We start from the raw sequence: 144179 nt of genomic DNA on the forward strand, positions 1-144179 counted from the left end.
TAAAAGTAGTAAATTGGGAGAGATTTGTTAAATACTCTGTAGATTCATAAAGACATTTGTGACACATGTATTCTAACCCACAAGGACAAAGCTAAATTGTATATCTGTATTATAATGTTGCTTAAGTCAAATGTATGTAGGAATAGTTAAATAAAAATATTTTATTAACATTTCAAATAATTTTCAAAGCCAGAGTTTTCTAAATGGCCCAATGTAATAAAATGGGAAGTACTTTAGCCTTCTCATACTTCTCCAGTTAAACGTAATTTGCAGATATTCAGAAACTAAAATCTTTTAAAGTTTAAATTCTTATCTTCTCTATACAAAATGGCTATGAAAGATGCCATGAAATTGTGTGTGTGTATGTGTGTGTGTGTGTGTTCTTATAATGTCTTGAGTTAGATTATGCTAATGGCAATATTTCCATTTATTCAATCTAATATTTGGTTTTAGTGTTTACTCTTTCTCTTGCTGAGACAGAGCATCATGGATGAATGTTTTGATTGTTAAAGAAATGTAAAATAATTTTCTTTTCTAGCTTAGATTTCTGATTTCTAGAAATCAAAGGTCTGAACTGTAAGTATTAACTTTAAAGTGGGGGGCAGGAAAAGGGCTAGGCTTTTAGCTTGAGATGTATACACAAAATATTACTACATCAAATGTATCCGTGAACATATATATCATTCAAAAAAGGTATGTGAAACCTGATTCTCTAATCAAGAGAGAGACCATGTTATCAGAAATGTGGTAAAATAACTCACTTGATAGTTGTATTGTGGTATCATAGTCACTGCCTAGAGATAAAGTTTAAGACAATACTTCTCAAACTTGAATGGGCATATCAATCAGCAGGGGATCTTATAGAAACGTAAATTCTGCTTTAGTAGAACTGAGTGGGCCTTCATTACTGCATATCTAACAAGCTTTCAGGGAATGCCTCTGCTCTTGGTCCTTGGACCACACTTCCATAATGTGGAGGAGAGATTGGGGTAAATCTCATGATTCCACTCCATTTTTCTCTCTTTTCTCCCAACAGGGGGCTGACCTTCTAATCTACTCAAGCCAGGGTGAATTGATACCAACAGAGTAAGGTGAGGAAGTAGTTTCTTTAACACTTTGCTGCAGATAAGTCAACTAAAAAGAAGGTACCTGTTCTATCATATATTAGCATGCTAAGATCACTCCTGGGCTACAACAAATAAAAAGATTGTTGGTAACATATGTATGACATGAGTTTTTATTTTTTTTAAGTTTTTTTTTTTTTTAGTTTTATATGGTTTTGTTAATAGTTAAAGGTAAAAAATTTGGAATTTTCTACCAAACTATGTGTTTATCACTAATATGTTGCTTAGTGATTTGAAAACAAGGACATTTTTTGCTTAGATTGAAAAAAACATACATAGAGTATAAATGATTCAACACCGTTGCAATAATTTCTTTCTGGTTTATCAAATTACATGCATACATTTCTTCTGATAATTGGATAGCTTATTATTTCCTACACATAAATGTATGAGTTCCTTGATGGCGAAGACTATGCTTCATACCCTCTCAGTGCATTCCAGAAGGTCTGGGGCAATTCTGTGCACGCAGCAGCCTTCGTCACATGCAGTCACTTCTCCTAACTCTGTGTTCTACTGCTCTACCTTGTGAGCAACATGCTGAAGCATAAAGCCTGTCCTGCACTGAAAGCTGCAGTTAGGGTGCACATGTGGTTCCGGTTTTCACTTCCTGAGGATCGTTTGTTTTGAAGTGACTCTTGTCCTGTTTACTTTTGCAGAAAGCCTTGTCTAGCACTTGAAAAGGAGCTTGACAAGAACTGCTGTTTGATTCTCTGGGAACAAATTATGTCACTTTTGGGATTGTAAACATCTGGTAGATTATTGTTAAAATTTTAGGATGGGTTTATTATACTATTCTGTCTTGTGTACATTTGAAAATCTGCATAAGCAAAACCTGAAAAAAAAAACAGGGACTTGAACAAGGGAAAATACTATTTATAAGATCAGGGTTGTGTAAAAATAGAGAACTTAAGGGATGCCTGGGTGGCTCAGTTGGTTGAGCATCCAACTTCTGCTCAGGTCATGATCTCATAGTTTGTGAGTTCGAGCCCTGTGTTAGGCTCTGTGTTGACAGCTTGGAGCCTGGAGCCTGCTGCAGATTCTGTGTCTACCTCTCTCTTTGCCCCTCCCCAGATCATGCTCTCTCTCTTTCTCAAAAATAAATGAACTTTAAAAAAAGAATAGAGAACTTAAAATGGACACAAAGACATGTATATATGTATTCATTAATAAATAAAGACATATGTATGTACTTTGATAGGACTGTAAATTCAAATCTTACAAAAAAAGGTTTATTTGAGTAATTATTTATTCCTAGAGATTAAAAAGAGTCAAGGTTTTAGAAGCTTGTTACTCTCTTGAGCTAGTCAAATGGGTTAAAGATGATCAAATGTAAGAGGATATTTTTAAAGGCTATAATGCCTAATGCAAGTCCCCTGTTCATGATCAGGATAGAGAACAAGGCTTCAAGTTTAGTTGTTACATGGGTCTATTGGTTGTCTCAGTAGTTCTCACTTACTGAACTTGAATTGTCATGTCAAATTTTGGTTAATGACAAAGACTACATGAGAATCTGGACTGATGAGTGCAAAGCATACTACTGTTAGTGAAACAACTTGAAGTAAATCACATCTGTCATTCATTCACTGGTTTGAACAACAAACATTAACTACAAGGCATATTTTATACAAGGCACTGTTCTAATAACTACAGGAGAAACAAGATACATTAGGTTTGTTTTGATGATGAGTTAATAAAAGAGTCTTCATGTTAAAAAAACCAAAAAACCTCTAGGTATGTCAGTGCGAGAAATGTTATTTTCTGACCTGAAAATATCTTAACCCTTTAGGCTTATTTAGATAGACATTAATAAACATAAGCAGGTCAAAACTGTGATTTAGGGGGCACCTGGGTGGCTTAGTCGGTTGAGCGTCCACCTTCGGCTCAGGTCATAATCTAGCAATTTGTGAGTTCAAGCCCCACATCAGGCTTGCTGCTGTCAGCTTGTTAACGCAGAGCCCACTTAGGATCCTCTGTACCCCCCCCAACGCCCCTGCTTGCACTCTCCTCAAAATAAATATTTAAAAAACCTGTGATTTAACATTTTAGTACCAGCTCACGTTATAACCTGTTGAATAAACAAATAAAGTTATAGGCCAGTTTGTAGTATGATTCATATTTTATAAAAATTCATGTGTATATTCATGTACATCGATATGTGTCTATCTAGGTTTGGAAAATTTGGGGCCAGATGTATACCAAACTTGAAGAGTCTAGTCTAGGAGATGGAGTTGGGTGGGTGGAACAGAGAGAAACCTTCACTTCTAAGGTGAACTTTGGGAGATATTTACTTTTTTTTTCTCTTTAGTATTTTTCAAATTAAGAAATTATAATTTCACTTTTAGGGGTGCCTGGGTGGCCCCATGTTGGCTCCTTCAGTTAAGTGTCTGACCCTTGATTCTGTCTCAGGTCATGATCTCGTGATGATTGTGAAATCAAGCCCCATGTCAGGCTCTGCGCTGACAGAGTGGAGCCTGCTTGAGATTCTCTCTCTCTCCCTCTATCTCTGCCCCTCCCTTTCTCACTCACACACACGTTCTCTCAATCTCTCTCTCTCTCTCTAAATGAGTAAACTTAAAAAAAAGTAGTTATAATTTAAAGTATCTTTTAAAAGATCTAGCCCATGTCTCTGTCTTTAGGTAAATAATAAAATCATGTAGGGGCATTTACCTTTGGTTTTAGATTTTCCTTTTATGTAAGCAAAGCACTACAGTATGGCTACTATTGTTGCTTATATAACAGTATTAGGACAGACATACTCCAGAATTAAAACTGGTTGTGTGAGACTGGAAAGGTCATGGGTAACCTATTTGCTTTTCCTTATATTCCAAATTTTCTGTAATATGACTTTTTGATGTTTTGGTTAATATGAATTAAAGAATAAAACAAAAGTTATGTAAAATACATTGGTTTATATAACATATAATGACACACATGTGTATTTCAAGACCATTAAAAGATTAATTTTACAGTGCATTTCAAGACTATCACAAGAATAGGATTGCAGTTAGGCATGTCTTCTTTCTAAAGTATAAATCAGTGAGATGGCATCTGTAAATTATACCATATGTGAGTAATTAACAAGTTAATGATGGCCAGCTTCAAAGATACTTTTGTTCTTCTAATAAATGTTGCATTCACATTAAAACCATAACACACAAGGGGCGCCTGGGTGGCGCAGTCGGTTAAGCGTCCGACTTCAGCCAGGTCACGATCTCGCGGTCCGTGAGTTCGAGCCCCGCGTCAGGCTCTGGGCTGATGGCTCAGAGCCTGGAGCCTGTTTCCGATTCTGTGTCTCCCTCTCTCTCTGCCCCTCCCCCATTCATGCTCTGTCTCTCTCTGTCCCAAAGATAAATAAATGTTGAGAAAAAAAAATACAAAAAAAAATACAAAACAAAAAACAACCATAACACACAAAAGGAGAATATTTCACGAACATTTGCTGAAAGTGTCAGGATATTTTGGTTATTTTTTCGCTAAAAGTCAATCGTATAAGTAGGGTTGTAACATTGTCAGATATCAATGTATTTGTTAGGAAGCCTTCGTTATGCATTTTTCCCTCTTAGTTACCCCAGCAGCTCCACATAATGGAAGAGGCCAAGGACCCTGGTTTTAGATCCAGGTCTACCACATACACACCACAAGGAGCATCGGTTTTAGGTGTCACTTAAGCTTTCTCTGCATCACTCTTTTCATTTGTTTAAAAAAAAAAGGAAATAAGAGCAAAAAAATGATTCTTTTTTTTCCTTTGGGGTTCTCAGAGTGAGGGAAAGTTTGGGGGAGAGACAGGAACAGGTACGTAGGGGTTGTCTTCTCTACATCAGCAGGGCTGGTTTCATGGGCATGTGACCAGTGCAGTTGCAAAGGGCTCCATGGTCAGCAGGATCTCCCACTTGATTGAAGCTTCTATGGCCACCATCCTAAGATTCTTAGTCATTTTATCTTAATTGTGTTATCTGTAGGTGAAATTGGATATGACAATGGAGAAGAATTGAGGACCTCCCAGTTGATGCCCTGCCACCCTGAGGTGGTTCTTAGCTGCTGGATCCTTTGATCCCTGGACCCTTTCTGGCCTCCCAGATCTTCCTCCCTCTGCGGGGTCCTGGGCACAGCTGAGGACAGGGTCTTGCCCATCCCACAGTATCTAAGAGCTGGGCCTTGGTGCATTGCACACATGGGGACCAGCCTTTTGCCCACTCCTGATCTAAGTAACTAGTATAACCTATCTGTCTTGGGCTGGGGTGTTGAGCTTGTGGGAGGGAAGGATAATGAAGATGCCTGGTTCAGTACCCTTGACCCCAACTGGGGTACTGTGTGTGTGTTCAGTGACTGGCAAGAAGGGACACCTGGCAGCTGATGAGTGTCCACATGTTGTAGATGTGCACACACTCCACACGATGGGTGAGGCCACAGCTCTGTGAGCTGCTGTGCTGACTGGCCTCAGCCCAAGGGAACTAACATTGCATAGCAAAACAAAACAAAACAAAAACAAACAAACAAAAGCACCTGAGACAGAGACCACAAATGAAAGGAAGTCCTTCGATTTTAGTGTCTATAATGACACTCTTTACCTGTTTTATCGAACCAAGGGCCACACATTTTTTATTTTTCACTGGGCCCTGCAATTTATTTAGTCTGTTCTGTGTGTCAAGGTGTGCATTAGGTTGCTGAAAAGATTAGATGTGGTAAGATATGGTAAACATTTCACAAAGGGTCTGATACATAGTAGACTTTCAATAAGTAGCAGGATTAGGAAGCAAATCGGGGTGTGCTCAAAATATAAAGAGATGAGAAAGGAAACTCTGGAAGGGACAAATAATCCTACCAGAATCACAAGCGAAGAATCCTTCCATTTTGCTTTCCCTCCTCTTTCCCTTTCTTCAGTATCAGTGACTATTTCTAGGGCATGGCTTGCTCCTTTGGAAATAGAGATTTTGTTCTTGAGGACTCATTCCCCAAGCTTTTGATAACGTTATCTGGAAAGTGGTTTGCAATTTAAGAGGCCATTTCTAGAGCGGTGTGAGGAAGGATGATTGGCTGAACACCTCATTTGCGGTGCCTGTCTATCCGTTCACCTGAGTGGTATTTTGATACCAGTTAAAAGGTAGCCCAGGGGATGTTAGAGCTGGAAGGTGTTATAAAACCTTTACCTCAGCCCCTCCATTTCCAGGTTGATTTGTTCTTGTCCTCTGTATGTATTTGAACTTCAAAACGGAGCATGGCAAGAATGGCGTGAACCTGTTAAAGGTTGTAGACTCTCAGCAGGAAGAAAAAAAAAATAATTTTAGACTCTGGAAGAGAGAGGAAAATGCCCTGTTTGTTATTGTGTATTAAGAACATTAGTTTATCTGAAAGGAGTTTACACAGCTTGTTAAGAAACATTTTCCAAAGAATTAAGTCTCGTTTTTCTCTTATCTCATTTTTACCTTGCCACTAACCCATGAGCAGTAGAACTGCAGGATCTTCTCAAGTATTATGGCCAATAAAATAATTCATGAATGTAATATGTTTGGTCTGGGGAAATCTATTTTTATCTATTACACGGTACGTGGAGTGCCCTGCACTTTCTTCCAAGTAACTTTTGGAAGATATCTGGCAAAATAATTCAATATGACTAGCAGTGATTTCTTGGAGACTGGTATTGTTTTGACATGGAGAGCATTGAAAACATATGGTCTTTCACGTCTCTTGCCTTGTGCTTTCCTTGAAAATGTTTATATTTGCTTGTGGTAAAATGCATTAAGTTTCATAATCCTGAACAACCTTCTGGTACACAGATTCACTTTCAAGCAGTGCAACTGGGGAAACAGAAGTTTTTACAAAAAGATGAGATTTTCTTATGTAGCTGTGCATTTTAGACAACACAGGTGCCAAATTTCATTTCATTTCATTTTTTTCTAATGTTCAAACTCCAAAGCAACTGCTAGGATAAATTATCTTTATGTCTCCTTCTCAGTATCTCATATTCTTCCAGAATCAATGTAAGTTTGGCCACATTTGTCAGCCTGAGAGTGATGGCAAAGTCTATGCTCATTTAACCTCTGAGTGTGGTTTCTACACTGTTCATTGACCCTTGTGATTATGACGATAAATGTTTCCTGTGCATATGGGGGAATGAGATGGCTTGATTGAAAGGTTTTTCTTGACACAAGATGACTATAAATTATAAGTATATTTTCGGGGCGCCTGGGTGGCGCAGTCGGTTAAGCGTCCGACTTCAGCCAGGTCACGATCTCGCGGTCCGTGAGTTCGAGCCCCGCGTCGGGCTCTGGGCTGATGGCTCAGAGCCTGGAGCCTGTTTCCGATTCTGTGTCTCCCTCTCTCTCTGCCCCTCCCCCGCTCATGCTCTGTCTCTCTCTGTCCCAAAAATAAATAAACGTTGAAAAAAAAAATTAAAAAGTATATTTTCTTCATACATGATGATAAATCTGCTAATGGCTATTTCATTTATGTCAAGAATCAGTAACCTATCTTTCTCTTCAGCATTTGCCATGTTTAAATCAAGGAAGTAAAAGGTAGTTCTGGCCATACTCATTAACAATGGAAATTGAAGTGAATTTTGAAGACATCAAAATACACATATTTAGAAAAGAGATTATTTTCAGGTTTTCTGAAATTAAATCTCAGTTAGAGATCGCATGCTCGCTGGTCAAGCGTTATATTTTGATTTGTTGTATGCATTATAATTGAATGGACTTTACGCCATCTTTTTTTTTAAGGCATATGCATATATACATTTGCTTTCCTGACCTTACTTTTCAGCTGATGGCAAGTTCAGCCTAAAATGTTGGTTGGTACTAAATTTAGAGTAGTTTTATGATTCTGGTGATAGACTTTATACAAAACTAAAATGCTGAGGCCCATTAAAATGTTGAAAAATACCTTTAGTGTATTTGGTATTGAAAGTCTGCCACTTTTCTTTTCAAAGCCCCATTATAATATTTATGTATTAAAATCTCCCAGTTATGTTTTAATTCTCAATTTATTAGGATTGTGTCTCTTTTAGAAAACTTCAGCATACCAAAGAAAAATGTGAAGAGATACTCCCTGCCCCAGAACTTATGGCAACACCAATTAAAATATCAGAGTAATGATAATGCCCGAATGCTCATTTTATAATGAATGTGGTTTTCTGCAGCATACAGTTTTCCAGTACTTTGGGCCAATTTTCAAAGAAAAATTATTTAATCTTTATTTGAGGTATTAGTTAAAGGAAAAACAGCTTGACTCTAAGCACTTTGGAATTCATTCAAGACTCAAATTATTAAAAGTGATTCAATCTGTTCACTGTCTTGGGTTTTTCAGAGATTATCCACCTGTAGTAAATTGAAAAACCAGGAAAGACTGTATTGTTAGAGCATTTTCCAGTTGGCCCATTAAGTGCTTCATGGAGATTTCTTGTCTGAAAAAGATGGGCCTGACATGCACTGTTTGTTCTATTTGTTTTGAGAAGATAATAACATCAAAAACCTCCAATCATCTTAAAGATGTACAGATACTCCCATATGGGCAGCACATGAATTTTCAAGATTAAGGCACTTTGAAGGGGATTGTAGCTTTATGGAAGTTACATGAGCATTGGGATGGGAGAATCAGGCCAATCCTTATTAGTATGATTAAACCATTCTTACATGGAATCTGCCTAGAATAGAAACAAGTCATCCAGAACCTGATGGAAGTGAGGTAATGAATATAATAAGCTACAGAAGCAAGAGAAGTCAGGGCGCTTCCAAAGGGTTTATAGTTTGATTAGTATTAAAATTAGAAGGCTCTGACCCTCTGACACTGAAGGGACTATTTCGTAGCATCAGTATTTTCAGATGCTACTCTAAAAATAATGACAGGTACCGTGTGACCCAGGCAAAGAGGCTGAGAGTAACTCTGATTATCCAGTTTTGTTGTGATCATTTTATTCAAGGAAGAGCTTCTAGAACTCGTGAAAAGTACACACCATAAAGTTGTCAGATATACTATAACTCGCTCATAAATTCTTGATATTCTGAACATATCTGAACATACTTACTGTGATCTGTTTGGCATGCGTTGTGATCTCTTTAAGGGGTCCTTGCCCACATTGCGCCGATGAAATGTTTTTTGTGTTTTGAATACGTTTCTGTTTTAGCAGTCAGATCCAGCAAGTGGAACAGATTTCGGAGTCTGATACAGAATGGTTTCAGTTTGGAGTTTTGCAGACTGGGACTGTTTTTATAATGAAAGCCACAAAGAGCAGAGCTTTGCCCTGTGAAAGCATAGTCTAAAATCAGTCAAACTTTGATTCAGGTCAAATATTTCAAAATAAATTCTTCAACCTTAAAATTGTAAAAGTTATTATAAAAATATTGTTGAGAAATATATATTTTTTCTTACTACAAATCGCTTTTCAGTATATCAAGATGAACAGAATTCAGTCAGAGAAGAACAATCAGTGTATCTTTTGAGGAAAAATCGTTCTGATGATTTTGTTTTGTATATGTCTGTTCCAGCTGAATCCAGATACGTGTGAGGAAGCTAGAGACTGGGCCTCATAACCCGTGCTGCCCTCACTCTAACAAGGTTTGGTCAAGAACCATAACTGAGCCATTAAATATATAATATTAGATTGAGTTGCCTGGGTGGCTCAGTCGGTTAGGCATCTGACTCTTGGTTTCAGCTCAGTTCATGGTCTCACAGTTCATGAATTTGAGCCCCACATTGGGCTCTGCATGGACAGTGAGGATCCTGCTTGGGATTCTCTCTGTCTCCCTCTCTCTCTGCCCTTCCTGCTCTCTCTCTCTCTCTCTCTCTCTCTCTCTCTCTCTCACACACACACACACACACACACACACACACGCACACACACAATAAATAAATAAACTTAAAATATGTAATATTAGATTATATATCCTAATTTGAGGCACTTTTGAGTGCCTTGAAACTTTGCACTACTGCCTCTTGCTTGAATAAGGGAATTTGGCAAGCAGAGCAGAGTCCAGGTAGATATTGGCCTCTGTTGAGGAACTAATAGGAGGCTAAGGGTCTAACTGAACTATGTGCAAAGAGAAGGTAAGAGAGGTCCCTTGTGATTCTCTTGGTTAGAAATTCTTTGAAACATATCTTGTTTTTGGGAAGTGATCTGTGGGCTATCCTATTCCAACTATTCACTTGGAAAATTGCCTTCGTCTAATGGCTCCATTTTATAGTCATTCTGGAACCTAGTACTGAAGGAAATTAACAAAAATCAATGTTTTCTGTGAAGCAGATGAAGCTCTTTTATGCATCCCAAACATACAATTTAGAGATGTGTAAAAAAAAAAAAAAAGAATGGAAAACTAACACAGTATATACTGGAGAACCTATTTCTATAGAGTGTCATGAATTGTCAGAGCTGGAAGGTCTCAAAACTAGAGGTCATTCAGTTTAACCCCTTCACCTTCACCACTATTTGTATACCCTTGACCCAGGACATCTCCCGATTTCCCAAATTAACAAGTGAATGTTTGTGCCACTTACCACATTTTAACCACCTTTCCAACTTCTAATGAAATTTTCTCTCTTGCTAAGTAAACAACATTTATTCTGGCTGGAGTATAGGTGAAGACTGCTCTTCGACTGCTTGAACTTGCTTCTATATGAAATGTTCGTATTAATCCAAGACACTAAGTCACTGCTGAATCGAACATTCCAGTCTTACCGACAGCCTTTCATCACAGCCTACTTTCATCGGCTCCTTTCCTTCTATTGCCAGCTCTAGGGTTAAAGATCTTGGGGAAGAGAAGTTGGAAATGGTTTGTTTGTTATTTTACTTATTTATCTGCCAAGAGAGACATGTTGAGATAAAATGTGACACTTCACTAGGTCTATTCACTGGCCAGTTTTCTCTTTTGTCTGAGTATTACTGCCTTTTGTGAGAGGTTAAAAATGAAAAGGTTAAATTTACTAATTCAGGAGTCTACTGTATCTGTAACTTAGGCTAAGATCTTTTGACAAAATCCTTTTAATTTCTAGCAGTACTATTCAATCCATCATCTCCCCTCTCTGTCACCATTCCTGTCTATCGAGGAAGGATGTGACATGAGGCCAGTAGATACTTCTGGAGATAAGTCTTCCAGTCATACACGTACAAACAGATTAACAATCAAAAAGGAGAGACCACCTGGAAGTTTAAGAGCAGGTATATTGTTTCCCTGAGACTTCTGGTCCCTAACTCTGCACCCAGGGACTGTCAAGCTATGTTGAATCCCAAATCACCGAAAGCTTGGCTTAGTTATCACTGCATTTCTAGTTGTTTTTTTTTTCTTTTTTTAGTGACATCCATATCACGTGTTCTCTTTCTACAGTCTTTTCTTTAGCTTCTTCTTCCATTCTCATAGCTCCCATTCTCAGCTCAAATACTTAACAATTTTTTAAGTTAATTTACTTAGAGAGAGAGAGAGAGAGAGAGAGAGAGAGAGAGAGAGAGAGCACACATGCAAGCAGGGGAGAGGCAGAGAGAGAGGGAGAGAGAATCCCAAGCAGGCGCCATGGTAAGGGTGGAGCCTGATGTGGGGCTAGATCTTATAACTGTGGGATCATGGCTTGAGCCAAAACTAAGAGTTGGTCACCCAACAGACTGAGTCACCCAGGTGCCCCAACAACTTTTTTTTAAATTAAGCAGCCATTGTACATTACACATTTTCTTGTTAAGCTTCTCAGGGAAAGTTGGGTCTCATGTTACCCTCATTTTATAGATGCGGGGTCTGAGCTCTATCTAATTCCAAAGCCCATGCTTTTAACTGCTCTGCTGTATTGACTTTTAGAAAAGGCTCCACCTCTTTATGAATTTTTGTACCAGAATGTTCAGCAGGCAGCACAAACTCACCATGCCTCAAAGCAAGTGATAGTTTCCCCTGGCAAAAAATAGCAGCCACTCTAGACTTAACTATATTTTACTTAATTCACTTCTATTTCTGTTATTGGAACCACCATTCTACTGTGGTCTCAGATCTCACTGTCATTTTCTTTTTCTTTCTTTCTCTCTTTCTTTCTTTCTTTCTTTCTTTCTTTCTTTCTTTCTTTCTTTCTTTCGGAGAGTGTGTGTGCAGGGGAGGGGGGAGGGGCAGAGGGAGAGGAAGAAAGAGAATCTTAAGTAGGCTCCATGCTCAGCATGAAGCCCAAGGTGGGGCTCCATCCCACAACCCTGGGATCATGACCCGAGCTGAAATCAAGAGCTGGGTGCTCAACCAACTGAACCAACCAGGCGCCCCAAGTGTCATTTGAATTGCTTGCACCTTCTTCATCTTTTCTTCCAATTCAGTAGTTGCTTGCTCCTATCTTTGCAGTATCTCTGATGTGTGTCTTTTTTCCCCACTCATGCTGCCAAAGTCCAACCCTCTTTACTCTTAGCTGACTGAAGAATTGGCCTCTCATTGTTTTTTCCACCTCGATTTTCCCTCTGCCATTAATTCATTTTCCTTTTCTAGATTACGCTTCGTAAGGCACAGGCCATTCAGCCACTTAAATTCTCCAAATATTTCAAAGTTTTGCTGGCTACCAAATGAAGAATAAATGCTTCCAGCTGATGTTCAATGTCTCCCTTTATGTTGGAGGTAAAAACAACTCAAATACCCGACAGGCATCAGACATATGGGAAGCAAGGTTTAAGAAAAACTTGTGTCTTTACTACAAATGACAACAAGAATAAGGCAGCCTAGTCATAATAATAAATGGTAACTGACATTTGCAGAGGTGATAGGAAGTGATAGGAACTGTGGCCATCAACAGACTTTGGGCCCTGTTCAGAGGTCTGCTTCTCATCTCTCCTAATTACTGATATGTGGAAATACAGGCCTAGCATTGCTGCCAGAACTGTAGATTTTTTCAAGAGAAGCCAAACATTTAGAGTTTTATGTGTAACTTCCCATTATTTAAATACTGGTAGCTCATTCAAACAAAACTCTCTCTCTTTTCAGGTAAAAAAGAAAAGTAAATATTGGCCAGGTCAAACAAGTCATTAGATAGCTAAATTCAGCTTATGGTCTGAAAGTGTGTTCCTTCTATATGTAGTATATTTTTCTCCCCTATATAGACTTTAAGTTCTATGCCCTGCCTTTTTCCCACTGTGACCTCCATGGTCTCACCTCTTAGCCTTTGTTCTTGTAGTTCTTATTCCCAGGAACGTCTTCTTGACATCCAGTCTATTGAAATCTTACCTATCATGGTAGTCCACCTCAAAGTATATGTCCCCCCAAACTCTTCCTCATCCTCTCGGCCAGCCTCCTTACTTTCTTTTAAACTTTCAGTCCTCTCTTCTGTGGCCCATTCCTTAACTTTCCCTTGTACATTAGCTGTTTACACTTATATACTCTTACTTGACTAGAAGATGCATGAGGTCAGACTGTCTCTGGACTCGCACAGTCTTTGTCAATAGCACCTAAATATAGCTGAAGCTTGGTCTGATTTGCATTTGCCAAGAGAGGGAGGAAAGAGTGTCTGTGTTTGGGTATTTTCATTTCATTCAGAACTTACAGTCCATCTACTTCTTAACAAAAGAAGGTGGGGCCATCCAACCCTCTTCTTTCTCTCACTGCCCAGATACTACATCCACAATGTCTGCATAAACTCACTTTTGTGGCTCAGATTGTGACCTGGAATCTGCTTATTTCAAGGAGGAAAAGCATCACTGTACAGGAAGATCTGGGAGATGTAAAGTTGATCCTAGCCAGGATCACGCTCCTGGAAAGTTGATCCTAGCCAGGGTGATGCTCCTGGAAAGTTGATCCTAGCCAGGGTGATGCTCCTGGAAAGTTGATCCTAGCCAGGGTGATTCTCCCCTTCCTTTCTCAGTAAAAAGGCAAAGGCAACGGATTTGCTCATTCTTGTTCTCACCTAGAACTTTTTATTTCCTCTTTCAGACACCATGTAGTAGCACTCACTCTTCAGAATTAGTGTTCTGAACCTGAACTTTCTCTGCTATTCCACCTCGAGTTCTGGACTGCTTCTGATCAGATAACAGGCAATCAGGCAAGCTGCCACATAGCAAATAAACGAGCACAGAGTACACTGGGAACTTAGTCATGCATATTTAAAAGCACTCAGCCTGAGTACAATTTTTATTGATGAATGATAAATGCTTTGGCATGCCCTAGCACCATATTGCGGTTTAAAAATAAGCCTACCATTTTGAACCCTTACTTCTCAGATGTAGACAAGCCTGTGTAGAAAGCAGTAGTCCTTTACAATGCTGATGCTTAGGACTATCATAATTCTCGTACCACAGACTATAAACAGTTTGGGAGTTTTAGTCTACTTTAAGAAACTTTACTCGAGCCTGGACATGCCCTAAACTATATTCTAGTGAGCAGAGTTGTAGTTGTGTTTATATCTAGCATAATAAGCATCAAGACACGATTAAAAATATGGAGTGTTATAATAATCACTAAAGGATTCAAGGACACCTCAAAGAAAAATGCCCATTTCCCCGCTACCTTACATATAATCACTAATTTGATTTCTTGTTTCCTTCTAGTATTTTTCCAAATCTGCAGACACCTTTTACCTAGTGGTAAGCATACTTGGTAAAAGTTTTGCTGAACTGCTATTATGTTTCATGTTAAATATTTCCTCACCTAACAAAAATGATCCTGGTATATTCCAGTGGATTTTTGCCTCTTTTAATGAAATTAAAAGCTTAAATAGCACAAAATCACAAATCAACAATAATTTCGCCAACCACAGACACAGGCTCTCACTTCAATCATTTATTATTTGCTGATGCTGGAAACACAATCCTGATACGAGTTTGCAAAATAGAGATTCACACAGGAACTAAAGTACTATGAGACGGAAACTGGCCAGTATTCATCTTTACATGGGCTTAACCTGCATTTATGAAAAATTTGCTCTGTTAAGAGCTGTTGCCTTATTAACCAGGTCTGAGTCACCTGGGATTCAGGAGGTTTCTGGAGGGCATCCTGGGAGTTCTCTGAAGTGGACAGTCTGATAGCACCATCCTCCCAGCTTGGTAACTTTCAGTATATTGCACAGTATTGCAGCTTTGTGCATTCAATTAAGGAGGTTTATGGATTGTATTTTTAATTAAAAAAAAAATCAACCCTGACCAAATGGACAAGTGGCTTAAAAAACAGTTCAGGCAAGAAGCAGAGGGTTGACGATAATATTGATAATACAGACAAAGCATATTTTAATGTAAAAGTTTCTTTGCCTAATTAATGGAGGATAGGGAGAAACAAGAATCAAGATTTATTTTGATATATTATTAAACAGTGCTTTTCATTCCCAGTAATTCCTTCCTACACTGTTTTTAAAGGCGACCCTACCCCCTTGAACATCAGTATAAAGTGGTGTAGAGCAGAATGTCTGGGCCGTGGCCAGGAGCAGTGAGGCTGGGAGCGGCAGACCTAGGGGCCCCAGAGTCCCTGTGGATGGCATGACCCTAGCAGCCGCACTAGGGTCTCAGAAACTGGCACTGGAGAAGATGTGTGTTGAGGGGACCCAGTGGAGTCAACATGGGTGGAGGTTAGCTGGAGGTGAGATGGAACCTCATCACTGCCAACTCCTCTCTGCTGCTTTGGTACTTTATCGTTCTCCCCGCCCCCAGCCCTAGTGAATTGAGAACAAAGGGAAGATGTAAGAGAAACTTCAGCCACCTTTTGCAATTGGGGCCTTAAAAGAGAAGTTGCAGTCATTTACACAGAGTTTGTAGTTTGTAGTCTGAAAATGATACCAAGTCCATTATGCAGAGCTCATTTCCAGTTGGCTTTTGTTTATCTTCCTGTTTTTAGATTGGCGATTCCCAAGCTTGTGGACATATTAGTATCCCTTGGGGGACTTAACAATTTGCCAATGCCTGTGTTCCATCCTCAGAGCTTATCATTTAGGTCAATCTGGAGGGTGACCCTGGCTTTTGCAATTTTAAAAAGGTCCTAGGAGATAGGGCACCTTGGTGGGTCTCAGTCACTTGAGCCTCTGACTTCAGCTCAGGTCACGATCTTGAGGTTCGTGAGTTCAAGCCCCACATCGGGCTCTGTGCTGACAGCTGCTGTCAGCGTGGAGCCTGCTTCAGATCCTCTGTCCTCCTCTTTCTGCCCCACCCCCAGACCCCACTAGCTCACACAGTCTCTCTCTCTCTCTCTCTCTCTCTCTCTCTCTCAAATAAATAAATAGATAAATAAATAAACAATCCTAGGTGATCCTAATGTGCAGACATTGGTTTACTCTTACACAAGAACACTTGGATTTGAGACTATGTTTGTGGGTTCCTTTCTTCTTTCTTTCTTGTTCTTTTTTTTTTTTTTTTTTTTTGGAGAGAAAGAGAGGGAGATGCCGAGGGGGAGAAAGAGAGAGACACAGAGAGAATCAATCCTATGTGGGGCTCCATCTCATGTCCATGAGATCATGACCTGAACCCAAATCAAGAGTCAGATGCTAAACCGACTGAGGCACCCAGGCACCCCTGTGTTTGTGGACTGTTAAAGTTCAGACTGCTGCAAGCATTATAGCCCCCGGTGCTTCTGTCACAGCCCACGTGTCTCCGAAGTCTGCATCTCCCTTCTCTGGGCTGCAGCGCCCCCCGCCCTCACCTGGATGGTAAGCTGCAGGGCGCTGGGGGGGGGGGGGGGGGGGGGGGGGGAGGGGGGCTTGCTGTTTTTGCTCAGCGGTGTTGCTAGCAACCGGCACAGCATGTGGCACGTGGAAGACACAGAATAAATATTTATTGCACAAATGAAGGAATGCCACACAGGTCTTTCCCCCCTTCTTGCTCATTATATCCCCACTCCCAACTCCTCTTGAACTAGAAAGCTCTCTGGCTAAGCACAGATGACTCGTGAAGCGTGGCCGCGGAAGCGACCATGTGAGGAAACAGATGCACATGTGCTCCTCAGCTGAACTTTTTGACATCACCAATTTGGAGATTTTGATCAAACGCCAAGTCTGTTGTCATAGTCTTAAAGTTCTGAGAAAAGTGCTGCCTTTTCATTTCTGGAATTAGTCAAGATTATTCTATGTAGAGTAAATAATTAGGTGTTTATGAACGGGTTTTGTTAGGTTGGCTGGAATTCAGGGTTTTATGTTCTTATCTTCAGTATATTGATCTGCCTACGATATTTTATTACATTTAGGACACCTCGAAATTATGTATTCTTTGTTCTGTTGCCAGGAGTTCAGTTGATCACCGTAGTGAATTTTAATTTTGAACTTTAAATGACCAAGTATAAAACATAATGTGTCTAAAGCTGTGCTTTTCTGTAACATCTTATTCTGAATGTAGGGAGTAATAATTAGAAGATTAATGAATTTCAAAAGCTCTTTCTCCTTGAGTCTTTTTAAAACCATTTTGTGCCATACATTTTTCTCTCCGATTGTACCTACAGATGGGTATTAAGGAGGGCACTTTTCGTAATGAGCCCTGGTTGTTCTATGTTAAGTGATAGATCACTAAATTTTATACCAGAAACTAATGTTATACTCTATGTTAACTAACTGGAATTTAAACCAAAACGTGGGGGGGGGGGGGGAGAAAATATAAACCTGTATCTTAAATGGTTATTTATTTATTTTGACAGAGAGAGAGAGAGAGCCAGGGAGGGGCAGAGAGGGAGACTGAGAATCCCAAGCAGGCTGGCTCTACACTGTCACCACAGAACCAATCATGGGGCTCAGTCTCACGAACCGTAAAATCACAACCTGAGCTGAGATCAAGGGCCGGTTGCTTCACTGACCAAGCCACGCAGGTACCCCCCACGTTCATATTTTCAAATTTGACAATGGACGTTATTCACCTCCACCTGATCTGTGCTTCTCACTGGGAACACGGAACACATGGCAGCCGCAGCACCCAAAGATCTGCCAAATAAGTGTGACTGGCAAGAAAAATTAAGAAAAACAAATAGACTTTTCTAGATTATTTTTAGTCTGTTTGCTTGTTCTGTCTTATTCTATGCTACCCAAACAGTTTTGAAGTCATCACCCCTGCTCTCCACACCCTGCCAAGCAGTGATCACCATAGTAGATACTGTAAAATGTCAAAGCACATGTTTTCCTATTCTGTAAAACTCTAACTTTTGACATTGGTTACAAAAAGGCAAAGTAATGACATGTGGAGTGACCCTCATAAGATACTCAGTATGACAAAAAAATGCTTGGAATTGAGTTAGTCATACTTTTTGCTCCAGGATATACCATCATCATTTGAATAAGCATGACCTTCTTTTGTTTGTTTTATAATGTAAAGATGCCCATGAGCCTACAACTTAAGCCCAAAACCGGAATATTATGTTTATCTTAAGTTAATCCGTACACTCTTTTCCGACCCTCGTCGCTTGTCTCAGAGGAAACCGATATCCCATATTTATTTATTATCCCTTTTATTTATTTTTAAAATTTATTTATTTTTGAGAGTGAGAGAGAGCACGCACACATGCACTCATAAGCGGGGTAAGGGAAGAGAGAAGGAGAGAGAGAATCCCAAGTAGGGTTTGCCCTGTCAGCACAGAGCCCAACGTACGGCTTGATCTCAGTAACCATGAGATCATGACCTGAGCCAAAATCAAGAGCCAGACGCTTCACCACCCAGGCACCCCAACTTATCCCCTTTAACAAATAGTTTCATCATAAATACATAAGCATGAAGATCTGCATATATCTATACAACGCATTGTTTGATTCTGTTTACTTTTGCTTCTTTTCAACATGTATGTAACTAGGATTCATCCATGTTGTCATATTTGTAATTCATTCACTTTTAAATTAGTCTATAACAAACATACACCACATGAACATGCACCACAATGAGCCCATTTTCCTGCAAATGGACATTTGGCATCTTCAAAGCTTTTGCCACCCTGAAGTGCGGTGTAGGAGCTCTCTCGTGTTGGTGCCTGGTCCACACACGCAAACATTTACCCTGCATGTGCGCCTTGGAAGTCACTTGCTGGCGTTGGGGATACAAATGTTCAAATCTACAAGACCTACAAGTTTACAAGTTGTTTTCATAAGACTGCTGAGATAGTTTCATTTTCTAACACTTGGTATTGCCAGGCTTCTTTTTTTTTTTAATGTTTATTTATTTTTGAGAGAGAGGGAGACAGATGAGAGGTAGAGGGGCAGAGAGAGAGGGAGACACAGAATCTGAAGCAGGCTCCAGGCTCTGAGGTGTCAGTACAGAGCTGGATGTGGGACTTGAACTCACGAACCATGAGTTCATGACCTGAGCTGAAGTGGGACACTTAACCGACTGAGCCACCCAGTCGCCCCAAGTATTGTCAGACTTCTTAATTTTGGCTGCATATTTTGAAAGATGATGTTGCATTGTGGTCTAATATACATTGTCAAGGTGTTTCATGACAGCGACCAACTTCATCTGTTTGTTGGCCAAATGTGTTTCTTGTATACGATATACTTATTCCTGACTTTCCCCTGTTTTTTCTATTTTTTTTTCTTGTTGATATGTATGCCTTTTATATATTCTTGATACTATCACCTTCAGTTATATGTGTTACAAGCACCTTCTCCCATTTTGTGGCTAGTTTTATCACTTTCTTAAAATGTTGTTTAATTTTAATATGGTCAAATGTGTCTGTATCTTTATTAATTAAGCCACTTTACACACACATATCCACACACATATGAAAAGGTGATATTTGATATATATACACACATATAATATAAATATATACATATATATAAGTGTGTGTATATATTTCCAAATATTATTTTCATGATTCTAAATCTCATGATTATAAAACAAATTTATGGAATAGGGAATACCACACTTTTATATACATTGATTGCAAGCTATTTTCTGAATTGAGAGTTATTGAAGGAAAAATACATCTTCGTATTGAATAGCATACTCTACATTTACTTATATACAAAAACTCCAATTTAAAAAAATCAACCTACACACACACACACACACACACACACACACACACACACACACACTGGAATATTACTCAGCTATAAAGAAGAATAAAATCTTGCCATTTGCAATGATGTAGATGGAGTCAGAGAGTACTATGCTAAGTGAAAAAAGTCAAAGACAAATACCATATGATCTCACTCATAAATGGAATTTAAGAAGCAAAATAAATGAACATAGTGGGGAAAAAAAAGGCAAAGCATAAAACAGACGCTTAACTATGGAGAACACACTGAGTGTTGATGGAGGGAGGTGGGTGGGGGATGGGCTAAATGGGTGATGGGTATTAAGGAGGGCACCTCATATGATGAGCACTGAGGGTTGTATGTAAGTGATGAATCACAGAAACTAACATTACATGTTAACCAACTAGAATTTAAATAAAAACTTGAAAAAAAAAGAATCAACTAACATATTTTTTTTTATTTACCTCTGGCCAAAAAATTACACATTATATACCATGGGAATGTGTATTCTTTCTAGAAACCAAATCTGATATTTATTTCACATTTACAGGCAGATAACCCATGATGACTCCAAAATGTAAGAAACCACCACATAATAGTTCTTGATTCATAAAAAAAATGCCACGACAGAAAATCGTAACTATTATTTAGTACTTGCCAAGTACAAGACACTATTCTGAGCACCTCAAAGGCATTAATATAGTTCTCATAAGCCTCCTATGAGGGAGGTAACACTGTTACCACTTACACGTGATAAAACGGACATCAAGAAACTTGCTCCAGTTTTCCTAGAAAACAGTGGAGCTAGAGTCTAAATTAAGAGCATCAGGACACTTTAGAAAATAAAAGAGTGCTTATTCAAACTCCCCGGGAACAACAGGTGTAAACCGGCAGGGAAAGGGGCCAACAAGATATGTGACCACCTAGCCATGCAGCATAGAGAAGGCAAATCTTCCCAGAGTCTTTATCACTTCAGAAATAACGGACATCATCTATTTCTTGTGGGTCTTTACATCCTTTGATGTGAACATTTTCAGCTAGTCCCTTTGTCTTCAGCCTTGAGCACTTACTCACACATTTTCCCCAGAGCCTGGAGCCTCGCCAAAGTGGGCCTCAAAAATTCCTTGCTTGTCTTCTCCATAAAAGTCTGAGTCTCAGCCAGAGAACACTTTGTGCTCAACCTGTGTGTGTCAAAAGAGTTGGTTGTTACGCTGTGCTCCGTTTTAGGTAGAAACAAACAGTATCCAAGTCTTCATGTAGTGTACGAGGAAGGGAAAAATGGGGTTTGGAAACACAGCTCAGAGGTGAGAGAACAAGTGAGGTTAAGACCATGGGACTTCTGAGTCTTTATTTGGTTTTTCTGCTGATTATTATTTTTAAAAATGTTTATTTATTTTGGGGGGCAGAGAGAGAGGGAGAGAGTCTGCTATCAGCGCAGAGCCCAATGGGTGGCTCCATACCACAAACTATGAGATAATGACCTGAGCTGAAATCAAGGGCCTGACACCCAACTGGCACCACCCAGGCACCCCCTGCTGAATTATGATATAATTGCTGCTTAATTATGAAAAAAAAAATGCTGCTTAAAAAAGGTGGATGGGGAAGAAATCAATATCAGTCTGATTAAAGCACCCCGAAAAGCCTAATGTATAAATGGCCATCACTTACTGTTTTTGTGTAAAGATAAATTAATGTAAGGGTTTTCTTCCTTATTTGAGTTCATTCTAAAGCAATGTGTGTGTGTGTGTCTGTGGATATATATATCTATATCTCTATATATATATATCTTCTGTATATTATGATGTTTTGACATCTTTACAAAAATCTTTCTGGCTGGGGAGACTCTGTTCCTCTTGGGACTAGAGAATTCTTAAGAGAGAGCATAGCGGAGGGCCCAGTCAGAGCATGTCTTTATATGCAAACCATCCAACCCAGAGCCACATCTCTATCTGGCTCCTACACCCCGGGAATAACAGTTCTTTGCCTTACTCATCCCAGGGCTGGGTCCTGAACAGCTGGAGAAGCATCTCCATAGTCCACAGACTGCTGAAATTATTCAAACAAGCCAATCCCAAACCGTTTATCTGCCCTGGCTTGCTTTTTCTACAGAAACCCCAGTAAATGCTGAGCCCCAAGCTCTGCCCTCATTCCTGTCTTCTGCCTCCTGGCCACCTGGTGAGCTTCCCTGTGGCTCTGCACACCGTGCCCTGCCCTGCCGTGCCTCCTGTCTCTACCACCTGTGAGTACAGTGAATGTTGTTTTCCCGAGTCCCTCCTCTGTCTCCTCCTGTGGCCATCCCTGACCACGTCATAAAATAATACAAAACAGAAATTTGAGAACGGAAAAACTTAAAAATAAAGAGGGGAATCAAGGGAATGTCCTGGAGTTGGGAGTCACTTTCCACCATGCCTCCCCTGAATGTGCTTCTTAGACATTTGCTCGTTGGATTGTCAGCAGCTAAACCTGCTTGAGGCTGCAGCTTCTCATCTACGTGAATGCCACATGCGGTGGTCTGTGGATGAAGTGACAGGTGTGCATAGGAAAGAGAAAAAATGGTGTTGCATCAAAGTAATGCTTTCTGTTAGCCTTGGTCCTAATTCAGGTGCTATTCGTCTATAGAGAAGCCTTATAATGGAAAAGGAAACCTTAAAAACTTTCTTTTTCTTTTAGTTAATAGGTTTCTTGGTGGTGCTTTTTGATTAAGTGCTTTATTGATTCAACCATATTAACCTTGTTGAGTAAAGCATCTATACATATGAGAAAAATCTCATCATTATCTTATAATGAGCCATGAGTGGTTCTCTGGCTTTCCTTATTGGCAGAGGCCAATATGTTTAGCCTAATTCTTGACTTCATTTCTCTTAGCCATGTCCAGAAACAGAAGCTCTTAAATTGAGTCAGAGTTATTAATTATGGGGATCTTGGGATCCTACACATAACAGGTACTTACTAAGTGTTTGTTGAAAGAACGGTAGAGAGAGTCACAGAATGTTTTTGGACTATGATATGTGAGACTTATTTTACCATAATTGTCTAAACTCTGGCATACTTGAAATTCAAATGGGCAAAGAACCTGGCTTCTCCACTGTAGAATGACAGTTATAGGTTGGGTTTATCCTAAAACTACTCTTTACTTAGTGATTGATTTTACTAATAAGTAATATATCCTTAACCTGTTATCAGTAACATTATAGAAATAATTTTCAGAGAAGTGCACCTACTCCTATATCTTCCCTTCAAATGGAGCCTTGGCTATTCAGAATAATATTTCAAAACTTTCATGTTGGTTGTAGACCAAAAAATTTATTTGGTTATTTACTTGAGATATTCAAGAAATTATTTAGAGGCTCTTTGTGTTTATTTTTTTAGCTCTTTTTTTTTTTTTTACGTGTAGTTTAAGTAAAATTTTATGTATTTGATAAAGGCATATTTTGAAATTTTAAGAGCTCTGCAAGTCAGGTAAAAAAGCTACATTTATTAGCCCTAGGAGATCACTATAAAACTCCGACATAAAATTAATTTCTCAAAACACACAAAAGATAGAACTCCCTATAGCTTATGTCAGGTGTCAAAAAACTGTGATATATGGTTCCTCTCTATGAAGTTGCTTTGCCACCAGCAGGTTTTAGTTAACATTATTATGATAGCGAATGACCCTAAAGAGGGCTCCCTCATTCATTTAAGGCTCCTTCCTAATAACCTACAGCTGTGTGAACGCCATCAGCTGTGGGAGTTTCTGATGGGCACATTAAAAGTGTTGGTATGTCACTCCATATGGTTCTTATGGGCTTCCTTTGACGACTCATAATATTCCGTCAGTCCAGCTGTCAATGGCCAATTCCTCAGCTGGGCTGATGATTTGAACAGTGACTCACCAGTCTAATTGTTTCTCATTGTTGCTACCAAAAAGCTGGGAGCTCTTTGTTTGCAGTGAGTAAAAAATGGAGATGCACTCATTTCAGATTAAATCAGCCAAGTCTCTGAATAGGACAGTCTCGGACAGTCTTCTCAAACCTCAGTACACTTTTGTTTTATACACTAAAGCCCACTTGGTTGGGGGATACAAAGTAATTTGGAGGAGAAATTGTTATTGCTTCAATTGCATAAAAATGTAATCACACATTTGCGAAAGAGGCCCCAAATGCAGCATTGGGCAGTAGTTTAAAAAAAAAAAAAAATTGATCATATTTTGTTGGCTTGTGAAGGAGGTATTTAACTTTCAAACTTGTTTTCTGAAGAAAAGCAATGAATAACATAAAGAGGTAACGAGTTTTACTGTAAAGCTTTATTTATTTTTATTATTATTTTTAATATTTATTTTTGAGAGAGAGAGAGAGAGAGAGAGAGACAGAGCATGAGTGGGGGTGGGGCAGAGAGAGAGGGAGACACAGAATCAGAAGCAGGCTCCAGGCCCTGAACTGTCAGCACAGGGCCCGACGCGGGGCTTGAACTCACAGACTGCAAGATCATGATCTGAGCCAAGGTTGGATGCTCACTGAGCCACCTAGGCGTCTCTGTAAAACTTTAATTTAGAGCAAATTCATGAGATCATTACATCTTTTATTTGGGAAAACAAAGGCATTATTGAAAAATAGCCGAGAACCTACAAATTACATGTAAAATTAAACAGAATTTAAAAAGGAAAAAAGGATAAATATATAAAGCCCAACTCTGTAATGAGGTTAAAGTTTTATTTTTTAACTTTTTCTTTGGTATTAAATCTTAATTTATCACCAGTCTTATAGAGCCTTGGCAATTAATGTTTAAATTGTTAGAGGAAAATTATGTGTTGATGCTTATATGTGACCCTCGTTGGATTTTAGACATTTCCTCCTTTTTAACTGGAAAATCCTTTCATTTTCAGAAGTTTGGTAGAAAGGAAATAGTTTCTAGGGAAGATAGTTTAGAATGATTGCCTGTGTATCTTCAAGCTTCTCTTATCTTTTAAAAAAAATCATTTAATTCCTCTCTGTTTCTGTTTACCTGCTTTCATAGAAGGCAGGAGAACACCAAATTTACTCCAGGATATGAGAAGTGTCTTTATAAATATTTATAACAACTTATTCAATAAGTTGTTATAAGGCCTGTGAAAGTAAAGGCTGAAACACAAATGAATAATAAGTGTTAGTGTCTGTGAAATATTCCTAACTCTTCAAAATCAATTAAGGCATATTTTTATAGAAGCTCAAAGCTGAAGACTCTAAGGAACTTGAGTGGAACTTCATTTACCCAAAATTAATGGGCTCGGACACAGGTGGAACTCCAGGAAAACGCCTCCCTCTGTCTGATCGTCAACTCCTTATTTACACAGATACTTTGTTGTAATGGCTCCCTCACATTTCCCAGCGTTCACTTCCAATGTGGTGGGCACTTCTTACTCTCGCTCACTACTTTATTTTTCCTCATATATTTTATGACGTCATCAGGGATAGGAATGACATATAATTTCTTAAGAAACTTTCCTACTATACCTTGCAAACGAATCACAATAGTTGGCACCTCAAATCTTTTCTCGAATTATATAAGAAATGTAATAATTGTTCTTTACAGTGGCTCTCTTGAAGTTGGAAAGCAAGTGGGAAGAAGGTGCTTTATCACTTACTAAAAGATTTCCTACAGTGTGTTGACTTATTTCAAATATATCTTAGGGGGCACCTGGGTGGCTCAGTTGGTTGAGCATGTGATTCTTGATTTTGGCTCAGGTCGTGATCCCAGGGTCGTGGGATCAAGCCCCGTAACAAGCTCTGTGCTGAACATGGAGCCTGGGTAAGATTCTCTTTCTCTTTCCCTCTGCCCCTCTCCCCCACTTGCCATCTCTCTCTCTCTCTCTCTCTCTCTCTCTCTCTCTCTTTCTCAAATAAAATAATATAAAAAATATATCTTAGAAAACATGATGCTAAGAAATGCCAGAATCCTGATACAAGAGTAAACATTTGAAAGTTGATAATTAAGAGGGTTTATTAAATATTGGCAAACAGATACATAAAGTATAAAATATAGAGACCATATATGTAAATAAAACACAGCAAGTAATCTCATTTCTCAAATTCTTTTTTTAAAGTTTATTTATTTATTTATTTAGAGAGAGAGAAAGAGTGGGGGAGGGGCAGAGAGACAGAGAGAGAGACAGAGAGAGAGAGAGTGTGAGGGAGAGTGGGACAATCCCAAGCAGGCCGCACACCATCAGTGTGGAGCTCAATTTGAGGCTCAAATTCATGAACCCATGAGATCATGACCTGATCTGAAATCAAGAGTCAGGTGCTCAACTGACTGAGCCACTCAGGTGCCCCATCATTTCTTAAATTCTTTAATCGGGATTTAATTATCAAGGCTCTTTGTGGTTTTATTTCACAAAACATTGAAAAAGAGGAGAAAGAAAGATAAGAATGAAAAAGCACAAGATGAAAATTGGAAATATGCCAGCACAATAATTTCTTATTTTTTTATATGATATCATTGAATCTGTTTTATCTGTAGTTGGAACAAAATTATGGCAAAGTCAGTGAGCACATCCCTCCTACCCACATGTTCCCTAACATGCTAATGGAGGACATGTCGTAAGGGAGTGTCTTGCTTCTTTGGATCAGTGTGTTTGGTTATAAAAATGAAACCCTCTGGAAGAACTGAGGAGATGAAAAATAGGAAAACTATTTTACAATAAAAAAAAAACAGGAATTTGGGAAACACAGGGAATCTGGAAGTGCAGTCACTGAAAAAATGACTGAGGGTGCTGGACATCCAAATGCAGAAAAGTGAATCTAGACACAGACCTTACATCCTTCACAAAAGTTAACTGAAAATTAATCCTAGACCTAAATGTAAAATGTAAAACTATAAAACTCCTAGAAGATGACATAGGAGAAAATCTATACAACTTCGAGTGTGGTAACGACTTTTTAGATACAACTCCAAAGGCAGGATCCATAAAAGAAATAATTGATAAACTGGACTTCATTAAAATGAAAAATTTTCCTGAAAAGACCATGTCAAGAGAACAAGAAGACAGACCAGGAGAAAATATTTGCAAAAGACACATCTCATAAAAGACTGGTATCCAAAACATACAAAGAACTCTAAAAACAATAAAACAATAAAACAAACAACCCGATTAAAAAATGAGCAAGAGACCTGAATAGACACCTCACCAAATAAGATATACAGATAGCAAATAAGCATACAAAAAGATGTTCAACATCATATGTCATTAGGTAATTAGAAATGAAAACAACAGTGAGATACCACTGCATACCTATTAGAATGGCTCAAATTCAAAACATCAGCAACACCAAACACTGGACAAAATATGGAACAAACAGGAACTTTCATTCATTGTTGGTGGGAATGCAAAATGGTCTTCCACTTTGGAAGACAGTGTGGTGGTTTCTTACAAAACTAAATATATTCTTACCATATGATATAGCACATGTGTTCCTTGGTAGTTACTTAGATGAACTGAAGACTTTTGTCCACACAAAAAGCCTGTACAGTGATGTTTATAGCAGCTTTATTCATAATGTTCATCATGAACCAAATGTGGAAGCAGCCAAGTTGCCCTTTGGGAGGTAAATGGATAAATAAACTGTGGTACACCCAGAGAGTAGAATAATCTTCAATGCTAAGAAGAAATGAGCCATCAAGCCACGAAAATACCTTAAATTTATATTACTAGGTGAAAATAAAACCAAACTGAAAAGGCTACATACTGTATGATTTTAACTATATGACATTCTGGAAAAGACAAAACTATGGAGATGGTAAAAAGATCAGTGGTTTCCAGGGGTAGCCAGAGGGAGGGACGAATAGGCAGAGTACAGGGGATTTTTAGGGCAGTGAAACTATTCTGTGTGATATTACAATGGTGGATACATGTCCTTATGCATTTGTCAAAGTCCATTGAATGCATAACACCAAGAGTGAAGCGTAATGTAAATCATGTATTTGCAGTAATGTGTCATTGTAGGTCCATTGATTTTTAACAAACATACCACTGTGGTGCTGGTGTTGATAGTGGAACAAGCGTGTGTGGGAGTGGGGGTATAGGAGGACTCTCCCTATTTTCTGCTCAGTTTTGCTGTGAAAGTAAAACTGCACTACAAAATTGAAATGGCACATTGAAATGGCTGGGGACATTGAAATGCCACAGACCTTCTAGGAAGGCTGCTCTCTGTATCCTCTGATTAGTGGTAAATTGGGGGAGGAAAGAGCTTGGGGTTGTGCCAGCAGTGAAGCATGAAAGGCCTCACAAGAAGAATCAGGGCATGGCGAGAGTACCTGTCAGAGGAGCAGTTGCCAGGTGGTTGGTTCAGGAGTCAACCAGCTCACCTCTCCTCCAGAAAGATACTAAGGAAGGTAACTGTTGGTTGGAGATTGCATCCGGGGGGCTGGGATGATAGTTGGTAGAAAAGCTGACCTCTGCTTCCTTATTTGTTCAAGGAAAACATTTTGCTTTTTGTAATGGTTCTTTTGGGGTAGCTTGGGGATAACATACTGACGAAACAAGTGTTAGGCACTTAATAGATACTGTATACAATTGTACACGAACAGAGAGAAAATGTATGAGGCAAACTTGATACAATGTGCATAAGGATAAAAGCATTAAATATAAACATCACATGAAAATATTTTATTAATTCCCTACTTTTTTGGAAAGCACCGTAGCAGTTTTATGAGGGGGACATAAAAATGAGCAGATGTTAAGCTAATGCTTATGGATATAATGAAGAAATAAAGAATATTGGAGGAAATAGAAAGTTTTTTTTAAATTCTAAATGGTGACATAAGGAAATCTCATAGTTCAGTCAACTAGAAGGGAGATAAAATAGTGTCCAGGCATTTCTTAATTGGAAATTTCTTTTTCTCAGCCCAAAAAGAAATTTTCCATCTGTTCTAGCATCTGCTTACTGTGGTTCAAGAATTTCTCCAATTTAACAAGTAGGTGTGACAATTGTGACATCTGGGAATTTTTTCATAAGGACACACAGAAAGGGTTGAGGTGACTGGTAACTAGTTTCATAAGCTTTTTATAGATTATATATACACAGAATTAAAATGGATGATCACATGGTACTTTTATAGCTCTTTTTTTTTTTTTAAAGAAGCTTTGAGTTGATGTACTATTGGAATTATACTTGTTTTCATTGTTGTTGTTTATTTGTTTTTCACTTATTTAGCACAAGAGAAACAGAAAGAAGTTTGCCCAACTGCAGGCCAGTAAGATTTGGGAGATGTGACTTCTTGGTTTCTTTGTGGGGCTAACCCCCCTTGTGGCTTTTGGAAAGCCATGATTCTCTTTGACTCAGTTTGTCCAGTGGTAAAAAATGCAAATTTCAACATCCGCCTTTTCTGAAAATACTAGAATGTTGAAGAAAAATATAATAGGAATATAGTTACTATAGTCTAAATGTTTGTATCTCTGCCATATCTCCGTGTTGAAATCCTAATGCCCACCGTGATGATGATGTTCGAAGGTGGTACCTTTGAAAGGTTCACAAGCCAGAAAGGTGGAACCCTCATGCATGGGATTCATGCCTTATAAAAGTGGCTCCAGGGAGATCTCTAGTCCTTCTTCCATGTGAGAACAGCATGAGACAGCACAGGCTATGAACTAGGAAGCAGGTCTTCACTAGAATGCAGCCATGCTGGCAACTTGATCTTAGATTTCCCAGCCTTTAGAACTGTAAGAAATAAACCTATGGATTGTAAGTTACTCAGTCTCTTGTATTTTGCTATAGCAGCTAGAGTGGATTAAGACAACAGTCTGTGAATGCAAATGAAGACCACTACAACTTTACAATAGACTTCTTCCATCTCTTAGGCTTATTTTGGAAACTGGGTCCTGAAGCTTTGTAATTTCTTGCTCTCAGTGGAGGAAAAAACAAACCATGATCTTAAAAAGTTTATAGATTTTGAATATGGCTTGAATATGTATATATTTCTTTCCACCTCTTAAAAATTTATGTTAATTTGTTAAATTATTTTTGGTTTGTCTTTATCGCTATACAGTGTCTCCAATATTTCATTGTGCTTTTCAGTAAGTGTCAGACTCTCTGGGAAGCAAAAGCTTTTGCGCAATCATTATCTTTCTTTCACATTTGGAAATTGAAAACATGAGAGTGTGACTATAATTGATATTCTGTCATGTGGTTAAAGCAAATGTTCCTTGGCCCTCTGACTGTAATGTATATTCCAATTCTACTTTTACTTGAAGCAATTTACTGTAGTCTCACAGTGTGATTGTCCCAATGTGGCCATCAGGGGTGGCTCCAGGGGGACCTGAGAATTTTGTATTCCTGGCCAATCTTCAGACCATGACCAGAACTCATGAACCTCTCAGCCACTCAGAGTCATTCTGTGTAAAAGGGGACTTTTCTGTCCACACTTTCTTCTTTTGACTTGATTGGAATTCTATGAGCCATAGGAATGAGGTTATGTTTGGGAAAGGCTGAGAAATTGAGGTCTTCTTATGCGAAGCTGTCTAATGTAATATAAAGTGAATAATGGTTGGAGTTAATATTTCTTTACGAGACTGAAGTACAAGTTTTCTTTCACATATCCATCCCACCACACACAAAGCAAAGAATACGAGAGACTTTCAGCTCTTAAGTGATCCTTCATATTTTGTTGACTTGTTAGAACCTTTTTTTAAATAAATGTATATTTATTTATTTTGAGGTAGCACGAGTTGGGGGAGGACAGAGAGAGAGGGAGAGAAAGAATTCCAAGCAGGCTTTGCATTGTCAGTGCAGAACCCAATGTGGGGCTCAATACCATGAACCATGAGATCGTGACCTGAGTCGAAATCGAGAGTTGGATGCTCAACCAACTGAGCCACCTGGGCGACCCTAGAATCTTTATTTGCTATTCTATTTTCAATATCTATATCTGTACCTGATAATGTTAAGGATATTAACAGAGCCAATAATAGGAGGGAAGAAAATACATATATTACCACAAAATATAGGAAGAGATGCTCAACCTAGGGTTAATTAGGAAAACAAGACCACAGTGAGATACCATTTTACATACAATAGACTGGAAAAAATTAAGCAGTCATAATACTAAGTGTTAGTGAGTATGTGGATCACTGGGGTTTCTCATTCATTTCTGTTTGGGATATAAATAGAAAATAATTATTTGTAATAATAATGATAATTATTTCTGGCATTATCTTATAAATGAAAGCATTGCATACCATTTGACTCAGCAATTCTACAAATATATATATATATATATATATATATATATATATATATATATACACAGTCATGTATACTAGGAAACATAATATGTTTATAATAGCCCTACACTGGAAACAACCCAATTGTGGCTCCCAAATGAATCAATGATAGTGTCATTAACCAAGGATAATGATTCTGCACAATTGATTGCATCAATGTAAAAGACTAAAGCCAGAAGGACCATGAGTGTCTAACACAGCAGCTAAAACATTGAATGTATATAATCACTTATTGAATAGATTAATGATAAAAATCATTGATTTGGGGATACAATGTTACTCTAGGTATCGATGAATGTTTAACAAGACTGCTAACTTATTTCCCTCCAAGAGACAACAAATATTTATTAAGAGCTTTTTTACCAAATATTTTCTCATCATATAATGATCCTGGATTGTATTAGTTTGTATTTTGCTGTGTAAATGGTGCTAAAAAATTGTCACCCTGCCCGTTTTGTAACTAGAACCATATCATGAACTTCTAAAGGGCAAGGACCACATTTTTCCTTTCTCTTTTCTTACAGAACTACATGGAGTACACCATCAGTAGCTGCTTAGGACTTACTCTTGAAACAAAAATCCACTCAAATTTTCTTCCTTTATAAAATATATATGTTATATATAATATATATATATATTATATATCTGTTATATATATAATATATATATATATTATATATCTGTTTTGAAAAAGGACAAATCGTGGTCAAAAGTAGAAGCTTTCAAGTGGATACTTTTATTTTAAAAAAAAAAAATTTTTTTTAATGTTTATTTATTTTTGAGACAGAGAGAGACAGAGCATGAATGGGGGAGGGTCAGAGAGAGAGGGAGACACAGAATCGGAAGCAGGCTCCAGGCTCTGAGCTGTCAGCACAGAGCCCGACGCGGGGCTCGAACCCACAGACCACGAGATCATGACCTGAGCCGAAGTCGGACGCTTAACCGACTGAGCCACCCAGGCGCCCCTCAAGTGGATACTTTTAAAGAAAAGCTTAACATATATGGTGAAGGTGTGGCGATTATCTCTGTGTGTAGGAATATTCTTGTGACGAATACAAAGAAAATCTTATGTGGTAATTCTGAGATGTAATGAAATTCTTAGCACACAAGGCATTGGTGATAGAAGAACATGTATATCTAATATACATCCAATTAAAAATATTCTAAACAGTGTACTATGCTCATTATCTTGCTAAGGAAAATGGAATCCAGAAAGCTGTTGATATGTCAGTTCTAAGAGGCGATTTTTGTTGTTGGTGTTTAATCAAGTACTAATCAGGAGAGATGCACTTTATAACAAGAGAGCCAATTTATCTGACTTCAAAACTACCCAGGCAGTTAGCCTTACATGATTATTCTTAGAAGTATGTTAGCCCATTTCCAATTAAACTGTACTTCCTGTTGTTATAGTGGTTACAAGAGGCACAGATTTAAAGAGAAAAAGAAATGTGCTTCCCCACCCTTTTCCTTTTACCCAGTTCATCATCAAACCTTCTGATATGCTAATTTGTTCATAGATATCATATGAAAATCTTTGGAGAGAAGGCAACAGAAACCCCAAACCAAAATAAGTCAACCAAAAAGGAAGTTTGTTGTTTCATTAACTGAACACTCTGTATCTGCCATGACCAGGATTTATTGCTAGTTATGCTTCCTCTGGGTCGGCTCCATTTTAAAATAGGCTTTTTAGTGGTGGTTCCATATCTAACAGGAAAGAGAACTTCTCTCCTTCAAGAGTAGAGCAAAAACTTTGTTCTTATAGACTGATATTGAGCCATGGACCCATCCCTTATCACTGTGTCCAGGGAAAGAGACTTAGTTTAGACTCATGATATGTGCTTCCTTTCATAGACATGATAGTGGGGAGTCAGTTGACTGCAAACACATAGGCTGCATCTAGAATGGCTTGATATTTGGACAAAATTTAGAGTACTGTCACCAAAGGTAACTCTGCCAACTGTTGCAATTATCTATTATACCCTTTATGTCAGTCCCACATTTTCTTATATCTTTAATAATTATGGGCTATATCTTTTCCTTGAAATAGAGGTATGAGTGATACCCAGCAAGAGAGAACAGTTTTTTGTTTTTTGTTTTTTGTTTTTCTTGCATGGTGAAGAAGCTGCAAGCTACTTTTCTGCTAGGTGACAGTTTGGAGCCAAAGGGTCCAAATTGGAGCCATTTTTCTTAATTCTGAGGAGTTTCTTGAAGCTCTCTTCTTATTCAAATGGAAGAAATGAGAAACTATTGACTTAGGAGAAGTATATGTCAGAATATTTTGTGGCTTGATAACGTTTCCCCCAAAGAACCTTTGCTATGCAAACTTTGGGAAAGTGAAGTAAATCTGCATTGTCAAAGACTTCTAAGGGGGAAACAATCTCCCCATTTCAATGGAGACCATCTATCAGAAGAGCATCATATGACTGAGATGATTTCAAATAAGTTCCCTGTGTCTCTGAAGGAGCATTCGCCCTGAGGGAAGACAGATGTTTGACTAGCGAGTTCTAGAACATTATGAAGGAAGATTCATCCCTTAATGGTCTGTGGTTGGAAGACCTCTCTGTCACAACAGGCACATTGTGAGAACAATGTCCCTAAAGGGTAAAAGGAGACCTGTAACTTTGGAAGCCTATATGTGGTGTACCTTTGTGGTGTGTTGTGTCACTGGGGAGGGTAGAAGGCTCAAATGGTTGCACTGGACTAGATCTGTTAAGTGCAGTGAGTTGGTATAGCGGTGACAACAGAAATGACAGTTGAATGTTCGGGCTGGTACTGGTCAGACAGCTGGAGTGCCTGCCTTCTCTCCTTCTTTAGTATTTCTCTTTCTCTCCCTCCCTTCCTCCTTGCCTCCTTTGTTAATTCTCCTGCTAACAATGAGTAGCTGAGAAACAGAGATGACCCCATTGGGTTACATAAGAAAGGGAAAGATTTCAAGAGGTAGCCATTGGACTTCATTTTAAATTGGTCCTGTGGGGGATTGAATGATTAATTTTAATATTAAAAAGATTTATGATCTTAATTATACCTCAAGCTGGTAATGAAGGCCACATTGATTTTACCATATTAATTTTTAAAAACCCACAAAAACAGAAACCAAAGCTTAAAGAGTTAGTCCTAAGAATTCTGCAACTCCTTCTTCTGCTTTCTAGCTTCTGAACCTGATCAGCATAAAATTAAAATAAGTTATTCCCACAACATCCAATTTAGGTGTCGGTGTTAGGAACGTATCTCAAGAAAGAGTAAAACAAGTGGAAGAGGGGAGGGGTCGTGGGTCGGCAGAGAAAAATGAGCCCCAGAGAGTCAAGTATTGGCACTTTCCATCCCTACAGAGGGACTGCACTGGCAGTCCTGGCTCATGGACCCGTCAGACATCTTGGCAGGAGTATCTCCCTTCTCAGTCATGTTTCCTTAGCCAGATGCCATTGAACAATGAATTCAAATAATTAACCCCTTCCTTTTTAAATTCCATGTTCATAAAGAAAACTTACATGTTAGCCTCTCTATAGGGAAAGAATAAAGTATGTATGTTACTAAATAAAGTACGTATTCAACTGGACTCCTTGGTGGCAGAGGATGGCAACATTAAACTGAGCTTTGATAACACTAATTTCAAAATTAATAAAACAAATGCATTGGAAAATGTAAAAATAAACAAAGGTGGTATCATTCTCAGTTCAAACTAAAATGCATGATTGAAGGATGTCCGCTTTCTCACAAAAATCATAAAGAGAGTAAAAAGTTTGTATTAGACTTTTCTTTTTCTTTTTTTTTTTTTTTGAGAGGCTTGCCACGTGAGATGTGAGGTATATAGTGTGGAACATGATAGTCACGTTTTCTGCTTTGTTCTAGTCTGAGGGCTCGGGGTGGGGTGGGGGGGAAATAGTATGTGACCTGGGATATGAAGTCTGAGGGAGGAAGTAGATTAATGGGTGGAGAAGATTTCTACATTAGATCAGTCTGGGTTCTTGGTCACAAACAATGGAAGCCACCTGACACCAGATTAAAAAACAAACTACTGAAAAAATATTGGGCCTGTGACAGAATTGTTTGGAAGACGGGGAAATAGGATTAGAGAATGAGAATCTAAAAAAGTTAGACAAAAAAAATAAATAAAATAAAAAATAAAAAAATAAAAAAGTTGGACAATCAAAAATACAGTGCAGGACACACCAGGATAATTTTTTGGCTGTAACCAGTGCTGTCCCCACTTGATATGAGTAATCTTTACCACCACTGTATCTTTGTTTCATTTCCACAGATTTTGAAGTCCTGGCAGGAGCATCTGGCTGGCCAAGTATGGTAGCCATTCTCTAAGATGGGTTCCTACCGATGATTGCTACTTGGTATTCATGCTTTTGTGCAGACCTCCCAGCTCCACCCCAATATTGCATTAGGGCTGATCTGTGTGACCAATAGAATATGGTAGAAGTAATGGTTTGTAACTTCTCAGACCAAAACATAAAAGACATTGTTATTTCTGCCTTGCTTTCTCAAGGATCATTTGCATTAGAGGGAGCCAGCTGCCATCTTGTGAGGGCACTTAACACAGCCTTTTGGAGAAGCAGACATGGTAAGGAACTGAGGCCTCCTGCCAAAAACAGCACCAACTTGTCAGCCATGTGTGGGAACCCATCTTGGAAGTGGCTCCTCCAGTCACAGTTAAGCATTCAGCTGATGCCTTGATTGCAGCTTCATTAGAGATTAAGCCCAAATGGCCTGGCTAAGCTGCCCCTGAATTCTTGTCCCACAGAAATTGTGCAAGATAATAAAAGTTTATTTTTGTTTTAAGTTGCTAAATTTCAGGTCAATTTGTTATGTAGAAATAGGTCACTAACATACATGCCTGATTCTTCTTACCTGTCAGGAAGAGAGAAAGGCCTCTCTCATTTTAGAGGTGAGGATATTAACTCAGGTTTAAAAAAGTCTACATTTTTTCAAAATCACTTAATAAACAATTTTCATGGCCCTTCTCCATACCAGCCACTGTTCTAAATACTTTACAGATATTAACTTATGTGATTACCCTAGCAGCACTGTGAAGTAGGCACTCTTCATACCTATTAGAGACTGCATTGGTCTCCCCAAAACCAGTATGTTGCAGCCCTAACCCCCAATGAGACTATATTTGGAGATGCGGCTTCTACAGAAGTACTTGAGGTTAGATGAGGTCATAAATGTGGGGGCTCTAATCCACTATGGTTGATGTCCTTACAAGAAGAGGAAGAGAGGGGCGCCTTGGTGGCTCAGTCAGTTAAGTGTCTGACTCTTGGTCTTCGCTCAGGTCATGACCTCCTGGTGCAGGAGTTCTAGCCCCAAGTTGGGCTCTGCACTGACAGCACGGAGGCTGCATGGGATTCTCTCTCTCCCTCTCTCTCTGCCCCTTCCCTGCTTGTGCTCCCTCTCTCTTTCAAAATAAATAAGTAAACATCAAGAAAAGAAGAAGTGGAAGAGACACCAGAGATGTAGGAACACAGAGAAATGTAGCAACACAAGAACACAGACCATCTGCAGGTCTGGGAGAGAGGCCTCAGGAGGAAGCAGACCTTAAACTTCCCACCTACAGAGTGTGAGAAAAGAGCTTTCCATTGTACAAGCCACCCAGTCCGTGGGGTTCATTAGGGCAGTTCCAGCTGACTAATACTAGTTTACACCATAGGTCTGCACGACTCAGACTATTCTGATTGCAGCTGTGACTCTGCTGCCCTTTATGCTAGTCACCCCCCACTTTGCCTTTAGTGGTTGAAGTTGTACATAAAGAAACCGAAGCACAGGGAGGTGACTTGTCCACAGTCACACAGTTGATAATAGTCAATTGGAATGTGAGCTCTCAAAATGAATCCACAATACTGTATGTTAATAAATCCAGGCAAGAAGGTTTTAACAGTTATACTTTCCCTGTGAATTTTGTATCCTGTACATATTTTTTAAACTGAAAATGTTGATGTAGTTTCTAAATAAGCTTAATATGAAGTTTAAAAAATTATTTTGGTCTCAGTGTTGGCAAAACTGGAGCATTGTCTTACACCACACACAAAATAAACACAAAATGGGTTAAGGACCTAAATGTGAGACCTGAAACCATAAAAATCCTAGAAAAGAACACCAGCAGTAATTTCTCTGACATTGGCCTCAGCAACATTTTTCTAGAAATATCTCCTGAAGCAAGAAAACAAAAGCAAAAATAAACTATTGGGACTACAGCAAAACAAAAAGCTTCTACACTGCAAAGGAAACTATCAACAAAGCTAAAAAATAACCCACATAATGGGAGAAGATATTTGCAAATGAACTATCCAATAAAGGGTTCATATCCAAAATATATAAAGAACTTATACAATTCAACACCAAAAAACAAATAATCCAATTAAAAAATGTGCAGAAGTCATGAACAGACATTTCTCCAAAGAAGATATCCAGATGGTCAACAGACACATTAAAAGACACTCAGCATCACTAATCATCTGGGAAATGCAAATCAAAACCACAATGAGATAATACCTTATGCCTGTCAAAATGGCTAAAATAAAAAACAGAAGAAACGGCAAGGGTTGGTGGAGATGTGAAGAAAAGGAACCCTTGTGCACTGTTGGTGGGAATGCAAACAAGTGCAGCCACTGTGGAAAACAGTATAGAGGTTCACTCAAAAATTAAAAATAGATTACCATATGATCCTGTAGTTATACTATTGCATATTTACCCAAAGAACCTAAAAACACTCATTCAAAAATATAAGTGCACCCCTATATTTATTGCAGCATTATATACAATAGTCAAATGATGGAAGTCGCCTAAGGGTCCATGGATGGATAGATGAATGGATACAGAAGAAGCAATATGTGTGTGTGTGTGTGTGTGTGTGTGTGTGTGTGTGTGTGTGTATGATGGAGTATTACTCAGCCATAGAAAAGAATGAAATCTTGCCATTTGCAACCACATGGATGGATCTAGAGAGTATAAAGCTAAGGAAAGTAGGTCAGAGAAAGACAAATACTATGATTTCACTCCTGTGGAATTTAAGAAACAAAAAAAGACAAACCAAAAAACAAAAACAAAAAACCAGACTCTTAACTATAGAGAACAAACTGATGGTTATACCAGAGGGGAGATGGGTAGGGAAAATGGGTGAAATAGGAAATGAGGATTAAGAGTACACCTCTCATGATGAGCACTGAGTAATATGTAGAATTGCTGAATCACCTACATTGTGAATCACCTGAAATTAACACAACACCGTATGTTAACTATTCTTAAAAAAAAAAAAACATTTTGGTCCCCATTAGAACAGAGTAAAAGATCCATTCTGAGTTTTCTGGACTATTTGAAAAACTCCACTTATGACTAAATGTTTTCCTGGGATACACTGAACTGTAAATAATTTCAAACTGTCGCTGTGTCCTTCTCCTTCACCTTCTCAAGTTTCTAAATGCCAGCAGCAACATCTGACTGGCCAAGCTTTGGTCATGGACCCGACACCTCTCTGCCAGCTAAATACAGTTAACTTTCTTAGTCGGGTGGCAGGACACTCTCATGGAATAACGTGGATGGAGAAAGAATTCCCAGTGCATGGATTTACTCTTTTGTGTTAAGCCAAAGGTAGCCCAAGATATCCTCAATCCCTGCCTCGTACTGAGGCACTGAACACTTGGTTGGTTCCTCAGAGCACGTCCAATTTCAGAATACATTTATGAGGTATTAATATTTTACTAAGACTCTTTTGTACCAGAGTGTAGGATTCCCACTCCACACAGCCCAGCAGAACCTCCATATGATTAGTTTGGTGTTCATCCTCAAATTCCCTCTCCCTCCCAGTGGTCTCAGCTGCCATTTTTCCCCCTTCTCTTCCCTTCCAGAGACCCTAAAAACCTCCTCTGCTGTCTTGATCATTTTCGATCCATGCAAACTGCACTTGGCAAAACAAACGTCCTGTCTTTAGCGGAGCAGCAACCATCTATTGCAAACTCTACTGCCTGTGGCTCACACTGCTGTGGGACGGCTTGTGTAAGGAAAGAGGGAGGAGAGGAAGCCATTGATGAGCTGGGGGCTGTCTGCCTTGCTTTAAAGACACTCCAATTCCATGGAAAACATACACACGAACTGCAAAACCACAAAGACACCTGTGCTAGCTAAACAGAATATTTCTGTGAGCTGGGGTTAGCTGGTTTGCTGCTCCTTCTTCCGTGTCCTCACTCTACCTTGAGTGGCTTTTCAAAATACTGATCCAAGTAATATGAAGCTAAGATACCAGTGTACAATGACTTGTAGAGATGGTGAGAGAGAGTTGGATAAATCACCAGGGATGTCACGGCTTGTAGACAGGAAAACTGATTAATCCATATTGAAATCACAACAGTTAAATTTCAGCTCAACTCTAAAAACCAGCTGTCTATTTTATAATTTCAGTAGCAGCCTGCATCCTTATTTTGCACTTATTTTGCCATGTGGTGTTGGGGTTTCTACTCTAGGACAGTGGTTGAGGTTCTGATGCAGTGCCAGCTGATGGAGAGACTTAAATTAGAAGAGATATACATGCAAATTGGTAGGGACCTGGCGTTTTGGCAATTTTCTTCTTTTGCCAATTGTAACATTGCCCTTATCTGACTCAAGTCAGGGCCACAATATATCGATTTCACACATAGGTGAAACAAAGTGATAAAATCCTGGTGGGAGAGGGTATGAATTAGCTTGCTCTGGTTTTTTTTTTTTTTTTAAATATTAGATTTTTAGTAAGAGATTTTGTGGCATCTCTGTGTGTGGCATTTTCAGACAATGCGGTAACTGAATTAAGTATTAATGCACTTAAAGCTAAACATTGATGATGTGTAATGAACAACCTGCTAAATGCTAATATAATTTATCCTTTTCAAAATTTATAAACATGACATATTGCATGCACTTAGTGCTAATCTATTTTAGACATTCATTTGGTTTGACCTATGACCATAATACATTATGTTCCTTGAGATATTTATCTTGTCATTTGGAAACAAGATTACAATTAATGCGACACACATGACTTTAAATTACTACCTCAACTAGAGATGTGTGAGTAATGAATTAGCCACAGCGTTGAACCCTCTGCTTATAATTTAAATTACCAGCCCCTTAGCTGAGGCTTCATTGTAATCCACTAAGTAAGTCACAGAATTGAAGAGCCACATAAGGTTTTTGATACTAGACCTAACGATGATATCTTTCCATTTAATTTACCTCACCCTAAGCTGGTGTATACAAATTCATATAATGTAAACAATCATAAAAGAGAGCATTTGTATATTGATGATGTTAATACTAGAATAAAATAAGAATCAGAGTTCATCTGAACTAGATGTACAAAAATATTGTACTTTTTTCCCGTATCCCATTTTCAAGGAGAAAGAAATGTTACTGGAAAAAGTGAGCTCATACCAAGGAATTAGTCCAGAAGGCATTTTTCAGGAGAGAGCTCCATAAGAAAAAGTCCAGTTTGTTATGTTTTTCATACTTCCTTCTCAGCATTGATTTTGACAGACTGTTAAGTTTCTGTTTAGAAACATGCTAAATATTTGCTGAATGATATCTGCGGCAATAAATGATAGCTATTATGAATGATGGCAGATTAACTTTTGTGCACTATATTCCATTTACGACAACTGGATGGATATTTTAAGAATAATTGACATACGATATTGTATTCGTTTCAGGTGTACAACATAGGGATTTGATATTTGCGTACTTTATGAAACAATCACCACAATGTCTGGTTACCATTCGTCACCATACAAAGTTGTTACCATATTATTGACTATATTCCCTATGATATACATTATACTGCCACGTCTTCCTTATTTTATAACTGGGAGAATGTACCTCTTAATCCCCGTTACCTATTTCACCCATCGCCTTATCCCTACCCCTTAATAAATTACTTATTAAGTTCTTACCATATGCTACACACTGTACTAAAGCATATTTTATGTATAAACTCATGTTTTGTGTATAGACTTATATACATATGTATATTATATACTTACATGTAACATATACTTAATAAAATAACATATGTCTATAATTTAATATAGATAAAATCTCTTTCCAACAAGATAATAAGGTTCTTAAGAGTAGAGATTTCCTTAAGCCTTTTTGGTATTTTTCCCCATCTGCCTGGCAAAATGTTATCACACAATCATCCCTCAATAAAGACTTGTTGAATGAAAATTAAGATATTCCTTTGGAACTTCACATTTTATAGTGCACTAGAAGGCAAAGAGTCCCATGGAGTGAATACAACTACAGACAACCCAAACCAGTGGCAAAATAGTAATCATCTGAGAAGCATAGCTTTCTGTCTAATACATTAGAATGCTGTAGATTAACGAGCTTCAACCCATCAAGTGAAATGCATGGTCTTAGGCTGGAGTGGTAGACAAACTTCTCTGCATTTGCAGTCTAACTGAAGAGCCCAGAGGAGTAACCGTGAACCCAAGAACTATTAAGTGCTGAATAATTTGGCACTGTGTAAAATATGAGTTCAGATAGAAAAGTATGAGAAAGGGAGCAAAAGAACAGAGTAATTCCTTACCTACACAGGTGTCTGAATCAGATACATGGGGCATGAATCTGGACTCTACTACTTGTTTTGCTGTGTATCTTGAGGTAGCTATTTTACTGCTCTGAGCTTTTTGCATCTCTGAAACAGAGTGCTATCTCCCTATGAAGCTGTGATAGATATGGTCACATATGTTAAGCACTTTGAACATTGCCTTACACAAAGTCAACAGTCCTTTGGGTTAGTCAAAAAAGGTTTCAAGGTGAAATGACACTTCAGCTGAATCTTAAAGGCTTTGCTCAAGAGAGAGAGGGGTCAAGGACAATGCAGGCAGAGGAAGAGCGTAAGCAAGAGAAGGCAAGGATGAGAACAGTACATCTTAGCAAGAGTGAGAGAGTCATTTAAAACAGAGTGGAAGGAATTAGCAGAAGGCGAAAATTAGATTTGTTCAGTAAAATGGGTTCAAGTCGTAGGGAGCCTTCCTAGTATGGCAGAGGTGTTTAGACTGGAAATGACATACAGATTCCTCAACTCCTCTATTCTCTGCTTGTAGTACTCCCAACTTAAGTTTTAGGTGGCATATTTTTGTGACTGAATACCCCTTTATATTTTCTTTTTCTCCCAGCATGTGGCATGTTGTCTTGTGCATTATGAGCAATAACTATATTTTTTAATATCAATTAATGAGTTTGCGTGCTGACAATCTTCTGTTGTAAGGGTCTACAAAAGAGAAGAAGTACATATGTATTATAGATGACCATTAAGGGCTTAGGAATCTTACAGTTAAAGCTCTATGAAAGTCTAATGTGAATTGTATTCTGTATAGAGTGTATCTTTATAAATGCCCTCCATCATGTTACTAAATTCTTTGGTATCACTTATAGTATATTAAAATAGTACTCCATAATGTTTTAATAATAGAATTAAGTATAATAAATATTGACTTAGAATATCTACATCAAAAATTTTCCCTAAGGTTTAAAATTATAAATTTTACATCTTTTGGCAATTTTACATTTTAGTTTATTGAACTTACTGTGAAGTTCCACAAATTAAGACCGTCAATAACCCCATCTATAGAATGAGTCAAGAGGACACATTGCGATAAAAGAAAATAGGAAATTTTCCAAAATACCAGCCCTAATTTTAAGTGGAATCGGTATGTTAGCTACCTACTAGATGGCTTAGTTTTCCCATTCGCACAGAGCTGGGAATAATTTGTGTTTATTGAACTTGACTGTTGTATTCTAGGAAAAATGTCTTTGAAAAAATAAATTGTTATTTTCTGTCCTTTAGAAAGAGCTATTTGAGGAGCTTATAGGATTTTCCTAGATGTCTGATTGAAGCTGTCTGATTCTTATGCAGATTTTCTCCAACATACAACATTTGGTTTGCAGAATGGTGGCTCACAGGAAAATGGCTGCCTAAGAGAGGCAGAGTATAATTATGATATCATTAGAAATATTTAAATATAAATAACATTCTATATTTGTCCTTGTCACTTGTCTAGGTTTTGACAGGAGGAGCCGGTTTTGATGGGATTCCTGTGGCCCCATAGATTTTATCCTGTTATCCAATTTTCCGCTGCACTGCTCTCCTTCTGTCAAACTGACTGCCAGCCAGCCTTACATTTTCCCGAGAGGGGGAGCAAAGCTTTGTATTATAGTGGACACAAGAAGGAGAACAAAAAACTGAGTTTCCCCTTCAAGTACTATAGTGTCTCTTTCTGGTGGAAAATTCCATCATCTGAAGGGTTGGGAGGATAGGGGGATAGGGCACAGGGAAGATCTCACGTTTTCATTCAGTTGTGCAAGATAATGTTGCAAAGCAGACCAGATTCCAAGCTGAGCAGCATACAGATCAGCAGTTTTCCGGGATGCTCACAGTCAAAAGAGCTGCTGAAATCCTGCCCAAACTGGTTTGTGCTGAATATTTTGTAGCGTTTCAAATATTGGTTCGCTGTTGTATAAAATGAAAGGACACTTAGCAATGACAGTGTAAGGCAAGAGAATAGGGGCGCTTTCCCTCCATGTGAAGATGTCTCAGTGGGTGCTGTTTTATTTGGGGGTTTTCCACTGATGCTGGCTCATGATTCAGGGACTAGAGCAGAGATCAGACAGGTAAGAAGAATGAGTGGATATGATGGAATGTTAAACAAAAGGGAAAAGTGAGCTGTGGGGTGATGCGGCAAGGTCAGGCCCCATCTAAAAGCCTTCCAAATACCAAATTGCAAAAACCAAACCACACCGAAACATATTCATGATGCCACCCATATGTTTAAGCCGAATGTGGCCCCTGGCATTTTGGATGCAGTGTCTAGATTAGAGAAAGAAAGGTCCCATGGGCTCTCCAAGGAAACAGTGATACTGAGGTAACTGAAAAGACAGGCTTTTTGAACTTTGATCACTAATTGTTTAGATCAAGACCTTAGAGAATCTCAGGAATGGTATTTTGTCCTTTATTTATATCAGTTAAGCTTCACAATAATCTTTGAAAAATTGATTCGTTCATAAAAAGGGGAAGTTCAGCAAATTTTCCTTCTTATTTACATCAGAAGGAAAACATTTGTGTTCTAGTAGAATCTTGGAAATGTATTTAGCATCATGTGGGTTGGTTTCTATAACTGTAAGTACAAATGCATTATACAGAATTGAAAATGTTGACTATATAAGAAAATATCTTTATTATAAGAAATTCTGGTGTCACCCATTATAATTTAACGTCCCATTCTGAATTTAGTGAAATGCCTTACCAAATAGGATATGATATCCTCATAAGGGCATGAATAATTAAGATACTGGGAACAAATGTGAAAGAAATTCATTCTTCTTACTTTTCTAGGGTGTCTGTGCTTTAAAATGGAGGTCGTGGGGCACCTGGGTAGCTTGGTGTTTGAGCCTCTGACTCATAATTTCAGTTCAGATCATAATCTCACGGTTCATGAGTTCAAGCCCATGAATTCAAGTTCAGGCTCTGCACTGACAGTGTGGAGCCTGCTTGGGATTCTTTCTTCCTCTCACTCTCTCTCTCCCCCTTCTTCCTTCTCTCCCTTCCCTGCTCTCTCTCTCAAAAATAAATAAACATTAAAAAAGTAATAATAAAATGGAGGTTGTACAACCTCATGGATTAGGGATTTTTGGTTTTGCCCTCAGTTGCATAGCAAATGAAAAAGATTAATATAACTTCAGACATCAAAAGGAAATTGTGATGCCTTTCAGAGTTCTGGAGATTTGGGGAATTGTTTCATAAATGCTTGAGTGAGGAGCGCCTGGGTGGCTCAGTAGGTTGAGCATCCGACTTCAGCTCAGGTCATGATCTCACAGTTGGGGAGTTTGTGCCCCAAGTCAGGCTCTGTGCTGACAGCTCAGAGCCTGGAGCCTGCTTCAGATTCTGTGTCTCCCTCTCTCTCTGTGCCTCCCCCACTCACATTCTGTTTCTTAAAATAAATAAACATTTAAAAAATGCTTCGGTGAATGTATTTGCCAATTTAATATAGGAATCAGAGCATTTAAAGTTATTGTATTCTGTTTGTGGGTACAAATACACTATTTACAACTATACTTTGAAACATTTTGAGCACATCAAATTTACATTCTTACAATAATTTAGTGTCTTTGATGAATCCAATGTGCATGAATTGAGGTTTTGAAAAGAGTTCGGCACCTGAAACCCCACTTAATTTGCTTTTTTGACTCACATTAATGTATATAGTCAATCATGAACCATTTTTTTCACTCTGTCTTAAGAGGCATGCTTATAAGACAAATTAAGAAAAAGGAAGTCATGGTAATAACAGTATTTTAGTGTCCACACTAGCTTTTAGCAAAGATAAACTGAGGTAAGTTAGTACATCTGTATTAGAAGAAGCTGAACATCATGCTTTTGAAAAAAATGATAATTACTGTTGCTGTCATATCTATATATTTGCTTTACCTCCTGAAATTCTGTTCTATTTTAGTATGAAAGTACATAAATCTGCATAATTCTACTCTTTCCTTATAAAGTATTCTGCTCATTGAACATCTATATTCATTAAAAACTGTAACATATTAACCAGGTGAATAAGATCAATTAAATAACAATTAGGTTGGTGGGTATGTGGCCAGGTTGAATTGCCTGGTTACCTATGCAAGGTTGTACTGAAATTATGTGTACAAATGGAAAACAACAAAAAGCTCAATGTAAAAAATCATGAGAATCTTCATGTGTATGTATTATATTTTTAATAGAGTGGAGGCCATGGGAGAACTCCCTAAAGATTCCCTGTCTTCCTGTTTGCTTCCAACAGCATTATAATGGAGTCTTTTTTTGCAGGCCAGTATGGAGGACATTGATTCTGTTTTTCCAATAACAGTAGGAGATATGTTTGTGGTCGGTGTTTGGACTAAAAGAAACTCATTATAGCTTCCTGTTCCTCCATATGTTGCCAAAAATGTTATTGTTGATCAGGTTTTGTGATACTTCTGTACTGTTGACTATTTCTTTTAGATTTTAACATTAGCACATTTTTGTAAATTTAGTGAAACTTGTTGTAACAGTTAGACTTAAAATAATCAGGACTCTCTATCTCTACCAGAGACAGAAAGACAATCAAATTAACCTTTTGGAGTGAGTAATTCTTACAGATTTCTAAAGAAACTCTGTGTGTGCGGTGTTTTTTATGTATTAAAAAAATATAGAGAGATGGAACACTTAACTATTCTAAAGGTTAAAATTCTAAATGAATCAATCACAAATTATAAAGAAAGAAAATGAGAAATATTTAAGGAAAGATTCTAGTTCTCTAAAACCTTGCTGCTCAAAATGTGGTCTGTGGACAAGCAGCTTCAGGATGGCCTAGATGAAATGGTGAACCTTGGCCATACCTTGTAAATCGGAATCGGTATATTAACAAGATCTCAGGGATGTGTGTGCAACATTCAAGTCACAGAAGCACACGGTTGGTTTCTATGCAGTCAGCATAATAATTCAAAATTTGCACTTCTAGATGATGTTTTTAGAGAGCATTATGGTTTATAGAGGCAAACTGCTTTGTAAATACAGCATGAATTATTTGTTTCAATCTGCAGCGCAAATAAATTAATCTCTCCATTGTGGCCAGTTTAATTTCTAATTACTATTGTAAGCTTAAAGATAGATAGGCTTAGAACAGAAAATACAAAATGAAATCAAACCCCAAAGGTCACTTTTGAAAAACTGAAATACCTACCAACATGCTGTAAAATGTCCACATGCGTTAAGTGTGTGAATCTTTAACATTGTGCTTTTTTTTTTTTTTTAATTACTTGAGTTATTAACAGAATAGTTACTTGACTTATTTGAGTGTAAAATTGCCACTGGGGAAGGAAACATATGTTTTTCTCTTCTCAGAATTGAAAACTGGCTGAATGAATTAAACTCAAACTTGGGAAAATAATTCACCTTCAGGTTGAGTCTTTCTTAGCACAGTGGCAACCAGAGTTCAGGACTGACTCGAAGGGAATTCATGAACACCTGCAATCATAGGTCTTAATAAGGGCCATTTCCCCTTTATCCTTATGTATGAGAATTGATGGCAAAAGAGATCCCTGATATTTGCCCTATTGTTTGGATGCCTTTTGATTTGATTGTACAGAAGTGTTTGTTTTCTTGGATGTTCTCATTTTATTCCTCCTTTTCCCCTGTACTTTCTTCCTTTTCTCTCTTTCTTTCTCCATCAAGTATGTGAGTGCCTATTATGTGCACATCTCTATTTTAGACTACACAAAGATTCAAAGAAGTTTCATCTTAGACTCTTCTAAGTTTCTAATATTTTCCTGAGATAAAACACCATCTTGACATGGCTTACCTTAGTGGGTTTTTTTTTTTTTGTTTGTTTGTTTTTTTTTTTTTTTTTGCTGTCATTATAGATTCAAGGCCAGTTACTTCTATTTTTCACTCTAGTTTCTTTTCCTTCTTCCATATCACTTGTGTTTCTTTGTAGCAGTTACTACGGAAACATCACTGTTCTGGGTGTGGTGACCACCACAATTAATGCATGATTCTCTCAATTTGAGTCCATGAAACCAAGATCACACAACACCCTTTTAGTACTTTTCATGCTTTGTTTCTACATACACTTTGCTTTGTTGGAGATGATATCCTGTAAAACAGCTTTTACTTGGTTCAGTGCACTTGAATTTTTGATGTAAGCATACTTAGCAAAAAAAAAATGTTAACCACAAACATTTGTATTAAGTAAAAATTCTATTATTTTATAACATCTTGCAAAAATTAACAAGATACAGTAGAAAGGCATGCTGATTTGGTCCTTAAATAGAGGAGTAGCATCTGACTATGTGACAAAACTTCCCAAACTCCATAAATTTTGAAAAAAAAAATCAACAAATATAAATCATAAAACATGCTTCAAGTCTAGACTTCAGATCTATAGTAGGTTGCCTGTAGAGTGAAAGGGAAGAATTTTTCCCCCCTCATCTCATGTGGGAAAGTGAATGGTTCCAATTTAGGTTTCATTGTGGGGTCCATGAATTAATTGTTGATAGACAGCCTAACAGGAGAAAAATTTATTATGCATGTGGTTGAACTCAGCAGTGAGTAGCCAGAAGAACAGCCAGAGGTAAGGGCTTTTACATCAGTGTGTGTGTGTGTATTAGGGCTTCAGTGTGAAAGCATGGGAGATTCTATTGGGCAGTTTCCTTCCTAAAAGAAGGCTGGAAGGTGCTCCAGAAGGGGGTTGTAGCAACCATATTTACAGGAGGCTCTACTTTTATCAGATAAGGAAAGTTCTAATAAGATTTCTTTATGTTGATTCCTTCAATGGCTTTTTCAAACTTTCTCAGTGTACTGATGTTTTAAAAGTTCTGGTTAGCATTTGTAATATGCATGAATCCTCATTCAGTTCAAATAAATGTAGAAAACGTGTCTTAGTATATACTTAGAAATTATGTCTCTATCTTAACAAAGGAATGTGGGATTTGGCCTCTGTGCTACCCTATGAAATATTACAACTGATTTGAGGGGTTAGCATAGATTGTTTGTTAGAATTATGGCTTAATGATACATTATACAGCTATTGACCAAATGTGCCACCTTCTTCACCTCATGAAAGAGGCTTTACAAAGAGAAGTTTAAGGGGCGCCTGGTGGCTCAATTGGCTAAGCGTCTGACTCTTGATTTCAGCTCAGGTCATGATCTCACAGTTTGTGGGTTTGAGCCCTACATCGGGCTCTGCACTGGCAGTTTGGAGCCTGCTTGGAATTCTCTCTCTCCCTCTCTGTCTTCCCTTCCCCCACCCCTGCTCACTCTGTCTCTCAAAAATGAATAAATAAATGAAGCAAAAAGAAAGAAAGTATAAGGAACACCCAGGGAACCATGAACACAAATGGAAAACCAGGCACGGGTAGAAGTGTTTGTGTTTGGCTTCCATCTACAGGCTCCCAGTCCCCTGGAGTTTTGGACTGCTCCTCTTACTCAGTGTTTTCCTCTTGCATCTTTGATTGCTGGTTTCTTTTCCCGGTCCCTTCACTGTTCTGTTACATGCCCATCTTTCTTCCATTAGAATGTAGCTCCTCAAGGGAAAGGAAGGGAGCACTCCTCATCTTTTCTCTCTTGTATCTTGTGCCGGATACATTGTAAGTGGACTACATCTTGTATCTAATATTTGGAGAACCAAATTTGTATTTGTCCTGCCAGAAATCACCAGTGATGGAAAAGTGTAAGGATTGGTGGATACTTTGGATCCTGAAATGATTTCTTCTGGATGATTAATTCTCTGCTTATGCCTGTGACCTGGAGTATGGACAGAGGATATTCTCCCATGTTTGTTCTTTTCCCACGTATGGATGTACTACAGCAGGACGAGCTACCTGATGCAGATAATTGCCTTACAGACTGGAATTCAGGAACACTGGGGAACATGTGGTTATCATACCATCTTTTCCCAGCTAGCTTCTCCTTGGAATAACTGCTACCAATGTTAAAAAGAAACGAAAAGAAAATCACCATTACAACCATAATTACTACGACAAGCATTCACCATTTACCAAGACCTGAGCCTGGCACCTGGTGTGTATTTCTTGTTTCTTTCTTCCTACAGCTCTAAAAAAGGGAAGATATCTTCATTTTCATTCGATAAAATGGAAGCTCAGAAAAGCTAGCCCAACTGACCAAATTGACATGGGTCAGTAGAAAAGTATTCTGAGGTCAGTTGCTTCAACACACAGTTGAGGAGCATGGCCTCCCCTCCTATCACAGCACAAGTGGTCAGATTATTCCACTGTCAACAGAAAACTAATACATTTGGGGACACAAAGTAGGTTTTGATTGGTTGTTTTATGTTAGCAGCCAGAGTATGCATGGCTGGGATTTATAAAATGGAGAATGGCTCATATGTAAGCTTCATTATTATTACTTTAAAGTCTCCTACCACACTTGTTTGGGAGAATAGGTTATCTATAATTTTACATCTCACATTTGGATTGGCTCTCAAAAAATATTCAACTATTACAATAGTGTAACTTTTGGGGCACCTGGGTGGCTCAGTTGGTTAAATGGCCAATTCTTGACTTTAGCTCAGGTCATGATTTCATGGTTCAGTTCCTCGGTTTGAGTCCCTTGTTGGGCTCTGTGCTGGCAGCACAGAGCCTGCTTGGTATTCTCTGTCTCCCTCTTTGCCCATCCCCTGCTTATGCTGTCTCTCAAAAATAAATAAAGCATTAAAAAAAAGAATAGTGTAACTTTTGGGGGACCTCAATCTAAGTAAAATCAAAATAATACATAGACATAGTGATGTCTATAGTTCTTCTAGTGAAGAAGGTAGCCAACCACATTGAAAAATAAAAGTGTTAAGTAACTAAAATAAAGTATGTGAAAATGAGGATTCCAACGACTGTTTTCCTTTGCAGGTACTATGTCTTTATCTGTTAATCTGACTTTCCTACTTTATTTACAATATACATTTGGTTTGGAAAATTTGAGGCTGGTAGCATTATCTAGAAGGAGATAGAAACTGCAGAATGAGTTCCACTTTTATTTGTGCCAAAGGTTGGTCAGTGTCCTCTGGTGACAAGAGCAGTTGACCTTGCCTTTGGGGTCAGCCTTAGTAGCAGAGGCAGCAGGAAGAGGGCTCAGGACTCCTGGGATGTGGGGCCCATGTTGTGCTGCACAAAGCCCCTAAATTGCTTCTGTCCTTTCATAGAAGCACTGAGCTCCAAAACAGGATTTTGTGGACAATTTTCTTTGAGTAGAACTATGGTTTTCAGTCAGACAACATACAATGTTTCATTAAAACATGTATCTTTGAAGTAACTCATTTTATCTAGGCACTGCTTAAACTGTAGATTCCTAGATTAGTTTTAATGACTTGAGAGCAGAGTGAAGAGAATAGAAAACCAGTTCAGCATTGGGGAATGAAAGAACACTGGAATGATTTAAAAGTAATTTATGAAATTTTTGTGTGTAAGAGACACAGCATATCAGTTCCAAATATGTATTTCTTTTTATTTGCTCAAGTTTTAGGACTTGATCAATAGTTATCTCCATGATTTGTGACTAGTTTTTTTTTTTTTTAAATACATACAATTTAAAAAGTGAGTGATTTATTGTAAGATTACAACCAAATATTTTTATTCTCTTCTCCCTTTTTGATATCCATCACTGATTCTTTATCAAAATTTTTAATGTCAGTCATTACCCACATAACTGGCATGTTTATATTATGCACTAATTGTTTAATTCTCCAGGATCCTGTAGATACACATTTCTAAGAGTTAATCAAGATTAAGCTTGCTTTCTTTCTTTCTTTCTTTCTTTCTTTCTTTCTTTCTTTCTTTCTTTTTCTTTCTCCCTTCCCTACCTTTCTCTTATTTTCCCTTCCATTTTTTCTTTTCTTTCTCTTCTTCCTTCCTCCTTTCTTTTCTTTTCTTCTCTTTTTTTCTTTTTTTCTCTCTCCTTCCTTCCCTCTTTCTCTCTCCGTCTCTTTCTTTTCTCCCTCTTTGTTTATGCCTTCCTTTTAAAATAAAGTTACTTTTCTTGTAGGATTAACATTCTGAAAAACACTCAAGTGTTTCACACTGTTAAGAAATGAAGACCAGTTTTTCAACTAAAACCATTATCAAATTGTGCCAACTAATCCTTATTCTGTGGTGAGGTGGAACACTAGAAAGAGGGAAAGAGCATGTGTTTGGCTTTCTCTCACCTTCTCCTTTAACACATGGTTCATCTACAAGCCTGGCCACAGGGCCTGAAGTTGGCTTCTCCACTGAGAGTGACAGAAAGTCCTTTATCACCAAACATGAGCCATATGCCTTTTAATTCCACTGTGATTGCTTCATTGTATGGGGTCCAGAAAGTTTTCTTGGGTTCCAAGAGTGCCTTTAAAAATGCAAATTCTCTTGAGATGGCTTTAATAGGATACAGTTAACAGTAATAGAGTGAAATAGCACTTAGAACAGGCATCATAATGGATGGGAGGGTACCTGAAGGGTTGGAAAGTTATAAGGAATGGAGACTGATTCAGGTGATTGATTCTACATTGTGTGTCAGTCAGCAGTTTTTTTTTTTTTAATAAAAAAATTTTTTTGTAATGTCTATTTTTGAGAGAAAGAGAGAGAGAGAGAGAGAGAGAGAGAGCACGAGGGGAGGGGCAGAGAGAGAGGGAGACACAGAATCGGAAGCAGGCTCCAGGCTCTGAGCTGTCAGCACAGACCCCAATGCAGGGCTCTAACTCATGAACTGTGAGATCATGACCTGAGCTGAAGTCCACCTCTTAACTGACTGAGCCACCCAGGCACCCCTCAGTTAGCAACTTTTATGCAGAATATTGATTCCATCTGTAACAGGATTTAACTGTTGAGGAATATTGAGGAGAACCTTTTATATTTGAAATGTCTTAAAAATAATTTTATAGAAATCATCTGACATGGAACTGATATGATTACATAGGTCATGCTGCATCAGATAATAATATGGGACAACCTTTTAGGAGAACTATGGATCTAAGAGGATATGGTGGTTTTTATAGACCTTCATTTAGAGGGTTTCATGGACCTGTTGACCTCCTGCTTTTGTGCCAGAAACAGAGAAAGTTCTGAACTACCTAATCAGTTTAGTTTGAAGAAGGATTACCACCTTTACACACCCCCCACCTCTCCCCTTTGGGAAACTCTTTGTCTAGAGACTAGTGTCAAATATGTACTATTTGGTATATCCACATGTATGAATTCTTGAGATTCAAAAAGTTCCTAGCAATGTGTGTGTGTGTGTGTGTGTGTGTGTGTGTGTGTGTGTGTGTGTGTGTGTATTTTTCTATTTAAAAGTCTTTGATGCACTGTTACAGGTTAGTTTCTCAGAGTTAGGATGCAAGAGGTTTATCAGGAATTAACACCAGTGGGAGAGAAGGGAAGAAACTAAGACAAGTTAGAAAAAGAAGTCAAATTGTGAAGCAGACTTAGCAAAATCTTGGTGAACCCAGCAGGCACCTCTGAAGAAGGCCTTCCCTCTGAGAGCCTCGGGCCAAAATGTCTGGACTTTTGTACCCTTGCCTGGCTTGGTCACAGGATGCAGACTTACCCAGGTAGAGTGAAGCTGTGGGCGAGGTGGCTCTCTGGCATTAAAGCCAATTGGAGCTGATTGCTGGAGGCTACCCCCTGATCTTGCTTCCTATGGCTGCACAGGTGGGGGGGTGTGAGGGCAGTGCATCTCTGAGTCTTCTGGAAGCCTTCAGTTCTATGATGCCTTATTTACGACTTCATGTCTATTAACTTTGTGTGTTTCCTTATCATTTTGCTGTATTGGTTCATTTCCCTACAGTATTAGAGCTTATAACTGCTACCACATGAGCGTTGCATAAAGATTGAGAGTAGGGACTTGGTTCAGATTCTCTGCCTCCACCATTTACTAGCTCTTTAACCCAGAGTAGGTTTCTTAACCTCTCTAACCCTCAGCCTCCCCAGTTGTGAGTCATTGGATCATTAAATGAGGAATGCATGCAAATTCACTGGCTCAGTATCTGGCAGGATGTATGTGCCCAGTAAGTGTTAGTTATCATTAGTAATAATTTTTTTTTTGTCATCGTTATTCTCTACTCTCACTTGATCCAGAATTTAGAGGCTGAGAGATTTTCTAGATGCACTGGTTAATATTAGAAGAAGAAACCAACTCTGAAATATATCTGCCTATTAGGTATCATGGTAGCAGAACAAAAAGTAAGTCAAAATAATTAAATAAGTGCGAGGCAAGGGGTGAGAGAAAACACCATCTGCCAGCTCTCCGTGAATCATTTAGGAGTGAGTTGGAAGATAATGAAGGCTATTGCATTCTGGTCATGGATGGGTCCTTCTGCTTGGCTGGTGCTATCGCCTTTCTCTGAATAAAAATAGCCCATGCATCCTTTACTGCAGCTCAGTAAACACAGATGATGTGAATAAAAATAAAAGGATGCACGACAAAATCTTTGGGGAGATTTGCTGCAATTTATTTTGTTTCTTAGTGTACCCATGAATTTCAGTACAATCAACAGTTTAATCTGAGCAGCAAGGCATTCATTTTTTGGCTGTTTATAGTCAGCGTTATACTATTTCCTAGCAGCACTGATCATATAAAATGCTCATTAGAGCCATGAAACAATATTCAGACTTAAAGCAGTGTGGTGGATTGAGTGCAACACCCCACATGTCACAAACAAAGGCTCCCATTTGGGTTTGGCCACCTACGACCTGTGAGGGCAGTCTGAATTCCCCAAGCCGTGGTTTCTCTCCAACCAAATGGTGATGTTAAGCAATCTTGTAATGTTTAAATGAGATCATATGAATGATGAATAAAGTGTTCTTTTTAAAAATGCTTTGGAAATATTATTTTATCATGATTAATTACAGAAAGCTACTTTTGAAGGGCAGTGTCACATTATAACTTTTGAGACTAAGCTGACTACCAGTTCCTAGCCATGCAAAATGACTTAAACTGGGGGGACTGGGGAAATAACTTGAATTATGGTGGCTCATTTTTCTTATTCACAAAATGGGAATAATAATATACTGACCTCATCGAGTTGTTTTGAGGATGCAATGAGATGATCTCAATTGAACAGTCAGGGTACAGGGCCTGGCGCAGACTGCTTACTTGGCTGCTACTTTCATGATTTAATATGAGAACAAATAGGAGTCATTTCTTTGTGTCTTGCACCATTAAAGGCCATACTTTGTGTGTGTGTGTGTGTGTGTGTGTGTGTGTGTGTGTGTGTGTGTGTGTTGCTGGAATGTGTTCACTAATACTTTCGTTCGAATTCTGGGGTTATGTAGTTACACCTATTAACGTACAGCTGGCATTCTGGAGAGACTGTACTAACAGAAAAATAAAAGATGGGGGGGAGGTCTTTGGAAAGGGGAGAGTAGAGAGTAGTTCTAGGTTTTGTTTTGTTTTTGTCTCCAAATTGATTCTATTTTTTTGAAAAAAGACAGATTTTAAGAAGTATATAATGTGGAGGACAAGTCATGGGCGTGGCCTAGAGCCTGAGTTTATAGTCCTGCCTCTGCCGCTAACAACTGTTTATGGACATAAAAGAAAACAAGGTAATATCACTGGCCCCAAAAGAGATGGGTCAACAAGATCAATGCTTCTTGAGCTTGGCCCCATATAGGAATCACCTAGGGTGCTTTTGAAAAATAACATATCTGTCTACATCAGGTCCACATCAGGTCTATTGGACTGTCTCTGGGGAAGAACCAGTCTCCAAGCTCACCAGGTGTTTGGGATACACAGAAAGGCTCACTGACCACTTGACTGGGTCATTGCTGGGTCTCTGGCTCTGGAATCTTGCACATCTGTACACATCTCTCTTTACTGTCGTCACATACATAAAGAGTGATTTTTAAACTGGATACAGATTTACAGCAGTAGCTAGAGAAGGTTAAGGAATTTGATTTAAGTTATTAGCTTCTGAAAAAGAGCAAGCTATGTTCTAAACCTCACTGCAAACCTTAAACCTCTTCTTAAGAGGGATGTGATCACTGTATGTCAACCATACAGGCATTATATGGGACTCAGCTACCCTTTTCAATTTACCTGCTCTTTATGTGGAAAGTTGTACCACTAGAGAAGCTTGCTTCCAATTCGGGCAGGTATTTTATACAACATTTAAAAGTCACACATAAGGCTTCAACTCTGGATATGGGCAATAAGAAGAGACAAAAAAGTGGGAGACTGTTTCCAGGGAGGGATTTTCTAACTCACTGATCTCAGCACAGAGCATCAGCTTGGAAAGAGCGTTTTTGTAACAGAAATATTCAGTGAAAAAACACCAATGATTTCCATTTATATCCTTAAAATGGTAGAAGGAACATATGGCTTAGATTAGGAAAGTGAGCGTTAGCTATGAGGGTGCATTTGCAGGAGACATTAATTAGGACTGAGAGTACCTCAAGTACTTGGGAAACAAATTTGTTTAATAAGCTTCATGGTTTGCAGATGCCTTTCCCTCTTCCTCCCCTATGATTCCAAATGAAGCCATTTCATCTGTTCAGAGCTAAGCACACTTGAGAAAGTCACATGATTTTTGTGCTTCACTCCATTCATGTTTGAAAGCAAGTTCACAGGACCTTCACATGAGTAAGATCTCTCTTATAGCAATATACACCTGAGTGAGGAGCTCATCATATTAAATCAGGATCTTATTTTAAGCTCCCTGTTTTCAGGGCTTTGCCTTTCAAGAGACCTTCATTCATTGGACTACTACAGCCAAATGCTGATGTGCTGTCTCTGTTCCTGGAGACGCTCTGCCCTGGGGTGTGCTTGAGTGGAGTACGCTGCCCGTGTCTCTTGTTTGTATCGGCTCCTGCTGCTTCCTTTGATTAGGGGCTGATAGAATATCTCTCAAGATTTGTGGAGTTGATGAAAGCCATATGTCTGGGCTGAAGTATTTGGAACTTGATTTTTGGCATTGTCATCATGTTAATATTCTTCAGGACATTTTAAAACATGAGCATGAGACCTTAGATACATGGAATTCTCTGGCGAATACTGGCTGGGACAGCTGACATAAGGGTTATGTTGAATCCTCAAAAGCATATACTGTATCACTTTCTTAAGCTAGAAGGGCTGTAATGATTCTCTTGGGACAAATAAACATTTCCTGTGAGGTCCCTACTTGCTTAATTCTACCCTTGAGTTTTAGAATCCTTGCTACCCTAAGTGAACTCATTTTAATAAAATAAAAATGTTCAGCTGTTTTATTGGTGCTTGTTGAAGAAGGCAAAGATCAAAAGGGAATTGAGGAAGAACTTGTTCTCTCACTGAGGCAGCATTTGTGAGGTAAAATAGAAAGGTGGGTTATGTGGGCCAGTAGAACAGGGTAGGTGATTAAGAATAAAGATGTTAGAGCCAGACTTCCTGACTTTAAGTCCTGGCTCTGTTACTTCTTGCTTTCAATCCTGGGCTACCAAAGCAAGTAAACTCTGTGCCTCTCTGTTTCCTTATCTATAAAATGGAGATAATGACAGATTGAATGAGTTAATGCTTATAAAGCAATTAGTTTCTGCACATCAAAAGTATTAATAAATGTGACTGTCCATTGGGCAGAGCCCCGTGCTGGCAATGCTTTTACTTTCGCGTGACTATCTGCCTTCAGAACTAGGTTGATTTTATGAGCCTAATCCATTTTTCTCCCTCTTTTCTGAGGCTGGTGCTAAATGGTTTTATGATGCTAGATAAGACGCGTGAACCCCAAATACCTACCTGTCCCTGTTTGTAAAATGTAGATTAGTTCAATGTTGCTTATAGCTATGCTGGGAGAAAAAAATAAGACCATTATTACAAGCCCTTTTAGCTCTTCTGGGGAGGCGTAAAGCAGGACCAGAAAATGATTTGTATAATAACTCAACTTATTAGTCAAAACTTTTCCAAAACAATAACATTAATGCCATGATATGAGACACTTTCTAATAAACATTTTTAAGCATCTAGATCCCTAAATTACGTTAATAAGAAATGTTGCTGAAATGTAACTGATTCCTAGATTGTGTCCACTCCACTACTTGATTTTGGCCATTCATTTATTACAAGCAAACCTAAAACTCATTTGCTTTTTCATTTCTAAGTTACCCCACCTAGTTCCAAAACGGATTTAAGACCACTGGAAACCACTTGTTGCATATGTTCAAAAAATATACTTACTTTTGTCATCTTGTGGCTTTCAGTATTAATACCTCGATGGAAAGAAGTCAATATTTTTCTTCTCAGTTTCATCCGAACACATCTCTGCTGCATGTGTTATTCATTAAAATCCAACAGGAACTGAGTAAGAAATGTTTTCCTAAGGTACAGACACTTGTCAGAAAGCTTGGGATTAAACAGCCATATTATTTATTTTTAGATTATGAGCTGACTATAAATTGACAGCAAGTGGTCATGTTATCACAGTCTTTGACACCTCATGGAAGGCCCTCTTTCTGACCCCACCCAATCTTCAGTTCCTCTAATGTGTTTGTGGTTGCTCTTTTGGTAGTTCTCTAACTGGGTCCTAAGATAAGAGACGAATGTGGGGGGTGAGGGAGTTATTTCCTTTGATGTTAGTGCATGCTGGTGATGGTCTATGTTTCTTTCATAAAGAACGTAATACAGGGGCGCCTGGGTGGCGCAGTCGGTTAAGCGTCCGACTTCAGCCGGGTCACGATCTCGCGGTCCGTGAGTTCGAGCCCCGCGTCGGGCTCTGGGCTGATGGCTCGGAGCCTGGAGCCTGTTTCTGATTCTGTGTCTCCCTCTCTCTCTGCCCCTCCCCCGTTCATGCTCTGTCTCTCTCTGTCCCAAAAATAAATAAACGTTGGAAAAAAAAAAAAACCAAAAAAACAAAAAAAACGTAATACATTGGAAGACCATCGAGGGAGCACGGGAAACGCGGGGTAGGGTGCTACTGTCCAACTAACTGGGAATTCAGGCAGGCCACTTTGTTTTCTTCACACTCAGCTCTGCGTCTATGAAGAGGGTGAACTCCTTCACTATTGTGTAGTGCTCGTAAGATAGTAGTAGGAAGTCAGCATACTTGCATATACTGTAGCAGTTGTAGTACAACTTAAGTGGATAATTCCTCAAAATTGTGTTCACCTGACTCATGTAACACAAAACCAGAATGTGGGGGCTTTAGTGTATTAGATATCTGACCCAGATATATCCCAAGCTTTTCATTTTGTTTTGTGTAACTTTAGTGACCTACTCTTATTAATATGTGTCCCTTGACTTCTGCTTCACTCACTCTTGGAAGTAGGTGCATTTATGCATTTACTTCTTTATTGCATAAAATGGGAACATATCATTGAAAAGGAATATATTCTTGTCAGGAAGTTTGCTAAAAACTAATATGCTTTAATTCAAGAGATATCTGGTAATCTAGTAAATAGACTAAAATAATTCATGACCCAGGGAACTTGCCTCAAAGAAGCTTCTGGTGTGGTGGGAGTACAGAGAAGGAAATGCAGAATTATAAAAGTGTACAATGAAGGTGATGATTGGGAAAAGTGTGGAGCAAAGCAATTACAAGTGGGCACCAAATCCACCCCAGGGAAAGCCCTGCAGACTTCCCAGAAGCCATGGCATGTGAGTGGGTGACTGGAATCAGGCAGAATATGTGATCGTTTCAGGCAGAGGAAAGCAGCATGTGAAAGAGCCTAGAAGTGAGAGAGAACCATAAATGTCCAGGTCCTGAAAGTAACTTATAGTATACATTAGGGGAGGAGGGAGTGGAGGAGGGAAGCAGGGAGAGATGAGGTTATAGAGGAATACCAAGAGTTTGGGTTTGATCCTGAGGGTAATGAAGAACCATTGGAGGGTTTCCACAGAGGAGTAACATATAATATTAACACTTAAAACAAGATGAAATACCAACTGGAGTGTGGTGAATGATTTGGATTTGTAGTGGGGCAGAACTGGAGATGAGAAGGTCAGTCGGAGGATTGTAACAACAAGCTAGGCTAGAGGTAGTGGTGGCTTAAGCTAAAATAGAGGCACTAAGGAAAAAAGGAAAGATGGATTCTAGGAATATTAAGAAGATAGAATCAACAGGATTTGATGATTGATCCACTCGAAAAATATTTGTTGGATTTCTGTGTCTGAGCATTATGGAAAACCTGATATTAGATATACATGCTCACTGTAAATAACTATGCAGGCTGGACAAAATATACAAAATAGTATCTGCAGGCATTGCCTAGCCACTCAGTGTTGGGCTACAATCCTTGGGAAAGGAAAAACACATGAGGTAACCTCCAGATTTACACAGGTTTTCTCTCCAAGGACATAGTTCAGACTCTCATACCGGGAGTGAGATCTCAAGAGCATCTGTTTTGCCAAATGAAGGAGTTCGTTGACTGTTCAGTTGGCTGATATTTGGGTTTAAGACATCAAATATGGGAGACCTCTAGAGAAGAAACTCAAGAAATCCTTGGAAATCCTTCTTAGGTCCTTGGTCAGCTCCTAAATTATACATGTGTAGGATGAAATTCCAAAAGAGAGCCTCTTCCAGAAGGCTGAGAGCTAAGCAGACATTTCAGTGCAGGGAAGATGTTGGAGTGCAAGCTGAGCCAGAGTGAGGAGACCCTGATGAAACTGCTAGCATATCACTGGATCCTAGAAAGCACACTGTAGGAGTAAGTATCATGTTTTAAGAGTAAAAGCAAAATGAGAATAGGCCATCCTAACAGCCTCAAACCAGGTCCCAACACGATAAGATAAATCTGCAGTAACATAACTGCCTGCCATAACAAAACTCGACTGCCTTGAGAAGACAAATCCTGCAGAGCCTCTCAAACATATTATTCCCGAGGTTCAGCTTTCAATGAAAAATTATTACACATTGAGAAAAGTAGGAAAAACATAATCAGGTCATAAAACGATAAAAGTGAACCTAGAAATAGTGCTGACAAGAAGAGTTTACTCTATGCAGATACTAGTTCCAGCTGTGTGCAAGACACTCTCTGAACTCAGAGAACTTACGTGTAGGAAGAGAAAACAGCCAGTAGACAAGACGAATCAGTAAAACATTTAGTGCGTTAGGTTACGAAAAATGCCAGGGAGAAGAAGAAATCATGGAAACAAGGTAGGGGGTATTGAGTGGATGGCATTTTATGAAGGGGGTCTGGAAGAGATTTCGTGTACGGGGCTGATGGCAAGGGAAATTAAAAGATGGTAATCATGTTCTGAGCTTGTGCTTTTATATGAACTTGAGACGGGCTACGCGAGGAGGAGCTGCATTATTTGTCAGAAGATGATATTTGGGGAATGTTTAGTGTGAGGTGTTGCTGAGGCTCTAATTGGAATTTCATAGTAGGCAACTGGACACATGAATCTGGAGAGCAGAAGATGTCTGTTCTAGAGATGTTAATTTGGAATTGATCAGCCCATGATAAAAACTATGACCGTGTAAAAATGAGAAGGGAAAACCCATGAAAAGGTTCAGGATTTAAAATACAGACATGGCCAAATGAGAGGCGGCAATTTCAGGCAACGGAAGACCAGGCCCTGTGCAGACGCCTTTTCCAAAGATGACTCGGTGAGTTGAGACTGTTCCCCAGAGACACCTTGAGAAGAATTAGCTGAAAATCACAGGGCCACAATAAGGAAGGTGACACATTAGTGTCACTGCCCCCCCCCCAACAGTAGATCACCCCTTCCAGGACAGTTGGATTAAATGTGGAAAATGGGCGGCACTGACATCCATGAAAATCTCAGACCCTGCCAGTTCCATTGTTGTCTCAACTTGAAATCTAGGCTCTTGGTACCTCAGGGGACACCTTTCAGTTGTACCCCGCCCCTCCTTTTCAACCAAAGACAAGGGCAGAGGGAACCTCAGAGGGGGAGATCTTGGGACATTCGTAACAGGACCAGGCTGCTGTGAATAGGGGGATGATCCTGGCCCACAGACAGGTCCCATTATGCCAGAAGCACACATGCAGAGGAGGGAGATGGCATGGCCCTGCCACGACCCTCCTTCTAGGTGTGCCGTAGGGCAGTTGGGCCGAGAGAGACCTGAGCTCCAGGGCTCCGGAGGAGTGGGGAGCAGGAAGGCGGAGACCAGTCAGGGTCTTGTCCGCCTGTCAGCAGTCCCTCAGACAGGTGCCGCTGACCATGGGGACTTCAGTGTACCCTCAGACAGTCCCAACGCAGAGAAAGAAGAGCTGTCTAGGGAACTGAGGGAGGAAAATCAGAGGATTGCGGACCTCATAGGACAAAGGACACACCTCCAAGCTGAGGAAGTGTCTTTGCACGTCGAAAATGCCCAACTGGAAAGTGAGATTCAGCAGCTCCAGGTCAGGCTCCAAATACAGCGTGAGACGTGCGAAGAGCATGTCCTACAACTGGAGGGAAAGCGGGCTGAGCAGGAAACATCGTGTGGAGATGGGGAGAAGCAGCTTCCCAAGGCATGCGGGAGCCTGGATGCCACCTGTGGGACCCGCAGTCTCCACAAGAAGATGGCTGAGGACCTGGGCAGAAAATCTCAGAGAACCACCTCCTCTTAACAAGAGGACGTCCTCCTGAGTAAGGGGAGAGGCCGCAAGAGTGGGAGGGCCCCTCTGTCGGCAGAGAGAGAGCCCCAGGAGCTGAGGAGAGAAGGCTACCACCTCAGGCAGAGGCTGGTCCACTCGGGGCCCAAGGTCCAGCCTGTCCCATGGGGGCCTCACGCACCTGCTGCTCTTCCTGCAGCCTCCAGAGCCTGTGAGGGGCCAGGGGCTCCCCTGCATCCCAGGTGCCCCAGGAGAGGCAGGGGTACACTGGCAGGGCTCCGGGGCTGGGGGTTGCCTACAGGTCTCACTCAGCTTTCCAGTAACCAGGCCCTGGACGCCCACGAGCAGGGAGGACACAACAGCCCCTGTGCTTCCCCGCCAAGCTATGGCCACTGCTTTTTAAGTTTAGGTTAGCCCTGTTAATTAGTTGATGCTACCTACATCTGAGTGAAGTTCCCTATAGCAGGTGAATGTGGGCTGGTACTTTTTTTTTTAAGTTTATTTATTTATTTTGAGAGAGAGAGAGAGAGAGAGAGAGAGAGAGAGAGAGAGAGCGCGAGCATGAGAAAGGGAAGGGCATAGGAGAGGGAGAGAGAGTATCCCAGGCAGGCTTCTCCCTGCCACCAGAGTCCTACTCAGATGCTTACTTGACTGAGCCACCCAGGCGCCCCAGCTGTATTTTTCAATAAATGTTTGTTAAACATTAAAATAAAATAAGATAAAATAAAAATCCGATATGAGACATAAAAGTCTGTCAGTGAGACTACTAACTAACTGGGCCGATGGGCTAATCCACTAGAATCCATTGTCCTGAAAGTCCAGTGTTTTACCAGGAGGAAGGGGTCAGCAGTTCCAGACACTGAGAAATCATGTTTTCTTGGATTTAGAAACAAAGAATTTGATTTAAAAATATGGTGAGAATTACAACTAAAATGTGAAGCAGAATTCAGAGAGTATGGAGATGAGAAAAGAAGAGGTAAGTTGGTCAAGAGATAAACAACTCTGAACGTGGCTATCAAGAGTGGCCGTTGAAGAGGGATGTCAGGTTCTGGGCGTGAGAAGAGAGGGTGTGTGTGTCACGAATGCAAGACTTAAACACATTTAAGTATACTTACACTTTTTGAAGGACTCCTTAGCGATGCAATGTAGATTGGAAAGAGATGAGAACATGATGATGTCTAGATTAGGTACACGGTATTCTAATTTCTAGGATGATTCTTTAGTGACCCTCCTGATTCACAGAGGAAAATTTTAACTCTTGTTCCACAGTTACTCAAGTGATATTAATGTCAAATCTTGCAATTCAGAACTTCTAGCTTTATCTCAGATTCTCTCTCACTTAACTAGTTCTAAGTATTTTTTTTTATTCAAAATATTAAAAGGAGGCTAACTTTATGGCAATTATCTATCTAGTTCAACTTTCCTTTGTATTTACACACGTTGTTCTATAAATAGAATCCTTTAAAGTGTTTATTATGAGCTACTTTAACTACTGAGCCTGAATCATAATCATTTATATTTTTCACTAATTGAACATTTCCAAAACTTTCAAAGATTTCTATGCTAATAGAATCTCTTCTCTTAATGGATGTATATGGACTATATGTAAATACTTTTAGTTAGAAGTCCATTATCTTTGTTATTCAAGTTCAGAGAAGAAGTATTAATTCAAGATGGTCCTGATTAAACTTCCAGGAATAAAGTGATAAAAAAGCCAAATATTTCTGAGAACTTGTGCCCTCTAAAAAGGAAATTTCTAAGTACCTTTTTATGTCAGTGAAAATGAATTGTGACAAAAACATACTCATTGAATGTATTAGAATTGAGTCTGACAGGATAGACATCAGTACTAAAAAATGCTAATAATCACAGAAAGATTTACCTAATCAAAATACATATTTTTCCAAGGCTCACCAGCTGATGTTTGAGACATTCAAAATTTCAGACTAATTTAGGAATTTTTTTTCTGAGTTTTGATACTTTCTGCAGACAGTTTCTTATACATTTTGATATTTTTTTGCACTGAAAACATCTAGTTATCCTAAAGTATCTCTTTATTCATGAATGAATAGAAATCATCAAGAAAGATAAGCTATTTCAACAAGTCATTTTAAAGAACTAATTATTGTTTTATTATACTGCTAATGCTCAAAGTGATCATATGACATTTAAGCTATCTTGGTTCTGATAAACTTGAAAACAACCAAAAGAATTTAGTAGGAATAATGGCACTCTTGGGGCGCCTGGGTGGCGCAGTCGGTTAAGCGTCCGACTTCAGCCAGGTAACGATCTCGCGGTCCGTGAGTTCGAGCCCCGCGTCAGGCTCTGGGCTGATGGCTCAGAGCCTGGAGCCTGTTTCCGATTCTGTGTCTCCCTCTCTCTCTGCCCCTCCCCCGTTCATGCTGTCTCTCTCTGTCCCAAAAATAAATAAACATTGAAAAAAAATTAAAAAAAAAATGGCACTCTTTTATGTAGCTTGAGGGAGTATACTGAACTAGGCGACCTGCTGTGCTCTTCAAACCCAGGGAGAAAGATTATTCTTAACAGGGTATAAAACTAGATACTGATCTGTGTTCAGTTAGCATTTCTAAAAGCCTAGAAACATCTTGAAATATATAGTATGTGGTTTAGATTTAGTAGAGTTCATATTCCAAAGACAAATATGATTCATTACTTGAATTAAAGTCAGGTTTTCATTTCAGTAGGTTAAAGGTAGTTGATAGAGATGTGCAATTCATATTTTGCATATAGATACCTCCTCTGAAGGAACTTACCTAATTGACAGGGTGTAATGTAGAATTTGTGTTTGAGGTTAGACTCTCAAACTTTTCTTTATATGGATGAAGGCTGAAGGAGAGAGATACATATGTTTTTTACCCTGCCATCCTATAGTATTCATCTGAAGTGTGGTTTCTTTCCAACCTCAGATGGTCTGGAACAGTGGCCACACCTCCCTATAAGACAAACACACCAAGGCCACTCAAAGAAAAGCTTCATCCCTGGTCTTCCTCCCCTTCCTCTCTTATTAAGAATATACTGGATACTTTGTCTTATACTTTGAGGCCTTTCGGAGGACACTAAATAGCCAAGCTCTCAGGAAATTAGATATCTAATTTTCATACAAGGACTAGCTTTGGTTTGTGAGTAAAGATTCAGTAAGCCACTTTACCTGCCAGTGGGAAGGCATTTTACACAAGGACTGCTGGATTATAATTTCCACCTGCTTGTTTGGAATGGAGAACCTGAGTATTGCCTCCTTGTGTACCAATTTCTGTGAGTCCCTGGATTTTCCTAGAGTTTGTGGCAAGACAAATTAAAGAAAATTTACAGCTCTTAACAACTCTTCTGTGTCCATAAAAGTGATTCATTAAGGGGTGCCTCGGTGGCTCGGCCAGTTAAGTGACTGATTCTTGGTTTCAGCTCACGTCATGATCTTGCAGTTTTGTGGGTTCAAGCCCCACGTCGGCACTGCACTGGCAGTGTGGAGCCTGCTTGGGATTCTCTCTCTGGATTCTCTCTCTCCCTCTCTCTGCCCCTCCCCAACTCAGGCTGTCTCTGCCTCTCTCAAAAATAAATGAAATAAACTTAAAAAAAAAGTGACTCATTAATTCTCTTAGGCGTTGGTGGGCCTAAGAGAATGTGTCTACTAACTAGTCATCCAATCAGACATCATCAGTAATAAAGGAACCAGAAACTTGTTCTCGTAATTTAAAGCCAAACCCGATTTCAGTTTAAAGACAGCTCCTGATCTACTTGTGGCCTTGCTTGTGATGGTTAATTTTATGTGTCAACTTGACTAGGTCATGGTGCCCAGATATTTGGTCAAACATTATTCTGAATGCTTCTGCGAAGGTGTTTTTATGGATGAGATTGCCATTTAAATCTGTGGACTTTGAGTAAAGCAGTCTCCATAACCCTCATTGGCTGAGTTTCATCCAATCAGTTGAAGGCCGTACTAGAATAAAGATTGACCTTCCAGGGCAAGAAGTAATTCTGCCAGCAGACTGCCTATAGACTCAATTTGTAACTCTTCCCTCCATCTTTAGTCTGCTGGTCTACTCCATCAGATTTTGGGCTTGCCAACCCTCCACAATCAGGTGAACCAATTCCTTAAAATACACCTCTCTCTCTCTCTCTCTCTCTCTCTCTCTCTCTCTCTCTCTCTCTCCATACATCCTCTTGGTTCTGTTTCTCTGGATAACTCTTACCCATTGCTTAATCATACAATTAAAATAATGCCTGAGGGGTGCCTGGGTGGCTCCATCGGTTAGGCGTCCAACTTCAGCTCAGGTCATGATCTCGCGGCTTGTGAGTTCCAGTCTGTGTAGGGCTCTGTGCTGACAGCTTAGAGCCTAAAGCCTGCTGCAGATTCTGTGTCTCCCCGTCTCTCAGCCCCTTCCCTGCTCATGCTCTGTCTCTCTCTGTCTCTCAATAATAAATAAATGTTAAAAAAATTAAAAAAAAATGCCTGAAACATGAGAAGAACCTAAAATTATTGAATAAAAATATACACTAGAAATTTTATTTGAAAAAATAGTCCAATAATGGATCTTAAGGGGATGAAGAATGGTTCTTAATAGCTTTGAATCCAAAATAAATTAAAACTAGGTTAAGGTTCAGCTTTCCTTGTACCTTGTTAAACTTTGGGTAAAAAAGTTTGTACTAGTTTAGGAAACAAAAAGGTCTGCACTCCTCTTGGCATTGTTTAGCATTAGCTTTGTGACCCTTGATCTCTCTAGGTCTCCAGTTGTTTTCTTCAACTGTAAAATGACACTCGTGGGTTAGTTGATTTTTCGAGTCCCTTTAGTTATAAAATGTCTTAATTCCACAATTTCCTCTTGAGGCCCCTGCCACCATGGTTATTCTGAGCATATCACTAAATCCTCTGGATTCCACTAACCAGATGCCAATGCTGTGATATCATAGGGTACATCAAGTCCTAAGAGGTATGTGGTTAAGGGGGAAATAAGAGTGCCCTCACTGAATGTACTAAGGTGTTTCCTCTCCCCAGTAGGCACTGCACTGATAAGTTGGAGACAACAGAAGTTCACTGCACTTACGGTTGACAAATGAATGTTAAAATCCTTCTCACGTTTTTCTTTGAGAATAAAGGAAAGAAGGCCGCGTCACTAAATTGTATCATGAATAAAAGTTCTCTCATTTACATTCATTGCCTTGCCTGCATAGGAACTTGGTTATTTGCCAACAACTTAATGTCTTGAGAAAGCTGTAGGTCATTTTGCAAATAGTATCGTCTAACAAATCTGATTTAATCTTTTCACTTTTGTTACCAATTTGAGAGTACAACACCGGCTCCAAATAATAAAGCTTTAATGATCTGAACAATATTTTATGTTTAATCTCTGAACATATCTCTTTTATAGAAAATTCTGTGAATTTTCTCTGTCATATACCTTGAATGGAGATATTCATCTGAGCTGAAAAATAAAAGATCATTGCTGTCGTGAATCTTGTCAAAGGACGAATGAAAATGTGTTCATTTTGGAGAAGGTGTAAGTTACAAAGTGCCTACTTTTACTAAATATCATGGAGAAAAACTAAATAGCAAGATCAACATTAACTGGAATTTCAGGTGGTTTTCCCTAAAATAAAGTTGCTTTTTTATTGTTGAAAACTCAGTACTTGATATCAGAAAATATAGACGAAAGAACATTTCAAATAATGAGACTCCTACCTGCCCAACAACAGCTATGCTTATTGCATTGGTATTTATTCTTTTATATGGGTTTTTATACACACCAATAGACATCTCCCTTCACTCCCTTCCCAACTCACAGACATAAATATGCACATAAACCAGATGTCTTCAAGACTCAGTAGTCTATGACACCAATGTGAGGCCATGTTTCCATCAATATTAAAATTGCAAAACTTCCTCTGTATGCCCGTGGTTATGGAACCCTGGTCTTTCCATGCATCTTAGCGTTTTATAGGATGTGGCCAAGAATTTAGACTCGTTTTAGACTCAAGCCAGAGAAGCCCTCTGGTGCATCTCACCTTGATGCAGAACCTGGCCAACCTTCAGTATGCCCCATTCACCTTACTGCTCCTACTCCACACAGTGCTTCCTTGGCATACAGGAGAAGGAGGCAGCTTCCTGGGGTGCTAAGTTCAGTCATGGATATACCTCTCCTAAACTGGTAAGCCCCAGAGTTACAGCTCTCAGTAATCAGTCTGTGGCCAACATATGGTGATTATTACTTTTTTCTCCAGGTACACTTCTAGGTACTCAGGGGATTGGATCAGGTATTAGCATTACACTGTTCTCAAAATCAAGTGTCTCCTGATGGCCTAGGTCAAGTGTCAAGAGATAGGACCATAAGTACAAACCTGCTGGCTGTAGCTGCCCAAGTTTTTTCCAGATTCTAGTTATTATTTCCTCCAATCATGTCTCATTCAGGTACCCCCTGCTTCAAAAGAGCAGATATTTGAATCACAAAATGAATTGAATTTTGACCTTGATCCATTTTCTTCTAGAAATCATCTTGACCCCTACATAAATTTGTGGATATAATTGAATACCTGGGGGAAGGGGCCTATCTGGCTTCACCCATCCAGAACATCTAAGAGATGGGCCTTGCCTTGCCAAATATACCTAATTATCATTTTTTCCTCTGAACATTGACTAGATACTGGTCTTGCAGCGACCTTTCTGCTAGGGATGGTGTGTAGCCTAATGGTTAAATACCTTTAGGGATCCAGACAGCTCCCATTTAAAGCTCTCCCCTGTCATTTTCTGGCTGATGACCTTGTGCAATTTACCCATCAGCTGTCTCCATCAATAAAGCAGGGCTGATAATAATTACACCTTTCTCATGTGTAGTCATGGGGATTAAATATATGAATATGTGTTTACTATTGCTCCAGGTACAGTGAGAGCTCAATTAACATTAGCCACTAGTACTTCAGTGATTCTAATAATTGAAAGAGCTTCCAAAAGTTGTTGCATTTAGAACAATCAAAGAAGAAACATCATTATTAAAGATAAAAAAATTAATAGTAAATTTTAAACATCGCTTTTCCATTATATGAAAAAAATAAAGTCTTAATCAATTGGTGCCCTGTTTTGTATTACCTAAATCTATATACATATAAATACAAAAGTTGTTTTTTAGTCCATATTTTTTGTAACTTTTTTGTAATTTTTTTTAACTCCCCCCAACTGTGTATTGTGAAACTCTTCTCCTTGTCAAAGCTATACTTCTGTAACATTTTAAAATGTATTATCCTATTTTATACAACTATATTTTACCAATCACTTCTTGTTTCCATATTTTCAGTATTATAAATGATAATGAAAGAAGGTCTCATGAGCAGGTGGTCACCTGGCTTCTTATTTTCTCTTATTTCAGAAAAGGAACTTTAAAGCTTTTAAAATACACCTGCTAAATTGCCTCCAGAAACACCTACTAGTTTATACCAAAGTCAGTGGCCCTGCACCTTTACCAAGAGAAAGCACTTAAAAACTGTATGTTCAATAGTTTGATAGAAAATGCAGGTTTCCATATGTATAGTTTTTTAGTAATAAGTCGAATGTGTTATTATAGTAGGGTTTTTAAAAAAATAAACCTTATTTTTTAGAGGAGTTTTAGGTTCACAGTGAAATTGAAAGAAATTTTCCGTACACTCCGCCCCCACATCCCCACATGTGCATAACACACCCCCACTAGAGTCACGGTTGATAAGCCTACGTTGACACATCATTATCACCCAGAGTCCACAGTTTACTTTAGAGTTCACTGTTGGTGTCATGGTAGGATTTTAATTTGTTCTTTTGTGAGTTAGTTATGTTTTTAGCCCATTTTTCTTTGTATTGCATTAAAAGAGCTTTTTATATATGTAGGAGAGTCACTGATTTCCTTAGTGCTATCAAGAAAGAAGGAAATTTAGCTTATTAATTTTCTACAACTACTCTAATCTTTCTCCTGGGTAAGGGGGTTGGTAAAAGTTGTGTAGAAGCAGAACTTAAACTTATCAGTGAGAATATTTCAGACAGCTCTAATTTAAACAGATTTATTCTTTAGATAATTCAATCTCAAGTAAATGCTCAGACTTTAAGGTATATTTTCCTTCTCCCTGCTCCTTAACCACAGTGATATCTGATTAAATTTGTGTGTTGGCAGGGATAGGGACTTATGTGATCCCTACAGTGATCCCTATGTGATCCCATCATACAGTGGCGGGGGGGGGGGGGGGTGTGATTTGACAAAGGGTACAAAGGTGTTTTTGTGTAATACTCTGTGATTTTTATTATCTATCTAGTTATCTGGCTCTCTGATGGAATCTTCTACTGATGCTGGTTTCGGCTTGGTCAGCGCCTGGTGACCCCCTTGGCAGCCTCAGCTGGAGCCTCGTCACATTCTATCTAGCTTTGGCTTAGTTTCTCCACTTTTCTGCCTTGGAAACATTTTATACTCAGCAAGAGCCAAAGAAAGACTGGTACTATTAACTCAGGCTCTTTCTCTTACTATCACTTCAGGTGGCCATTTTTGTCTTTTTCAGTTTCAAATTGGAAGTGGGAGATAAGCCTCTCCTGCTTATGACTTTTCTCTTCATCTTTCTAAAACCCCACTCCTAGGGCGCCTGGGTAGCTCAGTCGGTTAAGCGTCTGACTTCGGCTCAGGTCATGATCTCATGGTTTGTGGGTTCGAGCACTGCATCAGGTCATGATCTCATGGTTCATGAGTTCAAGCCCCGCATCGGGCTCTGTGCTGACAGCTTAGAGCCTGGAGCTTGCTTCAAATTCTGTGTCTCCCTCTTTCTCTGTTCCTCCCCTGCTCATGTTCTGTCTCTCTCTCTCCTTCAAAAATAAATAAAAACATTAAAAAAAAAATTAAAACCCCACTCCTGCCAGATTTTGGTTCAAGAGAGAAGAGCTAGGGTACTTTTATCTGACTCTTTACTTCCCCTACATTTTTCTTTTCCACACTCAGGTAGGGTAGAATCAGCAGGTTTTCCTGCTCTTCCTGCCTAGTTGGAACTTCCTTTGGAACTCCCCTTATATTCTGTTCCTGGGGTAAGTTTGTTTGTGTTTGTTTGTTTGTTTGTTTGTTTTTAGAGAGAGAGAGTGAGCTAGAGTGAGCAAGTGAGGGTCAGAGAGAGAGGGAGAGAGAATCCCAAGTAGGCTCTGTGCTGACAACACAGGGTTCCATGTGGGGGAACCGTGAGATCATGACCTGAGCCAACATCAAGATGCTTTAAAATGGATGCTTAACTGACTGGGCCACCCAGGCTCCCCTGGGGATAAATTTTAAGCATGGAAGAAAGCTTTTGAGCTGAATCCACTAGTTTTGACAATTAGAGATGGGCACCTCAGGACAACTACAAACCAGAGCTTATTCAGGGCAAAATGCATTATTTTGATATTCCCTAGATGTTATTTGTTTTATAAATATATATATGTACATACAGATTCAGATGTTCAGATCAGATAGAATTGAAGTCTCTCATATAGGGTGTAAATATTTATGCTCCCATTTTTCCTTTTCTTAAAAAAATTGTTTCTTGTAGTAGAGAATTTCTACATTTTCATGTAGTCAGTTCTACCAATTACATGTTTTATGGTTTCAACATTTTGTAAAACTTAAAAAGAACTTTCCCTCATTGAGGAAAAATTATATTTACATTTATTTTGTTCAAATATTTTTTGGCTTACGTTTTTCTTTTACTTTACCTGGAGGCATTTGGTATAAAGTATAGTATAGCCATATATATTGTGTACATGATAGCGATCTAAATATAAATACACACATTTATTTGTAAATAAATATAGGTAAACATATATATTTGTAGACACGCATACATACATATATATTTCATAACCAATTTGAGCTCAATATGCTTGTATAGTCCATTTTTCCTCACTGATTTGAAGTGTTACTTTATCATATGTTAAATTCTTACTTGTTCATCTTTGTTTTTATCCTGTTCCATCAATATACCTATGTGTTCTCTTCCTACTTCAAAAATATATTTTTAAAGCTAACTTTGCAATATTTGAATATCTGTTCATTTTTTATGCATTTTCTTGTATCTTTTCATGACTGTCATTCAAGTGATTTCTAGAAAAATTTTTCTTTACCCCAAATTGATTGTCATTCTCTTTCGAATTCATTCGATTTTAAGATTAAGTTAACTTAAGAAAATACAAAATCTATTTTTTTTTTCATAGAGCTTGTTAACACTCCTTGATTTAAAGCATGGCAATTATTACCTGAATCTTTAGCCCTCCCGTCACCCTACTAAAGCCAAAGTCAATTTAAAAATTGTCAGGTAGAGTGAGCTGTCCAGGTTTATCTAGGTAACAAAAGCCAAGAAGATATTTATGTCTTAAATATTTGGGAATTAGACAGAAAATAGTTTTGCCTTATATTATGTAGGTAAATAATGTAAATTTATATTTGTACATGTATGAATTCCAAGATTCCCTTTCTTCTTATTTCAGAGTTAGTGGTTTTCTATTATTACACTTATCAAATTCCAGATAAATACACTTATCTGACCTTTTTAGCCACTTCAATGACTGAATATTTACAAAATAGAGATTAACTATCAATTTTATCCTTGCTTTTCCTTTTTCCTCTTATTTCTTACGTTTTAATTATATCAAAATTTCTTTATGTGGCCTCTAAATTATAGTTTTATTTCAGTCAATATTTATTATTTTCTCAGGCCTAAATTTATAAAAATAACCCCATATTAATCAATAGACTCATTTTCTCCTGTTAGGATAGATGGATGGTTGTATCCCTTTTGAACTAAATTTCTTCTCTCAAGAATGGTCATGCTATGTAACTTGACAATGAAGATTGGGTTTAGTGGAGGAACTTTGGGGTCTTGGATTTTTGCAAAGTCTCCTATAATGATCTGCACTGTGAATAGTCAACTCATTGGTCATCCTTTATGTCCTCAAAATACTCAAGTTTGAATGAATTAAGAGAGACAGAGAGGAACCAATGATTTGGGTGAGTGGTAAAGTCATCTATAAACACTACAGAAGTTTATAATCAATATAATCACTCATCTGAGAGTTTATAAGCAAAGTAAAGGAGCCAGCCACTTGATAAGTATACCCCTTCATTACTCTAGACATTTCTCCCGGCTTAATATTGGGAAATAAAGGAGCAGACCAGCACAAGATAGAAGGGAGAAAAAATAATGAATGCCAACAGATAATTTGACCTGAAGAGAACCAAAACTAGCCATGCCATCTTTAGGTGACACTGGTTGCAGACAAGTGATTACAGGTTTTCACTCATGTATAGAATTTCTATACTTTTTTTTTCATCTAAAATATTTTGACACTAATATTTAGAATATTGAATTTTACAAAAAATAAAGAAAATAGGATAATATTTCTTCATATAAAGCATTATGTTCTATGATTTTAGCACCTTGTTATTTTGAATAAAAGAATTGTGTTATAAATTTTAGCTTGTGGCAATAAGTTAGCCAAAACTGAATTTACTTGCTATATCATAACCACCTACATTTAGCACAGATGTTCAGCAAAAGATTTAAGAACTGTTTTGGAAGCTCTCATTAGCTGAGATAAATTAGCAGAATATCTAGAATATTAAACTGTTCAAATACATATTTTCTTTCTTGATCATTTTATAGAGGTCTCTTAAATATCAACAGCTGGCATGCTTGTCTCTTGGGAAGTTCTTAAATGTATCAGTAGCACTAAAACTCAGTATTTTAATGGTTCTAAATGCCAGAGAATTTGGCTAGCCATAGGACACTGATCAAACACAACCCAAACTCAAACCCAGCCAATGAACCTCATCTCATCTCCAAGGCCCTTTTGTTTCTGAAGCAGCTCATGGAATCTGTATAGACCAGAGTGGTTTTTCCTAAGCAAACTAATTGCTTATAGAAACAATGGTGAGGGTAAATTTTGAGCAAGAGGAATTAAAAAAGCAAAAATTCTACTGCAAAATATAATTTATGCTGGAAGGGTTCTGGCTTTGGGGGAAAACAGTGACTTTAATCAAATAACCCTGGGACGGATCCCACATAAACATGTCAGATATTATGATAATAAGTTAACTTTCTGATTACTTGCCAATGTGGCATTCTGAGAAGGCACAGGTTAGGTGAGGACGGGAGATGAGTTATCACATGCTGACACTCTGAGGCCACTAGGTCCCTGAACAGAAACAGGAAGTTAGGCTGTGGATGCAATATGAGAAAGAGGAAATAATGGAAGACAAAATGCCTGCCTCACACTTGTGGCAAGGGAAACCTTGACCAATGACATTTGGATGAAAGGGTTATACACTGTTGGTAGAGTCAGAGAATAAAAAAGCCGATGTGAATATTTCAAACAGAGGGAAGTTAATGTTGGACACTGTTTACATGGGTGATGTAAGGGCCAAGGAGCCAAATAGGAGATGGTGAGCAAATCCAGACATTAACCATAGTGGGAAGCCACCAGACCCCCTAGGACTGGAAGGACACAACGGAAGTGGTGTAACTGGAGCCCCAGAGACTGGGACTGTGCAATGGAAGCTAGAACCACAGAGCGAGGAGCTATTTGCTGGAGATGGAATCAGAGAGGAGACTCAGTCAAGGTTAACAATGTCACTGAAGGCAGAGAGGAGGGGAGAAATACTTTGGCCTCACTCCTTAGCACTCCTCCAGTTTTCTATCATTGCCTCCCATCTGCCAAACCTACCTACAAGCTAGAGGGCAAGGGGGCCTGGGAAATGTGGCTTCCTGTAACAGAGAGCACAGGAAGGGAAGGACTTGAACAGATCTGGGCAAAATGCGGCACAGCCAGCCAGCCCATATTGCCTTATCTAACACAGAGTATTTTAAAGTTTTGAGGGCTGCCTCCCAAGAAACTTTTGGGACGTAAATATTGATGAAAATGTTGATGTTTTTCTCTGCTCTATAACTACAATCCAAACAAAATTGCAATTCTATTGAAATAAGAGAATTTTATGGTCGTCGAAAATAGGAACACGTAAGTGTTCAGTGGCCAGATGAGACTTCAGTCTACATTTCCCCCTTCATTTCTTTATCTTGTCTATATCATTGCATGCTGCTTATCTAGTTATCACATAGCTGAGAATCCTCAAAAAAAAAAAAAAAAAAAGAATAGTTCTGCCATTTTTAAAAGAACAGATGAAAGTTTTACATGATGTTAGAGTGGTTTTGAAAAGATAATTGTGCTCCTCCTGTCCTATAATTACAACTCAACTTTATTTTGTATTCTGCAAGTGATTTATGATCTTCTGGCTAGAGGATTTAAAAAGACTCCTATTTTTAGATGTGTTGTCTTTGACCTTCTATGGGTTTCTTGGAAGACACTTATCAGGGATTGTGCTTACCTACATAGAAATAAGAAAGAATCCAAAGACAGAGAAAGGGAGTTACAAATAGGAGCATCATGGTGCCACCAAATAAAGATATCTGTTATTTGTTTTGGTTCTCCTTTGGTATAACTGTGGAACTGAGTCTGGTAGTTGGTTGAAAATAATAACTAACATTTATTGAATCCTTCCTATTTGCCAGATAAATTTTTTTTTCAACGTTTTTTATCTATTTTTGGGACAGAGAGAGACAGAGCATGAACGGGGGAGGGGCAGAGAGAGAGGGAGACACAGAATCGGAAACAGGCTCCAGGCTCTGAGCCATCAGCCCAGAGCCCGACGCGGGGCTCGAACTCACGGACCGCGAGATCGTGACCTGGCTGAAGTCGGTCGCCTAACCGACTGCGCCACCCAGGCGCCCCCCAGATAAAATTTTAAATAGTTCACATGTGCTACCTCATTTAATACTCAAAACAAATCTACGAGGGTGGTACCTTTATTACCTTGCTTTCTAGGTAAAGTAAACCAAGGAGTAGAGGGGTATTTTCCCACCCACCTGGCATGTGGCAGGGACCATATTTGAACTCTGCAGCTCATTTTCAAACTCCATGCTGTACCATCGTGGTATGCTGTCTACTCTTTCAGGTAGTCTCAGACAGGGAAACCTGAAGGGCTAGTAACATACTCATAGACTTTGTCAAGGGCAGAGGTGCTAATCTGAATAAGAAGTAGGTTAGTGAAGTTCTTCTAAGGCTCTGTTTGAACAATTGTGTTTGAACATCTACCAACAGGGGGGAAGAATTGTCTGGTGTCCAGTGGGAGTCACGAGACAGTAGTGGTCAAGCACGTGCAGCCTGGCCAGTTTAACCTGGATTCTTAGGTATTTAATGTAGATTTGGCATATTAGTTACTTCATGTATGAAATAATGGGTATTCACCTCATAGGGCAGTTGTAAGAATTAAATAATATAAATAAAGTATAAATAATATAAATGAAATAATATAAGCAAATGAAATAATAGGTCAATATACTATGTCACATAGCAATTACCATACTCAGTGAGTAGTCATTGTTATTGTTAAATGAAGGAGGGGATCAATTTGAAACCCAGATTATCCCCTGCCTATATTACTATGATAAGTCCTAGATAACCACTGATTCATCTCCTCACATTTAACTTGCCATATAAGCACCTAATATTAATTAACCCTTCCAAAGACTACAGTTTAAACTATAATTTAATTCTAAATTCTCTACCCTTACTTAAAGGCAAAGTAAACGAAAATCAATTTCCCGCTGAAGACCTCTTTCAGGCCTACACAAATAGTAAAAATTTCTTTAGGGCTTTAATGTTCTTTCCAATATGAGCCCAAAAGTATGTTGTAATAGTAGCTCTTTGGTCTTCTTCTTAGTTAAGTTCCTAGAACATTCAAACTATGTAATATCACCTAGACTTGTCCCATGCCTCTGTTCTCCTGGTCATGTGGTGTTTCCACTATACCTAGAAAATCACCCCCTCCTTCAACCTACCCAGTTCTTTCTCAATCTCAAGTCTATTTTACATGAATGCATTCCACAAAGCCTTTTGTTATCTACTCAAATGTGATCTCTCTTTAATCTCTGAACACAGCAGTAATTTGCTCCTCACCTATGCAGGTATCATTTAACACCTTGTATTTTGTTTGTGAAGTTTTCTTACCCTTCTTGTTAAGATAAAGACCCAGGAACTGATTTTATATCTGCAACATTAATTGTGCCTTGCACAGAGAAGTCCTTCAAAAATATTTGTAAAATTAAATTTAATATAGAGAAATTTTTGAGGAATACCATTTCCACTTCAGTTCTCAGTCTTGGTCCTGCTTCTCTACTCACCTGTTAGCGGCTGAAGACTTTCTTCTCTGGTTTCAGATTAATCACTGTCCAAGTAGACTATGCATTAAAGAAGCCTTCATTGAAAGATCTTTAGTGAGAAACATACTGCCATTCATTTTGCTATTACATCAGGCCAAAAGAGTTTTGCATTTAAACCCAACCTACGACAGCCTTTGGAATGGCTCTTTAACTGACCAGTAAGCATGTGCATGTACACATAAACTCTCTTTACTGAAAAGAGAAATATTCCGCCAAACAAAGCTTGCTTCTCCCAGCCATCAAGGGCATAAGCATTTTTTGAATGAACCAGGATTTTCTTCACTAACTCCTTTCCTCTGAAGAAGATCCTGTTACTTCAAAGGCAGGACACTCAAAACTCATAGCTCAGAACACACATGCATAGAGAAACCAGGTTCCAATTTTTTTTTCTTTTCAAATTCATAGATACTATGGAAATTGGTTAAGATCAATCCAAGGAGAAAAATTCTGATTTCTTGAATTTTATGTATGTATCATGATAAAGATAAATGTTGTAGAAAAGTGAACATATTTTGAATCAATGGTCACAAATGCTTTTGTTGCCATCATTTGGCAGTAGGGTTTTCTGGGAATGTGTGAGTATATATTAAACAGTGTGGAATGAACTATTCTGTGAGGGAAAACAGGGTAAAATGCAAAGCCCCAACCTTTCAGACCCAACTGAGGGTCTCTGTAACAGTGTGGCAAGGCTCTAGGCTTGAAGCACTTAGCCATTGCATTTGGATTTTAAAAGTTCCCTAGTCACAAATTCTGGTTGCAATTAGAGCTGGTAAAAAGAAAAATACCCTAGGAATTATGAATATGTGCATCTAATAATTTGAGAACTTGAATGATCTCAGATTAGGGTTTCTGAATTCATGCAATCTAATTTTGACTAAAGTGACATCACACTTCAGCAGTTCTGCATAAGTCGACAGCAAATTGCATAATCTCCCTTTAAAATCAGCACAGAGAAAGAGTGCTTAAGGAGAGCATAAGGCAAGAACACAAATATGGCTACAATGCATCATACCGACGATCCACATAGTCTGAACTCTCATCCTCGAAGTAGCCAATATCACGTTTTGGTAGGAAAAAAATTCATTAACAAAGGAGATCAGATGGGGCAGAATGGCTCCTTTAAAAATGTTCTCTTTTATCTCTGTCAAACTTAGAGTGTTTCATCTCAATACTAGTATAAGCAGATTAACCAATCCTTCTTATCTCTGCCAGTAGTCCTGCCAGTGAGAAGGATAGTGTTGATAGGTGGACATTTTTCTTGGAATTGCTCAATAGCCAAGCCTGTAGACACAGCTGGAATCAATCATGAAATGGGGTGCATGGCTAATCAGTTTACAATATGGACATAAGATTTGACTGCTATTATCCCACTTACAAGCACTTAAAACAATTTCAATTGTTTTTGGTTGATTTGTTTTGAAACCTAGTCATATAGTTCTTTTGCCTGACTAAAATAATAAATTGGTATATTTAGTAGGTTGCATTAATCAGTTTATGTTCTCTTAATATCACAAACACCAAGTGGCACTCCATAGTTTTTTTTATCATGCTGAAATATGTTTGAACCAAATATTGGTTCAGACCCAGATTCATTGCGTTCAAGTCTGTCTTTACAGTTACATGAAGGGCAGGTTTGTGAAGAAAAGCATGCTTCTCTCAAAGTTAAGAATCTTTTTTTTTTAACGTTTATTTATTTTTTTGGGACAGAGAGAGACAGAGCATGAACGGGGGAGGGGCAGAGAGAGAGGGAGACACAGAATCGGAAACAGGCTCCAGGCTCTGAGCCATCAGCCCAGAGCCCGACGCAGGGCTCAAACTCACAGACCGCGAGATCGTGACCTGGCTGAAGTCGGACGCTTAACCGACTGCGCCACCCAGGCGCCCCTCAAAGTTAAGAATTTTTAAAATATCTTTTGCTTTACGTTAATAATCTTTTGTGAATGTGTCTTGTTCATAAATGTAATTGTTTTTATGTGGCTATTTGTATTTAATCCTATTACAGTCCAGCGTCTGTGTAAAGAAGTAAGCAAGCCTCTTGTTTTTCAAAAACCTAGCTAAACTCCAAAAGTGTTGCCTGGTTTGAATATTCAAGGATTTAGCAAGTTCAAGTGAGTCCATCTATTTGGGAAATGAGCATTGGCCTTGAAGTAAGAAAACTTGGGTTTCGATGTTAACTCTACTGATGAGTTGGCTGGATAGAGCAAAACTAATTTAAATTTTGAGTCTCATTTTCTTTTTAAATTTGGGGTTAGTAGTCTCTATCATAACTTCATTCATTCTTTCATTTATCTAATATTTATTAGACACTTTATATGTATTAGGCACTTCACTGAATTTTAGTGATAGAATGAATGAATAATTATTCAGGCACTACTGTCCAGGGACTTACCTATAAGTTAGAGGTATTTAAGGCACTATAGTGAGAGGTGTCATAATTGATATAGGACCAAAATGCCAGGAGATTAAAGATGAAAGTGAATTTATTTCTCTGCTTTGGGGGAAGGTTTAAACAGAGATAACATTTAATATATCCCCCACAAAGCAAGAAGAAGATGAATAAGCATAGACATATGAATAGAATGGCCTCTTTAAAGAACTGTGAAGAATATTAAAAGATTGTTATAGATATGGGGGGATGGAGTGAAAGGAAATATTCCTTTGGCATTGAAGTCTAACTGCAGTATCTATTGGTCCCACATCACTTTCATGCTTATCTATCCTTTCAAAAAAATCTAGTGGTTTATTCAAGCATTTGTTCTCTTTAAAAATATGTTCCCCCCTCTCATATGGTATTGTGTGTGTATGTGTGTGTGTGTGTGTGTGTGTGTGTGTGTGTGTTTAAGTTTTTACTAGTGCTTCTTTTTATTATGGGTTTATTCAGATTTCTAGATGTGGGGGGAAAGCTGACCAATCTTTATTTTCCAGAGTCATACTTGGATAGTATCTTAGGGTAGGGAGTTATACTGGCCATCTATCATTCTTTTGTAACATGGTGGTCTAAACTGCAAAGATAAATATGTTGGTCAAGTTTTATGATTTCAACACCTTGTCCCCATAAAATTCTTGGTTCATTACTTTTTAGTCCCACTCTCTGAACATTCATGTGGCAAAAAATTGTTCATAGCTGTGTAACCCAAGAAAGTTCTGTGTCAATGTGAAATTTTATCTAGGTCTTTTTTAACTTTATTTTTTTAATATTTATTTATTTTTGAGAGACAAAGAGACAGAGCATGAGGGGGGGAGGGGCAGAGAGACAGAGGGAGACCTAGAATCTGAAGCAGCCTCCAGGCTCTGAGCTTTCAGCACAGACTCTGACGTGGGGCTTGAACTCAACAAACTGTGAGATCATAACCTGAGCTGAAGTTGGACCTTTAACCGACAGAGCCACCCAGGTGCCCCATAGGTCTTAAAGGATAAATCGAAAGTGAGTGGACATTCCAGGCAGAGAAAACTCCATAAATAAGATAAAGAGACAAACTCAGAGCAGGGAACATGAAGGCGGATAGAGGAAATATAAAGTCACTGAAGGGGATGTGATGATTGCTTGCATCGGGGCTTTATTCAATAGATACTTCAGGATAACCAACAATTTTACATCATAGAAATGTAACTAGAGTTATTCTCTAGGAAAATGAATCATAGATCAGACCATAGAGAAGACTGGGGATACATGATACAGCTAGTGAATACTTAAGAGAATAAACACATGGTAAAAAAAGGAATTGTGATTGCAATATGGAAAACAAAGGGAAGAAATGGGAGATAAATTGTGGAAGTTGAATCAATCACCAAGCAACTGATGGGGAAATGGGGCTAAAATGAATCCAAGTTTTGGAACTGAAGTGAAGTTAGTTCCATTAATAGAAAGTGAGAGCACACAAGGCGGAGGAAGAGAATATTTCAGAGAGAATACAATGAGTTAGTTACACATATATAATATTAGTGGAGATAATGGGCTAATAAAATTAGATATGTTGAATTAGAGAAAATAAAACCTCTTCAGTTGTTTAACATCTGTGTCTGTTTCTTTTCTGGTCTTTGACTATAATAGACTAAAATGAAAGGTGAATTACAATTACAAATCTATCCTCCCAAGTTACTGGGAATTAAGTACAATATTGTTGTAATCTAATCATACAATGTCCTCAATCAACGTAGCCTCTTTTCACACTAATATGCCTTCCCTCACCTAGGTCTCTAACTCGGCAGTCTCAATTAGATCATCAGCAAACAGAGAATCTCTGTCTCTCCCCTTTACTTCTGTATGACAGCTGGAAAAGGTTATTGGTTCTGAACTCAGATAGCTTCTGTGTAAGTCTTTCTCTTTCTAAACTCCCATAATTAATCTTTTTACAGACTGAGAATAATTCTACTGTCTTCATTTTGCAGACACCAGCTCATATGCTTTGCAACACTCCAGATAACTTATTACTATGTTAAAAAAGAATGGAGATACTCATTCAGGTTTCTTCACTTCTGCTAAATGCTGTCAGGTCAAAATTCTCAACACAGCTAAGCAGGGACAGATGGTGCCCATCTCCTCAGTGACAGAATCATTCAGCAGTGTCAAAGGCTTTTACATCCTTGAGAGAAGGAAAGGTGCGTTACGACCAAACGTTTCCCACCATATATATTCCAGAATACAGAAATTAAACTTCAATAAAAATTCATGTCCAATTATGTTAAAGTATAATTGCATGAATCATTTAGAAATAAACTCAGTTACTTTGTTTTATTATTAATTCTCCAAGGACTTTTCTAGAAGGGCATTAGTGTACTTGACTTGAAGGTGTCTCCACGAATGATTATGTAAAATTCAAAATTGGACACAGTGTCCTCTAGTGAATCCTATGTATTTTAAACTATTGCAGTAACATTGAAAAAGAAAAACTGAAATGTTTAGGAAAATGGCCACAACTTTGATAACATAAACTATGTCTTGTGTTCCTTAATCACGTTTCTTATCCTTTATTTTATATATTACTGCAATGGACTTACCTGTATCAGTTCTAAAACAGGATCTTAAATTATCTGCTAAAGTAACTTGTAAGTTTGGTACTAATGCCATTTTAAACATTTCCCATCCTGTTTCCTTCTCTACTGTGAAGATAGCTAGTAATAGTTTTTTAAACTATAATTTGAAACTCCTGAAGAATCTAGTGACCTGAATTTTAGTACCAGTTCTGGCATTAACTATTTGAATTATCTTTGCCAACTGTCTTGTTTTCTCTGAATCTTAGATTCCTCATATGTAAAGGGCAAGGGTTATTTAGCTAAGATCTCTTCTGCTTTTGAAATTCTATTGTTGAATAATTTCCTCAGATGAAAGCAGTAAATAGATAGTGATTTAAATGTAAAGTACAGTGTAGTGAGATAAGAAGATTTACTTTTCCTCATTAAAGTTCTATTATTTTTTTGGTCTAAAAATATAAATTAAAAAACCTGTAAAGCTGGAAATAACAATATTTTATCTTGAAAATACCCATCGTAGGAGCACATCTTCATTTTCTATATTGTTTCTACCTCCTGACTTTTCTACCCACAGGGATTATGTCTTCTGAAAGCATCTACTTCACTAGCTGAACTGTAATTATGCTGGAGGAAATACACATGCATTGCCTGTATTTATTCAGTTACTCTTAGCTTGTTGATTTCACCCTCATTAGTATGTTTAAAATATTATGGGGTAAAAAGGAACAAAGTAGCAGCTCTTTAAACTCACAGATATCTAGGGAGTTAGCTGAAAGTGAGCTGCTTGTTTATCGTAGATGCATGTTTCACTGTGTTGGAATGGATCACTACTTGGCTCTATTCTCTCCAAGCCCTTCTGCCATTAAGTCTATCTTATGGTCCTGATACTGTGAAAACTCACTGAGCTCATTGACTTGGTTTTGGATAGTGGTGCCATCATAAAATCTGTCAAAGCCAAAACCTAGAAACATGAATTTGAGTTAGATTATGAATGTTTTTATTATATAAAATTGGAGTCATCAAAAATAAAATATTCTGAAAAATTTTTGTAAGTCATAAATGTCTAATTGCTTTTCTTTTTTTCCATTTTAATATGTAATTTAGATACAGTAAAATCCAAATTTTTGGTGTACGATTTGTGAGTTTTGACAAACTTAGCACAGTTGTGTAACTACAACCCAAATTGAGATATAGAATGGTTCTCTCACCCTGTTCCCTATTTTCCACATTCTCCTTTGTAGTCAATCTCTCCACCTTTCTTAGACTTTAACAATCACAGATCTTTTTTCTCTTCCTATAGTTTTGCCTTTGCAAGACCATCACATAGTGAAATCATACAATATTTACCTTTTTGTGTCTGGATTCTTTCACTAAGCATAGTGCCCTTGGCGACATCCATCTTATGGCATATATCAGTAGTACCTTCCTTTTTACTGATGAATAGTACTCAATCTGTTGATGTCACCTACTGTGTCTGCCTATTTCTTTTTTTTTTTTTAATTTTTTAAATGTTTATTTATTTTTCAGAGACAGAAAGAGTGAGAGCAGGGGAGGGGCAGAGAGAGAGGGACACACAAAATCCGAAGAAGGCTCCAGGCTCTGAGCTGTCAGCACAGAGCCTCACGTGGGGCTCAAACTCATGGACCACAAGGTCATGACTTGAACCCAAGTCAGATGCTTAACTGACTGAGCCACCCAGACACCCCTGTCTGCCTATTTCTTAGTTGAAGGGCATTTTGATTGTTTCTAGTTTAGGAGGTTAATAATAAAGCCAATGTAAACATTACCATCCACATTTTTGTGCGATCGTAGGTTTTCATTTTTGTTGTTACATACCTAAGAATGAGATTTCTAAGTGATATGGTAGGTTTATATGGCTATGCCATTTTGAATTTCCACCACCAGTATATGAGTCCTGGTTATTCTACATCATTGTCAGCAACTGGTACTGCCATTTTTCAAAACGCATTCTAATAAGTACGTAGTGGAATATAAATGTGGTTTTAATTTGCATTTGTTAAATTTCTAATTTCTAATTGTGTCGAGTATCTTATGTCTTCATTTGTCCCTTGCATACCTTCTTTGGTGAAATAACTGTGCAAATATTTTGTATATGGTGTGAGATAGCGATAGAAGTTGTGTTTACTAAACAGGAATATTCAATTTTTCTATCACGATTTGTTGAAAAGATTATCTTTTCTTCATCAATGTGTTTTATACCTTTGTCAAAATCAATTAACCATATAAGTGAGAGTTTATTTCTGGACACTTTATCCAGTGCCATGGATCAATATGTCTGTCCTTTCCAATATACTACACTGTAATGATTTATGTATGACAGGTCTGAAAATCAGGTAATGTGAGTACATTATCTTTGTTCTTTGAAATGTTTTTGGGTATTCTAATTCCTTTGTGTTTTCATAGAAACTTTAGAATCAGTTTATAGATTTCTTTAAAAAAATGCTTGCTGGGATGCTGATGGAATTGCATTGGCTCTATAGATCAGTTATTTAAAGTAGCTTCATTGAAATATATTGCAGATACCATACCATTTGCTATTTCAAGTATGCAATTTAGTATATTCAGAGTTAGACAGCCATCACCATAATAAATTTTAGAAATTTTTTGGTCACACGATTTTTTTAAAGATTTTATTTTTTTCCTTTTTATTTATTTATTTATTTATTTATTTACTTATTTATCTATTTTATTTTATTTATTTATTTATTTTTTAAAATTTACATCCAAATTAGTTAGCATATAGTGCAACAATGACTTCAGGAGTAGATTCCTTAGTGCCCCTTACCCATTTAGCCCATCCCCCCTCCCACAACGCCTCCAGTAACCCTGTTTGTTCTCCATATTTATGAGTCTCTTCTGTTTTGTCCACCTCCCTGTTTTTATATTATTTTTGCTTCCCTTCCATTATGTTCATCTGTTCTATGTCTTAAAGTCCTCATATGAATGAAGTCATATGATATTTGTCTTTCTCTGACTGACTAATTTCACTTAGCATAATACCCTCCAGTTCCATCCACGTAGTTGCAAATGACAAGATTTCATCCTTTTTGATTGCCGAGTAATACTTCATTGTATATATATACCACATCTTCTTTATACATTCATCCATCGATGGGCATTTGGGCTCTTTCCATACTTTGGCTATTGCTGATAGTGCTGCTATAAACATTGGGGTGCATGTGCCCCTTTGAAACAGCATACCTGTATCCCTTGGATAAATACCTAGTAGGTAATTACTGGGTCGTAGGGTAGTTCTATTTTTAATTTTTTGAGGAACTTCCATACTGCTTTCCAGAGTGGCTGCGCCAGCTTGCATTCGCACCAGCTTGCATTCCCACCAGCGATGAAAAGAGATACTCTTTCTCCACATCCTCACCAATATCTGTTGTTGCTTGAGTTATTAATGTTAGCCATTCTGACAGGTGTGAGGTGGTATCTCATTGTGGTTTTGATTTGTATTTCCCTGATGATGAGTGATGTGGAACATTTTTTCTTTTCATGTGTTGGTTGGCCATCTGGATGTCTTCTTTGGAGAAGTGTCTATTCATGTCTTTTGTCCATTTCTTCACTGGATGATTTGCTTTTTGGGTGTTGAGTTTGAGAAGTTTCCTACCTTTATTTCCTTACTGCACTGGCTAATTTCCAATGTAGTTTTGAATAGAAGTTGTAAAAATGGATATCTTTGCTTTGCTCTATAGCTTTGGGGGAATATAGTCTTTATTAAGTATAATGTTGGTTATGCATTTTCTAGATATCCTTTATCAGCTTGATGGAATTTTTGTCTATTTCTAATTTGCAGAGAGGATTTTTTTTATCTTGAACAGATGATGGATTTTATCAAATATTTTTTTCTGCATTTATTGAGATGATCATATGGTTTTCCTCTTTAGTTAATACATATGGTGAATTTATTTTTTATTTTTGGCTTTGTGTCATAACTATGCTTCATCACAGCATATCAGAGTTAATTTTATAGACTGAATTTCTTTTTTTAAGTATGAAATTTACTGTCAAATTGGTTTCCATACAACACCCAGTGCTCATCCCAACAGGTGCCCTCCTCAATGTCCATCACCCACTTTCCCCTCTCCTCCACCCCCATCAACCCTCAGTTTATTCTCAGTTTTTAAGAGTCTCTTATGATTTGTCTCCTTCCCTCTCTGTAACTTTTTTTCCCCCTTCCTCTCCCCCGTGGTCTTCTGTTAAGTTTCTCAGGATCCACATAAGTGTGAAAACATATGGTATCAGTCTTTCTGTGTATGCCTTATTTCACTTAGCATAACACTCTCCAGTTCCATCCACATTGCTACAAAAGGCCATATTTCATCCTTTCTCATTGACAAGTAGTATTCCATTGTATATATAAACCACAACTTCTTTATCCATTCATTAGTTGACGGACATTTAGGCTCTTTCCATAATTTGGTTATTGTTGAAAGTGCTGCTATAAACATTGGGGTACAAGTGCCCTTATGCATCAGCACTCCTGTATCCCTTGGGTAAATTCCTAGCAGTGCTATTGTTGTGCCATAGGGTAGATCTATTTTTAATTTTTTGAGGAACCTCCACACTATTTTCCAGAGCGGCTGCACCAGTTTGCATTCCCACCAAAAATGCAAGAGGGTTCCTATTTCTCCACATCCTCTCCAGCATTTTTAGTTTCCTGGTTTGCTCATTTTAGCCACTCTGACTGGCATGTGGTTTTGATTTGTATTTCCCTGATGAGGAGTGACGCTGAGCATCTTTTCATGTGCCTGTTCGCCATCTGGATGTCTTCTTTAGAGAAGTGTCTATTCATGTCTTCTGCCCATTTCTTCACTGGATTATTTGTTTTTCAGGTGTGGAGTTTGGTGAGTTCTTTATAGATTTTGGATACTAGCCCTTTGTTCGACATGTCATTTGCAAATAACTTTTCCCATTCCATCAGTTGCCTTTTAGTTTTGTTGATTGTTTCGTTTCCAGTGCAGAAGGTTTTTATCTTGATGAGGCTCCAGTAGTTCATTTTTGCTTTTAATTCCCTTGCCTTTGGAGATATGTCAAGTAAGAAATTTCTGCGGCTAAGGTCAGAGAGGTTTTTTCCTGCTTTCTCCTCTAGGGTTTTGATGGTTTCCTGTCTCACATTCAGGTCCTTCATCCATTTTGAGTTTATTTTTGTGAATGGTGTAAGAAAGTGGTCTAGTTTCATTCTTCTGCATGTTGTTGTCCAGTTCTCCCAGCACCATTTGTTAAAGAGACTGTCTTTTTTCCATTGGATATTCTTTCCTGCTTTGTCAAAGATGAGTTAGCCATACTTTTGTAGGTCCAATTCTGGGGTCTCTATTCTATTCCACTGGTCTATGTGTCTGTTTTCGTGCCAATACAATGCTGTCTTGATGATTACAGCTTTGTAGTAGAGGCTAAAGTCTGGGATTGTGATGCCTCCTGCTTTGGTCTTCTTCTTCAAAATTACTTCGGCTATTCGGGGCCTTTTGTGGTTCCATATGAATTTTAGGATTGCTTGTTCTAGCTTTGAGAAGAATGCTGGTGCAATTTTGATAGGGATTGCATTGAATGTGTAGATTGCTTTGGGTAGTATTGACATTTTAACAATATTTATTCTTCCAATCCATGCGCTGGAATGTTTCTCCATTTCTTTGTATCTTCTTCAATTTCCTTCATAAGCTTTCTATAGTTTTCAGCATACAGATCTTTAACATCTTTTGTTAGGTTTATTCCTAGGTATTTTATGATTCTTGGTGCAATTGTGAATGGGGTCAGTTTCTTTATTTGTCTTTCTGTTGCTTCATTATTAGTGTATAAGAATGCAACTGATTTCTGTACATTAATTTTGTATCCTACGACTTTGCTGAATTCATGTATCAGTTCTAGCAGACTTTTGGTGGAATCTATCGGGTTTTCCATGTGTAATATCATGTCATCTGCAAAAAGTGAAAGCTTGACTTCATCTTTGCCAATTTTGATGCCTTTGATTTCCTTTTGTTGTCTGATTGCTGATGCTAGAACTTCCAACACTATGTTAAACAACAGTGGTGAGAGTGGACATCCCTGTTGTGTTCCTGATCTCAGGGGAAAGCTCTCAGTTTTTCCCATTGAGGATGATATTAGCTTTTCATAAATGGCTTTTATGATGATTAAGTTTGTTACTTCTATCCTGACTTTCTCGAGGGTTTTTATTAAGAAAGAATGCTGAATTTTGTCAAATGCTTTTTCTGTATCGATTGACAGGATCATATGGTTCTTTTCTTTTATTAATGTGATGTATCACATTGATTAATTTGCGAATATTGAACCAGCCCTGTAGCCCAGGAATGAATCCCACTTGATCATGGTGAATAATTCTTTTTATATGCTGTTGAATTTGATTTCTTAGTATCTTGTTGAGAATTTTTGCATCCATATTCATCAGGGATATTGGCCTGTTGTTCTCTTTTTTTGCTGGGTCCCTGTCTGGTTTAGGAATCAAAGTAATGCTGGCCTCATAGAATGAGTCTGGAAGTTTTCCTTCCCTTTCTATTTTTTGGAACAGCTTGAGAATGATAGGTATTATCTCTGCTTTAAATGTCTGGTAGAATTCCCCTGGGAAGCCATCTGGCTTATGACTCTTTTGTGTTGGGAGATTTTTGATAACTGATTCAATTTCTTTGCTGGTTATGGGTCTGTTCAAGCTTTCTATTTCTTCCTATTAGAGTTTTGGAAGTATGTGGGTGTTTAGGAATTTGTCCATTTCTTCCAGGTTGTCCAGTTTGTTGGCATATAAGTTTTCATAGTATTCCCTGATAATTGCTTATATTTCTGAGGGATTGGTTGTAATAATTCCATTTTCATTCATGATTTTATTTATTTTGGTCCTCTCCCTTTTCTTTTTGAGAAGCCTGGCTAGAGGTTTATCCATTTTGTTTATTTTTTCAAAAAACCAACTCTTGGTTTCATTGATCTGCTCTACTGTTTTTTTAGATTCTATATTGTTTACTTCTGCTCTGATCTTTATTATTTCTCTTCTTCTGCTGGATTTGGGGTGTCTTTGCTGTTCTGCTTCTCTCCTTTAGGTGTGCTGTCAGATTTTGTATTTGGGATTTTTCTTGTTTCTTGAGATAGGCCTGGATTGCGATGTATTTTCCTCTCAGGACTGCCTTCACTGCATCCCAAAGTGTTTGGAGTGTTGTATTTTCATTTTCATTTGTTTCCATATATTTTTTAAATTTCTTCTCTAATTGCCTGGTTGACCCATTAATTCCTTAGTAGGGTGTTCTTTAATCTCCATGCTTTTGGAGGTTTTCCAGACTTTTTCCTGTGGTTGATTTCAAGTTTCATACCATAGTGGTCTGAAAGTGTACATGGTATGATCTCAATTTTTTATACTTATGTAGGGCTGTTTTGTGACCCAGCATGTGATCTATCTTGGAGAATGTTCCATGTGCACTCCAGAAGAAAGTATATTCTGTTGCTTTGGGATGCAGAGTTCTAAATATATCTGTCAAGTCCATCTGATCCAATGTATCATTCAGGGCCTTGTTTCTTTATTGATCCTGTGTCTATATGATCTATCCATTGTTGTAAGTGGAGTATTAAAGTCCCCCGCAATGACCACATTCTTATCAATAAGGTTGCTTATGTTTGTGATGAATTGTTTTATATATTTGGGGGCTCTCATATTCAGTGCATAGACATTTATAATTGTTAGCTCTTCCTGATGGATAGACCCTGTAATTATTATATAATGCCCTTCTTCATCTCTTGTTACAACCTTTAATTTAAAGTCTAGTTTGTCTGATATAAGTATGGCTACTCCAGCTTTCTTTTGACTTCCAGTGGCATGATAGATAGTTCTCCATCCCCTCACTTTCAACCCGAAGGTGTCCTCAGGTCTAAAATGAGTCTCTTGTAGACAGCAAATAGATGGGTCTTATTTTTTTTAATCCATTCTGATACCCTATGTCTTTTGGTTGGAGCATTTAGTCCATTTACATTCAGTGTTATTATTGAAAGATATGGGTTTAGAGTCATTGTGATATCTGTAGGTTTCATGTTTGTAGTGATGTCTCTGGTACTTTGTGGTGCTTGCAACATTTTACTAACAGAGTCCCCCTTAGGATCTCTTGTAGGGCTGGTTTAGTGGTGATGATTTCCTTCAGTTTTTGTTTGTTTGGGAAGACCTTTATCTCTGCTTCTATTCTAAGTGACAGACTTGCTGGATAAAGGATTCTTGGCTGCATATTTTTTTCTGTTCATCACATTGAAGAGTTCCTGCCATTCCTTTCTGGCCTGCCAAGTTTCAGTAGATAGGTCTGCTACTACCCTTATGTGTCTACCTTGCTATGTTAGGGCCCATTTATCCCCAGCTGCTTTCAGAATTCTCTCTTTATCCTTGTATTTTGCCAGTTTCACTATGATATGTCATGCAGAAGATCGATTCAAGTTACATCTGAAGGGAGTTCTCTGTGCCTCTTGGATTTCAATGGCTGTTTCCTTCCCAGATCAGGGAAGTTCTCAGCTATGATTTGTTCAAGTACACCTTTAGCCCCTTTCTCTCTCTCTTCCTCTTCTGGAATTCCTATGATACAGATATTGTTCCATTTGATTGCATCACTTAGTTCTCTAATTCTCCCTTCATACTCCTGGATTTTTTTATCTCACTTTTTCTCAGCTTCCTCTTTTTCCATAATTTTATCTTCTAATTCACCAATTCTCTCCTCTGCCTCTTCAATGCATGCTATGGCTGCCTCCATTTTATTTTGTATCTCATTTATAGTATTTTAATTCCTCATGACTATTTTTTAGTCCCTTGCTCTCTGTAGCAATAGATTCTCTGCTGGGATTCAAGCCCAGCGATTAATTTTATGACTACTATTCTAAATTCTTGTTCTGTTATATTGCTTAAATCATTGTTGATCAATTCGTTAGCTGTTGCTACTTCCTGGACTTTCTTTTGAGGAGAATTCTTCCATTTCATCATTTTGGGTAGTCCCTGTGATAGCTCCAAACTGCAGGGCACTTCCCCTGTGCTGTCCGGAGAAACTTGTGTTGGTGGGCAGGGCTGTAGTCAGACCCGATGTCTGCCCCCAGGCCATTGCTGGGGCCACAGTCAGACAGGTGTTTATCTTATCTTCCCCTCTCCCAGGGGCAGGACTCACTGTGGAGTGGTGTGGCCCCTGACTGGGCTGCTTGCACACTGCCAGGTTTGGGGTGCTGCTTCCACGGGATCTGGCCAAGGGCCTATTAGATGGGGTGGATCCAGAAGGTGCACAGGGGTGGGAGGGGCAGGCTTAGCTCACTTTGCCATCCTCGGTGGTCCCCTGTGGGAGGGGCCCTGCAGCACCAGGAGGGAGGCAGGCCCATGGGAGGGATGGATCCACAGAAGCACAGCCTTAGGCATTTGCATGGTGCAAGCAAGTTCCATTTGGAATTTTGGCTGGGGGATGGGAGAAGGAGAAGGTGCTTGCCAGCGCCTTTGTTCCCCCCCCCAAGCTCTGTCCTTCTGGGACTCAAGAACTCTCCCTTCTGAGGTCCTCTTGCCCCACCCCCCCACCAGAGCAGAGCTGTTCACTTTTAACATTCCAGATGTTAAGTCCTGCTGGCTGTCAGAACTCACACAGTCTGGCCCCTCCACTTTTACAAGCCAGACTCAGGGGCTCTGCCTTGCAGAGCCGGCTGCTCCTCCACTGCCCCAGCTCCCTCCCACCAGTCTGTGTAGCACACACCGCCTCTCCGCCCTTCCTACCCTCTTCCATGGGCCTCTTGTCTACCCTCTTCCATGGGCCTATTGTCTATGCTTGGCTCAGGAGAGTCCATTCTGCTAGTCTTCTGGTGGTTTTATGGGTTATTTAGGCCGATGTGGGTGGAATCTAAGCAGTCAGCAGGATGAAGTGAGCCCAGCGTCCTCCTATGCCACCATCTTCCCTGTCTCTGCATATGGTGAATTTAATTGATTGATTTTTAGTTGTTGAACCAGTCTTGGATTTTTGAGATAATGCTTCACTTGGTCATAATATATTATCCTTTTTATATATTGGTGGATTAGACTTGCTTTTGTTTTTACAGGTTTTTTTTTTGCTTATACTTATGAAATATATTGACCTATGGTTTACTTCTTTTGTACTATCTTTTTCAGTTTTGACTTCAGAAAAGTGGTAACTTCATAGAATGAGCATTAATTCTCTGAAAGAATTGTGAGAGTTGGTATAATTTCTTTTTTAAGTTTTTGATAGAATTTGTCAGTGAATCCATTTAAACCAGAGTTTTCTTTGTGGAGAAAATTTTAAACTATAATTTCGGTTCCTTTATTATATATACGGTTTTTCAGGTTAGCATTTCTTCTTTAGTGATGATTCACTGTTTGTGTCCTCAAAGGGATTTATTAATTTATTAATTAATTAGATTTTAAAATATACTTACATGAAATTTTCATTATCCATATAATCCCATTAATAGCCTGGAATCTGCAGAGATGCTTCCTTTCTTATTCCTAGTATTGGTAATTTGCGTCTTTTCTGTTTTTCCCCTGACATTTTGGCTGGAGGCTTATCAGTTTGATAGGTCTTGTCAAAGAATTATCTTTTGGGTACCTTAAATGCATGCTTAAGGTGTTGGAGAGAGAAAAGAATAAGCTTGCTGCAAATTTGCATAATTTCATGCTTAGGATATTAATGGTCTATGAGGGGAATGCCCCAAAAGAGAAGCTTCTATTCACATTTTATCTGTCTGGAGTCAGTGATTTTAGCTTTCAAATTTAATATGGAGAGAAAATATATCACTTATAATCAAAAGGCAAAGAGAAATCTATCTTCTTTAAAAAATACAGCATTATAGTATGATTTCCTTGAGAAGATAATTTGTTGAAAACAACAACAATGAAACAAACCACCAAAGGCCTCTGTAAATCTAACTGCAAATAACAGCTCCAAGAGGGAAAGGTTGATTGTATTATTTTAGAACTCCTCAGAATCAAAAATGTTTCTAGTGTTTAGGGAATCATTGTCTCTTGATAACTGTCTATTCTCTAAAAATATTATCATACAAAATACTTGCCATACTGTAGATTAGGGAACATAACCATAATTTAATATAGGAGAGTTTACAATTGGACTGTAACAATAGAAGGAATAGTGCAATCATACTTGTAAAACACATGCAAATTAATTATTTTAAAAGGGGGATGAATAGAATCCCTTTTCTCTAAGGATAGCATAGAAACTGTAGCATCTTCTTGGCTCAATCCAAAACTGAAGGAGATATTTTTTCTGACTCTTGTCCAGAAGGTTGGGAAAGATACCACACTGACAAGGGGTTGGGGTAGAAAATGGCATCCAGAATCATTTATACTCTCCATATGTAATAATGTAGCTACTTCTCTTTCCACATGAACTCATATTACATTAAAAATAAATAGCTCCTTTGCTTTATGGTCCTGAAGGTGCCATACTGGAAGAGAACCACAAGATAAGTACAAGGAATCAGTTCAGACAATTCAGTTTTCTAGTAGGACAGTCATAGTTCTAACATTTGGACCAACTGACTGTGGCTCAGCCTCTAAAGGAGATGCAGAATTTGAGGCCAGGGAGGCCCGTAGAAGAAACTAGCAAATAGATAAGTATTTCCATAAGCATCTCCCTATTTATCAGTGCCACTGTCCCTTTCCTAATTTTGGTCTAGGGTTCTTTCCTTTGAGTTTGGATGAGTCTGAGCCTAAGAGGGAAGTGATGCTTCCTGACTTCCAAGTCTTGGTCACACACACACACACAAAATACAGTTTGCCCTTGGCCCTTTCTCTTGGGATATATAAAAACTAGCTACCCTGAGGCCACCATCCCAGAGAGATCATTTAGAGAGATGATATAGACATAGAGAGAGATGCCCGAGGAGACCAAGCTGTTCCTGTCCCCAACTTCCAAGATTCCAGATAAGTGAGAAAATGAGCCTTCAGATGCTTATAGTCCCCAGACTTCAAGTCTGCTGAGAGAGGCCCAGACATAGTGAAACAGAGGCAAGTGGTCCCTACTCTCCCTCATCCGAAATCTTAACCCGCAAAATCCGTAAGCATAATAAATGGCTATTTTATGCCACTACAGTTTTGGGTAACTTATTACACAGCAGTAGACAACTAATACAGATAAGCATCTGACCTGAGGACCGCCAAATTATAGAATGAGTATGTGGTTTACTCCCAGAATTTTATTTGGTAGGGACAGTTTAATTTCCTCTAAAATTTGAACTTGAGATAGAGAGATAAAGTAGGTTGACAGTAAGAACAAGAGTATAAAGACACAGAGAAAAGTCAGTGGCAGAAGCTGTGAAACATCACCTAACAAGCAAGAGTGTGAGTACTATCCAGAGTGGAGGATAAGGTGGTTAGTGAGTAATGACAAAAAAAGAAACATTAAATAACTATAGCAAGAAAAGTAAAAGAGAGAGTTTTGGAGCTAGACTTCCACGTTCAAATCTTGGCTCTGTGTACTCGGAAAGTCACTTAAATTTTCTATGCTTTAATTTCCTTCTCTATGTACCATCAAAGTAAGGCAGTTAGAATAATGTCTATGACCTAATCTATGTTCAGTAATACTATTGATACCAATGCAACTCTTTTGGTAGGGGTGCAAATAGTTAACCAAGTAGAAAGAGCTACTCTGGAAAACCGATGTACTTCTAGTTCCTTAGCGTGTTTAGGGACTCTGTAGACTGAGCTCCTGTGACTTGTGGGATTCAATGAGGCCCAGCAGGATGTCCGAGATTCTCCCCTTTTTTATTTTAACATATACTTGAGAGCACTTATTTAAAAGAGTTGTTCTTTGTAACCAGAGAAGTTACCATTGATAGCAAGGCTCTCAGTGTATTTGGAGTAAAGTGTACTTGTGTGTATCTGTTGGATAGACCAAGAGGTAGCTCTCCATATTTACATGATTGCCTCCCTTTTCTTTCTTGCAAAGCTCTGTGAATTTGCAATTACTTACAATTTTTAAAATATGTTGTTTAATATCTTTCTGACCACTGAACTCTAAGCTCTGTAAGGGCAATGGCTGCATTTTTATCACTGCTGCATTGCCAGAAGCCTGCTATAGGGAAGGTTCCCTGACAGGCTTGAAGTCTATCCTGAAGAGTTGGAATGCCTGGGACCTTCCATTCAGTGAGTCTTACACTAAATTACCAGGAATATGAAGGAGTGTTTGATGTTGGTTATCTGATCTGGTGAGCAAGCAGGCATAGAGCCAGCTTCTCTAAAGCAGTCCACGGGTGGGGTTATATAAGAAATTTAGAATAGCAAAAGTGAGCATTTTTAAGGCTCTGACAGGCTCATCACCCTAATTAGGTGGTATTTATGCATCATCTGGGGGCTCTGAAGATTGTTGCTCCACTGGGACTCTCACTATGCCTCTAACTCTGGAGAGCTGTTCATTCACAGATGATTTCTTGCATTCTTCTCCTGTACTTTTTGCTCTTGGCATCTTTACTTCAGTCACTGTCTACCTTGTAACAACCTTGTACTAGGATAGATATGGACATAGAAAAATCTTCAGTACGTATTTGTGAACTGCCCAACTGCCAAGGATGGTTCTCTAGAGTGAAACCACACAGTGCGATAGAGATTGCAGCTGAGGTTGGATAGACTCCCCTTTCTTTAGTTTTTTCCTTGTCCATTTTCATATGGTTGCAAACTTCCTACATTGAAGAAAGTGTCTTCTGGATTTTCCCAAGTGATCTGCTTCCTTTGGGAGAATAATACCCCATATACCCGCTAAGAAAACTGCCAAACATCTACAAAGGAAACACCAGAATTAGCATGTAACCAAGAAATTCACTCTTGGAGATTAGCTACAGTGCTCTGTGTTGGCTCCCATGCTTGTCAGTGGGCAGCAGAGTCATCATCTGGCTTAGGTCTTACTCATGAATGGAAGAAGGGAACAATTATACTCTCTAGCATGTTGTTATCACAATCTGTGTATTTTTGTTGTGTCAAAAAAGGAACCATTGCAGCATGAATCAAATGAACACCTGATCTTTATTACGGGAAAGCCCCTAAGCAGAATCCTGGTTCCTCTTGTCAGGAGAAGCAGCCATAGAGAAGGAAGAGCGGCTTGTGCTGTGACCTTGGCCAAGTCCATTAGCTTCTCTGTGCTTCAGTTTTGGTTGAGTAGGTGAGTTTATTTGATGCCTTATTTTTAGACAGTTTTTAAAGATATTTATTTATTTAAGAGAGAGAAAGAGTGTGCATGTATGCATGTATGAGCAGGGGAGGGGCAGAGAGAGAGAGAGAGAAAAGGAGAGAATCTTAAGCAGGCTTCACATTGTCAGCATGTCCAAGAACCCTGAGATTTTGACTTTAACATAAATCAAAAGTCAGATGTTTAACTGTCTGAACCACCCAGGAACCCCTTTAGACACTTTTAATAAAAACTTTCAAGCACACAGAAAAGTAGAAGAAATGGTACAATGGACATTCATATATACAGCATCTGGGTTCAACAATTGCTAATATGTTGCACGATTTGCTTCACCCATGCATGTATACCTATTTATGATTTTGTCGAGTCATTTTACAATGAATTATAGATGTCAGGACACTTCATCTTTAAGTACTTTAGCTTATTATATTAAGAAATTAAAAATATTTTCCTCCATGATCAGAAGCCCACTCAAAGGATGATCTTAGAGTCCTATCTCTGGATGTCTTGGACTTAGTTTTGAACAAAGATATATGAGAGGTGAGACAGAGACAGATGTATCACGAAGCTCTTACCACTACAACTTCTGGCCCTCCCAATTATACAGGCTCCCTTTAAAGTCATTTACTTTAAACTTGTCAAGGAAAACTGTCTGAGCCATAATTGCTTAAGACCATTATTGAATTTCAGTCTGGCTTCTCCTCCCTTGCAGTATCCCCTGCTCCTCACCCCCAAACACACACACACACTCATATCAAAGTGGGATTGGAATGACTGTGAACATATTTAGGATTGCACTTAAAACATTGTACTTAGTTTGCTCACAATGACTTCTGTGCAATGTGAAGTTATTGCTAGCTCTCCAGGGGTATGCATGACTTCTAGGAACACTCTTACTATCCACGGGCGGAAGTCTTAAAACAACATGAACTACAGTGCCTGGTGCAGGAAGTACTTGGGGATTGAAGGAAACAATGGGTCAACATCAGTGGAGCCACAGCTAATCTGGGAAAGGCCATCCAATCAGAATATGAGCAAATTGGGAAACTAAGGACATGACTCTCATGCATGCCTAATCAAAAAGCAAGTTCTCCTCTATCAGGAATATACTGGTCAATGTGGCATATAGTTAAATGTGCAGTATATACACTATGTGGAGGAATTGCACAAAATAGAATTTGTCAGAAACTCTAGTGCTATACTATACAGTGAATACCTCTGATGCAAATTGCATGTTTTGTGTATCTAAATGTAGCACATTGTGTTTTAGAGAATCTTGCTCATCTTTTCCTAAGGAAGTCTGGCAGGTTCAGATGAAATAGCATGCAACATAGTTACTGGTACTGTAAAATGACAAATATATATGTGAAGTAAATACGGTAAAACGTTAATAATTGTCCAGTTCATGGGTATATGGATGAGGATTGTGCTGTTGTTCTATATTTGAAAGCTTATAATGAAAATAACCACCCCATAAAATCAACTTAGTTTACAGGAAAGGAAATTGACATATACCTATCAGTAAGTCAATATATATGATAGAAGAATTTATTACACAAGTATAGTGCTCAGTACCGTGGAGCAGCAAATGGTTTGACCTACTATGTATGACAATTTCAATTTAATTTCGTATATTTTTCATAACTGATAATCAGATCAACATTCAAATATAACTGGTATGAAGTATGGTGGAAGCCAAAAAAAAAAAAAAAAAAAAAAAAAAAAAGATAGGAGGCTGGCAGAGGCTTTGAAATGTCAAATACCCCCTTAGCATATTACAATAGAATTTAAAACCTCCAATGTTAAAATCATTAAAGTATTTTCTAATCAACAAAAGATAACTTTCCAATCATGCAAAAGCAAGACTAAATATATTCCTATTCTCTATTTGACGTTGCAAATTATCATCGTATGGAGAGGCAATCAAATAGCACCCATCCGAGGGATGCCTGGGTGGCTCAGTTGGTTAAGGTTGATTTTGGCTTGGGTTGTGATCTCACAATTGTGAGTCTGAGCTTCAGTCTGGGTGTGGAGTCTGCTTAAGATTCTCCCTCTCCTTCTGGGCCTACCCCCCCAGCAAGCATGCTCTTTCTCTCTCTCTCTCTCTCTCTCTTAAAAAAATACACAGTCAACAAATTTAGGACAGTTTCCTAAATTTTATTTGTACCACTTATTAGCTTTTGAATTTTGTAATTTGTTCTGACTTTTTTCTCATTTAAAATAATATACATTCCTAGTAGTGCTATTGCTGGATCATAGAAGATGTGGTTTATATATACAATGGAATACTATATGGCAGTGAGAAAGGATGAAATCTGGCCATTTGTAGCAACATGGATGGAACTGGAGAGTGTTATGCTAAGTGAAATAAGTCAGGCAGAGAAAGACAGATACCATATGTTTTCACTCATATGTGGATTCTGAGAAACTTAACAGAAGACCATGGGGGAGGGGAAGGGGAAAAAAAAAGTTACAGAGAGGGAAAGAGGCAAACCATAACAGGCTCAAAAACTGAGAACAAACTGAGGGTTGATGGGGGGTTGGAGAGAGGGGAGGGTGGGTGATGGGTATTGAGGAGGGCACCTGTTGGGATGAGCACTGGGTGTTGTATGGAAACCAATTTGGCAATAAATTATATAAAAAAATAAAAATAAAAAATAAAAAGACCTTTGTACTCACAGCCTTTCATAAATTGCATATTAATATTAATGGACTGCAATGTTGATTTACAAATGGCTAGGCACTGGCATGTTTTATATAGTTGTTCATATAACATTCTCATTTTCAATGAAGAATGCCTCTTGTCTAAAAAAAATACACTTTTATAGAGGGTTTTGAATTTATAACTTTGTAGTCCTAAAGGGGGCTGCAAAATTCTACATGTCCCAGGTCTTAGGATTGGTCTCTAGTCATCACTCTGAATTTTACACATTGTTTAAATGTAAAAATCATGTTTGTTTGTTTTTTTTTTTTCCCCCAGCCTAACTTTTTCATGTAGCAAACTATAATGTTTAGCTAATGGAATATTCGGAGGCGCCTGAGTGACTCATTTGGTTAAGCCACTGACTTGATTTTGGCTCAGGTCATGACCTCACAATTTGTGAGATCCAGCCCTGCATCTGGCTCTGTTCTGACAGCATGGAGTCTGCTTGGGATTCTCTTTCTCCCTCTTTCTACCACCCCTGGACTCGTGCTCTCTTTCCCATTCTCTCTCTCTCTCTTTTTCTTTCAAAATAGATAAACATTTAAAAAAGCTAATGGAACATTCAAAATTCAAACATTTAAAATGTTAATGAATTGAACTTCAAAAAAATGGCAACTTGTCCCAAGTCAGGGAAGTATGTCGTGACAACACAATGGTCAGGATTCAGGGCTCCCAACTCTTGGCTCTGTTCTTCTCATCATGCTGTGTCATTTCTCTTAAAGACACATGTTATGAAATATGATGCTCAAAATATGGCATTTATGGGATAATTCTGTAAAGTTTGCTCTATTGATTTACTCAACCACTAACATATGCCTCAAATATTCAATACTCACTGGGGATTCACAGGTGGCCTCTTACCTTAAGCAGGTGACCTTAAGAAAGCTCATAGGAGCATAATTCTAGACTAGTACAGAGAAATGTTGCAGATCGACAGTAATTGTATCCATTGGAAATCGAACAGGAAAGAAAAGTCTTCTGATTCACATTTTGTGTGCCCCCACATATTCCTTGAAGAGAGAGAGGAGCACTGGTCTTGGCTCCATCAGCTACTATAGAAACTCTCTAGTCAGGCTTATTGCACACCCCTACTCCCCATTCCTACTCAAACTCAAAGGAAGGAAGAATGTTAGGAACTTCTTTACTTCTGAATCTTCCTCTGTATCAGGGTTCTGCAGAGAAATAGAACCAATAGGAGCTAGCTAGCTAGCTAGCTATCTACCTATCTTATAAAGAATTGACTAATGCAATTATGGAGGCTGAGAAGTCCCAAGATCTGACCAGGAGTGCCAATGGTGCAAACTCCAATCCAAGTCCAAAGGTTTGTCCCAAGTTGAAGACCATCAGGTGGAGAGAGTGAATTCTCCCTTACTTAACTGTTTGTTCTATTCAGGTCTTCAAATTAGATGAGGCCCACACACACTGGGAAGGGTACTCTACTCAATCTACAGATTCAAATATTTATCTTTAAAAATTAGAAATACCCTCACAGACACACACAGAAATAATGTTTAACCAAATATCTACGTACCTTGGAATGCAATAAAGTTGATGCATAATATTAACCATGATATTCACCTTCCTCCTATCCCCCTCTGTCTCCTTCTTCATCACTAGTTTGGATCAGGGTTCCCCAGAAGAAGACCTTAAGATGAGAATTTGTAGAAAAGTGGTTTACTGAGAAATGCCCCCAAGAAAAAATGGAAGTGGAGCAGACGGTAGGACTGGAGAGGAGACCAAGTAAGGTTGCAATATTAAGCCAAATTCCAGGAAGGTTAACTTTGACTCAGTTCCATTAACAAACTCAGGAGGCATGTGGGCCACACCTCAAATTGCCGTGGCCCAGGTCTTAGGAACTGGTGTATTAATACCCACATAAGATCAGCCAGTGGCCACAGGCAGTACCTGGACAACATAAATCTCCAGGTTCTTTCTGTTCTCTGTCTAGGTAGGGAAAGTAGGCTCTGGAAGGCTGAGGGTAGCCTACCCTTCTGATGAAGTGTCACAGCTGTGGCTTTTGGAAGGTAAAACACTAGATCCAGGAAAATATAAAGGGAACTGAGGGAATTTGGCAGACCACAGACATGAGTCACAATTTCTATTGACCTCATAGCAATGATCACAGTAATATCAATGTCATCAAAGACTCCTACGTGGGATACTGGACTACGTGCTTTCCAGACATAATAGTATTCAATACTCACATCAAATGTATGGTACTTATTATAATGTCCATTCCACAGGTGGGAAGACCAAGGTTCAGAGTGAGTTAGTGCCTGAAGGAAAAACACAGCCTGGACACAATTCTCCCTTCTTTCAGATGCTGTCTGTCCTTTGTTCTGTGTCCTTGCCCACCACCCTGAATTACCTGGTGAAAACGTTATTACTTGCCATGTAAGAAAATGAATAGAATGACAACATTTCCATTTGTGGTAGAGAAAACCTGTCTCATTATTTATGGTTATACTATCATATATCTTGTTAACTTCCCAGGACATAATCTGCATTAATTCAGAGCAAAACTTCCCAGTTCTGATAAAGAGTAATGTAGGTCTAAGCTGGAAGACAAAAATATCTGCGATTTCCCTGAAAGTTTATTTTTTAAAGCTACTTAAAAGATGCAATACTTGGCTGATGGAATTTTTTTACACCCATGTTTACACTCTGGGTTTCAGAAATTTACTGAGTATAAAAGAAGTCTTTAGACTACAGAGTGTAGTGGTATTTTTCAGTGACAAGACATAGCATTTTCCAAATTAAGCCATTCACTACCAAATGTAAAGAACAAGTTGTGAAAAAAATTGCGTGTGTAAGCTATAAATGCTGGGAACTTCCTGCAGTGGTGACTCATATAACCACCTCCTGAAGGCTCTCAAAGGGACAGCTGTGTGTTTTTTAAATGAAAATAAATAGGTTTGTATACTCCATTACTTACTACAGAGTTAGCAATTACTTTGAGTTCTTCATTAAATATGCATATAAGTGAAGATATAATTAGGCAGATTTAGAAAGCTTTATGTTTTTTGTAGTTACTATTTTGCAAAAGGAATTTTAGGAAAACAGTTTATTCCTCTTAAATGTTCATTTTGAAAGTGACTTACGAAGGGATATAGTTCAACCAAATTACAGCACTGCTTTAAGTATTTTTATTTTTTATTTTTTACAGGAGAGGCAGAGAGAGATCTCAAGAGGCTCCATACCCTGCACAAAGCCTGATGCAGGGCTTGATCTCATGATTGTGAAATCATGACCTGAGCTGATCAAGAGTCGAATGCTTAACTTACTGAGCCACCCCTGTGCCCTCGGCATTGTTTTAGAATGGATTTCAGGTTGTTTTTCTTCATGAGTGATTTCCTCACTCACCATACAATTAATATTTTCAGTTACTGGAATTTCTCAAAGATTTAAATAATTGAAAAAGTTATTTTCAGAGACATCTCCCAAATTAGAGCTTTTCAGTTATATGTGTAGAGAGAAACTACAGTTTTGATAAGTTTGCACAATACTGAATATGTTAAAAAGTTACTCTGAGGGTTCTTTCTTATTAATTTTCCCCTTGTATTTTAGCACATATCTGGCTTCTTTTATTGTGGCGTCTAGCATTACTTTACATACAGCACTGCACTTCAAGAATGTTTTAGCATGTGTGGGTATATTTAAAATTACCATATAATGGTGTGGAGAGAAATTCTTGCAGTAATTGGAGAAAAACATCTTGAAGCACCCAAATTATGTCGCTCCAATTGGCCTGCTTCTAATCACCCCCATTTTGAAAAACAGAGCTAAAAGAGGTTAATATCTTTGTTTTGTGAAAATGTTTCTTTTTTTATTAAAAAAGAAATTAGTACTTAAAAATCTCAATGCAGAATAGTAGAAGAAGAGCAAACCATTTCAATACAAGTCCTTTAATTTTCTGGTGTATTTATTCCTGTTTTTTTCCCAGACACTGGTGGGTGATGGTTACTATTTTCACATGGCAGTATCATATGCATGTGACTTCTGACTGCAGGAACCCCTACACACACACACACACACACACACACACACACACACACGCACACATGCACCCACGTGACCTGCAGAGTTCTTTCTATCTAGTGTTCATGTCCTAGGGAATCTCTCCTTCCACCCCACCCCCCCTCCCCATCCTCCCCTCCCAGTCACCTAGAAGAATGTCTTCTGGGAGTGAAGGAAATGGCTTAAGAATTTCTAGACAATGGGTGTCTGGGTGTCAGTGGGTTAAGCGTCTGATTCTTGGATTGGGGTCAGGTCATGATCTCACAGTTTGTGGGATTGAGCCCCATGTCAGGCTCTGCACTGACAGTGCAGAACCTGCTTGGGATTCTCTCTCTCCTCTCTCTGCCTCTTTCTCAATCTATCTTTTTCAAAAATAAATAAATAAACTTAAAAAAAAATCCCTAGGTGTGCTTGGGTGGCTCAGTCAGTTAAACATCTGACTCTTGATTTCTGCTCAGGTCATGATCTCACGATTTGTGAGTTTGAGCCCCAAGTCAGGCTCTGTGCTGGCAGCATGGAGCCTGCTTGGGATTCTTTCTCTCTCTCCCTCTCTCTTTCTGCCCCTCCCCTACTAGCACACACTCTCTTTCTCTCAAAATAAATGAACATTTTTAAAAATTAAAAAGAAAAAAAGAATCTCTAGATAAGAAATTTAAAAGCCTGTTTACCAGGGGTGCCTGTGTGGCTCAGTCAGTTGAGCGTCCCACTTCAGTTCGGGTCATGATCTTGAACCGTGATCCGTGAGTTAGGACCCCGTGTCGGGCTCTGTGCTGACAGCTCAGAGCCTGGAGCCTGTTTCAGATTCTGTGTCTCCCTCTCTCTCTGCCCCTCCCCTGCTCATGCTCTGTCTCTCTGTCTCTGAAAAATGAATACATGTTAAAAAAATTTTTTTAAGCCTGTTTACCAGCTAGAAATCTGAGGGTATAAGAAACAGAACACATAGGTGGAAAAAAAATCCATTAAATTACTTAAGACATACTGCAATCACCTGTCTACACTCACATCATTTTGCTATGACTTCTTTACCTTTTGAATACAGTACATCGGTACCAGTCCCTCAACCCATTCTCCCTCTTCCTTACTTTTCTGGGAGTCATTCGAATGATGTTCAGGGAGGTAGAGCTCTGGCTAATTAGCTTCGGATTAGCCTCCAAAGCCATGCAGGAAGCTATGGAGCCTGATCTATACAAATACCATGCATGAGGGAAGACCACAGTGATCAGGAAGGCATGATAATACTGTAATAATAATTTATATCTTCCCTCACCACCTCGCTAAAAGGAAGCCAGTTTTAGACAAAGCTATGTGAATCTTTTTTTTTTTTTTTCCTAATTGATAGATTTCCTCACCTTGGTAGTATATCATTTTTACTGAATTTTAAGCACAGTAAACTGATTTTTTAAAGCTTCTTATCTTTAAGAAAAAGGATCAAGATTTCAAAAAATTTGCAGTTGGAAACCTTTAGGTAGAAAACTATCATAATGAGCAAAACGGGTAAAAAGGTGAAACATGTGCAAAACAGATGTTACTCTCAATTTCATGCCAGAACAAATTAAAAATCAGAGCCTCATGTTGTGATTTAGATGATGGACAATATATACAGATGTGTGTAGGCTCAAAAACATTCCATGCAAACTGGACTTTTTTTAAATTGTGGGAAACTACTTTCCAAATGTAACTGGGTTTAGTTATTAAAACTGAAATCTCTTCCTTGTTTCAAGATTGTCTCCAGGGTCCAAACCTTGATATTCGATCAGCACCATATGGGAATGAAAATAACGTTGAGGCCTATGCACCAAATAGAAAAGTAGGATTAGAAAATTTGAAAACATTTTCATAAAGAATAAAATATCCATTACTATTTGGTAATTTTAAATGTATGAATGGGGCACCTGGGTGGCGCAGTCGGTTAAGCGTCCGACTTCAGCCAGGTCACGATCTCGCGGTCCGTGAGTTCAAGCCCCGCGTCAGGCTCTGGGCTGATGGCTCGGAGCCTGGAGCCTGTTTCCGATTCTGTGTCTCCCTCTCTCTCTGCCCCTCCCCCGTTCATGCTCTGTCTCTCTCTGTCCCAAAAATAAATAAAAATGTTGAAAAAAAAATTTAAATGTATGAAAATACATGCACGGGCATCAATTAAGTGCAAAAAATTTTGTTAGAACACCAGGTGGGTGATCAAACCGTAACAAAAATGTAAGACACAGTTTGGATGGGGGGGAGACAAACTTTAAACCCCAAAACAGTTTCAAAATGATAGTCACTGCCTAGTGTAGATACCCATTAAGTCTTTTAAAAATGTGGCATAAGCATCCCCATCCTAAGGGGATTTCAATGTAACAAGATACATTTGATTAATATCCTAGAGATGTCACGTATTCCTTATAAACATCATCATCAAACAAAAGTAGGATTTCTTAATTTCGGGTGGATAAGTATTTCAGGGGATCTTTAGAGAAGCTCCAGAGGGTCAACGACTCTTCTAAAATTGTATACATGTATATTTATTTGTACTTTTTTTGAAGGGAGAGTGCATAGCCTTTATACATTCTCATGAGGGTCCAAATAGTAAGAAACTGTGGGAGAAACCAGAGCTCCACTAATAGTAGGAGACAAGGGTTTATCTCGTATGAAAAATGAGCTGTAAAACCCAAAAAAGCTTTGCAAATAGCCAAAGTGTAGAACAAAGAAAGTGCTGTATTTATGCTTTCAAACAAGTACACTACAACAACACCAGTAACATATTTTCCATTTGGATGGATATTCTAGAAGTCCAAGCTATTTGTCATCAGACACCGTCTCTTTACAATCTGAACAATTTAAAGAGCCATGGGAACTAATCATAGGTTACAGTATGTTGTACATTACTGGCAATTGCTCAAGAAAGAGCTGGGAAGAGAAAGGAAATGAAGAATAAATATGGACTTGACCTGATCAAGGGACACTGACTGACACAGACAAAAAGAAGGGATGAGGTCAAGCACCAGGTTACGGGTTGCAAAGCACCTAATTCAATCAGATTTAATTCACTTTAGCAATATTAATTATTAACATTGATTATTAGCCAGGAACCACAGGTTCCTGGTGGGAAAATATGGGAACTTGAAGCTTGGCCATCTTATAATTTTTCTTGTTTCGGCACCAGAATACCTTGTCAAATAATGGAGACATTAAGATTTGGGTATTGTTTGTTTCTCACTGATAAGAGGATGTTAACAAGCAATCACCACAGTATGGTGGATTTGCATTATGTCAACTTAGTGAAGCTGGACGTAAGTTTTCCAGAATTTTCCTGCCTACCTACTTGCACGTCAACATGAGATGCAAGAGGCACTGTGTGTGAAATTTCGTAGGTGGACGAGAAGCCAAAAGCGTGTTCTTCTACGCTCGGAAGGCCCGTTCAGGGCACCCGAACGGCGCTCAGCCAGCAGCTCCCAGACGTTGCTGTTCAGGCGTTGACTCACCTTGTTGGTGTGGACGGCGGTGGGCCTGAAGCTTCTCTAGCTCCTGCCAGAACTTCAGCTGCTCTGACTCCCCAGCCAGGTGTGGGCTGAGCTCTGTGATAAGGAGTAGGAGTTTCTCCTGGAGGACACCCACACAATCCTCGTGGGAGGCTGTGAGAAATTGACTTTACTTCTAGTTTATCCTTGCACACTTTGCTTCTTTATTGCTTGCCCGCCTGACTTCAGGCCCAGCACCAGATGCAGAAGCAACGGTGTTCAAAAATTGTTTAACCAGCTCCCACAATTGTGTAAGGTCAAAACCCCATTATAAATCCCTTTTCTAAAAGTCATTCATAATGGTTCTGCTTTTCTAATTGACGTGGTATACCCACATGTGCCCATATAACCTGAGGGATACACATGCAAAAAAGGGATTTAAATTAGGGGTAAATTGTTAAAGTCAGAAGTCATATTTTTATGCTTTTTCCTTTAAAAAAATTTTTTTTTAATGTTTAATTTTGAGAGAGAGAGCGAACGCGAATGGGGGCAGGGAGCAGAGAGAGTTTGAGGATCTGAAGCAGGCTCCATGCTGACAGCAGAGAGTCTGATGTGGGGATCGAACCCATGAACCGTGAGATCATGGCCGGTGCCGAAATCAAGAGCCAGACACTTAACCCTCTGAGCCACCTAGGCATCTCTAGAGACTGTTTTATACCTTTCAGGTCTCCTTATCTGCTTTTGCAAATGTTGGTGGGCATTAACTAGGTAGCACATCGCTCCAGTAAAAGAAGGTTTAGGGAGAGAATCATGAATAAGTTCAGAGTCATTGGGTCTTAGGAAAGGATTTGTTAAAAGGAGTAAAAAAGCAAATTAGGTTGAGTTAGAATTTATTTGGAATGTAGATTTTAGAACACAACTTAAGTGTAAAAATATGGCACTCTCTATCCCTTACTCCTCTCTCCTTCCTTCCTCTGTAGATACTTGATTTTCTTTTAAGTTTATTTATTCTTGAGACAGAGACAGAGCGTGAACAGGGGAGGGGCAGAGACAGAGGGAGACACAGAATCTGAAACAGGCTCCAGGCTCCGAGCTGTCAGCACAGAGCCCGACGCGGGGCTTGAACCCATGAACTGTGAGATCATGACCTAAGCCAAAGTCGGATGCTTAACCGACTGACCCACCCAGGCACACCAACTCTGTTGATACTTTAAAGTGCAAATGGTACCCATTCTTAGGTTACACGGCCTTCCAGCTTGAGTGACACTGACCAAATGGCTAGTATCTCTTGACACAGTTATTGAGAGTATTGATTGTTAACAACTCAGCCAATGGATTGACTATGCTAAGGAAGGGTTTCCACTCTTGGTCCAATCATCTGTGAGCAGGAAACAAAGTATAAAAAATGGCTGCTACAGGGCAGTGGGAGGGACTTCTCAAAGATGATATGGGCTGGGCAGATGTCCTAAGATAGTTTCCACTATATAGTCTTTTTTTCATTATCCAATAGAAAATAATTGGTCTCAAATGCTCTTGTTAAGTAGAAAATCAAGTAGCTTCCTTGGTGCTTTCCTACTTCAGGAGTGACAATTGTTTAGATCATATATTTTTTTGAAAGCACTGAGTCTTTTGGCAATAAAAACTACAAAAATATTAGATACGACCATTACATAGCTTTCAATATTTTTTATTGTCTTGAAAGGCCAGTTAAAACATTCTTCACTCTAGATAACCATTTGATCTCAAAAATAAAGAGTTCAGATCACCCATTCTCAAGGTATGATTATAATAAATACGTGACTTTAATTGGAAGACTTTTTATGATGTATCTTGTCTCTCTGAGGTTGTGCTTCTTCCTCCCGAATGCTATGAAAATGTTATGTTCCCTCAATGTTCATGCAAAGAAAGTATTCCTTTTAACATTGAGCCATAAATAAAATAAATAAGACACTTCTGACAGACATGAAAATTAGTAGAGTGGGATTGAGAAATAATATACACGAAGAGCAGAATGCTTCAAGCACAAAGGGCTTTAGGGAACATTTAGAGATCAAGCCATCCAACCCAATGTTTCTAATTTCCAGATTAAGGAATTGAAATTTCGTTAGTGGAGAGTAGGTAGCTTCCTGAAAACTAGTTTGTATGTAATCAGTATTAGGCCTTATAATCTTAAATACAACCAAAAGAGCAAAATCTTTACTTGAAAAGTACATCACAAAAATCTTTCTCCATAATCTCTCTTTCTTTTCTTTAAGCATTATTGTTCATTGATGTGACTCTACATATAAGGGTATAAAAGAGAAACTGGTTGAACCTTCCCTGTCTGTATGATTAGAAAAAAGTATTTCAACTTTTGTTCACAGTGACTGTTTTTTTTTATACTGTAAGTTGCTGCATAGTGTATTTTTAATCCATGATTCTAAGAATAGTCTTAAGAATACTCATAACATTTATTGACATAATTAGCTATATATTTTACTTTTGCAAAATCAGAATTGGAGATTTCTTATGTGGATCCTGAGAAACTTCACAGAAGAGCAAGAGGGAGGGGAAGGAAAAAAAGAAGAGAGGGAGGGAGCCAAATCATAAGAGACTCTTAAAAACTGAGAATAAACTGAGTGTTGAAGGGGAGTGGGAGGGAGGGAGAAAGCAGGTGATGGGCACTGAGGAGGGCACCTGTTGGGATGACCACTGGGTGTTGTATGGAAACCAATTTGACAATAAATTTCATATTAAAAAAAATTAAAAAAAGAATTGGAGATTTCAAGGTTGAAGAGATGATTGAAAGAATAGTACAAGCCTTAATTCCCAATACATATTGGCACTGAATACCAAGGGCAGGAATCATATTTAACTTATTGTACATTTTTAAAATACTGGGGATGCTGGGAAGAACATAGGAAAAGCAGTGAGAGCTTTCAAGTGTTCAGGCAGAAAGAGTCATAATTCACCTTTGTGAACTTAGAAGAACCTGAAATACTATCACTATATGATGATCCCTATCAAAGGGTAACATTAAAAAGTTCTAAAATTCAGAGCAAATGAAACATAAAACCCAATAGTTGTATCGATATGTCAGGGGAAACAGGCAGGAGTCATTTTGACATGGAAACATATGCAATTGTTTGTATATTGCTTTTTCTCCCCCTAGAGACATTCTGGCTTCCTTCCCATTGGTCAAGTCTCTTGGCTCATTTGTAAACTTAAATTTTATCCAGGGAAAGCCTTTCATGTCTATTTATATCACATTCTGCTTTCATTTGGTTTATTTAATGATTTATTAAATGCATTAAGCACAGCAAAATTTCCTATGAGAGTAGGAACATATGAATAAAATTATTTTAAAATTATGTTTATGTTGTGATTTATAGAATTGCAAATTGTGAAAGACATAAGGGATCATGGTAAAGTAGCACACAGTTGCTTGGAGCCCACACATTACTCTAAGAACTCACTTGAAAGCTGGTAATTTCCCTGAAATAGCCCATAGGGGAAGTATATGCAAGGCAGCTCACAGCACATGGTTTGAATAGATGTGCCTATACAGTGAAATGGCAAAACGAGGAAGGTATTAATAGAGAATATGAATACAGGAGCAACTTCTTAACTTGACTCAGAGCCTGACCCCATTTGTATCCGTTTTTTATTGTCTATCTTCTTGAAAGGAGGGAGAAATTTTACTCAGGACCAAATGCTTGCCTGTTGAAAGTGTGAGCTAATGGATGTATCATGTAAAGGTCAATACAAATGCATACCTCTTTCATTATTTGATGGATTTAAAAAGTTGTAAAACAACATTTGGTAGCCAAATCACTTGTATAGACTGTGAACAAGTCACTTAACTTTTCTGTGTATCAGTGTCTTCAGACAATTATTAATTTAACAAATAATGATTATCTACTGAGTGTAAAGCATTTTCCTAATCCCTGTGGTGGAGGAGTGGAGTGAATGATGAGAGGTAATCCTGGAAGGGTATGCACGTGCCAGATTTTAAAGGACCTTGTTTGACATACTAAACAGGACTTAGCCCTTTTAGTTGGTTACGTGTCATTAAAAGTTTCTAGTCAAGAGCGGGGCACGATTAAGCCTGGCTCTTAGAAATAACACTGTGACAGTAGTATACAGGATGGATGGGAAGAGGACAGACGTAGACCCGGGTAGGAGACAATGGTAATTAATTGGACTAGGGACAATGGTAACCTGAACAATGGCCATGTCAGTGGTGATGGAGGGAAGGGATAGGTCTGAGAAATTGTAAGGGAGTTCAGTGGGTAGCATTTATGATTGATTAGATGTGGAAGCTAAGAAGCAACATGACTTGATAGTGATTGATAAGATGCTGGAATGATTGATGGTAATTTCTGCCTTGTACAAATTGGGCATATGTGGAACTTCCATAACCTTGGTTCACTTTTATACCAATAAAAGTAACTGTTAAAGAAGATTGGTACCTTTCTTTATCTAGGTATACATGTAAAGCAATAAAGTACATTTTCAAAATATATATTTAATGCAAGCAAGGTTAAAAACTGGTTTCTGTTGTTTCAATGTTGCTAATAAATAGCTTGAGGAAACTGGTATAAATTGCCAATCTTTATCGTTCATATTTACAGGAATATCCTGCATGTCTCCATGGAAATGAGGAACAGGCCTTATAGAAAATTTCATACAAAGCTTTGAGGTCTACCATGACATGACTTGATAGACTAGGGCAACTGAAAATCCAGTTTCTAACTCTAGAGAGCAAATGTCAAAAGATAGAATTGATAAATACTTGACTTAAACTAATTCCTTGAATATCTAGCCATGCATTTCATGTCATCTATCATTGTGGTTTCTCAGCACTTAGAAATATGAGCCCTGAATAAAAATGTTAGGGACCACCTGCCTTCATGGCAGTATTCCAAGAATCTGCAGCCTAATTTATGCTTACCACTAGCAGAAAATGTAGACGGCTACCTTCTAGCTGGCATTCCAAGATCCATCTTTCTAAGGAGAGCATTGCAAAGAAACTAATTTTATGTTAAGGCAGATATAATAGAGTGTACTTCTTGCACCTGGTGACCTAGAATTAGGTTTAGGATCTGAGGAGGCATGTAGAACCAGAGGGGAATCAGGTAAGGTAGGCTTATTATAGATATCTCCTAACATCTCTGTTAGTAATTTGACTTTGGAGTATAACACAATATGTTGGTGATGAGGTAACCTAATAGTGAAGCAGAACAGGAGTATTGCATTTCAGTCTAGAATAGTTAAATAACATGAGAGTAATTTCTTTTTGTTTAATAGTAGTTGTTTATTTGAAAGTTGACAATTTTTTGCCATTTTTTTTCCTGATAACTGTGACTTACCTCCTGAATTGTTATGGTATAAAGTAAAAAGAAGACACAGCCCCTAACCAATAAAGTACGAAGCTCTGTTTGTAAGATACAAATATCACCGACTAAAAATGGAAAATAAAGACTGATATATGACAATTGTTTATTATTTCAAATAATTATACTGTCAAAATTAATCAAATTTTCGAGTTTCTTTAATATCACTATTTTTAAAATTTACAACATATCACAGTGGTTAGTGGATGGGATTAAATTAGGAACTGGGAGGGGGGGGAGGGCGCCTGGGTGGCTCAGTTGGTTGGGTGTCTGACTTCAGGTCAGGTCATGATCTCATGGTTCATGAGTTCGATCGAGCCCCACATCAAGCTCTGTGCTGACAGCTGAGAGCCTGCAGCCTACTTTGGATTCTCTGTCTCCTCTCTCTCTGCCCCTCCCCTGCTTGTGCTCTTTCTCTCTCAAAAATAAATAAATAGACTTTAAAAAATTAGGACCTAGGACCAAACTTCAGTAAATGATTGTTGGTTAGTACTGGTGCTGGTGGTAGTAGTAAATATGCGAGTAGTAGAAGAAAGGGAGTAGGAAATCCTTCCTTGTCCCACAAAATACTGAAATGGATTATTTCTAAAATGCTCAAAATGAGAAGTAGAATTTTTCTTAGTATTTGGGGGGGAGGGAAAGGAAAATCAGAGACAATATGTGTGTAGATGTGTTTGTGCCTGTGCCCGTTTGTATGGGAGGATATGTCTTTGTATATCATTAGGACTAACATAGTTACCTTTTATGCATTTTATGATAACAATGGGTCATGTTTTCAACAATATATTCCTGAAAGAAAACTAGTAATGTGTGGTTCCTTATTTGATCCTCTGACAAAAGCCCAAGTCTTAATAATAGATATTCAGTGAAGTTGTCCATGAAGAACAAAGTTCGTGCAGTTCAACTATGTAGCCTTTTCCTGGTCCAGTTCATTGATTTAAGGAAGTACTTATAGTAATTTAAGAGATAGATGCAGCCATCTTATTTTAAGACAATATTTTTCAGTTGGCATTTAATGAGAGCAGATTTGAGCTCATCCTCTGAAGAAGGATAGCTTCATGCACTTTGGGAACAAAGGAACAATTGGGAAGATTGGCATCCTTGTGATAATGTAAGAAAGTCACCCAAAATCCTCAGAGGATTACTCAATATTAAAGACTTTTAATAATCATGGCAAAGAAAAATTACTTGTCCTTGGGCTTAGTTTCTTTAAAAAAAGTTTTAAAATTGCAAAATAGTTCTTTCTAATTTTTTTTCTGATTTATGGGTTGCTTCATTAAATTGAATATGTAATATGTATTATTGAATACATATCAGCAATAATTGAATATGGCTTCAGAATCTCAACATGAGATGACTGGGGCACATCATCAAAACTACTGAAGACCAGAAAATCTTAATTACGTAAGTAGCAGTGCTGTATGTTAAGAATTACTAAATTGTTGTTTTGGAGAAGATTGGGCAAAATGGAATAAAGACTGGAGAAGCGGCAATAAATATATTTCTTTCATTCTTTTATTTAAATGAAAAGACATCCATGTCAAATAACAACAGTATGAAAACATGCTATGACTTCTGGAAATTACTTTTTTTTTTTTTCAACGTTTATTTATTTTTGGGACAGAGAGAGACAGAGCATGAACGGGGGAGGGGCAGAGAGAGAGGGAGACACAGAATCAGAAACAGGCTCCAGGCTCTGAGCCATCAGTCCAGAGCCTGACGTGGGGCTCGAACTCACGGGCCGCGAGATCGTGACCTGGCTGAAGTCGGTCGCTTAACCGACTGCGCCACCCAGGCGCCCCTGGAAATTACTTTTTACTAGCGTTATAACTAAAATAAATTTTGAGATAGCAAAAGACATAAATTAACTACTCTACTTTTTGACTGGTGCCCATTGAACTAATGTAAACTCTGTTCCCTCATAGATCTTGCTTGTTTTAATGAGGGTGGTTTTCTTTATTCAGTACTGAATGATTAGTAATCAGGCATGTTGGTCAAGAGCAAAGTTGAACAATTAAAGAGAATAGGAAAGGATTTCCTAAATCTACTTTATTTATGCCTATAAAAAATACAGATTAAGTCATCATTCCAGCCTACTGGTTTAGAATGGGGACTGGGGGGAACGTCGCTGGGAATCTGTATTTTTAACAAGTTTGCCATGTGATTCTTGTAATCAGACAAATCTCAAGACAACAAACTAAACCAATCCTTCTAAGAAACATTTTGGAGATGGCCTTTGCTTTAGAAATTCATTGCCCCCACATCCCTACTCTCTCATCTTTTAGAACCACAGAACAATCCATATATTCCCATGCAAATATCATTGCTAACAATTGGTGTACTTTTTCCTCCTGCTCAAAGAATTCTTTCAGATTACTGTCTGCATAGGTCTCTGCTATTTTTTGTCATACTAGTCTTGGTGAGTACATTTTTCACCCACAATTCCTGTGGACTCGGATTTATGTTGCTAAGCAGTATACTTAGCTTTAGGGAAATATAGAAGATTAAAATCTGGTTAATTCTGGTTTTGTACAATTAATACGTTGAGGTATGCCCATTATTTTCCCCCTTAAAAAATGGATACAAGACATAAGGTTTTGGGATTAATTGCCCAAACTGCCTTCTTCTTGTATCTTTCTATGTACTTTCAGGCGCCAAAGAGTTACTTCTTGGTTTCTAGTTTAGTTTTCACATTCTAAGATTTTTTTATTAAAGGTATGATAATATTTTAATATGGCATTTAAACATCACTATCAGACCTTTCATTTAGACCACGACCAACCCAATAGGATGCTTCCAAGGGCTGAATTAGCAAGCAGTGTTGTAGGCATGCTAAAGTCTCATCGCTCTTACACACAAAAACACAAACTGAAGTGTTTTCTTCTTCAAAGTGATTTTTCTGTTAAAGATCTACTTTAAGTAATCTTAAAGTAATCTTTGTCCATGCAAAGAAGAGAATTTAATTTTTACAAAATAATTACAAAATGCTTTGTAAAACAGTGTCAAGGGAACAAGACATATCTCATATCTTTATTCCATAACATATTCCTTTAATGTAGGTGTGCTCAGTTCTTAATTGTTTTTTATCTGCTTATTCATAATGAGGATTACCTCATTCTTCTTTTAGCTAATTTTATTTAGTATTAATTAAGAGTGAAAATAGCTAGTCATTCAGTCACTCAATATATTCTTGCCTTGGGACCCAACAGTTTTCACTCATAAAAGATCATATTTCATACAATTTTCCAAATTATAATTACTTAATATATGAATTCTGAGTCAAAATGGCAATTTTTAAAGTCTGATTTTGAAGTTGAGACATATCCTGTAGCAAAAAGGTACAATATATTCTTGTGAAAGACAGTCCTTCTGTAGACCAGCTGCCCCATATCCTTGAATACTCAGTCAAAATCATTTCAGCAGTGTATTCCTGGAAAAGAGTGCAGGGATTTATACGGAAACATTACCATTTATTGTTTAACACACACTTTCACAGTGAGGGCATCATATTCAGGAGGGTGACTTGGTGTCAAATAATGAATCTTTCAATCTTTTGTATTTGTGATTTTCAAATCCATACTTCCACATGTGACTTTAGTGCAATGCTATTTGGCTTTTAGTATTTCTTTTCCAAAGATATGGAACGCCTTAATCAAGAGGATCCTTGACACATAGCCACCTGACTGTTGGGGAAAAAATCCTCCAGCCCACAGAGGTGAGAACTTTTCAGGTTATTTGGTTTCATTTGATTGAATGGGATAATCTCCCTCAGAGTTGATGCGGTCATATTTCATAAAATAAGTGGCACAAAAAGGTAGCAATACAGCAATGCAGAATGTCAAACCTTCAGTGATAAATGTTTCTTGTGGCAGTGACCCTTTATGAATTTTAAAATTGAATTTAAGACCCTTTTTTGTCATTCTCCTTATTTTAAATCTGGGTGGATAGTTCTGCCCCTTGAGTCAAAGTGTTTTATTATATGACAAGATATTTTAATCATGTGTTTTTGAGCCCAAATATATCCTAAAAAGGGATTGTAGGAGTGATGGCATAAGATGCTATTTGCTGGAGTAACTCTTGTAAAACAAATGATTTTTCTTATCTTAGACCATATCAGTTTCAGAATATATATGTTAAAGACATACATATGTTTGTTTATAATATGTAGTTAATAAATTTACTTGAATTTTTCTTTACCAAAGGGAACAGAATAAACTATGTTTGTGTTTGAAAATATTAAATATCCAGGGGTGCCTGGGTAGCTCATTTGGTTAAGCGTCAGACTATTGGTGTGGGCTCAGGTCATGATCTCATGGTTTCTGAGGTAAAACCCCATATATAGGGCTCTATGCTGACAGTGAGGAGCCTGATTGGGATTCTCTCTCTCTCTGCCCCTTCCCCTGCTTGCACTTTCTCTCTCTCTCTCTCTCTCTCTCTCTCTCTCTCTGTTCCAAAATAAATAAATAAACAACAAAAAGAAAATATTAAATATCCAAAGAGCAACATTAATCGTAAAAACTGAAATTGTACTTTTATTATTTTAAAGAAGTATATTATGGAGAAATACATATTTTTTTATTTTTACTTTTTAAAGTTTATTTATTTTTGAGAGAGAGATAGAGTGTGTGAGTGGGGCAGAGACAGGGAGACAGAGAACCCCAAGCAGGCTCCCTGCTGTCAACACAGAGCCCAGTGTGGGGCTTGAACCCTTGAACCATGAGATCATGACCTGAGCCAAAATCAAGAGTTGGATACTTAACTGACTGAACTATCTAGGTGCCCCTGAGAAATACATATTTTTAAAAACTGAATATTTTATAGCATTAATTTCTTAATTAATAGACCCAATCTATAAAACCTTATTATTCCCAAGACGTTCTAATAAAAGTAAATTGTCATTCAGTTGAGCCACCATTTATTAATAATTGTTCATGTGAAGAAACTATATGAGATGCAAATATGAATAAGATATCATATTTAGGAAAGTAAATTATACAGCAAAAATTATACAAAATTGTACAAAAAATTATACTTTTTAATAAAAAGCATGAAAAGTTTATAAAAGTTATATTTTATAAAATATAGCTTATATTACATATATTTATATTTTTATAAAATAATCATATTTTATAAAGATTATAAAAATTATTTTTTATAAAAATTATACAAAAATTGCAGCTGATCTTTCTGAAAATTTTTCTAAGAATGAACAAAATATCATATATTTCTTTTTCTCTCAAAATGAAAGCATCTTTGATTTTTCTCCTGATAATAAAGCAAATACATGTCCATGATAAAAATAATTGAAGCAAATACTGCTTTGTGTAGGAAAGGGGACCTGAGCCTTCTTGGGCCTCTTTATCTTTCAATCCTCTCCCTGCCCCCCACTCTCTGCTCCAGAAATCTCATTCCACAAAGGTAATAAAAGTTTGATGCATATATACGCATGTATACATGAGTACGTGTTTGCAAATGTGTGTTTTTGCATACATGGCACTTGGTGTGCAATTTAGTGCCTGGCATGTGATAAGCACTCAGTAGATGGAAGCTGAATTACAATTAATATTGCATATTTTTTATAACATTTTGTAATTAAAATCTTTTATCCTGCAATATGGCAGAAATTTCTTTTCATATAAAATCATATAGATCTCTGTGTATGTTTTAATGGATATTTAGCATTCATTTTATTATTATGTCTTCATTTGTTAACCAAATCCCTCTTTTTGTTATTGAGGTATAATTCACATACAATACTATATTAGTTCCAACTTTACAAAATACTGATTTGATATTTGTATATATTGTGAATTGCTCACCACAGTAAGTCTAGTTAATATCTGTCACCATACATAATTACTGAATTTTTTTCTTGTGACGAGAACTTTTAAGATCCACTCTTTTAGCAACTTTCAAATATGCAATACAGTATTATTTATAGTCACGATGCTGTATATTACATCTTTGTGACTCATTGATCTTCTAACTGGAAGTTCATACCTTTTGATTCCCTTCATTCATTTCACCCACTCCTCGCCCCCCAACCCCTGGCAACCACCAATCTGTTCTTTGTATCTATAGACTTGTTTCTTCTTTTTTTTTTCAGATTCCACCTAAAAGTGAGATCATACCGTATTTGTTCTTCTACGTCTGATTTATTTCAGTTAGCATAATACCCTCAAGATTATGCACATTGTTGCAAATGGCAAAATTTCCTTCTTTTTAAATGACTGAATGATATTCCTTTGTATCTACAGTTAATAAAGCAGGAGTTAGGGGTGCTGATCCCTCATGCAGCTGAAATACCAAGTATAACTTTTGACTCCCTCCAAATTTAACTACTAATAACCTACTTGACTGGAAGCTTTCTGGTAACACAAATAGTTGCTTAATACGTATTTTGCATGTTACATTATTATGTACCTTATTCTTACAACAAAGTAATCTACAGAAAAGAAAATGTTAAGAAAATCATAAGAAAGAAAAAATAAATTCACAGAACTGTACTATATTTATTTAAAAAAAAGTGTGTATAAGTGAACTTGTGTAGTTCAAACCTATTGTCCAAGGGTCAATCGTATATACTACATTTTATGTATCCATTCATTTCCTGATGGATACTTAGGTTGTTTCCCTACTTTGGCTATTGTAAATAATGCTGCAGTGAAAATGGGCTGCATAGATCTTTTCATGTTAGTGTTTCTGCTTTCTTTGACTAAATACCCAGAAGTGCAATTGCTGGATCATATGGCAGTTCTATTTTTAATTTTTTGAGAAACTTCCACACTGTTTTCCATAGTGAGTGCACCCATTTATATTCCTACCAACAGTTACATCCTCGCCAGCATTTATTATCTCTTGTCCTTCTAATAATACCTATCTTAACAGATGTGAAGTGATATCCCATTTTAGTTTTAGTTTGCATTTTCTTGATAATTTGTGATGCTAAGGGTATTTTCATGTACATGTCAGTCATCTGTATATTTTCTTGGAAAAATAGTTATTCAGATTCACTGCACACTTTTATAAAATTTTGTTTTTTCTTTGCTATTGAGTGATATGAGTTCTTTATATATTTTGGATACTAACCCCTTATCAGATACATGATTCACAAATATTTTCTTTCATTCAATAGGTTGCCTTTTCATTTTGTTGATGATTTCCTTTGCTCTGCAGAGCCTTTTAGTTGATATAGCTCCATTTATTCCTTTCTGCTTTTATTGCCTTTGCTTTTGATGCCAAATCCAAAAAATCACCACCAAGACTAATGTAGGGAGCTTATTGCCTATGTTTTCTTCTATGAGTTTTATGGTTTCAGGTCTTACGCTCAAATCTTTAATCCATTTTAAGTTAACTTTTGCATGTGGTTTAAGATAGTGATCTAGTTTCATTCTTTTGCATGTAACCGTTCAGTTTTTCCAATAGGATTTATAGAAAAGACTTTTCTTTCCTCATTGTATATTCTTGTCTCATTTGTCATAAATGAATTCACCATCTATTCACAGATTTATTTCTGGGCTCTCTAGTCTATTCCATGATCTAAGTGTCTGTTTTTATGCCAGTACCATACTCTTTTGATTACTATAGCTTTGTGATAGGTTTTGAAATCAGGGAACATGATGCCTCTAGGTTTGTTCTTGTTCCTCAAGATTACTTCAGCTATTTGGGGTCTTTTGAGGTCGCATACATATTTTAGAATTATTTGTTCTATTTCTGTGAAAAATGTCATTGGAATTTTGGTAAGGATTGCCTTGATTCTGTAGATTGCTTTGGGTAGTATGGACATTTTAACAACATTAATCCTTCCAACCCATGAGTACAGAGTATCTCTTTATTTGTGTCTTCTTCAATTTCTTTATCAATGTCCTATAGTTTTCAGAGTACAGGTCTTTAATCTCCTTGATTAAATTTGTTTCTAGGTATTTTATTCTTTTTCGTGCTATTGTAAATGGAATTTTCACTTCCTGATAGTTTTTAGTGAATAGAAATGGAACATATTTCTGTATATTGATTTTGTATACTGCAACTTTACTGAATTTCTTAGTTCTAACAGTTTCTTCAGTGGAGTCTTTAGTTTTCTATATATATATTATCATGTCATATGCAAATAGTGACAGTTTTACTTCTTTCTTATCAATTTGAATGTCTTTTATTTCTTTTTCTTGCCTATCTGCCCTGGCCTGAACTTCCAATACTATGTTGAATAAAAGTGGAGAGAGTGGACATCCTTGTCTTATTCCTGATCTTAGAAAAAAATCTTTTAGCTTTTCACCCTTGACTATGATGTTAGCTGTGGGCTTGTCATATATAACATTAATAGGTTAAGTTACACTCCTCCTATAGCTGTTTTGTTGAAATTTTTTTACCATAAATTGATGTTGAATTTTGTCAAATGCTGTTTCTGTACCTATTGTGATGATCATATAATTTTCCCCCTTCCTTTGGTTAATGGGGTGTATCACATTGATTTTTGGATGTTGAACCATTCTTACCTCCCTGGAATAAATCCACTTGATCATTGTGTATGATCCTTTTAATGTATTGTTGAATTTGGTTTGCTAAAATTTTGTTGAGGATTTTTGAATCTATGTTCACCAGGGATATTGCCATGTAATTTTCTGTTCTGGTGGTATCCTTGTATGGGTTTGGTATATCAGGACAATGCTGGCTTCATAAAATGAGTTTGAAAGTATTTCCTTTTACATTTTTTGGAAGAGTTTGAAGACTCATCTTTCTTTGAATATTTGGTAGAATTTATCAGTGAAGGCTTCTGGTATTAGACTTCTGTTTGTTTTTAAATTACATTCAGTTCCATTACTAGTAGTCTGCTCAGATTTTCTATTTCTTAATGATTCAGTCTAGGAAGATAGTATGTTTATAGAAATTTATCCACATCTTCTAGATTATTCAGTTTGTTGGCATATAAATTTTCATAATAGTTTCTTGTTGATCCTTTGTTTTTCTGTGGTATCAATTGTAATGTCTCCTCTTTCATTTCTGATTTTATGTATTTGAGTCCTTGTTTCTTACTAGTGAATCTAGCCAAAGTTTTGTCAATTTTGTTTGTTTATTTAAAAAATTTTTAATGTTTATTTTTGAGAGACAGAGACAGAGAGAGAGAGACAGAGTGTGAGTGGAGGAGGAGCAGATAGAGAGGGAGACACAGAATCTGAGGCGGGCTCCAGTCTCTGAGCTGTCAGCACAGAGCCCGATGTGGGGCTCGAATTCATGAACTGTGAGATCATGACCTGAGCCAAAGTCAGATGCTTAACTGACTGAGCCACCCAGGCGCCCCTATTTATTTGTTTGTTTGTTTGTTTGTTTTTACAGTTCAACAATTATTTATTGAGAATTCACTGAGAGCCAGATTGTTCTTGCTTTTCCTGTTCCCTCCAATTCTTTTTGTCACAGGTTTGAGGAAAACAATTAGCCCCATATAGAGTCATAAAAAAAAGATAAGTTAGGGAGCAATATATTACATTTCATTTAGTGGTATTCCTCAAGTTTCATTAGAATCATTATTTGTCTTGTACTTTATACAGTAGTTGATTTCTGGGTGCATTTGAGTGTTCACTCAAATGTTGGTTTATTCCATTGTCACATCCTGGAATAGTACAACCAGTCCTTATTTATGTCCAAAATGCATTCCTGGAAACCACACCATATAGAGATCTGTGGTAACACAAATCACTTTCCCCTTTAAGAATAGAGTCATACCTGAGAGTCATAGTCCTTTTCCAGCTTTTTAACACTTAAATCTAATTCATCTGTTCCATCCAAATTATTCTGATACATTTATTCTTTCAGATAAACAATATTCTCTTACTATTTTTTTTCTTAAATTTTGGTTACAATTAATAATATGTATAGATTAATTTGTAGAGAATATTTTATCAATTTTTGTCTTCCTGCCCTTTACAGAAATATGGTATGCTTTTCCATGTATTTAAGTTTGCCTTTATATCCTTCCAAACAACTTACCAGTTCTTTATATGCTGCTCGTATATTTCTGAAATCATACAATATCTTTGCAGATATCCCTGACAAAACTCTTGGGAAGAATTGCCTTTGGTTACATTCCTCACCACTGAACAAATCACCATGATCAAGGGAAAGTAGCATTTAAACTCGGTGAGGAACTCCACTGAGGCCAGGGAAAGAGTGGGTGCACAGGTTGGTGGTACACGAATCCAAATGATACAACTGAGCAGAATTGCTGTGGATGAACTTGGAATAGAGTTAAAAAAAATAAAAGAGAGAGAGAGACAGAGAGATGTTACGTAGACGAAACCACGCTCTTAAAGAACCAGAGAATAGCCATTATATATTTTTAGGTAATTTATTCAGACTTTGATATAATTACTTGATCTGTCATTGTAGATAATCTGGGCATAGACAATAGATCTAGATAGGATTATAAACATTCTGTATTTCCTACATATTTCAAACCATAATGCAACAGAAATGTGAATTCTGTTCAACCAAAAAGTAAGAGAAGACTTTTATACCAATTTTTTCTTCCTTCCTGTAAACTATGATTAATCTAAAGTACTCACTCCATCCCCATCTATGCACTTTAATACCAACCCCTCCTTCTCCTGTCCACCTTGGTAATCATCACTTGTGCCTCCCTTGTCTCATGAAAATTTAGCAAACCAGAATAAAGAAACCTAGAATGTCACAGCAAATCAATGCTTTAGAAAGGTGTGTGCCACGTATTATTTGAAAGAATGCATCTTTTCCCATTTTAATCTCTATTTTATGTAATATTAATTTTTGCTGTGTGTGTGCGCGCACGCATGCACGTGTGTTTACTTGGCTTGGAGAAATACAAGAAAAAGATTTTCAAATTTCTTTTTTATCTTGTTCTCATGCATGGTCTTTCTCTATTTGTGCTTCTGTGTCATATTTTTGTTACACGAAACTGCTCTGGAAATTTTCATGAGGACACATTTTAATTATAGGATTCAAATCCAGTACCACTTGGGGCTGTAAATATGTGTCCAGACACTTAGGATAAGAAGTAAAAATTAAATCAATATTTTAATTTCCATCTTGAGTCAGCCATAGCAATGAAGAGAACAAATGATCTAATGACTAAGGTTTAAACTAGGTTACTATTAGTGGTTAATTGCTTTTCCATGGAAATAAAAATGATTCATGTTAATCTGTAAATTAATTTCTACAGATCTGCAGTGATACATTGATACTTCTGAATCATGTCTGAGGTATTCTCCTTGTGTTTAACCATAAAATAGGAACTTAAGGCAGGTAGCGGTTTACAGAAGAAAACCATTAACTAACATATATTGATTTATAAGACTCCTGTTTCTATCCTGCAGGGGATATGAACTAATAAAAGTTTAATATCCAGTATGTTTTATACCTATAAAAATATTTATCACTTAGCTGTGTGTATTTGAAGTTGTGCTACCTCAAAATACGAGAGAGAACTCCAAAATACTTTACCCTAAGAGGAAAGGGGATGTGATGAAATATTTAGAAATCAATGAAGATACTTCTTAAGAAACCAGTAATTATAGAATGTCCAACATTTAGAAGTGATGCCCTCAATATCATCACATGATAACTGATTATTTAATGAAGTTAAAATAGCAAGCAATAATGTAGCAAATAACGTTGCATGTGAATAACCAGGATTTTTTGTTTTGCTTTTGAAGAAAATAACACATGTACTTATATTTTAAATTTTTTTTTTCAACGTTTATTTATTTTTTTGGGACAGAGAGAGACAGAGCATGAACGGGGGAGGGGCAGAGAGAGAGGGAGACACAGAATCGGAAACAGGCTCCAGGCTCTGAGCCATCAGCCCAGAGCCCGACGCGGGGCTCGAACTCACAGACCGTGAGATCATGACCTGGCTGAAGTCGGACGCTTAACCGACTGCGCCACCCAGGCGCCCCTATATTTTAATTAAATATAAGAAAATATGTTTTCTTTCTTGTTTAATTTCATTTTCTAGAGCAATTTCAGCTTCCTAACAATATTGAGTGGAAATTACACAGAGTTCCATGTCCCTACTACACATGCATACACATACAGACTCCCTCACCTCACTATCAACATTCTTCACCACAGTGAAGAATCAATTTGTTATAATTGATGATCCCACCTAATACATCTAACGCCCATAGTTTACCTTAGGGTTCACTCTTGACATTGTATAATTTATTGGATTTTGACAAATGTATAATGATATGTATCTGCCATTGTAATATCATACAGATTAATTTCATTGCCCTGAAAATCATCTGTGCTCTGACTATTCATCTCTCCTTTCTCCCTAATCCCTGACAACTATTAATCTTTTCATCGTCTCCATAGTTTTACTGTTTCCAGATTGTGTTATAGTTAGAATTATGTAATATGTAGTCTTTTCAAATTGGCTTCTAAGTTTCCTCCATGCCTTTTCATGGCTCAATTGCTTATTCCCCTTCATCAGTGAATAATATTCTATTATCTGGATGTACCACAGTTTATTCGCTCACCTACGAAAGGACATCTTGGTTGCTCCCAGGTTTTAGCAATTATAAATAAAGTTTTATAAACATCCATGTGTATGTGCAAATTTTTGTGTGGAGACAAATTTTCAGTTCATTTGGGTAAATACTAAGGAACAGGATTGCTCGATTACATGGTAATAGCATGTTCTGTTTTGTAAGAAAGGGCCGAACTGTCTTCCAAAGCAGTTGTATCATTTTTCATTCCCACAATCAATGACTGAGAGTTTGAATTGAACCATGTGCTTGCCACCATTTAGTGTTGTCAGTGTTTTGGGTTTTGCCATCATAATAGTTATGTAGTGGTATCTCATTGTTTTAATTTGACATTCCCTAGTGACCTATCATGTTGAATATGCCGGCTATGTATCTTGTTTGGTGAGGTGTCCATTCAGGTTTATATCATTCTTCAATTGGCTTCTTCATTTTCTTCTTGTTGAATTTGAGAGTTCTTTGTTTACTTTGGATAACAGTTCTTCATCAGATATAGTGTCCTTTGAAAATATTTTCTCCCACTGTGGCTAGTTTTGTTTTTAATTCTCTTGAGGTTTTATTTTTAACACTGTCACAGATTTATTCTTTTTGTCAGTTTTTACTGTCATTGAAATGGGTTCACAGGAGAGAGGTGAGATAAATATAGGCATTCGGTTGATTATTTTGAACCAAAAGTCCAGTTCCTTTTTAACAATGAATAAGAAAAAAATACTCCTTTTAGAGATATTTGTTTATTTAAACTCATTTTGTTTGTGTCATCATTTATTGAGAGCTTTACTCTGAGCCATATTCAGTGATAACTGCTTTATATACATTTTCTTATTTAATCCTCGTATAATCCTCAAAGACAGGCATTACTATTCCCTTCTTAGAGAAAGAAAACTGATGTTCAGGAAAGCTAAACAATTTCCCCATTTATATGGCTAGTAAATGATGGATTTGAGAGCTAAACCTACAGTTGACGTGCCAGAAGCTATGCTCTAACAACTTCATACTGCCTCCCTATTCTCTTTCTAAATTAATATCGCCATGATCCATTTAGTCTATCTGGTACATTTATCTGCAAACACTTATTATTGCCTGTGATGAGCCGGATACCTTTTCGGATGCTGAGTTTATATAGATGAACATTCATTCATTCTGCATCCATTCTTATCCCTGAGGGGCTCCGAGTCCAAAGGAAAGTTGACAAGCAGACTGCTAAAGTACAGTACAGCAGATACAGTACAAACAGTCGTGTGGTAACCTAGAGGCTGAGTGTTTATGACAGATTAGCCCATTAATATTCAAGATTAAGGTAAAGAGGAAGGAAATATGTTCAAATAATTTTTATTATTTTACACATAGGGCAGAGAAAACATTGTCTTTGATTTGACCTGATTGCAAGTACTGGAACTTCAGACCCACCACAGCATTCTCCAATATTCCTCTAGGCACACATCATTCCCTTACAAAAAGGTGATGCTCATGAACGCCATTCAAACCAGTAGGAGTATATAGAGGATAGGTGATGGTGCTTTTCTCTTGTTTCCATTTTAAGAAAATTCACTTGATCATGAGGAAGCAGTTAGATTCTTTTTGGGGGATCACACCGAAGTATTAGTTTCCCCACCATTTTTCTGAGTCTGAATATTACTCTATTAACAAATGACAATTCCTGAAATATTCAACCTAGCTTTATACTTTTTTTTTTGGAAAACAGCCAGGAAAACACTCCTTAATCCCACAGGCAACCTAAAACTTTCAGAGTCAGTTCCTGCCTTAAATATTCTGAGAGTACACGTCATTTTTTTTTTTTTTTAAGATGAAGGGGAAGTAAAAATACCTCACGGTGGCAAAGATCACAGAAATGTGTCATATTCACACTGTCAGAGTGAGCATTATGCCCTCATTACAGCCTTTCTTTGGAAACAATCTGACTTTCTAATAGACATTTATAGACATTTTAAGTTATAGAAGTTAGTGATATTGTAGCTGAGAAGGAAGATTCAATGACTTTCCAATAGGGAAATTTATAATGTATAAAAACATAAATGAAGACGAATTTTGTGTGTGTAAAATTGACATGCGGGTAAGTATTTTCATAAGCTCATCAGACTTACAAGATAATTTAAAAAATTAATTTGGAACCCTGGTTTCTATGACAGGAATAGAAATGATTCATATATTTGATATTATGAGGTAACTCAGATTTCTTGAACTATTAAAAAATTTCAGGGTACCTGGGTGACTCAGTTGGTTAGGCATCTGACTTTGACTCAGGTCATGATCTCATGGTTTGTGAGTTCAAGTCCACGTCGGGCTCTGTGCTGACAGCTCAGAGCCTGGAGCCTGCTTCAGATTCTGTGTCTCCCTCTCTCTCTTCCCCTTCCCTGCGTGCACTCTATCTCTCAAAACTAAATAAACATTAAAAAAAATTTTTTTTTAATTTTACTTAAAGAAAATGGACCAATCTCATAGGAGTACATAGCAGCTATTAGAATGCTAACGGTCTTGGAAGCCAGTTTAAGAATCGTGTGTAGTAACACATACAACCTGGGATTAGTTTGTTTGTGCACATTGATTTCGTTTAACATTAATTCACAAGACATACATGGAATCCTGCTTCTTTAGTAAAGTTCAACATAGAGTTTAAAAATTATAGAATGTCCTTTCTGTTAGGATCTGACAAAGATCTTGGGATTAGTGAGGTGTTGGACTCTGAAGAGAGAAAGAAAGCTTGGGGGGAAAAAGCAAAAACTCAAATCACTTATTTCTTTTCTTTTAGGCTGATGTGGAAAAAAACTGGAGAGGAAGTTGAAAATGGGCAGTTGTGAAATATGTATGATATCAGTCATTTGCACAAGTAACTTATCTATGAGAAATTAGAAGATTCTTATAATTCTAATTAAATTCCTTAGTTGTAAGTCTATATTTTTTAAAACACAAATAAATAAGATGTGTGGCTAGGAGGATTCAACCTCATGCCACATGCTTGTTTGTGTGGCATAAAGTGAAACCAGCCGGCCTCAACAGCCCCGGGAGTTACGTGTGGTAACTTGAGCAAACCACACTTGGGTAACAAAAGGCTGTCGAAGGGGTTAGAAAGCAAAATTAATTTACAGCCTTGCCTAGCTTTACAGTATTATTGCTAAACAATATCACTCAATGCTATCATAGCATATATTTTCAATATTTCTATGTTTCAATGAAGCCATACCTCTTAGTGACCATTTTAATGGTATAGCAAACCATTTACCTATGCTTTTCCCTCTTCTTGCTCTACATTATCTTCTGGAGTGATCTGATACACACTCATGGCTTCAATGATTGCCTACGTTGCAATACTTCCAAATTTATGCTTTCAGTGTAGCTCCTTATTGTTTCAATGACATACTGTTTACTGGACATCCTCATTTGGATGTTCCATGTATACCTCAAACGTATCCCAAATACACTCATCTTTTCAGGCTTCTCCCTCTTTCCAAGCTCGAGATCGGCCTCCTTTCCTGTGCTCCTGATCTCAACAGATAGTACAATTACCCACCCATACACTCAGACTTGAAACTAGACCATTATTTTCATTCCTCCCTCCTTCCTACATCCACTGGACCACCAGGACCTGTGCTTTCTAACACCTGTGTCTCAATACTGTCCCCTTCTCTTTGATAGCAATACAATTACAGAAGTTCAGGCCTCATCCAATTTCTCCTGGATTATTGCAACAGTTTTGATTATCTAAAATACTATTTATGTGCAATTTTTCCAGGATTTTCTTACGATGAAGCAGTTATTATTGTGCTATTTATTATACTAAAGCAGATTGTATCCCATGCCTTAGCTTTAAAGAAAAGTTTGATCTTGGTCTTCAGCTGTGAATGACTAATTTAGGTGCAAAAATCCTATCCTTGCATATGGCCATACCTGTATATGTGCATTGTGTACACATGACTCCTGGTGATCCCTATTTGAACTATGAAGTCAGCTTTTTTTTAAAGTTTACTTATTAATTTTTGAGAGAGAGAGACAGAGAGAGTGAGCAGCAGAGGGACGGAGAGAGAGAATGTCAAGCAGGCTCTGCGCTGTCAGCACGGAGCCCGATATGGGGCTGGAACTCAAACCATGAGATTATGACCTGAGCCGAAACCAAGAGTCAGATACTTAACTGACTGAGTCTTAACCGACTGAGCCACCCAGGCACCTATGAAGTCAGCTTTCTGATGGTTCCCAAAATATGTCATTTGAGAGCTTTGATTTCTTTTTTTTAATGTTTATTTTTATTTTTGAGAGAGAGAGAGAGAGAGAGAGCACGAGTGTGAGTGGGGGAGGGGCAGAGAGAGGGAGACACAGAATCTGAAGCAGGCTCCAGGCTCTCAGCTGTAAGCACAGAGCCCACCATGGGGCTCAAACCCACAAACTGCGAGATCATGACCTGAGCTCAAGTTGGACGCTTAACAGACTGAGCCACACAGGCACCCGAAGGGCTTTGACTTCAATTCCTGCTTGAATCCAATATTACACTGTTTTGATGGCTAAAGAACCATTTTCAACTTATGCAAAAAATGCCAGCTCAAGAAGGAAATAGGTAGGATGCTTATTGTGTGTGTGTGTGTGTGTGTGTGTGTGTGTGTGTGTGTGTGTGTGTTTTAATGAATAATGTGTTATCCAAGCTGAGGGTCATAGTTCCCAGGAAGCATTTCTTATTGGAGGAGATAGAAAAATAACGCAACACATTTTTTGAGAGTAGAATTTGTATCCCCACATAAGTAAAATAATCATTGATTTGGTATCTTGTTTTTTTTCTTACAAGATTTAACTTCAATTCAAGTTATTTAACATACAGTGTAACTTTGGTTTCAGGAGAATTTAGTGATTCATCACTTACATATAACACCCAGTGTTCATCACAAGAGCCCTCCTTAATGCCCATCATGCATTTAGCCCATCCCCCACCCAACTCCCCTCCAGCAACCTTCAGTTTGTTCTCTGTATTTAAGAGTTTGTCTCCCTCTCTGTTCGCATCTTATTTTATTTTTCTTTGCCTTCTCCTGTGTTCATCTGTTTTGTTTCTTTTTATTTTTTTATTTTAAAAAAAAAATTTTTTTTTTTAACATTTATTTATTTTGGGACAGAGAGAGACAGAGCATGAACGGGGGAGGGGCAGAGAGAGAGGGAGACACAGAATCGGAAACAGGCTCCAGGCTCTGAGCCATCAGCCCAGAGCCTGACGCGGGGCTCGAATTCCCGGACCGCGAGATTGTGACCTGGCTGAAGTCGGACGCTTAACCAACTGCGCCACCCAGGCGCCCCGTCTGTTTTGTTTCTTAATGTTATCTTGTTTTTATTGTTCAATTGGTTATTAGGTTATAATTATATATTTAAAAATTTCTTGTCTAACTTCAAATATGATATTGAAAAACCACAAAAGGGGCGCCTGGGTGGCGCAGTCGGTTAAGCGTCCGACTTCAGCCAGGTCACGATCTCGCGGTCCGTGATTCCAGCCCCGCGTCGGGCTCTGGGCTGATGGCTTGGAGCCTGTTTCCGATTCTGTGTCTCCCTCTCTCTCTGCCCCTCCCCCATTCATGCTCTGTCTCTCTCTGTCCCAAAAATAAATAAAAAACGTTGAAAAAAAAATTAAAAAAAAAGAAAAAAGAAAAACCACAAAAAATACCCCATGATGCTTTAAATATATATGTTCAAATATCCACTGGTAGGCCTGTCAATAGAAATATGACGCTCATTCACAGAGGAGAAAAACTGGAGCCACTTAACAGCTCTGCAGTATTCCTAATTGCAAACCAAAGTGAAGAATTTTGAAGTGTACATGTACAAGACATGCTAGAAGTTCTAATGTAAATTATGAGAGTCCCTAAGTCCTCTGTTTCCTTATCCTCTTACAATATTTTTAATGAATGAAGGACATGCACCTTGTCACAAAAACAAAATGTAAAAGAAAAAAAAAATTGAAGGCCACAAACATGGGACACCTGGGTGGCTCAGTCGGTTGAGCATCCAACTCTTGATTTTGGCTCAGGTCATGATCTCATGGTTTGTGGGATTGAGCTCCATGTCAGGCTCCACGCCGACAGCATGGAGCCTGCTTGGAATTCTTTCTCTCCCTCTCTCTCTCTCTCTGCCCCTCCCCTGCTTTCTCTATCTCTCTCAAAACACATAAAACACTTTAAAAACAAACAAACAAAAAGAATGAGGACCACAAATGTGATTATTTAAGTTAAGACCACATCATAATCTTGTTTCTTTGTATAAAGGTTGTTTAGTCAGTGACTTGACTTTGCACAGCCAACTTTGTAAAATCGGATTTTCATTAACTTGAAAATAACGCAGTGTAGATAATGTGTTCACAATAGTCAATCATATTCTTAACTAATTGATTGCAGGATAGAAATGTTATGAGCTGTATGAAAACACTGTACACACACACACACACAGACTAAATACTTCTAAGTCTGATCTTGAAATTGATCACACTTAAAAGTAGAACCCTGTACCTTCACATGTTAAATTAAATAGATAATAAGTGAGGTATAGTATATGTGATTTATATATTTCCTTATTTCTTTTAAATATATGCCATTCATATATGACGTTAGGTATTTGAGTCTTTTATTTAAATAAGTAAAATAATATTTCAATCATTAAAAAACTTGGTTGTCTGATTCCTTGCCTAGTTGAAAATAAGATTTTGGCATAGATCTGAGATTATTGTTCTGAATATCTTAATCCTCTGTGTGAGAAATGTACTATTTTTATTTAAGAAAGTCTATGAAATAACTTCCTGCAGACCAGCCAGTGTTTTAAGTACAAATATATTAACTTAGTTAACAATCCTGACAACCCTATACAGTGGGGACTAGTAAAATGCCCAGTTTACAGATGAGGAAGTAGTTTACCCGAAGCCAGACAGCTAAGTGGCAGAATTAGGATCGAAAATTACTACAGAGTCCATGTACCAGTTTGGAAAGGACCGGCGGCCATATCTCAGCAGGTTTCATTTATTAATTTGATGTCAAGGGTGCAAAAAAGATTACCCACACCTTGGTGTCTTGGTTGCAGTACATTCAGGGTCCTGGAGTCTTAGCTTCCAGTTGTCACTCTGTGTATGATCCAAGAGTTAGAATCGTATCATGCCTGTCCTTCTCCGTGGGCCATGTCCACAGAGCACCTAACCAGCTGGCAATAAAGGGAAAGTTGGCATCAAACAGGAGCCCTCTTCTTCACATGACACAGAAATGATCCTTTTGTTATCTTTGACTGACTCCACGGCTGCCGTGGTATTTGATTAGCCATGGTTACAAACTGGGTTTTGTGGTAAGTCTGACTGTTGTGATTCTTTGAAGTCTCTTCTAGAAGTGGAGATTTGAGTATCTATATCTATTGCCCTCATTAACGATGAAAATTTGTGAGTTTATCTAGCTATGGGTCATGACAGATTGGTGTTTAAGCTTGCTTATTTGACAAGAGATTAGGACTATTCTCTTTTCTTTTTTTAATTTTTTTAACGTTTATTTATTTTTGAGACAGAGAGAGACAGAGCATGAACAGGGGAGGGGCAGAGAGAGAGAGGGAGACACAGAATCTGAAACAGGCTCCAGGCTCTGAGCTGTCAGCACAGAGCCTGATGTGGGGCTCGAACCCATGAACCGTGAGATCATGACCTGAGCTGAAGTCAGAAGCTTAACCGACTGAGCCACCCAGGCGCCCCTCTTTGTATTATAATTTAAATTTGTGAATTCCCCTCAGAATAATAGAAAATTTGTTCAATGATAATCAAAGCTTGTGAACTTAGTTGGCTTTCTTCCCCACACTAGGGAAGGGAGCTAATATTCACTGAGTGTCCACAGAATGCCAGACACTTGACCTCATTTAAACCCCACACAAGTGTAGGAGGTAAATATTTATTCTCTCCATTTTATTGGTGAGGAACTTGAATCTCAGAGATATTAGGTAAATTGCCCAAGGCCACACACACAGGTCCTGGTAGGGGGTGAAAAAAGCCACATAGGTCCTAAGTGAGATCCAAACAGGGTTTATCCTGACCTCAACAATTGTGCTCTGTCCATCACAATACCACAAATTTGGAGATTTTAAAAAATCTTGGTTATTTTCCTTTTTTAAACTAATCACTGATATCAATGATGTGTACCTTAAAGAAGGGGGACATTTTTTGAAAGAGTGAGAGGGAGCCATTTACTCTTCACTGGAAGTTTGTAAATTGTGCCACATACCTTGGTAAGCGCAGGGCTTTAAACTGAGAAGCACCAGTGTGCTTCGGGAAATACGTCTTGTGAAACAATGAAAGTGTAGATTGAAGTTCAGAGCGTGAAATGTGGGCCTTTGGATCCTGACTCCTTGTGGAACCAACGCACAAAGCACAGCAGCGCTCACCGCAGGGCAGAGTCCTCTTAGGGATGACTGGGAAGGATTCCACACAGGAGTCAGCAGGGGAGAGGCATCGAAAGTTACAGCGCACAGTTTCCTTGACCTGCAAGCCAAGGCAGAGGCTCAGGCTAACTGTCAACAGAAAAGAAACCATTGTACGAGAAAATTGCTTAAAATACTTCAGTTGTTCTCCCCGCGAAGTGGAGGCACTGTTTGTGGTTTGGAGAGCTTTAGTGACAGTTTGAACCTGTGGTACCAATTCTGAGTGTCTCTCTCTCTCTCTCTCTCTCTAGACATATAGATATACAGATACACACATACATATCTGTAATGTGGTGTGCTTTCTTATCTTGCAGAGCATGTGTTAAAACAGTTGAGGTATGTCGACAAAATGGGGTCTGTAAGGAAAACACAAGCCTTGACAATTCCACGCTTCACAATGAGTGTTCAGTTGGCCTGTGAGTGTTGATAAAGGACAGTGAGCGCCTGTCCGTTGTGTGAATATACCAGTTAAAACATGATCAGTTATGGATTTATTTCTAGTTTTCTCCACCTCTTGACAGCTGTGAGCAATGCTGTTCCAAATTTTCATTAGATTATAGAAAGTTTATTACCTCCCTGGATAAATAAAATATAAATACAATTTCACCCTGCAAAGAGATTATTAAGCTAATGTTACAAAGGATTTATTAATTTTATTACAGTTAACAGTTCATAGTACTGAAGAGGGGAACTCAGGACAACTTGATTTGAGAACCGAACAGTGTGTTGTAAATCACAAATTAAGTGCCCAATAAATATTTGTGAAGTAAATATACATGAATGCAGTTCTTGCCGAGTGTTCTCATTTCTCAATTATATTTCCATTTTTATGTGTGAAGTGGAAACATTTTGTTCTAACAGTTTTGGTATTCTCTTTCAAAGATCCTCAAGCCCTTTAGGCAAAGATAACAATACTATTCATTCTACCAATCACACACATGTACACGCACGCACTCACACACAAACACTAACCATGACCTTTTTTGCATACTTGGGAAGGTAAAAATACCTGCTTTGCCTGTGGTTTAGTAATCAACATCTTTTGCCTTTGGCCACAAGAGTAGAAAATGTGCTACTTATTATTTACCGTGTATGTTTACTATCTATTTTCTTAGGTCTGGTGTATAAAACCGTTGATTGGGTTTCTGGATAGGATGAGTTACCACAAGCAAGCCACATTTAGGTAGGGTTGTTTTAAACAGTCAGTTCATAGGGTCCAAGAAGAAGCTGACTTTTCTTTGCCGGTATCAGTTGTTTTAGTATTTTCTGGACGAGATGGATTAGACCCAGAAGACATACCTGGTCTCTTTTAGACAGTTCAGTGCAAATGTTCATGCCTATTTGATACATAGCTTGGTAGACATGTCTGAGAGTTTTCATGTTACTTGTCTTCTTTCCTCTCACTGTTGATTCAGTTCTCAATTCTGCCTAAGTATGAGACTTTACCATTTATATCGTCTTAACTTGTACCTTAAATGTGCCTGGCAAGAGGCTTGATAATAAATTTATTAAGTACATATTAGGCTTTGACGAGTACTAACATCACACTGAGGAAGAAGCACCTAATCCCTAACTCCTCACAAGTCAGATGTTCCTAATAAAGAGCTGGGTTTTGCTGAAACGAGACGCCTTGTGATTTCACATACCTGGAGAGTGAGATGTGGAGACTGTCACTGTGCAGAGATGGACAAAAGAGAGAAGATGGGCAGAGGAGGATGGATGAAGAAGACAGATACATGAGGAAAGGAGAAGACCATTTATTATTTTGAAAATTTTCTGTAATGTCTTAAGAATTTTGTTCACACTTGCAAAGAGATTCAAAAATGAATCAGATGAAAGAGAAATAAAAAAGGTGATAAATCATGAAAAAGGAGGAAAATGGGGGGAAGAAAAATGATACGACCAGGTGAAGGAAAAATGTCCGGAAGAACAAAGATATTTGTAAATTAGCTATGAATTTCAGCCTTTCTTGAATTTTGAGAATCCTCTGGTTTCATATTCTCTGCCTCTTTAGACAGGATGTACATTTATAGACTGTTTACTTTAGTAACTGAAACCTTTGTTTTTTTCCTCTTTGAAAAAAATGAAACGTGAAGTTAGAAGGGAGAAGTTTGTTCGCGGCTACTTAAAAATGCTAACCTCATCTGGGGGGCGTTGTAGAGATTCAAAATATTCTTTAATAATCTAAAGTGACAAAGATTTAAGACAAATAGGCTATTCTCACTGGTTGTTGAGGTTTCTTAGATCTTTTTTCTGCAAAATATTTTAGTGCTATCTGTGACATTCGAGTGGGAACAACTTTTAGTTCCAGTAATGGTAGGTTTTGCTTTACAATTATTTTTGAATTCGTCTGGCAAGTTGATGATCATGCATAGCCCAAGGATCTAAAGACACTGTGGCTATGTTCCCTGAAGTGAAGGAATACCATTTACTTTAAAACTGTCTCTTCAGAAAATGTCTCTTTCCTGAGGCAAAGTGGTGGGCTCTGAGGTCTGGGTTGGAGTCCCAGGTCTGCCTCTTACTTACAGATAACCTTAGGAAAAGTTATTTCTCCTCTCAGAAAGTACCCCCTGTGAAGGTACTATCTCACAAGTCTGGGCTTTTGAATAAATTAATAAATGCAAAGAACTCAGATAAATGCCTGACATATAAGAAGATTTAATACGTTTAGTTATTATGATGCATTGTCCAATATAAATTTAAAAAGACCACAAGTCACTTCAAAACATTAAAACAGAAAACCATAAAAGAAGAAAATAAGGGTGTTATAGACAGGCAGGGTTAAGATTATACTTTAAAATGAAAAATTCTATCACAGTAGAAATTCCTACATAATTAGGAATTCAACAAATATTTACTGCAAAACTGGGTGGCTAAAAGAACAAAATCCAAAACTAGAGCAATTCACCAAATAGTATTGAGATACAAAATGAGCTTATAATTGCAATAGGTCCATTTTGGTTAGAGAAAAAGTATCAGACATAACTTCAAGCTTGTTTTAATTAGTTGAAGAGAGAAAATCATATATATGACATACATAAGGTTTTGCAAGTAATAGGCACTCAATAGGTACTCGAGTGCTCATTAAATGAATAATGAAAAAATCCAAAATAATTATTAATGATAATAAAAATTTAGGGAACTACAGGGAACGCATTCAGAGGAGCATAAGAGCCATAGTTGCTATAGTTCAGAAACTGGGATTTAGAATGGTTTTTAAAGGGGCATCTGGGTGGCTCAGTCAGTTAAGCATCTGACTTCAGCTCAGGTCATGATCTCACAGTTTGTGAGTTCGAGCCCCGCATAGGCTCACTGCTATCAGGGCAGAGCCAGCCTCAGATCCTCTGTCTCTTTCTCTCTCTGCCTCTCCCTCTCCACCGCCCCCACCCCCACTCAAAAGTAAACATTAAAAAAATAAAAATAGAATGGCATGTAAAGAATGTGTAGATTTAAGCTTGTCATTCTCAACACTGGTGGCATATTAAAGTGGCGAATGTCCAGGTCCCACCCCAAGAAAGTCTTATTTGACAGGTCTGAGGTCAAGTCCAGGCATTTATACGGTTTAAAAGCTATCAAAATGAGGTAAATATTCAGTCAAGCTGAGAATCCCTGGTATAAATGGGACAGGACAGAGGAAAAACTTCCAGTCAGGACTTGAGGTAGGGAATGGTAGTGTGGGGGAATTTGTGGGTAGAGGCATGAGAAGATGTGCAGGGGCTCAGAAGGGAGCTACACTGGAGCTAGATTAGCTGAATTTTGAGGCAATAAAGCCCAAACTGGGACAGCTTAGATAAGGATAAAAGTGGCAGATAGGTGACTTTCTCTTCTGCATGACTTTAGACAGGCCCAGCTTAATCACTCTGGGCAGGTTGCAAAATCTCTTATATTTCTCGTCTCTAAAGTGGATGTGGCTCTCCCCTAGGGACCTTGGGGACAGAAAGGACATGGTGCAAGGAAATGCTAGAGTGAGTTAAGATACTGCTGGGGAAATGGTAATATCATGGCAGAGACAGGAAGATGGTAATGCCCGGAGAGGAAGAAAAGCAAGTCACACGCTTCACAAGTTTGTAAGACCTACTTCTAGAGAAATAAATCATTCAAAAGAATCTCCAAATACAATACATTGTGAATCAGAAAGCTGGTGTTTTGTAGAACAAAGCAAATCCCCTCCCCCCAGCTCCTCACTATAAATTCTCCCTCAAAACCAATTATACTGACTCAGGAATGAAACTAGAGATGTATAAGTCAGTTTGGGTAAAATAAGAAATGATGATCCTCCTGCAAGTTTACTTAGGGTTTCAACTGTTCATCTAGAAGCAGAAGTGTGTAAGTCCCGTGAGAAAATACTAAATGAAAATAGGAAGTGCTGAAAATGAAAGCCACTTACATTTTGTAAGAATTCGTCCTTCAAATTCTTTCAGTAGATTCTTCCTACATAAAAATAATTGAAATCGTTAGACCTTCTGACGAACATTGCCTACATGGTGGCACCTATTAATATTGCTATTTCTAGGTTAAAGAAATACGGTTGCTTGGAAACATATTAAATGACCATTAGGCACCCTGTAGACTTAGTATGAAAAGAACAAAATGTGCTAAGTGAGGCAGAATGTTCTGGAGAGGGGTTGACCTATGATTAAATTGTCTCTTTATCTGAAGCTATTATGCAATTTGCTAGGTCAGCTTTCGAAATTGCTTCTGGATATCATCGGCCTGAATATTTCTATTATCCCCATGCATTGTTATGCATGTTCACTCATTTATTACCACAATAACTCTGAAAGATAGAGTGGATGTGTTATCCCATTGTATAGTAGGAGAAGATGTTACAGAGGGGGACTGACTGTACCAAGAAAATGTGCCTGGCTAAGCAATAACAGTGACCAGGCTGCAAACTGACTTGCTTGAGTTTTGGTGTGATATTGTTTTAATTTAGACTATGATATTCAGCCCAGTGCTCCCTGACCTTTTAAAATCACAGTCAGTAAAAACTCGTATCTTTTTCAGGTTGATATAACACTCGTGAAACCCAATGCATTCATTTTATGGAATTATGTATGACTGAGACACTGACAGATGTTTCTTCCTAAAGGAAGTGATATTTCATATTTTTGATAGGTGCAGGCCTTGGTTTTAGATAGGTCCAGCTTAAATATCTTGGACAAATTACATAATCTATATGCCTCAGATTTCTCATCTATAAACTAGATAATTTATACTTTACAGTTGTGAGAAATTTTATCAAGTAAGAATGCATATAATGTTCTTAACACACAATAGGCTCGATACATATTATCTACATAATTTTGAAATCAAAAAAACATGCTACACGCTCTGTTCCACTACCTTTGAAATCAGTACTCACTGCTGAAAACTCAGAAACGCAAACCCTCAAATCCATGTTTTGAGTTCTCCTTTCTTACACTCTGATTTTCAGTTTTGGGGTGCCTGGGTGGCTCAGTTGGTTGAGCATTGGATTCTTGATTTAGGATCAGGTCATGATCCTGAGGTGCCCTGTGCCAGGCTCCGCGCTGAGCATGAAACCTGCTTTGGATTCTCTCTCTCTCTCTCTCTCTCTCTCTCTCTGTCTCTCTGTTTCTCTCTCTCTCCCTCCCCCTCCCCCCGCCTCTCTCCCCTGCTTGTGCTTTCTCTCTCTCAAAAAAAAAAAAAAAAAAGTGGAGGGGGGACGCCTGGGTGGCTCAGTCGGTTTAGTGGCCAATTCTTGATTTCAGCCCAGGTCATGATCCCAGGGTCATGGGATCAAAAGCCTCTCTTATCTGTGCTGTTAGCCCAGAGTCTGCTAACTCTCTCTCTCCTCCCCACCCTCCTCTCTCCCTCTGTTTCTCTGCCCCACCCCACTTGTGTACTCTCTCTCTCAAAATAAACAAACAGTTTTAAAAATTGCATTGAATTTCCTTTTCCTTTTCATTTTAGAGAGAGAGAGCTGGGGAGAGGGACAGAGGGAGAGAGAGAATCTTAAGCAGACTCCATGCGCAGCATAGAGCCTGACGTGGGACTCGATCCCAAGACCTCAGGATCATGACCTGAACTGAAATCACGAGTTGGACACTCAACTGACTGAGCACCCAGGCACCCCCAAAAATTACATTAAATTTGAATTAATTTATTTTTTTTATTTTTTTTTCAACGTTTTTTATTTATTTTTGGGACAGAGAGAGACAGAGCATGAACGGGGGAGGGGCAGAGAGAGAGGGAGACACAGAATCGGAAACAGGCTCCAGGCTCTGAGCTGTCAGCACAGAGCCCGACGCGGGGCTCGAACTCACGGACCGCGAGATCGTGACCTGGCTGAAGTCGGACGCTTAACCGACTGCGCCACCCAGGCGCCCCGGAATTAATTTATTTTTAAATAGCCACATGAAACTAGTGGGGACCCTGCTGGCTGATCCAGCTTTACACTCTAAGCTCCTGTTTAGTTCACACCAGTGTCTAGCACGGTACCTGAGGACTGACTGGTTTTTCTTTTTCCAGCCCATATTAATTTGGTTACAGATATTTGGTAGGTGGGCTCCATCTTGGTGCACAGTCAGGGAGAAGTACAGTTTTGTAATAGGTGCTTGGATGACTTTTCCCTTTGCCAGGCATAAGCTGCTTTAGTCTTAACCATACAGGCTTGCAAAAATTCACTCTAATTTGTAGGAACCTCACAGTACTGTTTTCACATAGTAGTAAAAAGCAAAAGCAGATGTAAGCATATTTATTCACTTTCTTTAAGGAAAATATAGATTTCTTAAAATAATATTTTCAGCTCTTTTTCTGGAGAAATTTGTCTGAGGAAACATGCAGTCGATGGCTTACATAAATACTGGTCTCAGAAAAGTCAAATAAAATATTGAGCATTGTTTTGGCGTGGAAAGAGCTAGTGCTTAGGCCCATTGGTCACTGATTTGACTGCCAACGCTCCTGCTCCCTTCACCTGTGTGAGGAAAGCTATTCCACTTCCTGGCATCACATCTTTGCCTGGCAAAAAGAGAAGAAGGCTTGTATTGTGTAAGTGTGGTTTGGCAGATGGAATGGGCTCATGTAAATAAACGGTCAACAGAGGAGAATTTCCCTCTGCTCGCATCTCTTCACACGCTGTCACTACCCCAAAGAGGTTGTGTAAGGTTAGGAAAATGAGGGCTGGAGAAGATTCTAGAAACGCCCAATCAAATACTCTCGCTTTATAAATGAGGAAATTGAGTATGATATGTGCATCGACAAAAGTGATACCAGCAGCAGACTCTAAAAAGGGAGATGGTAAATGTCATTAGCATCACACCTGCTACACGCCCTGTGCCACTACCTTTGAAACCAGTACTCACTGCTAAAAACTCAGAAACGCAAACCCTCAAGTCCATGTTTTGAGTTCTCCTTTCTTACACTCTGATTTTCAATTTTGATTTTTCTTCCTTTACTAAAAGCATTGCCACAGTGGTTGAGTTTCTCCATGGGAGCCAACGATTTCAGTCATGTTAAGTAAAAAACAACTACCTCAACGTTATTTTATGTAGTGGATAGATAAGTTCTTTGCTATCAGTATTTACAATTATCTACAACTTTGTCTCTTCTAATGTGTGCTTTTGCCTATCCTGAATTTTAATGCACACAAATATCTTTCACTTTTTAAAAATTTTTAAATGTTTTATTTATTTTTGAGAGAGACAGAGACAGAGCATGAGTGGGGGAGGGGCAGAGAGAGAGGGAGACACAGAATCTGAAGCAGGCTCCAGGCTCTGAGCTGTCAGCACAGGGCCTGACATGGGGCTGAAGCTCACTAACTGTGAGATCATGACCTGAGCCGAAGCCGGACGCTTAACTGACTGATCCAACCAGGCGACTCCACTTTTTTTTTTTTTTTTTTTTTTTTTTTTTTAAACTCTGGGTAAACCTCTTTGGCTTAATTGTCTTTTCTCTTGGTGCTCATGAGACACAGCATAGAGACATCTGATTGTGAGAAGGCACCGGTGAAATCACACAGTAGAGACAAAACTTGTCATGTCACTTATGAGAGTATTTTATAGTGCAGGGTGAAAATACAATATCAAGGAATAGATCAATTATTTGCTTAGACTTGCTACCTGATACTGTACCATAAAGTAGGACAGTTTGGGGATTTGTTTTGTGTGGAGTTTAGTACGCTTTTGACTTACAGCAGCTATATAACCCATTTCCTTTTTTTCTTCCTGTTTCTTGATTTGGCTATTTGAGTGTACATAGGTAAGCACTTAGAAAATTTTTTTGGTGTCAAATTAATTTTCTCATGTAGAATTTTCAGATATAATCTCACCTAAGAAAAAGACAAATTAAAGACTCATGATTTTTCTTTTTGTTATGAGGCAATAAAACCTTAATGCTATGCATAGAATATAACAACAAATAATATATAACTAATATTTTACCAAATTTTGGAATATAGCAAGAGTATTGTATTTTCCTACTTTTACTCCTTACAGAAATGAATACAGAATTAGAGAATATGGACATGATTGAAGCTGAAACATTAAATACAAAAAAACTAGTCCTATATATTTAATTTCTCTTAGTGAAGTTGGTCATGATAATTTTTTTTGTTATACACACCCATTTTTCAATTTGATGGGTTGTCTATTAATGTTTCCCCATTTTATTTCAAGGTATGAGGAGGAAGGTTATGGAAAAAGGTAGATATTGCTCAGTATTATCACTCTAGAAATGAACACACTGATCACCCCTACAAGGCATATGACATGAGTAGTTTTATTGTTACCCATTGTTAGGGTTTCCAAACTCATAAATATCAAAATCAGTGTACTTTATTTTTTAGGGAGTCATCTGGTTTCACCATCCTTCACTTCATGTATTACTTCCCTGAAAGTTTCTCCTATTTTCTTTTCTTTTCAGGCTCTCTCCCTTTCTCATTAGCTCATACCTATCCCATATCTATATGTTATTTCCTCATCCATCCATCCATCCATCCATCCATCCATCCATCCATCCATCCTTCCATCCATCTTATTCAGGAAGAACTCATGAGATGAAAAGACTAATATTAATCCTAAATGGAAAAAAAGATCCCCAAAGAAGGATTTCATTCACAGTGCTGACTTGTTGCCTCTGTATTTTTCCTTTAAAGATGATATTTGGGAAAAATCCCAAGATGAAACCTCCCCTAAACAATAGCCCCCCAAGTGAGGCTATTCTATAGCTGATTTTCTCCCTCTACAATATTATGCTTTGGTGCAATATCTCTGGGCACTTAACCTCTCAGTGCTCAACAGGAATCTCTTTCTGAATTGAAAGTAACAAAGCCAGGAGAGAATAGGTGTTCAGAGTTTCCGTGGTCACAAATGGAAGAAAAAAAGAAAGAAAATCTTTATTCCCAGTCGATCTAAAGCATAATCATTTTAAAAATTTGCCTTCCTAGGTATTATATTGTCAGATTCATTCAATTTGCTTAACTGTGAGTACTTGCTACCACCTTGTCAGAAAATTTCTGGGACCTCCTCTTTTTTTCTTGTCCTTGCTAATGAGAGGGAAGCCTGAGGCAGCACACTCCTTTGGCACAGCTCATGCCCTGACCCAGGGGTAATGGGCCTAACTAGAATAAGGACAAAGGGGTCTCCCAGGAGCTTTATCATTAGTCCTTTATAATCATAGGCTGTAGTAATTCACGGATTGGTAATCAAGGAGTCTAATTTTGAAACAAGTTATTTTAATAATATGAGCTAGTTATAAAACCATAATGTATAAATTAAATTGTAATACTATAGGTCCACTACTTTTATTTCTTAATTGAATGTAAAGTGATTCAAAATGATCTATAGAAATAATTAAACTTTCTAAAGTGATAAATTAGTGAAATTAACTTGTTAATTATTGTGAGACATTGAAATATTAGACCTCTCCATTCAGATAGAAGAAAATATTGGAGAAATTAAGTGGTGATATCTTTTCTTATTTTTCTCCTATATTGTATGTCTTCTTAGAGTTCTAAGACTTCCAAGATCTACATTTTAAAACTCTAAAATCAATTATTTGATGATTTTTTTTTCATGCAAAATCAGTTCAATATGCTTTCTTCAATCAAGCCCAGAAGTGCTTCTTATATCGGGTTGCATTTCACATGTCATGTTAAAAACACCTCAAATTGCTAACTTCCCGTGAAAGGAGAAATGGACATTGTCATATATTGTTGTGAGGATGTAAATTGGTAGAGCCTCTGTGAAGAGCAACTTGGCAACATACATTAAAATGTAAAAAGCATATAAAATTTGACCTAGAAATTCCACTTCTAAGTACTTATTTATCATCTACATATACAGGTTAATGTGCAAAATGATACATGCCCAATGATACGCACTGGAGAATTTTTATAACACCCAAGATTAGAAACAACCCAAATGTCACTAACAGAAAACTGGTAAATTAAGTTTTCTATATCCATAGTGTGGAATGACACACAAGTATTAGAATAATGAACAATGCTAATAAAATGGTAAAATTATTAATATTAATACTAACACTTAGTGAATGGTTTATTTGTAAATTTCATTAAATCCTCATAATATCTCTGTGATGTTTTTATTATCTTCAGTCTCATTTTATAGATTAAAAAGCTGAGGTATGGAGAGGTTTCCTATAATGACCCAGATAGAATGTAGTGAGGCCAGAATACAAACCCAGTCAGTCTTATTCCATGTTATACCATATAAACAATTATAAAGGTATATAGAATATGTACCTGGAGTGCCTGGGTGGCTCAATCCAAGTTGGTTAAGTATCCAACTCTTGGTTTCAGCTCTGCTCATGATCTCACAGTCTGTGAGTTTGAGCCCTGCATTGGGCTCTGTGCTGACAGCACGGAGCCTGCTTGGGATTCTCTCTCTCTCCCTCTCTCCCTGCCCATCCCCAGCTTGTGGATACTCTCTCTCTCAAAATAAATAACTAAACATTATACAAAATTTATATTATGCAGCCATTTGTAAGGGCAATCTTTGTTTTGAAAGAGAGGGAGGGTGGGAGTTTACATCCCTAATTTATCTATAGAATATAATTCCTTAAAATTATGCCTAAGTATTTTATTGTTTGTGAATGCCCATAGCCTTCCATCATAAAATCAGAAG

The sequence above is a fragment of the Herpailurus yagouaroundi genome, unplaced genomic scaffold (genome assembly GCF_014898765.1).
Source record: "Herpailurus yagouaroundi ecotype Mexico unplaced genomic scaffold, PumYag 140, whole genome shotgun sequence".
In the NCBI taxonomy this organism is placed as follows: domain Eukaryota; kingdom Metazoa; phylum Chordata; class Mammalia; order Carnivora; family Felidae; genus Herpailurus; species Herpailurus yagouaroundi.